This window comes from Artemia sp. Qi Xiang Cuo, chromosome 6 (genome assembly GCF_049724085.1).
Source record: "Artemia sp. Qi Xiang Cuo chromosome 6, ASM4972408v1, whole genome shotgun sequence".
Lineage (NCBI taxonomy): Eukaryota > Metazoa > Arthropoda > Branchiopoda > Anostraca > Artemiidae > Artemia > Artemia sp. Qi Xiang Cuo.
The window spans coordinates 53,660,502-53,804,680 of record NC_142799.1 but is presented as its reverse complement, the minus strand read 5'-3'; the positions used below and the strand labels follow the sequence as shown (position 1 = coordinate 53,804,680).

Sequence of the window (144,179 nt, the reverse complement as noted above, 5' to 3'; positions counted from 1 at the left end):
TTTTTTTTAATTACTTTAAATAATTCTTTTGAAACTATTTGGCGAGTGAATCTCTTTTGTATTGTGAATATTACAGTGAGGTTAATAAATAAATAAAAGATAATAAACTATTGAAATTAAGAGGTATTCTGAAGAATAGAAGGAAACAATTTAGCACCAAAAAGAGTTAAACAAATACTTTATAAGAAAACTTTTAAAAAACCACGTTTTACAAATGGACTAAAGAGGGGAAAATAAATTTTTCGTTTCTAAAGAATAATTTTGATGTATATACTTCAAATTTTCTGAATATTCTGAATGTTATGAACTCATCTCAAACTTGTAAAAAATTTCTAAAAATTTAAACGTGCTGCCCATTTTCCTTAAACAAAGAACTGTCATCCACAGCATCCATAAAATTATGGTTGCATGATAAATAGTTAGATATCAATAGGTAATTGATCGAAAATGCGCGCCATGTTTAAATTTTTATAAAATTTTTACAAGTTTGAGTAAAAGAGTTCACAATATTCAAAATATTCAGAAAGTTATGAGGTATGTATGGTAGTCGAGCAATGGAACACCAATGAGGCGGGCCTACCACTAATTAAAATGAATTTTTTTAGTCGTTTGCGGGTGTTAAGTTGAAACGAAACAGTTTTTAAAATTTGGGCTATATATCTGCACGTTAGGGGGGGAGTAATCTAAAGTGAAGAGCTTTTAGGAATCATATAAGTAGGCCTACGTATCTTAGGATTTTCAGGATTACTTATGTCATTACTAAAAACGCCTCACTTTATTTTGCCCCTACCCCCCCCCCCCAAATATGCAAACATATAGCCTAAATTATATACTTCCGATGCATTTTGCCATACTGAGTTATACTGACCCGTAACCCGTAAATCATAATACAAAACGACTCTAACGAGCAACGAACAAAATACTAACCCGTAAATAGTGGTGTAGATATAACGGGAAAAATCTCAAATATGTTTAATCTACATTTTCCAAAATATTTATACAATATTTAAATTCGACTTTAATCTTTGAGACGCCATTCTTAATGACAAATTGTTTCAAAAGGGCTGCCAATTTATTTTGTTCAGTAGCAGCGATTTGACATTCTAATTGATAAGAAAGTTCCAGGCGTTCATGAAACAAAAGATAAACTTAAAGTTTACACTCATAATACAGGGATAGGGCCGGTGTCCATTGGCGTGCTGATTAATTGCAAAGGCATCAATTCGTGGAAATTAGAGGGTTGGGGGGGCAAACATAAATTTCTTGACATCTTGGGGGCAGTTTTTTTTGGCGTAAAAATAAGAAAAGTAATGTCAATAAAAATACCAAAAAGCGGACATTATGGTTCAATTCCAACCATAGGTTCAGTCAAAATTTTAAGGGGGGGAGGGGACAAGAAAAAATACATAAATTTTGAATATGTAATAACCAGTTGCTGAGTTTGTGAGATGACAGGCATAAAAAGAAGAACAAACTGTAGCGTGTACTGTTTTGCGAGGATCAGAAAAAACGTTTTGCCCCCTTCCCCCAGACCAAAATTTGAAGTCTATAGCCCCTTAAAAACACTTCCTGAAAGTTTAAATTTGACCCCCCAATTATGAGACAAAACAGGGTAGACATAAAAAAATTAAATCCTTATAGTCAAAATTAGTCCATTTTGGTTAAACCTAGGCCAACTGACGGTACTGTATAATGAGAAATGCCCTCTTGGTTTCAGATACATTTTGTACGACAACACATGGTTGTTTTCGGAGCTGAAGATTAGTGATTGGCAGGAAGTGCAACATATACAATTTTCAAAGAGTTCGTGGTTACGATATGTAAGTAAGGAGCGACTCGGCCCAGTAGCGGTTTAGATCTCATAATTTGGGGTGGCAAGGTATACCAAGGTTTATAAAATAAAAGGAATTTAATGTCAGAAAAACAAGGGGAGGGGGCAGCTACCCTTCCCTTGCCCCGGCCTAGAGCTGCGATTAACTCGGCCCAATAGTAACTGAAACTCTAAATCCAGTTCTTTTGATAAGGGGAGAGTAGAGTAGTACCTTATACTTCTGGACCTTGTATACGCCGTTTCAAAGAGATTCCTTTCTGTGCTATTCTGGACCTTGTATACGCCGTTTCAAAGAGATTCCTTTCTGTGCTATTCTGGACCTTGTATACGCCTTTTCAAAGAGATTGAGTATCCCCTCACATAGCCTTATGCTTCTACAATGCTCGCGTACAAACAGGTCTATAGGTCTTTACACTCTAGGAACGACGCAATTTCAAAGTTCAGTGCCTTTTTTTTTAGTTCAAAAAACCGGTGACTCTTCTTTTTTACTCGCCTATTATTTTTTGTATATATTCAGCTTCCATATTTGATTCTCCATCAGTTTCGAATAGTTTATATTCTAGATTAAAATCAATTTTTTTAAAAGACATTTATATGGAAAAAATGGATAATTCTAAACATTTTATTGTGAGTAAAAAATATTAGCATTATTAAAAAGAAATTTTCATTAATTTAATGAATAAATTCTTTCCTTACACTAGAACTAATTATACTTATGTACTTAGAAGCTTGTTGTTTTTATGAGATGAAAAAACCTCTAATTCTCTTATAGGTTTAAATTTACGGTGTGATTTTTTATCAATATCATTGGTCTTTTTAGGTAATGTTTTTTTTTGAAAAAAAAAAGTGCTTAGCTTTTCGATCAGTAATTTGGGGATTAGAATAAAATTTTTATTTTTTAATGTATTAATTTTTACAAAATATTAAATTTTTATAAATATAAGTGGCTTTTTTTTTATCAAGATCTGTGTTTTTTGTTTAGGGATGTTTTTGAAAATAATTACAGGCCAGTCTGCATTTATGGTGTTATTTTTTATAAAGATCAGCTGACTTTTTAATGATTTTTTTTAAAAAAAGTTATTATCTTTCGATCGGTAAATTGGGATTAGAATAAAATGTTGATTCTTTTAATGTATTAATTGTTACAAAAGCTTCCTTTTTTATTACAGTGCGATTTTTTTTTTTTATCACGATCAGTGGTTTTTTAGGGATGTTTTTTTGAAAATATTTCCTGACCAGTCTGCGTTGAAGAATCTCTTCCTGAAATTTAATGCGTTCAAAACCCTCACCCCCCCCCATTTCCTCAAAAATAAAATTTGTTACCTTATAAACCTATTTAATAAATAACATTTTTAGATATCCTTTTTATTTAACGGACCTAATTATCTCATAAGAGGGATTGACTGAGCCATGCTAATTAACTTTTCCACTTCTTAAATTTCAATTTATTTCTACATTTGATTGAAATATTATAGTTTTACTTGACTGTCATATGCAATTATTCTCCATATTGTTTAATAAGGAAAGAAAATACTGCTTTTTAAGTTTTAATTTACAAATACAGTCACGGAAACATGAACATCGGAGGAGAGGGGGGGGGAGCAGTTTATAAAAGGTCCACCAACCCACTATCAAAACCTCTGATTTTGAAATCAAGATGTCTAACATAAACTGAATTATTTTCCAAAAAAACCAAAAATGAATTTTTGCTAAATGCTAATTTTTTTTTTTTTTTTTTTTTAAGGAAGAAGAGACTTGCAATAATCCTCCTTCCGAGAAGAAAGCTAGATATGGCGAACCTTAATTAATACAGCCCACAAGAGCGTCTGTTATCAAATTCGCTAGAAAAGTTACACGTGATTTGGACCATGCATCGAACACTCAACTTATAGTGACAGAACCCTCTGACTCCCGCGTTGGCTCCATGGCAAACCCTCCTCAATTAGTACACATGAGTTCAGATATAGAAGGACAGTCATAATTTTTAATTACATAAATAATTTTTTTCTATCCCTATTTTCAAAAAATAAGACAAAAATTTAACAGGTGCCTATCTTTTTAAAAACTAATATATTTTTACAACGAATATTTTTTTAATAAAAATTTAAAACAATAATTTTTTTATGTATGTTTCTAAATGATTGAAAAAATATAAAAAAAAAAAAAAAAAAATGTGTATTTGTGAATTAAAAAAAGTTCATTGCTATTTGTTGCAAAATTTTTCTTTTTTACTTTAAATAAAAAAATCGTTTTTTTTAAAATAATTTAAAAATACTTAACATTTAAATAAAAATAATATCGTTAATGTTTTTGGTGTGGGAGGTGGGGGGGTGGGAGGAGTGAAATCCCCACCATTAATATTCTGAATAAATAATAGATTAAATAAATAAACAAAACTGTATTTTTTTTTCATGTATAGTATTTTTAAAAATGTGTTTTATGGCATTCCATAAAGGTAAAGGCTATTTGGTTCTAAATTTTTCTTATATACTGTACATAAATATCTCGTTTTTAAGACTATAATTGAACAACACGTCTCCTTTAAATACAAACAATATCATTAATTTATTTGGGGTGGTGGTTAGGGTGCACTCCCCCCCCCCCATTATTTTTGGTTATAAATTTAAATCTTAGCTATTGTGTGTAATTTTATTTTTTATTTTAATTTTTTTTTTTCATGTATCGTATTTAAAAAATGTGTTTTATAGCATTCAATAAAGTTATAGGCTGTTTAAGTGGGTATAATCTGGTTGGGTTTGCTATTGCGAGAGGACTCAAGCGATTTCTTTCTTTGTCAAGAGATTTACGTAATTAATTAAACCTGTATTATAAAACCAACGTGTCTTGTTTCGAGCTTTAACGGGCAAGGTTTTTGATAACTTGAACTGTTTGATCAATGACAGTAACGTTTGATAGATTTTTTTTTTTACGTGAAATACTATAGTTTCTTTTTTTATTTTTGAAAAAATTTTGGAAGAAAATAAATTTAATTTGGGAGGGGGGGGGGGTAACTTTTAAGTAAAAAAAAAAAAAAAATAAATTGTATTATAATTGTGATAAAAATTTCTGAAAAATAAAAAAAAAAATTAATACATTAATTTTATAGTTTAAGGGGGAAGCGGTGAAAACTTCTGCCTTCCCTGGTCCAGGACTTCAAAGTATTATGGGTAATTGCCCTCTCTCGCCAGATGTTAGTGAAGGTATGTTATTTGATATCCCCCTGGATTTTCAATTTACAGCTGAAGAAATGGACAGTCTTATTCAAATTGTTGGCCCTAATTCTTCCGGGGACATTTTTAATGAGAACTTTATAATTAGTGAATTGAGTCCTGAACAAACAGGGTCAGGACATGAAAACAGTGCTACGTCCTCGGAATTGCCTGATTTTTATCTGTTAGAATCTGCTCTAGGTCATTTTCAAACATACAGGGTAGATTTTAGCCTTCCCGAGGAAAACGTTGGCAATATTTTAACTGACCCCGTGAAAAATCTCCATAGCTATATCGACAAAATTCGAGCACTTATTGATATTCAGATCCAGAAATGGGGAGGTCAAGGGGGAATTAAAGCATCAGTGAACCAAAAAGTTTATTTACAAAAGGGGACATCTGGGGACATTTTTTATTTTCATTTTTCGACGGGGACCCAGACTTTTTACCCGGGTCTAAACGATTTTGAAGACAACTTTTTCAACTGGGTAAATAAACTAATTTCAACTTTGGATACATTTAGCGAGAGAGGGAGTGGGTCCACCATTTTATACATTGAACGAATGGATCATTTGTTGTTGTTGTTGTTTTTTTTCTCAAAAAAAAAAAAAATCTGTTGATACATTTAAGCAATAAATATCTTTAAGCTTAACCCCTTCATGTTCTTTAGAATAGTTCTATTGTAAGCAAGTAACAAACTCTTTCCTGAAGTCACCTCTTGGATACACAATACAGAAATTCATACTATACGTTAAATGCATTCAAACACACACACACACACACACACACACACACACACACACACACACATGTCTGACATAGTTATTAGATATTTCGACTATGCTGAACAAAATGGCTTTCTAAAAATTGACACACACACACACACACAGAGACAACAACCACACAGAGATGACACACACACACACACACAAACACACACACACACACACACACACACACACACACACACACACACACACACACACACACACACACACAGACGACACACACAAAGTGACGACTTACACATAGAGACGACACACACACAGAGACGACAAACACACAGAGACGACACAGAACAGAGACAACACACACACAGATACGAAACACACAAAGCGACGACACACGCACAGAGAGGACAAACACACAGAAACGAGACACACACACAGAGACGACACACACACATAGAGACAACACAGACATAGAGATGACAGACACACAGATACAAAACACCCACAGAGACGACACACACACACACACACACACTCACACACACACACACACACACACACACACACAGAGGACAAACACACAGAGACGACAGACACAAAGAGACGAATCACACACAGAGAGGACAAAACATAGAGACAACACACACACACACACACACACACACACACAGAGACAACATCCACACAGAGACGACACACACACACAGATACAACACACTCAAAGTGACGACTGACACAGAGAGACTACACACACACACACAGAGACGACAAACACACAGAGACGACACAGATAGAGAGACGACACACACACACACACACACACACGACTTACACATAGAGACGACACACACACAGAGACGACAAACACACAGAGACGACACAGACAGAGAGACGACACACACACACACACACAGAGACGACACACTCATAGTGACGACTTACACATAGAGACGACACACAGAGAGATGACAAACACACAGAGACGAGACACATAGAGAGACGACACTCAAACAGAGACAACACACACACACAGATACGACACACACACAGCGACGACACACGCACAGAGACGACACACACACAGAGACGACAAACACACAGAGACGACGCAGATAGAGAGACGACACACACACAGAGATGACGCACTCAAAGTGACGACTTACACATAGAGACTACACAGACACACAGAGACGACAAACACACAGAGACGACACACATAGAGAGACGACACGCAAAGACCCAGAGACAACACACACACAGATAAGAAACACACAAAGTGACGACACACGCACAAAGAGCACAAACACACAGAAACGATACACACACACAGAGACGACACACACACACACATAGAGACAACACAGACAAAGAGATGACAGACACACAGATACAAAACACACACAGAGACGACACACACACACAGAGACGACAGAGTCCACTAAAAAAAAGAGACGACACGCACACATAACAGACACACACACACACACACACACACACACACATACACAGAGACGACACACACACCTAGAGACAACAAACACACATACACTACACACAAACACACAGAGACGACAACACAAAGAGAGACGACACGCACACAGAGACAACACACACACAGAGACCACTCAAACATAGAGACGACAAGCACACAGAAACGACACACACACACACACACACACACACACACACACACACACACACACACACATACACAGAGACTGCACACACACAGAGAGACAACACACACACAGAGACTACAACACAGATAGAGACGGCACTCACACAGAGACAACACACACACAGATACGAAACACCCACAGAGAGGACACATGCACAGAGACGACACACACACACACACAGAGTCCACTCAAACAGAGAGAGGACAAACACACAGAGACGACAGACACAAAGAGACGAATCACTTGCCTTTCCTTGGCACCTTTCCAAACGAGCGGGGATCCCCCACTGATTCCTACACATTGTAAAAAAGTGACCAGCATGAAAACTCCACGTTTTCAACCAGACTGGTTTTTGACACGACACACAAACAGAGTCATAGTGAGAGAGATATCCAAAAAGTTGGGTTTAATCTCGGTACACTTAGAGTGGCGCGCCACTCTAAGTGAACCTAGATTAACCCCAACTTTTTGGATATCTCTCTCACTATGACTCTGTTTGTGTGTCGTGTCAAAAACCAGTCTGGTTGAAAACGTGGAGTTTTCATGCTGGTCACTTTTTTGCAATTTGTAGGAATCAGTGGGGAATCCCCGCTCGTTTGGAAAGGTGTCAAGGAAAGGCAAGTGATTCGTCTCTTTGTGTCTGTCGTCTCGGTGTGTTTGTCCTCTCTCTGTTTGAGTGTACTCTGTGTGTGTGTGTGTGTGTCGTCTCTGTGCATGTGTCCTCTCTGTGGGTGTTTCGTATCTGTGTGTGTGTTGTCTCTGTGTGCGTGTCGTCTCTCTATGTGTTGTCGTCTCTGTGTCTGTGTTGTCTCTTTGTGTGTGTGTCGTCTGTGTGTATGTGTGTGTGTGTGTGTGTGTGTGTGTGTGTGTGTGTGTGTGTGTCGTTTCTGTGTGCTTGTCGTCTCTATGTTTGAGTGGTCTATGTGTGTGTGTTGTCTCTGTGTGGGTGTCGTCTCTCTATGTGTTGTCGTCTCTGTGTGTGTGTGTCGTGTATGTGTCTGTGTTGTCTCTATTTGTGTGTGTCGTCTGTGTGTATGTGTGTGTGTGTGTGTGTGTGTGTGTGTGTGTCTTGTATGTGTGGGTGTCTTCTCTATTTTTTAGTGGACTCTGTCGTCTCTGTGTGTGTGTGTCGTCTCTGTGGGTGTTTTGTATCTGTGTGTCTGTCATCTCTATGTCTGTGTTGTCTCTATGTGTGTGTGTGTCGTCTCTGTGTGTGTGTGTCGTTTCTGTGTGTTTGTCCTCTTTGTGCGTGTTTAGTATCTGTGTGTGTGTTGTCTCTGTGTGTTGGTCGTCTCTTTGTGGGTGTCGTCTCTCTCTGTGTGTCGTCTCTGTGTGTTTGTCGTCTCTGTGTGTTTGTGACGTCTCTTTGTGTAAGTCGTCACTTTGTGTGCTTCATATCTGTGTGTGTGTCGTCTCTCTATCTGCGTCGTCTCTGTGTGTGTGTCGTCTCTGTGTGTGTGTCCTCTCTGTGAGTGTGTCGTCTCTTTGTGTGTTTCGTATCTGTGTGTGTGTGTTGTCTCTGTGTGCGTGTAGTCTCTCTCTGTGTCTCGTCTCTGTGTGTTTGTCGTATCTCTGTGTGTCGTCTCTATGTGTTAGTCGTCACTTTGAGTGTGTCGTCTCTCTGTGTGTGTGTGTGTGCCGTCTCTCTATGTGTGTCGTATCTGTGTGTTTGTCGTCTATGTGTGTGTGTGTGTCGTCTCTATGTGTAAGTCGTGTGTGTGTGTCGTCTCTCTATGTGTGTCGTCTCTGTGTGTGTGTGGTGTCTGTGTGTGTGTGTGTCGTCTCTTTGTGTAAGTCGTCACGTTGTGTGTGTCTTCTCTGTGTGTGTGTGTGTGTGTCTTCTCTGTTTGTATGTGGTTTCTGTGTGTGTGTGTGTGTGTGTGTGTGTTGTCTCTATGTTTGTCGTCTCTGGGTGTGTTTCGTCTCTGTGTGTGTGTCGTCTGTGTGTGTGTGGGATGTGTGTGTGTGTGTGTGTGTGTGTGTGTGTGTGAGTGGACTCTGTGTGTGTGTGTGTCGTATCTGTGTATGTTTTGTCTCTGTGTGTGTGTGATCTCTATGTCTGTGTTGTCTCTATGTGTGTGTGTGTGTCGTCTCTGTGTGTGTGTATCGTTTCTGTGTGTTTGTCCTCTCTGTGCGTGTGTCGTCACTTTGTGTGTGTTTCGTATCTGTGTGTGTGTTGTCTCTGTGTGTTTGTCGTCTCTGTTCTGTGTCGTCTCTGTGTGTTTGTCGTCTCTGTGTGTGTGTTGTCTCTATGTGTAAGTCGTCACTTTGAATGTGTCGTCTGTGTGTGTGTGTGTGTGTGTGTGTATGTGTGTGTGTGTGTGTGTGTGTGTGTGTGTGTGTGTGTGTGTGTGTGTGTGTGTGTGTGTCATCTCTGTGTGGATGTTGTCTCTGTGTGTGTGTGTGTGTGTCAATTTTTAGAAAGCCATTTTGTTCAGCATAGTCGAAATATCTAATAACTATGTCAGACATGCGTGTGTGTGTGTATGTGTGTGTGTGTGTGTGTGCGTGTGTGTTTGAATGCATTTAAGGTATAGTATGAATTTCTGTATTGTGTATCCAAGAGGTGACTTCAGGAAAGAGTTTGTTACTTGCTTACAATAGAACTATTCTAAAGAACATGAAGGGGTTAAGCTTAAAGATACTTATTGCTTAAATGTATTAACAGATTTTTTTTTTTTTTTGAGAAAAAAAAAACAACAACAACAAATGATCCATTCGTTCAATGTATAAAATGGTGGACCCACTCCCTCTCTCTCTAAATGTATCCAAAGTTGAAATTAGTTTATTTACCCAGTTGAAAAAGTTGTCTTCAAAATCGTTTAGACCTGGGTAAAAAGTCTGGTTCCCCGTCGAAAAATGAAAATAAAAAATGTCTCCAGATGTCCCCTTTTGTAAATAAACTTTTTGGTTCACTGATGCTTTAATTCCCCCTTGACTTCCCCATTTCTGGATCTGAATCTCAATAAGTGCTCGAATTTTGTCAATATAGCTATGGAGATTTTTCACGGGGTCAGTTAAAATAATGGCGGCGTTGTCCTCGGGAAGGCTAAAATCTACCCTGTACGTTTGCAAATGACCTAGAGCAGACTGTAACAGATAAAAATCAAGCCAGCCCGAGGATGTAGCAATGTTTTCATGTCCTGTCATTGTTTGTTCATGAATCACGACACTCAGGATAAAGCTATAATTAAAAATTTCAACTGAAGAATTATGGTCAACAATTTAAATAAGACTGTCCATTTCTTCAGCTGTAAATTGAAAATCCAGGGGAATATAACATAACGTACCTTCACTAACATCTGGCGAGAAGGGGCAAGTACCCATAATACTTTGAAGTCCGGGACCCGGGTAGGCATAATTTTTAACCGCTTCCCCCTTAAAATAGAAAATTAATTGTTTAAGTTTTTTTTTTCTTTTGACGAATTTCTTTAAAAAAATTTAAAAACCTTTTTTTATTTTTTTTTTTTTAAATCAATTTTACCCCCCCCCCCTCCCAACTGAAATTTAGTTTCTTCCAAAATGTTTTCAAAACTAATAAAATAAAATATAGTATTTCACGTAAAAAAAAAAATCTATCAAAAGTTACTGTCATTGATCAAACAGTTCAAGTTATCAAAAACCTTGCCCGTTAAAGCTCGAAACAAGACACGTTGGTTTTATAATACAGGTTTAATTAATTACGTAAATCTCTTGACAAAGAAAGAAATCGCTTGAGTTCTCTCGCAATATCAAGCCACACCAGATTATACCCACTTAAAAAGCCTATACATTTATTTAATGCTATAAGCCAAATTTTTTAAATACTATAAATGAAAAAAAAAAAATTTCAAAAAAAAATAAACTTAAAAATTTTAGCTACTTTTTAAATTTATTAAGAATCTCACTGGGGGGGGGATTGCACTCTTCCCACAACCCCAAAGCCCACACCAAATACATTAACACTATTCTTTTTGTTTATAGGAGTTGTGTTGTTCTATTATAGTCTTAATACCGAGATATGTCTGTAAATTACATAAGAAAAATTTAGAACCAAATAGCCTATACATCTATGTAATGCCATAAAACAAATTTTTAAATACGATACATGAAAAAAAAAATACAGTTTTGTTTAGTTTTTTAATATATTATTTATTCAGAATTTTTATTGTGGGGATTGCACTCCTCCCACCCCCCCCCAGCCCACTCCAAATATAATAACTATATTCTTTGTATTTAAATGATACTTATTTTTCAATTATATTATTAAAAAAGATATATTTATTTAAATTACATAACAAAAATTTATAAACAAATATCCTATACCTTTATGTAATGCAATAACAAAAATTTTTTTTTTTTTTTTTTTTATATTTAGAAATGCATGATAAGCACACCAAAAATAACATTAATTTGGTTAATGAAAGAAAATTAAATATCTTATAAAAAAATTTTTAGTTTTTAAAAAGCTATGCGCCTGAGAAAATTTTGTCTTATTTTTGAAAATAGAGATAGAAAAAAATTATGTATATACTTACAAATTCTGATTGGACTTCTATATCTGAACTCCTTTGTAATACTTGAGGAGGGTTTGCCATGGAGCCAACGCGGGAGTCAGAGGGTTCTGTCACTATAAGTTGAGTGCTCGATGCATGGTCCAAATCACGTGTAACTTTTCTAGCGAATTTGATAACAGATGCTCTTGTAGTCTTTATTAATGATGGTTCGCCATATTTTGCTTTTTTCTCGGAAGGGGGATTTTTGCACGTATCTTCTTCCTTAAAAAAAAAAAAAAAAAAAATTTAGCATGTAGCAAAAATGCATTTTTGGGTTTTTTGGAAAATAATTCAGTTTTTTTTAGACATCTTGATTTCAAAATCAGAGGTTTTGATAGTGGGATGGAGGACCTTTTATAAACTGCCCCCCCCCCCTCTCCTCCTATGTTCATGTTTCCGTGACTGTATTTGTAAATTCAAACTTAAAAATCAGTATTTGCGTTACTTATTAAAAAATATGGATAAGAATTGCATATGACATTCAAGTAAAACTATAAGATTTCAATCAAATGTAGACATAAATTGAAATTTAATAAGTGGAAAAGTTAATTAGCATGGCTCAGTCAATCCCTCTTATGAGATAATTAGGTCCGTTAAATAAAAAGGATAGCTAACAATGTTATTTATTAAATAGGGTTATAAGGTAACAAATTTTATTTTTGAGGAAATGGGGGTGAGGGTTTTGAAATAATTAAATTTAATTAATAGATTCTTCAACGCATAATTGTCATTAAATATTTTCAAAAAAAACATCCCTAAAAAAATCAATGATCGTGATAAAAAAAAAATCGCACTGTAATAAAAAAGTAAGCTTTTGTAAAAATTAATACATTAAAAGAATCAACATTTTATTATAATCCCAATTTACCGATATAAAGATAAGAACTTTTTTTCAAAAAAACATAATTAAACATTCCACTTTAATTTATAAAAAAAAAACAACTAACGGCATACGGTAAGTTAATTTTTTAAAAAAAACTAAAAAAAAAAAAAAAAAATTATATTTATAAAAAAAGCCAATTTTATTTATAAAAAAGGAAGCTGTTTTAAAAATAAATAAATTAAAAAATAAAAATTTTTTTGTAATCCAAATTTACCGATATAAATTATAAGAAATTTTTTCAAAAAAAAAACATTCCATAAAAATGCCAATGATATTTATAAAAAATCACACCGTAAATTTCAACCTATAAGAGAATTAGAAGTTTTTTCAACTCCTAAAAACAACAAGCTTCTAAGTACATAAGTACCCTTAGTTCTAGTGTAAGGAAAGAATTTCTTCCTTAACTTAATGACAATTTCTTTTTAATAATGCAAATATTTTTTACTCACCAGAAAAAGGTTAGAATTATCCATTTTTTACATGTAAATGTCTTTTAAAAAAAATGCTTTTAATCTCTAATATAAACGATTCGAAACTGATGGAGAATCAAATATGGAAGCTGAATATATACAAAAAATAATAGGCGAGTAAAAAAGAAGAGACACCGTTTTTTTGAACTAAAAAAAAAGACATTGAACTTTGAAATTGCGTCATTCCTAGAGTGTAAAGACCTATAGACCTGTTTGTACGTGAGCATTGTAGAAGTATAAGGCTATGTGAGAGGATACTCACTCTCTTTGAAAGGGCGTATACAAGGTCCAGAATAGCACAGAAAGGAATCTCTTTGAAACGGCGTATACAAGGTCCAGAATAGCACAGAAAGGAATCTCTTTGAAAAGGTGTATACAAGGTCCAGAAGTATAAGGTACTACTCTACTGGGGAGGGGGCAGCTACCCTTCCCTTGCCCCGGCCTAGAGCTGCGATTAACTCGGCCCAATAGTAACTGAAACTCTAAAACAGGGTATTTTGATAACAATTGATACATCAAAAGAACTGACTTTTTATGCTGATTCCTAATATATAAAATTCATTAGGCTTAATGTTATCCATCAAAAGCAACGAGACGATTTTAGAGAAAGGGGGAACACTTCCAAAATACCAAGGAGTCTTAATGAAAACAGCACCATCAGATTAAGCATATCAGAGAGCCTTGCTGTAGAGGTTTCAAGCTCCCATCTGCAAAACTATAGAATTTTGGATTTTTTTTCTTTGCCAGAAGAAAGATCACACATGCGTCATAAATTTTTGATAACCTTTTATTTGAAGTCTCCAACTGCCTTCAAATGGCTCAAAGAAACTCATAGACTATTTGAGTTACTCTAGTTTCATCACTATCTACTTCAGTTCTGCCCTAGGATGGATGGATGGTTGATAAACTATGAATCAACAGGGTGAAATTACATTATTTTCATGCAATTCTGAAAAGGGCGTATGCCAGCTTTGCCTCTCACTTAGACTATTTTCTTCGATTAGTAATGGCTCTTAGCTTAATCACAGTCCAACAGCTTGATTTTAATTCAACATCAATTTATGCCAGGGTGATCGTATCGAACTTTTGGTTCTATAAGATCGGGAGAGGGTTCATTCGAAAGGAAATAAACAGTTCTAGTGCACTTGTTAAGTGACCAAAATAATTGGAGGGCAACTAGTCCCCCTCCCACACCACTTTTTCCCCGGAGTCATACGAAGAAAATTTTGAGATAGCCATGTTCAGCATAGTTAAAAGGTCAAATAATCATGCCTCAGGGGGATGACCTGTTTCCCCACAATCCCTGGGAAAAGGGCTGTAAGTTATGAAATTTCCCTATTGTTTATATGTAGTATTTGTTATTGCGAAGTAAACAGAGATTTTTCAGGGAAGGGGAATTTCCTGAGGAGGAAGTTTTTCCACGGGTATAGTTTTGCGTGGGGAGGGAAATTTCCAGGGAGGAACTTTTTAGGGGAAATTTCACACGAGGGACTTTGCCAGAATTCCTATGCGAAATTGTTTTCGTTTGTCTTGCTTTCTCTTTGCCGGCTCAATTTTACATGCGGAGATGTCCCAGAGAAATTGTCCGGGGGAAATTTTCAAAGGGGTCGGAATTGTCTGGGGGTATTTTTCTATGGGGGGGGGGGTGGTCTGCGGAATTCTTTTGGTTTGTCGTGCTTTCTCTTTGCCGGCTCAATTTTACATGCGGAGATGTCCCGGAGAAATTGTCGGGGGGAAATTTTCAAAGGGGTCGGAATTGTCTGGGGGTATTTTTCTATGGGGGGGGGGGGTCTGCGGAATACATTTTCCATAACCCATGAGAGAATTTTGCACGGGAAAATTCTCTATGACAGAATTTTCTGCTGGATATATTCTTCATGGGGAAATTTTCTGCAGGATAAACTCCCCTGGGGAGAGGAATTTCCAGGAATAATTTTCCACAGGAGGGATTTCCGGCATGCTTTGAAAAAAAAAACGATTAGAAATCCGATGAAAAACAAGTCTTTTTTTCAAATGACAAGAGGCCAAGGGGAATTTACAGGGGTGTCAATAAATAAATGAAACCCAAAACAAACGGAAATTCAAATAAATAACAGAGTCAAACTCAAAACGAGCAAAAATTGATATGAGTAGGATTCTAAACCCCATGCTTTCTGAAAGCCAGAATATGATTCGTACTCTACTGAAAAAAATTCCAAGAGACTAACTGGAAAAAAATGTGCCTGGTCCGTTGAATATATACGTGCTGATATTTATTCCTTAAAATACTAATTAATTTTTGATTTCTTAAAGTTATGAAAGTGAAAACATTTAAAAGAATTTTTTCAGTAAAGTACATATTATATTCTGGCTTTTAGAAAGCATGGGGTTTAGAACCCTAATCATATTAATTTCTGCTCGTTTTGAGTTTGACTCTGTTATTTATTTTAATTTCTGTTTGTGTTGGGTTTCATTTATTTTTTAATATTGATTTAAGATAGTTGTATGCTTGGTAGATAATTTGATCCTATTTTTGTTCATTTTTGGTTTAATGGAGTTCTTTACTTTTTTTTGAAAACTTAACTTATGGAAAAAGTTTTTTTTTAACTAATTCCTGTTCGTTTTATATTGACATAGTCTTTTTCAGGGAGAAAGACTAAGCCTCTTCTAAAGTTAAACAACCATCCCATCCATAAAAACCATAAATACCCCCCTGGGCGTAACTTACAATCCTTGCCCTTAGTCTCTGGGGTTTGTTTCAACCCCAAAAGCCTCATTATAGGATATTTAGACTATTTTGAACCGAATGGCTATCTCAAAATTTTTATTACATGCATTTCGAGACAATACGACATGTGTGTGTGTGTGGGGGGGGGAGGTTTAACTGCCCTTCGATCACTCTGACTCTTAAAAAGACCACTAGAGCGTCTGATTACCAATCCAGTTAGCCCCCTCCGTAGTTTATATGACCGCGCTTACCTTATATGTCCCCAGGGCATAACTTACAACCCTTGCCCTGAGGGCTGGAAGGATTTTTTATCCTCAAAGACATAATTTTTGAACTTTCTGGTACGCTGAACAAAATGGTTATCTCAAAATTTTGATTGTAAGTGTTTGGGGAAATGATGGGCATGGAGGGCGGGAGCATTTGCCCTCTATCACTTTCGACTAATAAAAAAGTCACTGGTTCTCTCAATTTCCAGTCGACGAAGCTCTTTTTGAAGCTTCTACGACAAAACTCTATGAAAAACCTTATATACCCAAGGGCATAACTTATGACCCTTGTCCTGAGGGCTATGGGGGGAGGGTTGTTTTCTACAAAGAGATAATTTCAAGACCTTTCAACTACGTTTAAAAAAATGGGCATATCAAAATGTTGATCGGAAATGTTTGGGGAAATGATGGGCATGGGGCGGGGGTGATTCTGCGTCCGATTAGTTTCGACTATTAAAAAGGACAATAGCCCACTCAATTTCCAATGCATTGACCCATTTTTGAAGTTTTTACAACAACCCTTTCTAAAAAAACATTATATGCCTCCAGGGCATAACTTACAATCTTAGCCCTGAGGGCTGGGAGGGGGGTTGTCATACTAAAAAACGTAATTTCCAGACCCTTCAACTACGTTCAACAAGATGGCTATATCAAATAGTTGTTCGGAAGTGTTTGAGGAAATGATGGGCGTGGGAGGGGGGTGGGCATTCGCCCTCCGATTGCTTTGGAGCATTAATAACGACACTAGCCATCTCAATTCCCAATTGATGAACCCATTTTAAAGTTTCTACGACAACCCATTCAATAAACCTTATATGTCCCCAGGGCATAACTTGTCATCATCAAAGACCTAATTTCCAGAACTTGAAGCTACGTTAAACAAAATGGTCATCTCAAAATTTTGATTGAACGTGTTTGGGGAAATGTTGGATGTGAGAGGGGGGTTAGTTGCTTCTCAATCATTGTCGACTATTAAAAATGGTACTAGCCCTTTCAATTTCCAATCGAATGAGCCTTTTTTGAAGTTTCTACAACAACACTTTCTATAAAAACCTTATATGCCCTGAGGGCATAACTTACCCTGAACTTACCATAAAAACACTTACCCTGAGGACTGTGGGGGGGTGTCATCCTCAAAACTTAATTTTCAAAACTTTCAATTAGGTTGGAAAAAATTGCAATATCAAATTTTTGATTAGATGTCTTTGGGGAAATAGAGGGTGTAAGAGGGGATGGGGGAAGTTAGTTGCCCTCCAATCACTTAACTATTAAAAAGGGCACTAGCTATTTCAATTTCCAATCGAGTGAGCCCTCTTTGAAGTTTCTACGACAAAGCTTTCTATAAAAACCTTATATGCCACCAGGGCAGAACTTACAACCCTTGCCCTGAGGGCTATGAAGGGGGGGGGTTGTCATTCTGACAAACCTAATTTTCAGAATTTTCAACTACGTTAAACGTAATTGTTATCTCAACATTTTGATGGGATGTGTTGGGAGAAACTGGGGGCGTTACAGGGGGGTTAGTTGCCGTCCGATCACTTCCGACTATTAAAAGGGGCACTACCCCTTTGAATTTCCAGCCGAATGAGCCCTTTTTCAAGTTTCTAAGACAAAGCTATTTTAATAAAAACCTTATATGCCCCCAGGGCATAACTTACAACCTTAGCCCTGAAGGCTCTGGGGGGAGTGTCATCCTCAAAGACCTAATTTCCAGAACTTTCAACTACGTTGAACAAAATGGCTATCTGAAAATTTTAACTGTATGTGTCTGGGGAAATAATGGGCGTGAGAGGGGGGTTAGTTACCCTCCAATCACTTTCGATTATTAAAAAGGGCACCAGCCCTCTCAATTTCCAATTAAACGAGCCGCTTTTGAAGTTTGTACGACAACACTATCTATAAAAACCTTATATGCCCCCAGGGCATAACTTACAACCTTTGCCTTGGGGGCTCTGGGGTGTTTGTCATCCTCAAATACATAATTTCCAGAACTTTCAACTACGTTGAAAAAAAAGGCCATCTCAAAACTTTGATTGTATGTGTTTAGGGAAATGGTGGGCGTGAGACGGGGGTTAATTGCTCTTCCTTCACTTTCGACTATTAAAAAGGACACTAGTCCTTTCAGTTTCCAATCAAATGAGCCCTTTTTGAAGTTTCTACGACCGAACTTTCTATACAAACCTTGTATACCCCCAGGACATAACTTACAATCCTTGCCCAGAGGGTTGTGGGGGGGATGGTTTTTATCCACAAAGATCTAATTTCCAGTACTTTCAACTACATTGAAAAAAATGAATATCTCAAAATTATGATTGGATGTGATTGGGGAAATGGTGGGCGTGAGAGGGGGTTAATTGCCCTTCAATCAACTTCGACCATTAAAAAGGGCACTAGCCCTTTCAAATTGTAATTGAATGAGCCCATTTTGAAGTTTCTACGACAAATCTTTCTTTAAAAACCTTATAAGCCCCCAGGGCATAACTTACAACCCTTGCCCCAAGGGCTGTGGGGGGGGGGTGTTGTCATCCTCAGATAACTAGTTTCCACAACTGTCAACTACGTTGAACAAAATGGTTATCTCAAACTTTTGACTGGATGTGTTTGGGAAAAAGGTGGGCGTGAGAGGGGGGTTAGTGGCCCTCGAATTACTCATGACCATTAAAAAGGGCACTATCCATTTCAATTTCCAATCGAAAGAGCCCTTTTTGAAGTTTCTACGACGTTTTCTATAAAAACCTTATATGTCCCCAGGGCATAACTTACAACCCCTGCCCTGAGGGCTTGGGCGAGGGAGTTATCATCCTTAAAGACCTAATTTCTAAAACTTTCATCTACCTTGAACAAAATGGCTATCTAAAATTTTGATTGTATGTGTTTGGGGAAAAGGTTGGCATGAGAGGGGGGTTAGTTGCCCTCCAATCGTTTTCAACTATTAAAAAGGTCACCTGTCCTTTGAATTTCCATTCGAATGAGCCCTTTTTAAGTTCCTACGACAAAGCTTTCAATAAAAACCTTATATTCCCCCGAGGTATAACTTACAACCCATGCCCTGAGGGCTCTGAGGGGGGTTATCATCCTCAAAGACCTAATATCCAGAATTATGAACTAGCTTAAACACAATGGGTATCTTAAAACTTTGATTGGATGATTTTGGGGAAAAAGTGGGCCTGAGAGGGGGGCTAGTTGCCCTCCAATCACTTTTGACTATTAAAACGGGCACTAGCCCTTTGAATTTCCAATCGAACGAACCCTTAGATGATTTGATGTAGATGTGTTTAGATCTGATTAGATGTGTTTAGATAAATGGTGTGCGTGAGAGGGGGGTAGTAGCCCTCCAATCACTTCCGACTATTAAAAAGGGCACTAACCATTTCAATTTCCAATCAAATGAGCCCTTTTTGAAGTTTCGACGACAACGCTTTCTATGAAAACGTTATAAGCCCCCAGGGCATAACTTACAACCCTTGTCCTGACTCTGGGGGGGTGTGTCATCCTCAAAGACCTAATTTCACGAATTTTCAACTACGTTGAACAAAATGGCTATCTCAAAATTTTGATTGGATGATTTTGGGGAAAAAGTGGGCCTGAGAGGGGGGCTAGTTGCCCTCCAATCACTTTTGACTATTAAAAAGGGCACTAGCCCTTTGAATTTCCAATCGAACGAACCCTTTCTGAAGTTTCTACGACAAAGCTTTCTATAAAAATCTTATATGCCTCCCGGGCATAACTTACAACCCTTGCCCTGAGGGCTGTGGTGGAGTGTCCTCCTCAAAAACATAATTTCTGTCTGGACGTTGAACAAAATGGCTATCTCAAAATTTTGATTGGATGTGTTTGGGGTAATGGTGGGCGTGGAAGGGGTGTTAGTTGCCTTCCAATCACTTTCGACTATTAAAAAGGACACTAGCCATTCCAATTTCCAATCGAATGAGCCCTTTTCGAAGTTTCTACGACAACTCCTTCGATACCAAGTGCCCTGGCCTAGAATAAAAAAACAATACATTGTGCCAACATCGTTCTTTACTTAGGCAGCGCTATTGCACCGCCTATGATTTCTGATTGTTTTTCAAATAATGCTGGGAAATACAGCACCTCCTTCATGGAAATTCTCTTCTATCATGAAGAATTCCTTCATGGAAAGATCTTCCCACGTAACCTCCTCCCCCAACCCTCCCCACAAAAAAATCCCTCCTGAAAACGTCTGTATACTTCCCAATAACCAATAGTACATGTAAACAATGGGCAAAGTTCATATGTTGCAGCCCTTCCCCCCAGAGACTATAGGCGATTAAGGCGTCCTCAAAGACGTAGTTATTAGATTTTTCGACCATGCTGAACAAGATGGCTATCTCAAAATTTTGATCCGGCGACTTTGGGAAAAAGATGAGCGTGGGAAGGGACCTAGTTGCCCTCAATCCGAGGACCACTGGGTCAATACAATCACCCATTAAAAAAAAAAAAAAAACGCATCCGTGAAATTCCTTCTGGCAAAAATACAAAATTCCACATTTTTTTAGATATAAGTTTGAAACCTCTACAGTAGGCTTCTCTGATACGCTGAATCTGATGGTTTGATTTTCATTAAGATGATATGACTTTTAGGGGGTGCTTCCCCCTTTTTTCGAAAATAAGGCAAATTTTATAAGGCTCATAACTTTCGGTGGGTAGAACTAAACTTGATGAAACTTATATATTTAAAATCAGCACGAAAATCTTATTCTTTTGATATGTCTATTGGTATAAAAATTCCGTTTTTTAGAGTTTCGGGTACTATTGAGCCGGGTCGCTATTTACTTACAGTATGCCACGAACTGTTTGATATCAGGTTAACTGTTTTTTATGTATGTCAGAGGGTCTGACTAAGAACAAAATAGAAATGGGATGTCTGAAAATATCGACAGTTTACAGTGCTTAGACGATATAATAGATTATAAGTACTTATTCATTAAGAATATGGTCGTTCTTTTCATTGCTTGATATTTGTTGTCCAGTCTGAAAGTACGAACTGAAAAAAATCCTGTGCAAAAATCCTTCTATTCTTTAAGGAAACCCCTAAATGGTAATCATTTTGTGTAGCCTAGTAAGGAAGTTCGTTTCTTTAACGTCCAAATGAGCTGTAAAACAATAAGAAAAATTTTTGTAAAAAAAACAAGGTTCCAACGGCGTATTCCAAAAAGGACAAAAAGATTTCTCTATATTTGATCGAAAAAAAAGGCCAACTTCTTAATGGAAGCAATTATAACCTAATTCAGACCAACTAAAACAGGATTCCAACCTTTTTGGATTTGCTGGGTCTTATTGGACGAAAGACCTGTCTTGAGTTTCACTTGACCCTTACCTAGCTTATGATCATAAATTCACCAAACTGGCATATCATTTCAAACATTGGAAATATTAATACTTCTTACTTTCACATAGCTTTTTGTACTGTACTCATAGCCTTTACAGGTCACACACTGACTGCATATCTGCGTCTTCTAAAACAGCCATATTTCTAAATATTTTTTTTCTTTTACGTTTAACCCAATTTTTTCCATTTTTTTTTCTTTTACGTTTAGATGGATACAAAAACGAGATAGTGTCTGAGATGCACATAATAACACCAGCAATTATTCGACACATTTTGTAAGCAGGCCAAGATTTACCAATAGGCCCACTAAGCTCGGGCCTAGGGGCGCAATAAATTATCACTGAGTGATTTTTCTAAGGAAAAATTGGACTGATGCGATCTATCATCAAAGTGCCAGGCGCATTGCGCCGCCACGCTGCCTATTCACAGAGAAGTGATTCTGGAACAACGCAGGATTTCTTTGGCCACCTTTAAACTGTCAGGTTTCTACCAAGAATGGCAGCTGAGAGTTTGGTGTCATGTCTCTCTTTCATTACTTTTGGCTCATCAGATGCGTTCTGTTTAATGCTTCCACTATCCCTGAATTTTCAGAGATTTCCCAGAAAATCCCGCAAAATGGAGCGGCAAAAACGATTGGGCCTAAAAGCATCAAAGCTTGAAATCCAGCCCTGTTTCTACGTCTTAACTATGCACCATTTATGCCTTCAAGTTTTTTTCAGGGGAAATACCTAGGCTTTTAGGACAAGAATTATGAGGATTATCATGATCATATCTAAGCAATAGAGGAGGAAGGACGAGCAAAATGTTACTCCAAGAAGCGTCAGAGGGACCCGCTGTAGAAAACTTTGGAACTTAAAATGCCATTATTTCTGATCTCCTTAAAGTTCGACTACAATGGCACAACTACTGCTGTTTCATAGTCATATATAACAAAAAATCACCCCTTTCTTACTCATACTTCCACAGTAGCAGAATTGTTGTCAGGGTCTGAGATTCCAAATCCACCGTTTATGGGGAGTTTTTCACTTACTGAGTTTCTTTGTTACATAATTATTAAGCCTGTAACCTCCTCCAAATTCCGAACTGTCAACGCAGATGCAGACACAACAAAAGAATACAAGCTACTTAGATTCCTATTAGAATTTGGTGGCGAACATCTATGTCAAGGAAAAGCAGTGAAGCACAAACCAAGTGACCGCATATGATATGTGAAACAGCAAATCTTAATGAAGAGATTTTGGCAGAAGTTCTTTCTGAGGAAACGTTGGTGACATTTGCAAGCACCCGATAAATCTCCACTCTTTTGTCATATCATTTATGCCGGCTCTTTCAATAAATTTGACTTATCATAGTTCTATTTTTTTACAAGAATTATATGATAATAATTAACGGATTTTTGGAGAAATACTGGAGAGATTTTCAATACACTTACTTTTATTTTTTGTATAAATTCCTGTTCAGCAACAACATTTGGGGGTAAGAAGCTATCGCTTATAGCTACAACCAAATTCTCATAACCACCGGGTCCTGTGGGGGGTATGGTCACTGCATTGCATATAGACAATAAGTGAAGTAAAAGGATAGAGGATAACTTAAACAACAACATTTTCTATGAAAAAAAAACTAAAGAGGGAAATCAATTTTTCACATTCTTATAGAACCGAAAGCTTAGTCTTATCTTTGAATCAAATGGCGATAAGGAATTCTCAAATGACGCACAACGTTTCCTGTTGATCCTTATGATTGACCGTTTCAAGTAGTAATTTTGGTAACCCATGCAAATGCAAAAAATAATAATAATAATAAAAAAAAAATTGGAACTACTGATAAAAAAAAGTATTATTAATCATTTTAGATGGTATAAAAATTTCCCAATATCTTTTAAGAGCAACGACATTCATGAACCTATCTGTCCCTCTATGACGAGTCCCTCTATGACAGCCGAAACATAACTTAGCTGCTAGAAAGTCGGTGCTCACCTCATTCGTTTGAGTCCTATCAAACTGAGTCCTATCAGGTAGGTTTTATATATATATATATATATATATATATATATATATATATATATATATATATAATTAAAGGAAATGAAATTATTTAAAGGAAATGGGAACTTCGTGGACGGGTGTAAAAAGGGAGGCTTTGAATAGATTAGGGTGGAGGAGGAGCGTGCGTAGCTGTGTTTGCCTCAGGCGGCTTGGTGCTGCGATGAGTTGTTAGTAGTAGTAGTAGTAGTATATATATATATATATATATATATATATATATATATATATATATATATATATATATATATATATATATATATATATATATATATATATACATATACATATATATATATATATATATATATATATATATATACTCCTGCCATTTACCCGTGCCCCAGCCATTTAAACATTTGCCTCTCAATTACTTGGACTATCTGTCTTGGCTACCCAGCCCAGTCTTGATGCAACCTATTGCGCAAAATACTTGATAACTTCAATTCACATATATATATATATATATATATATATATATATATATATATAACCTACCTTGATAGGACTCAAACGATAGGACTAAACAAACGTGTCACCCAAAATATGCTACTTCTGCTACATTCTGCTACTTCGAGCAGCAGCTTCTTTGCAAAATCGCTGAAGCTCCGCAACAAGGAAGGCACACGCACACGACAATTTTCTTAGAATTTTGCCGGAAGTTTTTAAACAGTAGTCTTTTTAAGCTATCTCGAACAGTGTAACTTAAAGCAAATCTTGAAAATGTCTTTAAAAAGACACATACTAAAAAGTGCATCTCAGATTTGCAGTTAATTCTGAGAAATATTTAAGAACCTTTCTTCGCAATTAATAACAATAATTTACTATTTTGCATTCAGGTATTTATGACAGTTTTCTCCTTTTTTAAAACATCTGGTCCATATTCAAAAAAATACATAATTGCAAAAGTTTTTTTTTTCTCGCAAAATCCATACACTTTTCAACATTCGAGGTGTTCACCTGACGACAACACAAAAACCTACATTTATGTATGGCTATATAATTTTGAAAAGAAACTTGGAACCCCTTGCTTTTCTGAAATTTGTATCCAGGCCAAAATCGCGGGGAAAGGTCGGGCTTGCACTGCTTGCCTTCGACAATGAAGTGCAGGTCAATTTTAGAATGTTGCTGACTTGAATTATACAGAATTTGGGTTACTTTTTTCGATTTTCAAACTAATAGTATCATTTTTGCATGGGTTTACTTTTTTTTAATGAGAATATTCAGAATTTGGCTGCTTTACCACTGTTTTTAACGTATCTATATAAATTGTCTTGCAGCTAACAGAAGAGGCTACCAGATCTTAAAAACAATTGGTGAAGTTAAGAGCAAGTGGGACCTTAAGAAAGTAAGAACCAGTGTCCTGGCTGCGCCTTTCTCAATTCCAGTGTCTTGAGCAGCCAGGGTTTTAAATGCATCTTCCGAGGGTTTGGAGTCCGATCTGTTAGCTTATAGAGCAATTACTGCAAGAAGTATGTGTCTTACGAGCTTCCAGGTCTTTTTTCTTCTTTTTGTTAAGGTGCGTCTTCACATTTGTAAACCAACCGTTTTAAAGAAGGTTTGTAACGATAGAATATGGTCCAGGGAACCCACTGCGTGATCAAAGCAGAAACTTTGTTGATACAGAGATCCGTAAACAGCAGTATTATGTGTAGGGTTACCCATTTTATCACAATTTTGTGCATAAAAATCTAATTTCTAGAATTGTCAAAGTTTTCAGCAAACATGAAACAGAATAAACAATGTTTCTCAGCAAGACCCAGTTGTAGGTGCTACTCTGCAACTATGCTACGGTCATGCTTCTAACAACACTTCACTAGGCTTGGCACCTGAAGTCCAGCTCACATTTAAGTTCAAAAGGAAGCAGCATAATGTAGCAGGGGGGGGGGGCGAAATAGGTTGATCCGATAAACTTCCGTTAGGAGTAAGTTTAATTAACGCAAACTTGAGTTAATTAAGTAAACTACACTACTATAGACTACGCTAGGGGGGCACCCCTCGCCCTCCTCTGGATCCGCCACTGTAATGTAGATCTAGATTTCAAAATTTAGCAATTTTCCAACCTCAATTTTTTGAAACGAAGAAAATTAAATATGCATTTTAATGGTGTGGTACATTTTCGTAATACTATTGCTGTTTAGTGATAAGAAACAAAGCAAATTGTTTCCTATGAAGAAACCGTAATTATATTGGTTTAGTGAGCTAAATTAGCTGAAAAACATGATAACAGTCATATTCTACACTGACTAATATTGTTGCATTTTGTATGTTGAAAGATTAATTATCCTGGTCGTTTCTCAGCCAATAAGAGATATCTGGGCCAATCCTCAAGATCGCGTTAATACTTGTGCCTATTGCTTTATTTCTCGATGATTCATCGATCTACAGTGGTGGATAATTAATGATTAGCAGGATAAGGTAAACATGCCAGTTTGAGGAGGGACCTGGCCCGGGCGAATAGAAATGACAACACGAACTCCAGTAACAGCGGCATCATTCCACAACACCTTTGGTTTTGTTGAGAGGGGGGGGGCAAACCATTGAATTAAAATCATATATGTGGATAGAGATCCCCCCCCCCATATTGGCACGAATACCCCCCCCCCCCCCAAAAAAAAAAACATAAACAGTAGCGACATAAAAATTTACTTTTTCTAATTTTTTGACCTTATCCTCTGGAATATCAAACTGATCCCAAGTAGGGGTCAGAAAAGCGTGCATCTATGATTAAAATCGTACTATATTTTATAAGAAACTGAAATTACTTAAGGCTTTGTCGCCGTGTCGGAACAATCAAAACAGGAGTGTGGCCCCGCTGGTACTCTAAAATATGGTTTTACCAAAAGAATTTTTTAAGGCTACTTATCATCATAACTGAGTGATTACTTCACAATAAAAGAGATCCGAATGATAAGATGCTTATTTCCCCTCTTTCCCCCAAGGCAATTGTAGATAATTTGCAATTTTGGCAAGCCAAAATTGCACACAATGTGCATTATAGCCAGCCAGGTGGGGCCAAACAACAAGCAGATTCTGCCCAAACAGGAAGAGAAGAGATCATAAACAGAGATCCAAATAAATCAGGACTTCATAGAAGGGGATAAAGAGTGAAGTTTTGAAGAGATTAGGATAGAGGAGCCACGTGCACATCGGTTGCAGCAATGAGTTGTTAGTGGTAGTAGTAGTATTCAGTGTCGTTGCGCAAGTGTGACTGCTGCTTGCAGATCAGTACCGATCATGGAGAAGTACAGGGTAAGACTGTCCCTCCATCTAAACCGGGGTCTTCCACGGGGGCGCTTCCAACCACGTTGAGAAGGATCAAAATTGAAAAGTATGCTGGCGATTGCTTCTTCTGGCATGCGAATTAAGTGGCCAAACCACCGTAGAGTTCTTATGACGAGCTGACGAGAGTTGGGGGTCTGAGCTGTCATTGTTAGCATTCGGTTGTTTGAGACAACGTCACAACACTTGACCCCTTCAATTTCTCTTAATAAGTTTGTTTCGCTCGCACATGTGGCATCTCGAGCAGAAGGCACAGCCTGCCAACCTTTAATACCCTAGAGAAGGATTTGCATTACGGGCGTGTTGTGGATCTGCATTTTTGTTTTTCGGCTAATATTGGGCTTTGACCACAAGGAACGGCATAATCGAGCCATAATAGACGCAGCTTTCGCGATGCGCGACTGGACTTCGCATACAATATGTAAAATTACTGCACGAGTCGGTAAAACCACTGCATTTACCAAGCAAGATTCAGATTTCGGTACATATCATGTCACTATTTTAATACTGTTTATTTAACCACACGGAAAATTGTGGCACCATCTGTAAAATCACGGCAGGAGTTGGTAAAACTGCTCCGTTTATCGGCCAAGTTCGAAATTTCTGTAGGTGACATGTCAGTATTTTCGTGGTCTTTATTGAACCGAACAAAGACTTTTTTTACCGAGTGACCAAAAACATTGGGGGGGGGGGGCTGTCCCCCTCCCCCTATACGTGACGGCCCTAGTATTAGTAGTATATTTTGACATATTTGAATCAAACAATTCTAGTTTATGCGTAGCTACTGTCATAACATTGCCTAAACGGAGCTAAAAAAAAAATGACGGGGTCCATTTAGTTCGATTACGAGTTACCGCTTGTTTTTGGTTCAACTATGAGATAACTATCAAGTCAAGTAGAGGATGGATTTTGTGTCTATATACCAGCCCCTCGTCCTCCTGCCTTGAGAATTCATAACTTCCATAATTTTTGAACAAGTAACAAAATAATTTATATTCGACCCATAATTCCCCTCCCCACTTTTTCCTACGTACGTGCCTGTCTCTGCTGGAAAAAATATATTCAGTAGAACACTATATGTTTTTTTTTCTGAAATGATATGTCAACCATTTTTTTTATTAAGGGCACCTTGCCTTACACCAAGGCGAAGAGGTGTGACTATCTCCGTAATCAATCCATCTGGCAGATTAACCACGATAGTTAAATGATTATACATATCATACAAAATACAAATAAATCAAGCAGTGACACCGTGCTTGTACATTTCAGTCAGGATATGCGCGTGAATTATCGCGCGTGATTTAGCATGATTGATATCATGGCTCCCTAGAACAAGTAACTCTCCCAATTTATAAGCATCAATCAAAATTGATGACAGTGCCATCATGTCAATCTAGCTGCTCCTCTGTCAGATATGTGCAGACGTCCAGGCGGTCAATTGAAAAATTGGTGGGCAACTGTCAAAAACGACCTTGAACCAATTGGTGGATGTTGGAAGTTTGACAGAAAGTGGGAGAGCTGCTGGCTCCAGTTTGCTGAAGAGCTGGCAAAAGATTGCAACAAAAGGAGTCTTCTAGATGCCGGCTGAGGCATTTACGTCTGGTCCTGCCGCAATTAAAAGTACAAGTTAGTATTTTTAAAACAGTTTCTTATTCTAATTAATTAAAAAAACTTTTTCCACGAAATAAGTTTTTCAAAGAAAAGTAAAGAACTCCATTAAACAAAAAATGAGCAAAAATAAAATCAAATAATCTACCAAGCGTGAAACTACCACAAATCAGCATCGATAAATAAATGAAACCCAAAATGAACAGAAATTTTTATAAATAACCGAGTCAAACTCAAAACGAGCAGAAATTAACATAAGTTGGGCTCAAAACCCCTATGCCTTCCCAAGGCCAGAACATAATTTGCACTAATTTACACATAATATGCACAAATTTGCAGGATACCGCTGGTATGTCCTATTGATATTAAGAGTAAACGCTGGCCATTTCGATTTTATCTTAATGAAACATTTAGTTTTTAAACGTAGTGAGAAAAAGGAAAGATGAGCGTTGGAGGGGGATGAAAGGACCCCCAATCACGTTCAACTATAAGAAAGGGTATCAGACCTTTCTGGTTTCAATCGAATGAGCCCTTTTCGAAGTTCTTAAGACAACTCCTTCGATACGAAGTGCCCTGGTCTAAACAACAACAACAACAACAAAATAATACAATATACGCGCATCGATATTTACTATAAAAATGTCAAGCCTTCCAATCATTTACGACTATTAAAAAGGGCCCTAAGCATTTCGATTTTCAATCGAATGAGCCCTTTTTGAGTTTCTACGACAACGCTTTCTATAAACACCTTATATGCCCCCAGGACATAAATTAAAACCCTTGCCCTAAGGACTGTGAGGGTGGTTGTTATCCTCTAAGACCTAATTTCCAGAACTTTAAACTACATTAAACAAAATAGCTATCTCAAAATTTTAAGTGGATGTCTTTGGGAAAATGGTGGGCGTGAGAGGAGCGTTAGTCACTCTCCAATCATTTTTAACTATCAAAAAAGGCACTAACCCTTTCAATTTTCAAATCAAAAGAGCCCTTTTCAAGTTTCTACGACAACGCTTTCAATAAAAACCTTATATGCCCCCTGGGCATAACTTCGAACCCTTGCCCTGAGGGCTGAGGGGGGTTGTCATCCTCAAAGACCTAATTTCCAGAACTTTCTACTACGGTGAACAAAATCGCTATCTGAAAATTTTGATTGAACATTTTTGGGGGAGTGGTGCGTTAGTTACCCTCTAATCACTGTCAACTATTAAAAAGGGCACTAGCCCTCTCAATTTCCAATTAAATGAGCCCCTTTTGAAGTTTCTACGACAAAACTATCTATAAAAACCTTATATGACCCAAGGGCATATCTTACAACCTTTGCCCTGGGGGCTCTGTAATCCTTAAATACATAATTTCCAGAACTTTCAACTACGTTGAACAAAATGCCTATCTATAAACTTTGATTGGATGTTCTAGGGGAACTGGTGGGCGTGAGAGGGTGGTTAATTACTCTCCACTCACTTTCGACTATTAAAAAGGGCAATTTCAATTTATAGTTAGATGGGCATTTTTTGAAATCCTTATGAGAATACAGTTTATGACATAAAAGTAATGACTGAAATCCTTGCACTAAGGATCATAAGGGGGGTTATCATCTTAAAAAGACCTAATTTCAAGAAATATCACCTACGTTGAACAAAATGGATAATTCAAAATTTTGATTGGATGTGTTTGGAAAAATGGTGTGTGTGAGAGGGGGGCTAGTTGCCCTTCAATCACTTTCGAGTACAAAAAGGGCACTAGGCCTTTCAATTTCCAATTGAATGAGCCCTTTCTGAAGTTTCTACAACACCTCTTACTATACAAACCTTACATGCCCCCATGGCATAAGTTACGACCCTTGCCCTGAAGGCTGTGGGGGGGGGGAGGGGTCGTCATCCTTAAAGACCTAATTTCAAAAACTTTCAACTACATTGAATAAAATGGCTTTCTAAAAATTTTGATTGGATGTGTTTGGGGAAAAGGTGGGTGTGAGAGGGGGGTTAGTTGCCCTCTAATCACTTTCGAGTATTAAAAAGGGCACTGGCCCTTTGAATTTCCAATCGAAAGAGCCGTTTTTCAAGTTTCTACAACAAAGATTTCAATAAAAACCTTATGCCCCCAGGGCATAACTTATAACCCTTGCCCTGAATACTGTGGGGAGAGTGTCCTGGTCAAAGGTATAATTTCCTGAACTTGTAACTGTGTGGAACAAAATGGTTATCTTAAAATTTTGATTGGATGTATTTGGGGAAATGGTGGGCATGGAAGGGATGTTAGTTGCCTTCCAATCACTTTCGACTATTAAAATGGGCACTAGCTAGACCCCGGCGTCGCGCCGACGGATCGACCGAACGCCGCCGACAAGAGGCCCAGTCGAGCGACGCCGAAGTGTCGTACCGCCACCGGCGTGCCGCAGGCGCGCCGCCGCCGGCAGAGGTGGCGGCGTTCGGTCGACTTCAAATTTATTTTGCGGCAATTCTTTATTGCGTCAACCGCAAAGTCGGAGCTTTTTCTTCTCGTGTTGTTTAATATTTCGATTTGCCTGATAAGAAATCAAGCAGGGCTTGCACTATCCCCGAATTTTCGGGTATTTTCCCAAAAATCTATGCGCCACCCCGAAGAATTGAAGAATTCCCCAAATCCACGAAAATCACGCAATCACGGTGCCATCCCTAGCGATTTATCACCAGTGACTTTCCCTGCCAAATATTACTTTGCATACCATAATTCTTCACTACTCTCTTGTTCATTAATTTTCGTCTCTTTTGTTACTTTGCATAAAAACCAGACAGATGCAATATGCAATTGCAAATATTGTAATATACACAGTTCTTCATATGTTGACAAAAAAAGTATAGTCCTTATGATATAGACTGAAGCCCTTTCAAATGCAGTTCCCCAATTGCAATTTCTTACATCATTCATAGTCAAAAAATTAATTTTTAAGTTGAATAGAATTATATAACACATTCAGTATTACACAGCTTCGGCCTTTACTTAAATTTTGAAATTGACAGCCGACAGATTGTTTCTACAGCTGAATTGTAAATTTGCAGATTTTTTTTTTTTTTGCTGTTTTTAGATAAGATTTTCTTAATGTTTAATCCTCAATTGTTGAACCCTGATAGAAAATACGATCTTCCTTCTGAAACATTTTTAACCCCCCCCCCAAAAATAAAACAACCTTCTATTGAGACAAAATTTAGCTATAGACTAAGCTATGTACAAGGTTGGAGAAGTAAAGATTGAACCGGAATTTACCGCAAAAATATGCTTCATAAATAAATTGTAAAGTATTGCCTATAGGGGGGGGATAGGGGGCTATCATTTTCAAATGATAATACCTCATTCTTTTTATTGAAAGCAGGGATGCCAAAAAGATAATTATTTTTTTCATTTAAAGTGGAGACAGAAGAAAATGATATCAAATTCTCTGGAAAACCATTGAAATATTTTTAAAGACCCAGGGCCCCCCATTGGGCCTTGTTCATCTTATTGGGTATTTGGCAATTTTTCATAGGCTACTGTCGTAATTGGACTTTTGTGTATGCTCCCTTTTAATTAGATTCTTTGGATCTTATTGAATGCCACGGCGAATCTATGACTCGGTATTTCAGTAATTTGAGGTATATCTGAATAATTTCTGAATAATTATCTGAATAATATATCTGAATAGTTTTGTTGTTGTCTTTGTACCCCTTTACTCATACCCTCAATTTTTTTTTTTCCAAGGAACACTAAGCCGTTTCTAGTTATTTTGCGTGTTTGTTTGAACCATACAGTGGCCTGGTTAATTATTAAGTAAACTATTTTTCTAGTGAAAGCTGAGACGGTATCCTATCAAGGTGGTATCCAGAGGGGGGGGGGGTAGGGAGGTATTACATTTACATGATAATATCTTGGTTTTATTTATTGAAAGCAGGGATCCCAAAGTTATTTTTTTTAATTTAAAGCAGAAACGGCATCCTATCAAGGTGGTATCCCGGGGGGGGGGGATAGTGAGCTATCACATTTAAATGATAATACCTCGATTTTTTGGGAAAGCAGGGGTGCCAATAAGTTAATTATTTAATTATTAAAGAAGAGACGGTATCCTATCAAGATGGTATCCAGAGGGGGAGGGGCATAGGGAGTTATTATATTTAAGTGACAGTACCTTGATTTTTTTTTTCATTGAAAGTAGGGATGCCGAAAAGTTGACAAAAATTAACAAGATTTTCGTGAGTTATACTTGATACAGCACTTGCATGGTTTTGTCGTCCAAAGGGAAAGGGACATATGCGTCCAACCCGTTTTTTTTCTTATTGATGAAACGGGTTTACCTATCTCAAAATTTTTATACAACAGCTTTGGGGAAAGGAGCCAGGAGAAGGAGGACAACTGCCCTCTGACCTTTTTGGTGACTTAAAAAGGGGACTAGAATTTTTAATTTGGAAGTAACTGAACATTCAGGAATGATCAAATAATGGCTTACAAGTTTATGTGACAAACAATTTTGTGGTAAACAAGACAGAGAGTTGAGAAAAACAGGAGAAAAAAAAACCAGCTACATACATGATAACTACAGCAACTCAAAGGGTGCTTGTGAAAAGGCATTCCTAAAGAGGAAAGGGGCAAAAGTAGGCTGATGAAAAAATCCACTTTGGTGCAAAAACATATTTCCTTGAAAGTTATATTCTCCTAACTAAACTAATCTACTAACAAAGATAGCAAAAACCTCTAATCCGGACTTCTACCTAATTTTCATTGAAGTCCCAAGGCTAAGCTTGATAGGATAATATTATCATGCTTTAAAAGGGTTCAAACACCTTACCCATGGTCAAATAATTTATTTCTATAAAACCTACAGTTCTCTTAATAGTAGGCTACTTTTTTTCAATTTAGTAAACTATGATATTTGGAAAAAGAACTATTAGGTTTTTTTTCAAATATCATAGTTGCATTTCTAGCAATGCACTTGACCCCCTCTGAGGTCCTGGGATATACACAAAGCAAAAAGAAAATACTAAAACAAAGTTTTTATGAAGTTCAATGAAGTAAATATCTTAATGAAGATGTTATACAGCAAGTTTCTATTAATCAGATTACCTTGTTTCCTTCAATTTACTATCCATATTTTAAGTTATTTTTAAATATTATTCTGTTTTAAAAATCCATTGAAGCTGCTTCAGCAAAACTGAATTTCATCAAACCAAGACTATAGCTACCCATTATTTGACACATTACAAGATGAAAACCAACAAAAAAATATAGGCCTATTGTTTATTCCTAAGTAGCACTGAAGTTCCATCTCAAAATGATTTGGAATCACAAATCCAGTCAAAGGCCAAGACTTTGTGAGAAGTCTGTAATAAAAACAATACTGAATAGCCAATGTTTTTCTCTAGTAACAAATAAAGTGTTTCTTTTTATTAGTGTGTTTAATTTGTTCCTTTTAATTATTTCTTGCTCTACAATAATCTTTTGCAGATGGTGGGTAAATACATCATTGTTATTATTGAGGCTATTTATGGTACTGTCATAGTGGGGAGAGGAGTATACCATCAGAAGTGTGACTATGATTTTTGGAAAGAGCACAGAATAAGGAATATATTGGTAGCCTACTACCTTCATTTTATTAACATATTTTCTTCAGAAGAGCCTTAACTCATAAGCCTTAGCTATATTTGAAAAGACCATATAAAGATGCATCAAGCCATGTAGTCACCTTAAAAAGTACTCCACAAAACTTTAAACTTACTACTAAAGGTGATACAACTTGCTCTTGGGATTTATTTTAGATCCTTTCAAAAACATGAATTTAACCATAAAAAAAGAGCATAAGAAACAGTAGTCTAAAAATGGCTCTCTTTTTGTTCTAGCATATCTGCTTCTAAAGTGCCTATATTCAGCAAATTCACCTTAATCAGGGGCAAGGTCAGGGTAGACTAGCTTCCTCCCTTCTCCTGATATTTTGAAAGATAGTGTATCTTTTTTCTGGTATTTCCATAGAAAAATTGTCTTTATTATATTTTCATTGAAAAAACTAAAAAAAGTAGAAATTAACCCCCTCAATTTTGCAAAAGACACTTTTCCTCCTCTACATTTTATTGATTGATGGCACCAGGGACACAGAATAAATATTTTGGGGCACCAATAAAAATTTGGCTCCCTCATTGGGATCTTATGCCTCTCTATCCCTTTGTAAGTAAATGCAACTTTTTACCTTCTAGAGGGGTACATGTCCCTAAACCACCCCATGGATGCAGTTGTCTTGCCAAGGCCTATTGATTAATCTAGCCTGGTCTAGTCATCAAACAACAGTTAAAAGTTAATTAGAAAGAGCAGGGATCTGATGGGATGATATTTCTTCTATTGTCATAGTAACTAATGTGTCACAGCCTAGGTCTACATTTCAATGTTGCTTTCATATTATTTTCAACCTATTATTGGAAACAGGTGAAAATACAAATTTTTACCTTTAAATATCAAAAAAACATTCTAACAGTCCATATGATTGCCCATAAGTCACCAGAGTCACCATCATCATCATTGGCCAGCATCTACAGGATTTGTCCTTATCACTGGCAAGTGTGATTTAAGGTCTATAAGATCCTTCACCTTTGGAAATTTTCCTCTGTGAAAGATAGGTCTATTGAAGGGCTCAACAAAGTTAATAAAGCTTTCCACAAAGTTAATAAATTATTTTCCTTGATTAACTTAGCTGAATTTATTGCTGTTGGAAAAAAAGTTGAACTTTATTCATCTTTTTCAAGAAAGTCCACAAAGTTCAGCCAATAGCAGAAGACTTGTGAAAAATTCAAAAAAAAACCACACAATTAGTGTCTCTATATATAATAGTGTATACTTATTTAAATATTTTGTTTGGTAAAAGAAGGGTAATTTTTTGCAGTTCCTGTTATTGACTTATGAATAAAGTAAACATACCACTTGATGCCTTTTTTTATGTTCTTTCCAAATATAAAAATCATTTTGGGTAAATTTTTGTTGTTCATATTATTGACTTACAAATAAAGTAAACATACCACTTGATGCCTTTTTTATGCTCTTTCCAAATATGACAATCATTTTTCTTGGAAATAAATTTTACCCCCATCCCTATATATACCAATTCAGGGTATATATTTACATATTAGAGGGGGTGGGGGAAAGTTTATACTTACTTCTCATTTACATCAGAAATAAAATTTACCAACCCCCCCCCCCCAATGTGCAAATATATACTTTGAATTGGTTTATATAGGGGTGGGGTACAATTCATTTCCAACAAAAATTATTATTCTATTTAGAAAGAGCATAAAAAAGGCATCAAGTGGTATGTTTACTTTAATCATAAATCAATAATATGAACAAAAAAACATTTACCCATTTTTGTTGCAAATGAATTTTACAAAGATACAACCAGCTGGCTATGTTGACAGTGTATATATATACAAATCTTTAAATTAGCCAACCGGCCAACTAGTATTTTAAGCCTAAGATTCCTGCTGGACATAAGGAAATATATTAAGAAACAATTCTTACTCTATAATATGCAGAATAATCCTATTTAATACATTTTGCAGGGGGAGAGCCTTTATCTTCACTTCTTTCCTTGTTTTCCTAGTTTTTCTAAGAAATTCATGAATTTCTTAAAACCTATAGCCTATATTCACAGAATATATACCCCCACCCCCTAATGTGCTAATATATGCCTAGAATTGTATCCTCAATCTAAATATGACATCCATCTGCATCACAAATGAACTTTACTCCCATATTAGCCATGTGCTGGATGTCCAATTTTATCCCCACCCCTATAGGCTAATAACTGATTCAGGGTATATATTTTCACATTAGGAGGATGGGGATAAAGTTTATTTCTGATGAAAATGAGAGGTATTATAGTTTAATCCCCCCCTCCTGTGAAAATATATATCCTGAATTGGTGTATATATAGGGGGGGGGGGGTAAAATTCCTTTGCAACAAAAATGATTATTGTATTTGTAAAGAGCACAAAAAAGGCATCAAGTGGCATGTTTACTTTATTTGTAAGTTAATATCATAAACTGTGAAAAATTTACCAAAAGAATAAGGGTAACACAAAAAATATATTTTCATTCATCATTAAAAAGATGGTTTTCACAGCCCCATGTTTAATTATTAAATTTACTTTCTGTGAAAATTTGCAGTAAATTCAAAAAAGTAAAATACTTGTGTGAGTGGAACAAACTTTATGGTTCGCACTTTATGAATAACTTTATTAACTTTATTGACGCCATGGGATCCCGGCATATGATTTTCCATGTGCTAACAATTTCAAAGTTCAAAGTTTTTGCCGAAGCCACGCGTTTAATCCTTATGAGGCCTTCCCGTTGATCAACAGTCGGATTAGAAGGGTTTTAATTATCAACATTGTGGGTAAAACGACGCGCCATTGATAGTGTTGTTTTTCAAACTCATTGGTCAAATTCATACAAAAAATTTCAAGGATGACTATCATGGGTAAAAATTGTTTTCTTTTGGAATTACATAAAAATTACATTCTTGTGAAGATTATTGTTGATAAGCAAATCTGTTCTTGCGCTTGTTAAATAATGGCCATGGGCACCGGCAAGGCGGGGGGGGGAGGCAAGGGGGCCATACCCCCTGGATATCTGGGACTATAAGTTAATTGTAAGGAAACCAAAAGAAAAAAGCAGAATGTGCAAAAACCATAGAAAAAATGTGTGTTGCCCATTGTTAAGAATCAGTTTTTTGTGGTGATCCTAATTATGTACAGGTTTATTACTAATTAGTGCTGTTATTGGTACCCAAAAAAGTTCGTATAATTAAAGAAAACACAAGGAAAACAACTTCATAAGGGGCAATTCGGAAAAAAAAATGCCGTCAATTTTCGCTTGCATTGCCAGAGTACCACTGAGCTGATATATGAATCCACTATAATTAGAAATGTTTCTCCTGAACGGAATGCTGGGAATTTTTATATCTTTCCACTGAACGGATACGTTTTTTGTGTTGTATTGTCATTTATTTATTTTTCAAGGAGTGATTGTGTTTATCTAGTTGTCTCTTTGAAAAAGATTTAATTTTTTACAGTTATGAAGTGTAAAGGTGTCAAATATATTGGTTTTTTATGTTGAAAATTAAATTAAAATATTGAATAAAACAAATCTATTTGATTTTTTAATCTTAGTTTAAATATTTTAATTTGAACAAACTACTTTGATAATACGTTAATTTTTATAAAAAAAAAAACTGATTCTAAAGGCAATTAATATTTTCGTGTTTGATAAACAAGTTCAAAACTGTCGATATTGTTAAAAAGTATCCGTCCAACGCCTCGGCATAGCTCAGCAGAACTGAATAATGGGAGCTTGTATCTTAGTTTTTGTAAGTAGCCTATATTTTCGTGCAATTTTTTTAATACTTACTTTTTCCATTTTTAAATGCTTTTACTTTAACTGACATACTTTTTTCATTACCTTTAGAAAAACGTTTATCTTTAATCTTCATTAAATAAAAAAGAAATTTTTCAACTGAAAGCAAGGAGCAAAATTTAAATTTTAAAACGAACAAAAATTATTACGTATATGAGGGGGGTTGCCCCCCTCCTCAATACCTCGCTCTTCACGCTACAGTTTTCGGCACTTCAAAAAAAGTTCCTTATTGTTGTAATTAAACGATCCTTGTGTTTCAGTAGCCGTTTTAAATGATTGGGGTAAAATTTGAACTTTAGCGTAAAGAGTGAGGTGTTGAGGAGGCTGCAACCCCCCTCATATACCTAATAATTTCTGTTCGTTTTATGTTTTAATGTCGCTTTTTACTTTCAATTGAAAAACTTGTTTTCTTAATTAAAATCTGATCATTTTCTTAATAACACGAGGATACCAGTAGAGGTGACCCTATTGACCCGGGACGAACACATGTGCTGCCATCTACAATTTAGTTTAATGCTGACGGGACATAATTTATTCAAGGATTATCGATCGAGTCTAATGTGTGTGTGTCAAGGTCAATCGATCTGTTATTGTTTGGCCACGTGCGAATGACATGAGGGATGATTTACATAATCGATGGGGGAATTATTGATTCTCGAGCGTTTGGATGACGGGACATAATTTATTCAAGGATTATCGATCGAGTCTAATGTGGGTGTGTCAAGGTCAATCGATCTGTTGTTGTTTGACCACGTGTGAATGACATGAGGGGTTATTTACATAATCGATGGGGGAATTATTGATTCACGAGCGTGGGGAATTATGAAACAATATGGTCGTAGAGTCTCTAGGGAGAAAGATTACGTATTCGCTCAATGACCTCTTTTTCCAAGATCGATTTATTAGATGTTTTTATGTGTAATAGCTCCGAGACGAAGGTTGCACATGCGCATTGAATTCTAACGGGAACAATGTTATTGATCTAGGACTCGAGGGGGAAGTGAATTTCCGTGGATTTACATAATCGCTAGGGGAAATTATTGATTCACGAAGGGGTGAATTATGAAACAAACATGGCTTCATTGTTGTTTGGCTAGCCTAACCTGAGAACTTGATTTACATAATCGCTAGGGGAAATTATCGATTCACGAAGGGGAGAATTAAGAAACATTAAGGCTTCTTTAATCTTAGGTCTGAGGGATAAACATTCTTTAGGTCAGAGAGAAAAATTAATATTCTATTTTCAAATAGGGCTTCATTGATCTTTAGTGTCAGGAATCATAATTAACATCACTTGTTATCTTGGAATTATGCGGGAGTCTAAAGAGATAGAAATTCTATTTTTAAATACGGCTTCACGGAGTTTTAAGTCGGAGAGATAAATTGATATTCTAACGAAACCATAATAGTTTAGCTAGGAAAATTTATGAGATGAAGATATTAACGTAGGAAAGGGTTTCCTAGAAATTTGAAATGCGTTAGCGCAGAGATGCCAAACAAAAGGAACACGCTGAAATTACGTTTAGGGATTATTTGGGCGAAACCGTTTTAGACAGGCTATGGAACTATTTTGGCGAAACAGTTAGAGACATTTTGAAAGAAGATTTTAGGAAAGGTTTTAGAAGAGAATTTGAGGGTGAAACTCTGTGGTCGTTATAATACACAAGTTCCATTTGAACAGTGTTGTGAGGTCCTCTAACCCAACCCCAAAGGGTTCCAATCCCTCTACCCCAACCCCGAAGGAAGCCCCCGGTCCTCAAAGGCCCCCCAAGCTCCCAAAGGCCCTCCACCGGTCCCCAAATGTCCCCCAGGACCCCAACTGCCCCCCCCGGACACTCAAAGGCCCATCAAGTTTCCAAAGGACCACCGGCGCCCCAAAGGCCCACCCAGACCCCCAAACGCCCCTCCGGACCCCCAAAGGCCCTCCCTGTGCCCCAAAAGCCCCCCCCTGTGCCCCAAAGGTCCTCCTCCGGTCCCCAAAGGGCCATCGAGCTCCCAAAGGACCACCGGGTTCCCCAAGGCCCTCCCCCGGTCCCCAACTGCCTCTCCAGACCCCCACAGGCCCACCCCCGGCCCCCAAATGTCCCCCAGGCACCCAAAGGTCCTCCCCGGCGCCCCAAAGGCCCACACAGACCCCCAAATGCCATCCCCGGGCCCCCCAAAGGCCCATCGAGCTCCCAAAGGACCAACGGGGTCCCAGAGGCCATCCACCGGTCCCCAAATGTCCCCCAGGCACCCAAAGGCCCTCCCTGTGCCCCAAAGGCCCTCCCTGTGCCCCAAAGGCCCTCCCCGGCCCCCTCCTCCTCCTCCCTCCTCCCCCTCCCACCTCCTCCTCCTCCCACCTCCTCCTCCCCTCCCCCCCCCACCCCATTCCCTCCCCATTTTTTATACTTTTTTTGTGCATTGAGACACAGAACGACCCCCTCCCCCCGGCCCCTCCCCCTCCAAAGGTCTGATTTTTTCAAAGTTCATTTTGAATTTCTTTCATTGAAATGCAAGAGTTGGAATATTTCACTAGTGTTTGGTTGTGGTTTACCATGTCACAGTTACATTCGCTTAATTTTTCAAAGTTCATTTTGAATTTCTTTCGTTGAAATGCAAGAGTTGGAATATTTCAGTAGTGTTTGGTTGAGGTTTACCTTGTCACAGTTACATTTTCTTGATTTTTCAAAGTTTATTTTGAATTTCTTTCGTTGAAATGCAAGAGTTGGAATATTTCAGTAGTGTTTGGTTGTGGTTTACCTTGTCACAGTTAAATTTTCTTGATTTTTCAAAGTTAATTTGAATTTATTTATATGAAAAGAAAGAGTTGTAATATTTCAGTAGTGTTTGATTATGGTTTACCCTGTCACATTTAAATTTTCTTGATTTTTCAAAGTTCATTTGAATTTCTTTCGTTGAAATGCAAGAGATGGAATATTTCAGTAGTGTTTGGTTATGGTTTACCTTGTCACAGTTACATTTTCTTGATTTTTCAAAGTTCATTTCGAATTTCTTTCGTTGAAATGCAAGAGTTGGAATATTTCAGTAGTGTTTGGTTGCGGTTTACCTTGTCACAGTTACATTTTCTTGATTTTTCAAAGTTCATTTTGAATTTCTTTCATTGAAATGCAAGAGTTGGAATATTTCAGTATTGTTTGGTCGTGGTTTACATTGTCACAGTTACATTTTCTTGATTTTTCAAAGTTCATTTTGAATTTCTTTCGTTGAAATGCAAGAGTTGGAATATTTCAGTAGTGTGTTATTATAGTTTACCCTGTCACAGTTACATTCCCTTAATTTTTCAAAGTTCATTTTGAATTTCTTTCGTTGAAATGCAAGAGTTGGAATATCTCACTAGTGTTTAGTTGTGGTTTACCTTGTCACAGTTACATTACCTTCATTATTAAAAGTTAATATTGAATTTCTTTCTTTGAAATGCAAGAGTTGGAATATTTCCGTAGTGTATGGTTGTGGTTTACCTTGTCACAGTTACATTTTCCTGATTTTTCAAAGTTTATTTTGAATTTCTTTCTTTGAAATGCAAGAGTTGGAATATTTCAGTAGTGTTTGGTTGTGGTTTACCTTGTCACAGTTACATTTTCTTGATTTTTCAAAGTTCATTTTGAATTTCTTTCATTGAAATGCAAGAGTTGGACTATTTCAGTAGTGTTTTGTTGTGGTTTACCTTGTCACAGTTACATTTTCTTGATTTTTCAAAGTTCATTTTGAATTTCTTTCGTTTTAATTCTTGATTTGGAATATTTAAGTAGTGTTTGGTTGTGGTTTACCTTGTCACATTTAAATTTTCTTGATTCTTCAAAGTTTTTTTTGAATTTCATTCGTTGAAATGCAAGAGTTTGAATATTTCAGTAGTGTTTGGGTGTGGTTTACCTTGTCATAGCTACATTCTCATGATTTTTCAAAGTTAATTTTGAATTTATTTCTTTGAAATGAAAGAGTTGTAATATTTAAGTAGTGTTTTGTTGTGGTTTAACTTGTCACAGTTTCATTTTCTTGATTTTTCAAAGCTCATTTAGAATTTCTTTCATTTAAAAGCAAGAGTTGTAATATTTCAGTAGTGTTTGCTTATGGTTTACCTTGTCACAGTTACATTTTCTTGATTTCTTAATATTCATTTGAATTTCTTTCGTTGAAATGCAAGAGTTGGAATATTTCACTAGTGTTTGGTTGTGGTTTACCTTGTCACAGTTGCATTTTCTTGATTTTTCAAAGTTCATTTTGAATTTATTTAGTTGAAATGCAAGAGTTGGAATATTTCAGTAGTGTTTGATTGTGGTTTACCTTGTCACAGTTACATTTTCTTGATTTTTCAAAGTTCATTTTGAATTTCTTTCTTTGAAATGCAAGAGATGGAATATTTCAGTAGTTTTTGGTTGTGGTTTACCTTGTCACAGTTACATTTTCTTGATTTTCTCAAAGTTCATTTTGAATTTCTTTCTTTGAAATGCAAGAGTTGGAATATTTCAGTAGTGTATGGTTATGGTATACCTTGTCACAGTTACATTTTCTTGATTCTTCAATGTTCATTTTGAATTTCTCTCGTTGAAGTGCAAGAGTTGGAATATTTCAGCAGTGTTTGGTTGTGGTTTACCTTGTCACAGTTACATTTTCATGATTTTTCAAAGTTTATTTTGAATTTCTTACTTTGAAATGCAAGAGTTGGATTATTTCAGTAGTGTTTGGTTGTGGTTTACCTTGTAACAGTTACATTTTCTTGATTTTTAAAGGTAATTTTGAATTTCGTTCGTTGAATTGCAAGAGTTGGAATATTTCAGTAATGTTTGGTTGTGGTTTAACTAGTCAAAGTTACAGTTTCATGAATTTACAAATTTCATTTTGAATTTCTTTATTTGTAATGCAATAGTTGGAATATTTCAGTAGTGTATGGTTATGTTATAACTTGTCAAAGTTACATTTTCATGATTTTACAAAGTTCATTTTGAATTTCTTTCGTTGAAATGCAAGAGTTGGAATATTTCAGAAGTGTTTGGTCATGGTTTACCTTGTCACAGTTACATTTTCTTGATTTTTCAAAGTTCATTTTGAATTTATTTCGTTGAAATGCAAGAGTTTGAATATTTCAGTAGCGTTTGGGTGTGGTTTAACTTGTCACAGTTACATTTTCTTGATATTTCAAAGTTTATTTTGAATTTCTTTCGTTGAAATGGAAGAGTTGGAATATATCAGTAGTGTCTGGTTGTGGTTTAACTTGTCAAAGTTACATTTTCTTGATTTTTAAAAGTTCATTTTGAATTTCTTTCGTTGAAATGCAAGAGTTGGAATATTTCAGTAGTGTTTGGTTGTGGTTTACCTTGTCACAGTTACATTTTCTTGATTTTTCAAAGTTCATTTTGAATTTCATTCATTGAAAAGCAAGAGTTGGAATATTTCAGTAGTGTTTACTTGTGGGTTAACTTGTAACAGTTATGTTTTCTTGATTTTTTAAAAGTTAATTTGAATTTATTTCGTTGAAATGCAAGATTTGGAATATTTAATTAGTGTATGGTTGTGGTTTACCTTGTCACAGTTACATTTTCTTGAGTTCTTCAAAGTTCATTTTGAATTTCTTTCGTTGAAATGCAAGAGTTGGATTATTTCAGTAGTGTGTGGTTTTGGTTTACCTTGTCACAGTTACATTCTCTTGATTTTTCAAAGTTCATTTTGAATTTCTTTCGTTGAAATGCAAGAGTTGGAATATTTCAGAAGTGTTTGGTCGTGTTTTACCTTGTCACATTTACATTTTTTTTATTTTTCAAAGTTCATTTTGAATTTCTTTCGTTGAAATGCAAGAGTTGAACTATTTCAGTAGTGTTTGGTCGTGGCTTACCTTGTCAGAGTTACATTTTCTTTATTTTTCAAAGCTCATTTTGAATTTCTTTCGTTGAAAAGCAAGATTTGGAATATTTCAGTCGTGTTTGCGTATGGTTTACCTTGTCACAGTTACATTTTCTTGATTTTTCACAGATCATTTGAATTTCTTTAGTTAAAAAGCAGGAGATGGAATATTTCATTAGTGTTTTGTTATGGTTTACCTTGTCACAGTTATATTTTCATGATTTTTCAAAGTTAATTTTGAATTTCTTTCTTTGAAATGCAAGAGTTGGAATATTTCAGTAGTGTTTGGTTATGGTTTACCTTGTCACAGTTACATTTTCTTGATTTTTCAAATTCATTTTGAATTTATATAGTTGAAATGCAAGAGTTGGAATATTTCAGTAGTGTTTGGTTGTCGTTTACCATGTCACAGTTCCAATTTCTTGATTTTTCAAACTTCATTTTGAATTCCTTTCGTTGAATTGCAAGAGTTGGAATATTTCAGTAGTGTTTGGTTGTGGTTTACCTTGTCACAGTTACATTTTCTTGATTTTTCAAAGTTCATTTTGAATTTCTTTCGTTGAAATGCAAGAGTTGGAATCTTTCACTAGTGTATGGTTATGGTTTACCTTGTCACATGTACACACATGTATACACATGTACACACATGTGCTTATCATGAGTGCTCATGATAAGTTAACCTAACCTTTTCCGGTGAGTATGGTTAGGTTAGACTAGATTAAGTTAGGTTAGATTAGACTAGGTTAGGTTAGCCTACGTACGCTTCACTTAGGTTAGCTTAGGTTAGGTGAGAGACATGCGAAAAGTGAGGGGTATGATTAGGTGAGGTGAGATTAGTTTAGGTTAAGTTATCGTTGAAATTTTAGAGTTGGAATATTTCAGTAGTCTTTGGTTGTGGTTTACCTTGTCAAAGTTACATTTTATTGATTTTTAAAATTTCATTTTTAATTTATTTAATTTAAATTAAATATTTGGAATATATCATTAGTGTTTGTTTGTGTTTTAACTTGTAAAAGTTACATTTTCTTGATTTTTCAAAGTTCATTTTGAATTTCTTTCGTTGAAATGCAAGAGTTGTAATATTTCAGTAGTGTTTACTTGTGGTTTACCTTGTCACAGTTACATTTTTTTGATTTTTTCAAAGTTCATTTTAATTTCTTTAGTTGAAATGCAAGAGTTGGAATATTTCAGTAGTGTCTTGTTTTGGTTTACCTTGTCACAGTTACATTTTCTTGATTTTTTCAAAGTTCATTTTGAATTTCTTTCGTTGAAATGCAAGAGTTGGATTATTTCAGTAGTTTCTGGTTTTGTTTTACATTGTCACAGTTACATTATATTGATTTTTTCAAAGTTCATTTTGAATTTCTTTCGTTGAAATGCAAGAGTTGGATTATTTCAGAAGTGTTTGGTCGTGATTTACCTTGTCACAGTTACATTTTCTTGATTTTTCAAAGTTCATTTTGAATTTCTTTCGTTGAAATGCAAGAGTTGAACTATTTCAGTAGTGTTTGGTCGTGGTTTACCTTGTCAGAGTTACATTTTCTTGATTTTTCAAAGCTCATTTTGAATTTCTTTCGTTTAAAAGAAAGATTTGGAATATTTCAGTAGTGTTTGCTTATGGTTTACCTTGTCACAGTTACATTTTCTTGATTTTACAAAGCTCATTTGAATTTCTTTCGTTAAAAAGCAAGAGAAGGAATATTTCAGTAGTGTTTGGTTCTGGTTTACCTTGTCACAGATACATTTTCTTGATTTTTCAAAGTTCATTTTGAATTTCTTTCCTTGAAATGTAAGAGTTAGAATATTTCAGTAGTGTTTGGTTATGGTTTACCTCGTCACAGTTACATTTTGTTGATTTTTCAAATTCATTTTGAATTTCTATAGTTTAAATGCAAGAGTTGGAATATTTCAGTAGTGTTTGGTTATCGTTTACCATGTCGCAGTTACAGTTTATTTATTTTTAAAACTTCATATTGAATTTACTTCGTTGAAATGAAAGAGTTGGAATATTTAAGTAGTGTTTGGTTGTGGTTTACATTGTCTCAGTTACATTTTCTTTATTTTTTAAAGTTCATTTGAATTTCTTTCGTTGAAATGTTAGAATTGGAATATTTCACTAGTGTTTGGTTGTGGTTTAACTTGTCACATGTACACACATGTATACACATGTACACACATGTGCTTATCATGAGTGCTCATGATAAGTTAACCTAACCTTTTCCGGTGAGTATGGTTAGGTTAGACTAGATTAAGTTAGGTTAGATTAGACTAGGTTAGGTTAGCCTACGTACGCTTCACTTAGGTTAGCTTAGGTTAGGTGAGAGACATGCGAAAAGTTAGGTGTATGATTAGGTTAGGTTAAGTTAGGTTAGGCTAGGTTAGCCTACGTCCGCGCGCGTACGTAGGCTAACCTAGCCTAACCTAACTTAACCTAACCTAATCATACACCTAACTTTTCTCCTGTCTCTCACCTAACCTAAGCTAACCTCAGTTACGCGTCCGTAGGCTAACCTAACCTAGTCTAATCTAACCTAACTTAATCTAGTCTAACCTAACCATACTCACCGGAAAAGGTTAGGTTAACTTATCATGAGCACTCATGATAAGCACATGTGTGTACATGTGTATACATGTGTGTACATGTGACAAGGTAAACCACTGCCATAAACTAGTGAAATATTCAAATTCTTAAATTTCAAAGAAAGAAATTCAAATGTAATTTGAAAAATAAATAATCTTTAACTGTTAAAATTTAAACAAAAACCCTAGCCGACTTAAATATTACAAATCTTGCATTTCAAGGAAGGAAATTCAAATTGAATTTTGAAAAATCAATAAACTGTAAATGTGACACGGTAAACGAAACCCAAACACTATTGAAATATTCCAACTCTTGCATTTCAACGATAGAAATTCACAATTAATTTGAAAAATCAAGAAAATGTAACTGTGACAAGGTAAACCATAACCAAACACTACTGAAATATTCCAACTCTTGCAATTCAACGATAAAAATTCAAAATGAACTTTGAAAAATCATGAAAATGTAACTGTGACAAGGTAACCCATAACTAAACACTACTGAAATATTCCATCTCTTGATTTTTAACGAAATAAATTCAAATTAGATTTGAAAAATCAAGAAAATTTAACTGTGACAAGGTAAACCATAAGCAAACACTACTGAAATATTCCAAATCTTGCTTTTCAACGAAATAAATTCAAAATGAGCTTTGAAAAATCAAGAAAATGTAACTGTGACAAGGTAAGCCACGACCAAACACTACTGAAATAGTTCAACTATTGAATTTCAACGAAAGAAATTCAAAATGAACTTTGAAAAATCAAGAAAATGTAAATGTGACAAGGTAAATCACGACCAAACACTTCTGAAATATTACAACTCTTTCATTTTAACGAAATAAATAAAATATTATATTTGAAAAATCATTAGAATTTAACTTTGAATATTTAAAACATCCAATTATAATACATTAATTCACCAATTCTTCCATTTCAATGTAATTAATACATAATGTACTATGAAAAAATCAAGAACAATAACAGGAGAAAATGAACTAAATGAAAAGAAAAACATGACCTAATAAAAAAAGATATTATCAACGCACTAAATAAAAAAGAAATTTGAAAAAAATCAATAAAATGTAACTGTGACAAGGTAAACCACAAGTAAACACTACTGAAATATTCCAACTCTTGCTTTTCAATGAAAGAAATTCAAAATGAACTTTGAAAAATCAAGAAAATGTAACTGTGACAAGGTAAACCACAACAAAACACTACTTAAATATTCCAACTCTTTCATTTCAACGAAAGAAATTCAAAATGAAATTTGAAAAATCAAGAAAATGTAAGTTTGACAAGTTAAAACACAACCAAACACTACTGAAATATTCCAACTCTAAAATTTCAACGATAAATTAACCTAACCTACTCTCACCTAACCTAATCATACCCCTAACTTTTCGCCTGTCTCTCACATAACCTAACCTAACCTAAGTAAAGCGTACGTAGGCTAACCTAGCCTAGTCTAATCTAACCTAACTTAATCTAGTCTAACCTAACCATACTCACCGGAAAAGGTTAGGTTAACTTATCATGAGCACTCATGATATGCACATGTGTGTACATGTTTATACATGTGTGTACATGTGACAAGGTATACAGCAGCCAGATACTAGTGAAATATTCCAACTCTTGCATTTCAATTAAATAAGTTCAAAATGAACCTTAAAAAATCAATAAACTTTAACTGTTGCAATGTAAATGATAACCATCCGCTACTTAAATAGTTAATATTTGGTTATCGATCTATTGGAAATCAAAAGTAAGTTTGAAAAATCAAGGATATCTACTGCCGCCAGGGAAAAAGTAACCCAGTCACTACTGAAAAATAACAACTCTTGATTTTAAAAGAAAGAAATTCAAAATTATATTGAAAAATCAAGAAAAATGTAACTGTGACAAGGTCAACCATAACCAAACACTACTGAAATATTCCAACTCTTGCATTTCAAAGATAGAAATTAAAAATGAACTTTGAAAAATCATGAAAATGTAACTGTGACAAGGTAACCCATAACCAAACACTACTGAAATATTCCATCTCTTGATTTTTAACGAAATAAATTCAAATGATCTTTGAAAAATAAAGAAAATGTAACTTTGACAAGGTAAACCATAAGCAAACACTACTGAAATATTCCAAATCTTGCTTTTAAACGAAATAAATTCAAAATGAGCTTTGAAAAATCAAGAAAATGTAACTGTGACAAGGTAAGCCACGACCAAACACTACTGAAATAGTTCAACTCTTGCATTTCAACGAAAGAAATTCAAAATGAACTTTTAAAAATTAAGAAAATGTAACTGTGACAAGGTAAATCACGACCAAACACTTCTGAAATATTCCAACTCTTGCATTTCAACGAAAGAAATTCAAAATGAACTTTGAAAAATCAAGATAATGTAACTGTGACAAGGTAAACCATAATAATACACTTATGAAATAATCCAACTCTTGCATTTCAACGAAAGAAATTAAAAATGAAATTTTAAAAAATAAAGAAAATGTAAATGTAACAAGGTAAACCAGAACCAGACACTACTGAAATATTCCAACTCTTGCATTTCAACTAAAGAAATTAAAATGAAAATTTAAAAAATCAAGAAAATGTAACTTTGCCAAGGTAAACCAAAAGTAAACACTACTGAAATATTCCAACTCTTGCTTTTCAATGAATGAAATTCAAAATGAACTTTGAAAAATCAAGAAAATGTAACTGTGACAAGGTAAACCACAACCAAACACTACTGAAATATTCCAACTATTGCATTTCAACTAAAGAAATTCAAAATTAACTTTGAAAAATCAATAAAATGTAACTTTGACAATTTAAACCACAACCAAACACTACTGAAATATTCCAACTATTTAATTTCAACGAAAGAAATTCAAAATGAACTTTGTAATATCTAGAAAATGTAACTGTGACAAGTTAAACCACAACCAAACGCTACTGAAATATTCCAACTCTTGCATTTCAACGAAAGAAATTCAAAATGAACTTTGAAAAATCAAGAATATGTAACTGTGACAAGGTAAACCACCACCAAACACTACTGAAATATACCAACTCTTGCATCTCAATGAAAGAAATTCAAATGAACTTTGGAAAATCATTAAAATGTAACTTTGACAAGTTGTACCATAACCATACACTACTGAAATATTCCAACTCTTGCATTTCAACGAAAGAAATTCTAAATTAACTTTTAAAAATCAAGAAAATGTAACTGTGACAAGGTAAACCACAACCAAACACTACTGAAATATTCCAACTCTTGCATTTCAACGAAAGAAATTCAAAATGAACTTTGAAAAATCAAGAAAATGTAACTGTTACAAGGTAAACCACAACCAAACACTACTGAAATATTCAAACTCTTGCATTTCAATGTACGAAATTCAAAATAAACTTTGAAAAATCACGAAAATGTAACTGTGACAAGGTAAACCACAAACAAATACTACTGAAATATTCCAACTCTTGCATTTCAACGAAAGAAATTCAAAATGAAAATTGAAGAATCAAGAAAATGTAACTGTGACAAGGTATACCATAACCATACACTACTGAAATATTCCAACTCTTGCATTTCAACGAAAGAAATTAAAAATGAAATTTGTGAAAATCAAGAAAATGTAACTGTGACAAGGTAAACCACAACCAAACACTACTGAAATATTCCATCTCTTGCTTTTCAATGAAAGAAATTCAATATGAACTTTGAAAAATCAAGAAAATGTAACTGTGACAAGGTAAACCACAACCAAACACTACTGAAATATTCCAACTCTTGCATTTCAACGAAAGAAATTAAAAATTAACTTTGAAAAATCAAGAAAATAAAACTGTGACAAGGTAAACCAAAACCAAACACTAGTGAAATATTCAAACTCTTGCATTTCAACGAAAGAAATTCTAATGAACTTTAAAAAATAAAGAAAATGTAACTGTGACAAGGTAAACCATAAGCAAACACTCCTTAAATATTACAACTCTTTCTTTTCAATGAATGAAATTCTAAATGATCTTTGAAAAATCAAGAAAATGTAACTGTGACAAGGTAAACCACAACCAAACACTACTGAAATAGTCTAACTCTTTCATTTCAACTATATAAAATCAAAATTAAATTTTAAAAATAAAGAAAATGTAACTGTGACAAGGTAAACCACACCCAAACACTACTGAAATATTCCAAGTCTTGCATTTCAACGAATGAAATTCAAAAAGAACTTTGAAAAATCAAGAAAATGTAACTGTGACAAGGTAAACCACAACCCAACACTACTGAAATATTCCAACTCTTGCATTTCAACGAAAGAAATTCAAAATGAACTTGAAAATCAAGAAAATTACGGAAGACATTGCAACTCTTGCATTTCAACAAAGAATTCAAATGAACTTTGAAAATCAAGAAGTAACTGTGACAAGGTAAACCACAACAAAACACTACTGAAATATTCCAACTCTTGCATTTCAATGAAAGAAATTCAAAATGAACTTTTTAAAAAATCAAGAAAATGTAACTGTGACAAGGTAAACCACAACCATACACTACTGAAATATTCCAACTCTTGCATTTCAATGAAAGAAATTCAAAATAAACTTTGAAAAATCAGGAAAATTTAACTGTGACAAGTTAAACCATAACAAAACACTAGTGAAATATTCCAACTCTTGCATTTAAAAGAAAGAAATTCAAAATTAACTTTGAAAAATTAAGTGAATGTAACTGTGACAAGGTAAACCACAACCAAACACTAGTGAAATATTCCAACTCTTGCATTTCAATGAAAGAAATTAAAATGAACTTTGAAAAATAAAGTGAATGTAAATGTGACATGGTAAACTACAATAATACACTAGTGAAATATTCCAGCTCTTGCATTTCAACGAAAGAAATTCAAAATGAACTTTGAAAATTCAAGAAAATGTAACTGTGACAAGGTAAACCACGACCAAACACTACTGAAATATTCCCACTCTTGCATTTCAATGAAAGAAATTCAAAATGAACTTTGAAAAATCAAGAAGATGTAACTGTGACAAAGTAAACCGCAACCAAACACTATTGAAATATTCCAACTCTTGCATTTTAACGAAAGAAATTCGAAATGAACTTTGAAAAATCAAGAAAATGTAACTGTGTCAAGGTAAACCACAACCAAACACTAGTGAAATATTCCAACTCTTGCATTTCAACGAAAGAAATTCGAAATGAACTTTGAAAAATTAAGAAAATGTAACTGTGACAGGGTAAACTACAAGAACACACTACTGAAATATTCCAACTCTTGCATTTCAACTAAAGAAATTCAAAATGAACTTTGAAAAATCAAGAAAATGTAACTGTGACAAGGTAAACCACGACCAAACACTACTGAAATATTCCAACTCTTGCATTTCAAAGAAAGAAATTCAAAATGAACTTTGAAAAATCAAGAAAATGTAACTGTGACAAGGTAAACAGCAACCAAACACTACTGAAATATTCCAACTCTTGCATTTCAACGAAAGAAATTCAAAATGAAATTTGAAAAATTAAGGGAATTTAACTGTGACATGGTAAACCACAACCAAACACTAGTGAAATATTCCAACTCTTGCATTTCAATGAAAGAAATTCAAAATGAACTTTAAAAAAATCAGACCTTTGGAGGGGGGAGGGGCCGGGGGAGGGGGTCGTTCTGTGTCTCAATGCACAAAAAAAGTATAAAAAATGGGGAGGGAATGGGAGGGGGAGGGGAGGAGGAGGAGGAGGTGGGAGGAGGAGGAGGAGGAGGAGGAGGAGGAGGAGGAGGAGGAGGAGGAGGAGGAGGAGGGAGGAGGAGGAGGGAGGGAGGAGGAGGAGGAGGAGGAGGAGGAGGAGGAGGAGGGGGCCGGGGGAGGGCCTTTGGGGCACAGGGAGGGCCTTTGGGGCACAGGGAGGGCCTTTGGGTGCCTGGGGGACATTTGGGGACCGGTGGATGGCCTCTGGGACCCCGTTGGTCCTTTGGGAGCTCGATGGGCCTTTGGGGGGCCCGGGGATGGCATTTGGGGGTCTGGGTGGGCCTTTGGGGCGCCGGTGGTCCTTTGGGAGCTTGGTGGGCCTTTGAGTGTCCGGGGGGCAGTTGGGGTCCTGGGGGACATTTGGGGACCGGTGGAGGGCCTTTGGGAGCTTGGGGGGCCTTTGAGGACCGGGGGCTTCCTTCGGGGTTGGGGTAGAGGGATTGGAACCCTTTGGGGTTGGGTTAGAGGACCTCACAACACTGTTCAAATGAAACTTGTGTATTATAACGACCACAGAGTTTCACCCTCAAATTCTCTTCTAAAATCTCTTCCTAAAATCTTCTTTCAAAATGTCTCTATCTGTTTCGCCGAAATAGTTCCATAACCTGTCTAAAACCGTTTCGCCCAAATAATCCCTAAACGTAATTTCAGCGTGTTCCTTTTGTTATTGGCATCTCTGCGCTAACGCATTTCAAATTTCTAGGAAACCCTTCTCGCACGCTAAATCTCTTCATCGCATAAGATGTTTCCTAGCCTAAACTACTTAGGGTTTCGTTGAGAAGTATCAATTTACCTCTCCGACTTAAAGCTCCGTGAAGCCGTATTTAAAAATATGAATTTCTATCTCTTTAGACTCCCGCATAATTCCAGGATAACAAGTGATGTTACATTATGATTCCTGACACTAAAGATCAATGAAGCTCTGTCTAAAAATAGAATATTAATTTTCTCTCTGTCCTAAAGAACGTTTATCCCTCAGACCTAAGATTAAAGAAGCCTTAATGTTTCTTAATTCTCCCCTTCGTGAATCGATAATTTCCCCTAGCGATTATGTAAATCAAGTTCACTGGTTAAGCTAGCCAAACAACAATGGAGCCATGTTTGTTTCATAATTCTCCCCTTCGTGGATCAATAATTTCCCCTAGCGATTATGTAAATCCACGGAAATTCACTTCCCCCTCGAGTCCTAGATCAATAAAATTGGTCTCGTTAGAATTGAATGTTCCGGGATATCCGTTGCCCCCCGATCTATTACCCATGTAGACAACAAATAACTCGACCGTGCACAAAGAGGTCATTTAGTAATGAAGTAATCTTTCCCCCTAGGGACCCCACGACCATATTGTTTCTTACTTCCAGATGCCCATGAATCAATAATTCTACCATCGATTATGTAAATCACTCCTCATATCATTCGCACGTGGCCAAACAACAACAGATCGATTGACCTTGACACACCCACATTAGACTCGATCGATAATCCTTGAATAAATTATGTCCCGACATCCCCAAGCAAGTGAATAATTAAGTCCCCCATTGTTTATGTAAATCACCCCACGTGTCATTCGCACGTGGCCAAACAACAACAGATCGATTGACCTTGACACACCCACATTAGACTCGATCGATAATCCTTGAATAAATTATGTCCCTTCAGCATTAAACTAAATTGTAGATGGCAGCACATGTGTTCGTCCCGGGTCAATAGGGTCACCTCTACTGATACCTGGCTCCACCTCCAAGGAAAAATCCCCCTGCCCAAGTAATTATCATCTGAAATATTCAGTCCTGGTGAATATTTAACCCAGACAATAACCATTAACATCTCCACGTTTAAAATTGAATCGGTAAAGACATAACCCCCTGAAAACTTCCCTCTCCGTCTAAAATTTTTCCAGTGTAAAATCCTCCCAGCAGAAAATTCTTGCTCCTTTCCCCACCCAAAAAATGTATGTATATTCCCAATAACAAATAAAACAGTATATTAATTTTATAACTTAAAAACCTTTCCCCAGGGGTTGTAGGGGATCATATTATCTCTAAGGACATAGTTATTGGGCCTTTAAAGTATGCTGATTGTGATAGTTTAGTATAAGTTTTAAAGTATGAGTTTATTTTGTGATAGACAAAATCTATCACAAAATTTTGATCGGACGATTTTGAGAAAAAGGTGGTGTGGGAGGGGGCCTAGTTGACCTCCAATTATTTTGGTCACTTAAAAAGGGCACTAGAACTTTTTATTTTATTAGAATGAACCCTCTATCGACGATCTAGGCCCACTGGATTGATACAATCACCCCTAGGGAATAAAAGAAAAAAAAAACAAATAAACCCGCATCCGTTATCTTTTTTCTGGCAAAAATTACAAAGTTCCACATTTTTGCACATATGAGCTTGAAACCTCTACAGTAGGGTTCTTTGATAAACTGAATCTAATGGTGTGATATTCATTATAATTCTATGACTTCAAGGGGGCTTTCCCCCTTTTTAAAAAAATCAGTCAAATTTTCTCAGGCTCGTAGCTTTTGATGGGTAAAACTAAACTTAATGAATCTTGTATATTTGGAATCAGCATAAAATTCAATTCTGTTGATATATCTATTGGCATGACAATTTATCTTTTTAGAGTTTTGGTTACTATTGAGCCGGTTCACTCCGTACCTATAGATCATTACCACAAACTGTTTGATTGCCCACCAAAATCCTAACAGAGATAATCAAAATATAAAAAAATGCTTTTCTTTCGCTATTGTATTTTTTTAATGTCTGAATATATAAGGGATTTAAGTTCAAAGGGGAGAATTGTCCTGTTGTGAAACAGTTTACATGACTGTTATAAAATCAAAACGTGGTATTTGTGTAGGCAGGAGGATTTTTTTGAGAATATCTACTCCTTCTAAAAACTATTCTAAGATGTAGGAAATTGCATAAAGACAAGTCTACATTTGTTATAAACTACGGAAGCAATCTTTCTGTAATTTTAGCTTGAGTTGGGTTTTCTTTTAAGATTAAATTCATAATCATAAATTCATAATCAAATATATATATATATATATATATATATATATATATATATATATATATATATATATATATATATATATATATATATATATATATATATATATATATATATATATATATATATATATATATATATATATATATATATATATATATATATATATATATATATATATATAATATATATATATAATCATCTTAAGCTTTCTGTCATTATAGCTCTTTAAAGTGAGATAGATTTATAATTTTTCGAGTACTTGCTATTGGTCATTTAAAGGAGTTGCTCCAAATATCTTTAGGTTATTACTTTGGAGAATGTCCCAGATATTTTTTCCAGCCTCTTCAAGTATATTAATAGTAAAAGTTTGTTTAAAAAAAATGGGGGGATTTGAAAAAGAGCTTGGAATTTCTCAAAAATGACAGCGGATCAAATTGAAAAACATACATTAAAATATCATTCTCAAAAATTCTAAGCTGGAGAATTACACGTCCCTCTTCGAAGAACAAGGCAAATCTCTTTTTAATGTGAGTAGCACTCATGTGTCTCCTTTTCCTCCCGGAGTAATCTTAAAAATTTTGACTACGGGAAAAGAAGGTCCATTGGTTTTCTGGTTGACATTGAAATTATAAATTTAACTGGCAAGTTCAAAATGGAACGTGAATTGATGACATTAGTTCAGAAATATGACGGTTTTTCTTGTTCAAAAATGTTATTCGACGTTAAAATAACCTATTTGACTGAATAACAGCTAACAGTTAGTTAATTTAGTATTAAAATATTATTTTTGTAATAACCGCCAAGAGAATATGCTATTTCAGGTCGACATCAAAGGCAAAAGTCAAACTCTAAAGATCAGATCTGATCTGAGAGATTTGAGTCTCCTCTTGACAGCAATGTCAGTTGAGACTTCTTTCAATATGACTAATTTTCTTCCTTCTCAGCACAACACCATTAGCTGCAAATACTTTCAATACAACACTTATTTATACATGTCAGCTTCAATCTAAAAAGAAAAGACAATCTTCCTTTACAGTGGGATTTTTTTCTTTTGTACTTTTTTTTTTTTTTATTTCCTTTTTTTTTTGTAACACGGAAATATATCATTGCTAAAACTACCAATCAAACCTATTATGCATACAAGATCTATCCCTTTTCAACACTGACAATACAGCAATTACATTACTATCAGCATCAGATAAAATCATTTTCTCTACCACTTTCCTGTATAAACTTAATAAACAGGTCTATCATCCTATACTTCAAAGAATCATCATCAATCAAAATTCCTAATGCAAGTGCTACTGAAAATTCTCCTAAATTTTCCTCTTTGCAAAAATTCATCATTTCTTTTCTCAAATATTCATACTCCTTACATTCAACAACATAATTGAAAATACTTTCTATCTCACTACAATTATCACACAGAGGACTATCAGTTTTGCCTATGATAAACAACCTATGCTTAATACCTACATGGGTCGACCGAAAACGGAACATTAAGCAACCATATTTTCTTTTTAATCTACTACAATTATTCATATCAAAGCCATGCTTCTTTTTCTGGGTAAGAGCTATATTACTACTATTATCCCTCATTTCCTCAAAATGTTTTTGGTAAATTTTTCTAACCATCTCTCTAATCTGTTTGTATGTTTCTGTAGGGGGTGTAAGGGCCATATTTTGTGCTGTCAGTTTGGCATATTTGTCTGCTTTTTCATTCCCTGCCACCCCCACATGGGCTGGACACCACAAAAATTGTATCACTATTCCTTTCCCAACAATCTTCAGAATTGAACTATAGCACTTATGGACTTCATCATTTTGTTAATTCGGAAAATTCTTTAGGGACTGGAGGGCAGATTTTGAGTCCCTGCATATGAGGAACTTAGATTGGTTTTCATCACTTTCACTAGTTTTCCTCAATACCCATTCTAGTGCACTTTCAATTGCTTTTATTTCTGCCTCAAAAACAGTTGATTCTTTACTTAGTGACTTTGTTATCATTGTATTTAATTCTGGAACCACTGCTGAACAACCCACTCCTAAACCATATATTTTTAAAACATCTCTATATATTTTATTATAGTCTTGGTACTGGCTATTCAAAACTGAGTGGACTTCATATCTCAGTATTTTGGGGGTATTTTCCACTTTTTCCAAGTAATAAATCTGACACTCAATCTGAACCCAATCCCAGGGGGAATTTTTGGTGGTTTTTCATAATGTAGCATTTGGGTAATAGGTACTTCTATACCTTCCTGAGTTAGTAGTTCTTCAAATTTTTCAAAAAGATTTAGACGTTTCCTTTTTCTATGGTGATTTCTAGTGTGGGTTAGACCAGGTTTAATTATCAATTTCTTAACTGGGTGATTAAAATCTGCTTTCCATAGCTGGTTCATGTACACTATAAGCATTTTTTCTCGTCTTGTGTTGAGTTTCTCCACTCCAGACTCACCCAGGAGAAAAGGAATTGGGGTGCTCTGGTGGGCTCCAAATGCCAATCTTAGGGCTGTATTCTGTATTGTATCAAGTTTTCTGAGTGTAGATTCTGGGGCAATGCTGTATATCAAACTCCCCTAATCGATTTTAGGTCTTATGTATTTGATATAAAATTGTCTTGCTGTAACTATGTTGACACCATGCTTCCCACATGAAAGCATCTTCATCAAATTCAGTCACTTTGCAGAGGATTCTTTTAGATATTTGACATGTTGACTAAATTGAAGTTTATCATCAATGTGTATTCCAAGGACTTTATGACAATTGGTTACAAGCAGTTCCTCTCCAAATAGAGTAATTAGCAGAGGTCTAATATTCCTCTTAGATGTGAGCACCATAACTTTAGCTTTAGATGGTTCAAAATCAAGATCTATTCCTAGGGACCATAACTCTATTTGGTCTAATGTTTCTTGGACAAGTTTTTCTGCTTCTTCCACTGTGTTTTGGATTGTCCATGTATTATTATCATCTGCAAAGATTCCTCCTTTGCAGTTATTGTCTTCTAGAGGGATCTCTAATTCTCCAACATTATAAGAGTCTGGTCCAAGAACACTTCCTTGTGGAACACCTCTTTCCACCTCAATTTCCTTTGATCTTTTTTGTCCTACAGTCACAGCAATTTTTCTATCTGACAGGTGGCTCAGTGTGAATTTCATCAAATTTCCATTAATTTTTGCCCTAGATAAACCTTGTAGTATCTGTCTGTTAACCAAATTATCAACAGCTCCTTTAACATCCAAGAACACTGCAATCATTACTTTGCCATTATCAAGTGCATCAATGATGTCTCTCTGCATCCTGACCAGGTTATCTACTGTATTTCTCTCTCTGCGAAAACCTGTCTGAATATCCTGCAGCAGGTTAGCTTCATCTATTGCAAATCGCAGTCTTTCCTTTAATCGCTTTTCATACATATGACCTTCAACTGAGAGCAGAGTTATAAAACGACGATGTTCTACTGTATGTGGTTTATTCGTTCTTGGGATCATCTTAGATGTGCCATTTTTCCAAACTGTTGGGAACTCACCCTCTTTCCACACTCTGTTGATGAGCTGTAGCAGACTATCCTTCAATTTGTCAGTCAACCTTTTAAAGAAAACAGGGTATATGTTGTCACTGCCAGACGAAGTCTCTGGTAGAAGGGTTTGTTGTAACTTGATACTGATTGTTGCATAGAAAGTTTTCTTGCTTTAGTGAAAGTTGTTGAATGTGGGCTGGTTCCTTCAAATGGATCTTTCTTACCTAGTGTCTGGTGGAGATGACTTGCTCCTGCCTCAGCTTTTGTTTTGTTATCAGCAATCACTTGTCCTTGGTAGGTTGTTGGCTCCTGCAGGTGGTGGTACAATTCTCTCCTATTCATCTTTCTTATGAAGGTATACACTTTTCCAAATGGATCCCTGAAGTTGAGATTTGAAACAAAATGCTTCCAAGATTCTTCTTTAGCTTGATTTATTGTTTTTCTAAATTCAGCCTGTGCCAATATTTTTTTTCTATAATTTTCAATTGTCAGAATCTTGTTGTAATTGTTTGAAGCTTGGTTTAGTTTCTTCTTATTTAAGCTACACTGTTCATTCCACCATATTGGTTCATTCCTTGTCTTGTTGCCCAATGTCTTGATGGGGATAGTCTTCTTAGCCACTTCCATCAGTAGATCTTGTAATCTTTCAATTTTCTTCTCTGTAGTCATAACTGTTGCCAGTTCTTCTTCAAGACTTAACCTTGTAAGTTCTTCCTGGAAGTAATCCCAGTTAACTTTCTTAAATTTAAAGGTAGGGCGTATTGGTGGGATTTGACTTCTTAGTGTAGATTCTTTATACTCAATTATCACTGGCTCATGATCACTGGTTAAGGTTGGTTCAGGAGTTAAACTTATATTTAGTTGATTGATTATTGCTACTGCAGAGAATGTCAGATCAATGGTAGAATATGCTCCTGTAATTGGGTTTCTTCTAGTTTGAAGTCCAAGTGGGGTCACTAGGCCAATGTCATCATTCTTATCCAGAGCACTTAGGATACCTATACCACAACAATTATGAGATCCACACAAACACCAAGCATCTGAATGGGCGTTAAAGTCACCAGCAATAATAAAAGGCTCTTTGGCTTTAATCACTTTTTTCACTTTATTGAAAAAGTCCTTTGTTTGAGGCTCATTTCCATTGGGGTTATATATATTAACAATAACTCTTGTATCCCTCTTACCCCGGAATACTCGGCAAGCTACCATCTCAATTTTAGAACTTGTGATGTCTTCAATATCTAGTTTTTGAAACATTAATGACTTTTTAATGCAAACTAATATTCCTCCTCTTGACTGTTCTGCTCTATCTTTTCTTATTACTTCATAATTTCTAAGTCTCCAGGAATTCTGGGGTTTTAGCCATCTTTCTTGAAAGCATCCAACATCAATTTTTTCTTTTTCTAAATGGCACTCTAATAAAGCCTTTTTGCCTTTCATAATAGATTGGATGTTAAAAGATAGCAAGTTCATTCTAGTTTATTTGCTAGATTCCAAACTTCTTCTACATTGATTTCAACTTTGAATAGTGAGTGCATAAGTTGACATAACTTCACTATCCTATCTTTCATTTCTAATTGCTTGATGTCTATCACTTCTGGCACTTTTGATACAAATAACACTAGCTGTTGAAGGGTGTTTGCTCTTTCACCGCCTTCTTATTCAGTACATCTGCATAACTCCGGTATGCATTAGCTGCTCTTTTCATTGGTATGTTTTGGGCAACTGCAATTTTTATGATTTCACAGTTTTGTTGGCGGGCTGGGCAGCTACCAGATGGTGTTGAATGGTTTTTCCCACAGTTAGCACAGACATACTTTTGGTATTTTCCTGACTCTTTGGTTTCTAGTTTTAAGGGACACTCATTAGAAGAGTGTTTGTTTGCACATCTCAGGCATACAGCATGTGGCGACCTACACTTTTCTTGAGTGTGGCCATACTTTTGGCATTTAAAGCACTGAATAATGGGTCGGTTGTATCTCTCAATACTTCTTTTTCTTCCATATAGCCAAATAGACTGGGGAAGAGAGTTACTCTCAAATGCTACACAAATACTCAGGCTATCTTCTAATTTTTTGGTCTCTCGGTTGTATCTTTTCAATCTCTTTAATTCCTTAATCTCAATATTAGTTTCTACCCTGAGGTCTGTCAGCAGTTCTTCCTTTGAATAATCTAGTGCTATTTGCTTGATTACACCATAGGCTAGCTGACCTGTCTTTTCTCTTCAGGTGCTATATCAACAACATCTAGCTTCTGAATTTTCATTAAAGTCTCAAATGCAGTTTGTGATTGAACATATACTGATAGTCTATTTCTATCATAGTTTGAGTAAAAGTCAATTTTGTCTATTTGGAGAATTTTCTTAAGTTCTAGAGTGATTGCTCTGTCTGATGGAAGTTTTACCTGTGATGTGAAAACCACTGTTAGATTAGTCCCTGATTCACTACTTATAAACTAACTAGCTGCCTCTATTCTGTTATTTCTAGCTCTGAATTTCTCTGGAAATCTTTCAACTATAGGAGGTTTAACAGTTTTAGAAGTTTCTTGCTCAAGAGGTGAGCCACTTCTCTTACCATTTCTTTTCAGTAAATCGCTGATCCCTTCAGCCTCCATAGGATTTACAACATGTGTGATGTCCTCATTTTCTTCCTGGGGGAGGGGAGGATAATCAACTGACAACCCTGAAAATCTATTATGGGCACTTATTGAGGGTACAAATTGTAAATATTGGGGTTGGGGTGCATGACACAAATGACCTTGAAGACTTGAATATGGCAGAGGTGCATAGTAAACTGTAGGGGGACCTTGAGTATCTTGATATGTTGAGTGAGGAAATTGTATAGGCTAGGTGTTTGATGGGGCTGTCCAGAGCATACTGGAAATGGATGGGTGTGAGATGGTGAGTATGCTATGTGTGGTGGTGAGAATGATATTTGTGGAGGAGACAGTCCTACTAGTGCTGATCCTGTTTGTATATGGTTTGTCTGTTGTGGATGGCTAGTTCCCACTTTGACACTTCCCCCAGGGGGAACCCCCATTAGAGGGTGGGAATTCATTAATCAATTTTAATCCAAATATTGTAAATGCTCTTACCCGAAATCAAAACTTCAGAATGCGAAATAGTCTAGAAAATAAGCCTGGGCAACAATTTTTTAATTTTACCGCGTTGTCCGTTTTCCTCGATCTCTCTAAAGATCAGATGTCAATTATCTGTCGAATTTTGAATTTCCAGCTAAAACACATCTTCGGCGTTGCCACCAAGGTACAATTGTACCGTTTTAGGTACAATTTAGAGGTTCTGGTACAATGCGGTACATTTGTAAAATTTTTGGTACAATCCAAATTTTAACGTCGTTCCCAACTCGTGAACGACGTTTATGGTGAAGTTGGTTTCGACGATCTGTGCGAAATCACCAAGAACCAGAAATTCTCGATAATAGTTGAAAAAAGCACGACTTGAGTAACAAAAAGAGCCTGGTTATAGTTGTTCGCAATCTTGATCTGAATAGTGCTGATCGAGAAGCAGTTTTCCTGTAAGAGGCCCTTCTTGTGACTTATAGATATTTACCGGGCTGTAACTAACTCCTTTTTCAAGAAATTGGAGCTCCAAAGACAAACCTAATAGGATTTGCCGCAGAAAATGCATCGGTTACGATAAGGGAGCAAGGTGATCCTTAGGCAAAGCCGCCAAAAGACTGCACAATTTTTTTTGTACTTGGTTGTTATATTTATTCTATCCGACGACATGTTAGAGCGGCCGGCTGTTAAGGTCCAAAAGAAATTGAAGATTTTTGTAAGAAAGTAAGTAGAAGTATTTTTGTCGCACTCAAAAATAGGTTTATGAGACATTGTGATTGCAAAACCAAATTGAGCTGAAAGAACATCAATTTTTTAGGAATTAGCAAATTGATAGCTCTCTGGATAAGCCGTTGTAGTGTAGCGTGATCGAAAATCTAAAATTGCAAACTACTTTTCCTTTCAATTTAAAAATACGTATGTAAAACAGAACCTGCTTAAACTATTGGCCCAAACTCATGAAACCCACAGAAGTCAATTAAATAATGCCCACTCATGCAAATTAAAGATAGTGAACAATGTATCTCATTTGAATGAACTTTCTAGAATCTTTTTGGCCACAACAAATGTTCGGTTGCAATCAATAAATTAATCTTGAAGCAAAAACACACAATGTCAAAAACGTATGAGATGTATATCAGTTTGACTAAATTTCTCGTGACAGGCGGTCAAAAATACAGTTTATTTTACGAATCTTACTAACTGAAACAGATGTTCAATCGCAATAAATGATAATCTATTTTGAAACAAAAAACGACCTGTAAAGAAAAGGTAGATTTTTATTAGACAAAAATAACCACTAGTTAAACAATGTAGTCAATTTAAAGAACAATATATTGTTTTTCAATTGTCTGAAACAAAGTTTCATCGCAATAAATAATAAGCTATCTTGAAGCTAGGAGATAGGTCGTTAGGAAAGAATGTAAAAATGATACTTTGTTTGACAGGAAAAATTCCGAGATGTCAATTTCATAGTGATAAATTATGCGGAATAAGTTGTCAATTTATGTGTATTCTAGTCCAATAGGCATGCAGGAGGTGCATCCCAAGTGACGCCTCAACGTAACCTTAGGGGAATTCGAAAGGTGTAGTCAGTGAGAATTAGCAAAAAAGAATAGTCAATTTCCAGTCTTGATAGAGTAAACAATCAGTTTATTCTCAGTATATTGAGTGTCTATTATGGGACTAATTCCAGTCTTGTTGCGGTAACAAGTGAATTGTGATGAGTTAAGTTTAACATTATGGTCTTACTTTACATTAGACTCCGTCTATGAACCTTTGGAAGTTTTGATGTACTTTAGCTATGCTCTATAAATTATAGTGTTCATGTCAGTGTATTGAAGTGCCCTTATAGTTGACGTTCCTGTATACAGTCCTGTACTACTCATGTGAGTAAAAATAAAACAATTACTTTCTTATTTGCAACTCTTCATGTTAGTATTTCTTAGAAAATTAGTCTTCTTGTGTCCCCAATCGCTCCCTAAGGATTCTGATTCTTATGACCTAATGTACAGGTATAAAAAAAGAAACTTAGTAGTACGACGACCCTATTTTTTATGGCTCTGCCTTGTGGTAAGTTTCTTTAACAGTAAAATCGAGGGTCAGTCGAAAAGAAATTATGTGGTAAACAATAGTTAAGTTCCCCCCACCACTACAACCACTCAATCCCATAAAATCCCGCCATTCAATCCATAAAATCCTCCCATTTCAATTGACGCGGTCCTTTTAAACACGGAGGAAAACACAAAGACTTATTTTCTGGGAAATACTAACATGAAGAGATGCAAATAAGAAAGTAATATTTTTATTTTTACTCACATGAGTAGTACAGGACTGTATACAGGAACGTCAACTATAAGGGCACTTCAATACACTGACATGAACACTATAATTTATAGAGCATAGCTAAAGTACATCAAAACTTCCAAAGGTTCATAGACGGAGTCTAATGTAAAGTAAGAGTATAATGTTAAACTTAACTCATCACAATTCACTTGTTACTACAACAAGACTGGAGTTAGTCTCATAAAAGACACTCAATATACTGAGAATAAACTGATTGTTTACTCTAGCAAGACTTGAAAATGACTACTCTTTTTCGCTAATTCTCTGTGACTACACCTTTCGAATTCCCCTAAGGTTACATTGAGACGTCATTTGGGATGGACCGTCTGCATGCCTATTAGACTAGAATATACATAAATCGGCAACTTCATATTCCGCATAATTTATCACTATGAAATTGACATCTCGGAATTTTCCCTGTCAAACAAAGTATTACTTTTATATTCTGTCCTAACAACTTGTCTCCTAGCTTCAAGATAATTTATAATTTATTGCGATGAAATTTTGTTTCAGACAATTGAAGAATAATACAATGTTCTTTAAATTGACTACATTGTTTATCTGGTGGTTATTTTTGTCTAATAAATTCTATCTTTTCTTGACAGCTCGTTCTTTTGTTTCAAAATAGATTATCATTTATTGCGATTGAACATCTGTTTCAGTGAGTAAGATTCCTGAAATAAACTGTATTGTTGACAGCCTGTCACGCGAAATTAAATCAAACTGATATTCATCTCTTACGTTTTTGACAGTTTGTCTTTTTGCTTCAAGATTGATTTATTGATTGCAACCGAACATTTGTTGTGGGCAAGAAGATCCTATAAATTTTATTCAAATGGGATACATTGTTCGCTATCATTAATTTGCATGAGCGGGCATTATTTAATTGACTTCTTTGGGTTTCATAATTTTAGGCTAATAGTTAAAGCAGGTTGTGTTTGCATACGTATTTTTAAATCGAAAGGAAAACTAGTTATAGATTTTCGATCCCGTTACAGTAGCTTGATATTTGGAACAATAGGATTGCTTGACTTTGTTCTTCCGCGCGGAAAACCTTAAAGAAGCCAACAGGCCGGGGAAGGCCAGTGCCCTACTTAGAAAAAAACCTGCTATTAGCGGTTTTCAAGGCTTACTTTGTCTTCCTGGTGTATATTTTGAAGTATATCGAAGACCTAAACAATCAATTTCAGGCAGAAGACACCCAGATCCATGTTGTCTATAGTCGTTTCTCTTAAGTTTGCAAGACAATAGCATTCCACTTTTTATTGCCTAGTTATAAAAAAGAAAGTGATTTCTGCCTTATAATCCCACAGGAAACCAACTACTACGTCGATGTCAAGGCTGTGGAATGTGGGGGCCGAGTGGAAGTGGTTTTTGCCAAAGAAAAGGTATCTCTATATGCTGAAAATCAGTTTAAAAAAGAGTTTAGGAAATTTTTGATCGTGCTCTGTGATGAGATGAGAAAGCGTTTTTTAAACTCCAGGTATTCATCAGTAAGAAACTTCGATAGGCATCATCCACGCTGTACCATGGGAGTAGAGTAAAATCAGCCAAACCTGGCACCACTTCTGACTGAGTTTCTAAATATACTGATTGATAATGATCTGGACTATATCTTCCAAGAGTGGAAGAGATTACCCTTTTGCTCTGAGCTTGGTACTTTGATTGACTCAGATCCTTCCGGCAAAAATTTGTTAATGGGTCAATGCGGTTTCCTCTGTTCGGGCATTTCACTTTAAGCCTACTTGTTCTGCCACACTTCCGCTGCTGCTGAGCGAACTTTCTCAGCTGTCAATCTGAACAAAACCAGCATTAGAAATCGTCTCGGTTTCACCACCTTGAACGGGCTTCTCAGTGCAAAACGGATCATCTCAATGGACTGAAAACCACCCTTGAAAACGGTTCTGTATCCAAAGTGGAAAAACTGCGGAAGGGAATATGAAAAGTTGGACTACAAGAAGAAACACCAGAAAAAATGACCAACTAGCACAAATTTTTTTTGGCATGTTACAATTTTATTACCTTTGTACGGTTCAACCTGATTTCTTTCGCAATATAGTCGAAATACTTCTTTTAAATTATTTTAGTTCTGATTAGTAGAATCGACCAAGAACTTATGTAGGATGACCAGTGCATTATATGGTCAACGCTTAACTCGCCGATGGGTAGCCTAGTCCGTGGACCCATGGAAATCTATGGTGTTAGTCACTTTCATGGCGTGATTGCTGATATGTTTTGTTTGTAGCTTCTGGTGCTCGTTACTCATCCTATAGGTGGATTATAAGTTGTTGACATTACGTTATTGGACTTTTTACTTTATCCATTTATTACATTATTCGCCTTAACGCCGAAAATTTCGAAAGATAGGATTAACCCGACATTCAGATTCGAGAACGCTTTCAGATAATTTTGCTAAAACCTTCTTCTAAAATGCTTTTAGTGGTTTGGGTCTGCTATTTTGTTAATCTGAGAAAGTTTATGGAAGTATTCTTCATATTTCAAGCTATGAGGTTGCTAATGCCTTGGGTTTAGTTTTCCTGCTCTTACCCTAAAACCTTTTCTCAGTTTTTGCGAAATCAATTAAACATAATTACCTGCGAGCGTCGCAAAGCGACACAAGTGGCGAATTTTTAACCTATTGTTCAGATGGTACAAATTCATGTTTGTGGTACAGCTTTGATCGGAGAACCGGTAAAATTTATCTCAAAGCGCTGGCAACGCTGCACGGCTCTTGCTGCATGAAATATCAATAATAAAGCAAGGTGAATTAAATAAGGGCGCCCTATATTACAATTTTTAGTTTGATTGAAGGTGGGCCCAAGTTTTTCCTATCTTAAACCGTAGCACAGCTAGTTGAGACAGGCCTAGGCTGCATAACTGAAATTTACTGGAATTTATTCAGTGCCCAAAGTAGGCTAGGTGGTAAACATTTAGGCTAGAATAAGGTAGATATCAGATAGGCTATAATAAAATGAAAATAATCTTTGATTTTCCATTCAGTCTAATTAAGCTATACAGAATGTCATCTACAGAAATTTCTAACTTGGTTGGTAAATGCAGCAGTTTTACCAACTCCTGCTGTGATTTTACAGATGGTGCCACAATTTTCCAATTTTTTAAATAAACAGCATTGAAATAGTGACATGATATATACTGAAGTCTAAGTCTTGGTTAGTAAATGCAGTACTTTTACCAACTAAAGTAATGCCCCTGCACACAAGTACCAAAATATATAGGCTAATTAGTGTTATATAGCCTATCTTCACATTAGGGGGGATTAGGCCTATAGCCTATTAGGGCTGGATGCAAAATGTGTTAGTTACAATTATTCTGCATATTATAAAGTAAGAATGATTTTCTTAACATGATTCCTTTTCTATAGGTAGATAATTAGGCATATAGCATCAATGCCATTTCTATGCTATTTCCAAATATAATAATTGTTTCCAGGGGAATTTCAATTTTCAGCCCTTAAAGAGGCCACAAAAGGTAATTTATTACCTTGTCTAGGCTTAGTCTACTGTTTTAGACAGGCCTATGATGTAAGGTAAAATATATAGATTAACAGAGTATTCAGATAGTTGAGGAACAAACTTACCTCTAGAATCAGAATTTCATTATCACTTTTGGATATGCAGCAGCTTTCTATTAATTACATTGTTGTGTTTTCTTCCATTGTTCTCAATATTTTGAAATAATATTGTTATCCTATGATTCTATTGCAATCATTTGGTTGTTTTCACAGGTCAAGGATACAACAAACCAGTAAAAAACAATATATAATGAAGAAATATAACTATTTAGGACTATATCTGGCACCATCAGGGGGGGGGGGTATATTACCCAAACAATGTAATTATGATGTTTGAAAAGTGCATTAAACAAATAATCTAATTGCTCTACCTCATTTTATTTAGATGTTTCACTCTGTACAGCTGCTGATCTTGGATATTACCAAAACAAGCACAAAAAATAATGCAAGCAAACAAAATTGGTAAAGTATGTATATAGCCTGGGCTATTTGTTTATTTGATTGAAAACCCATCTACAAAAAATTGAAAAGGACAGAGCATAAATGAAAAAAAAGAAAAGAAGACAAAAAAACCCTTTATACTAGCAGAACAATGAAAATAGTGACAAATAATAGCCTAATACAAGACAATTGTCAACAAAATCAAATAAGAATGCCAAATTATAAATAAATTTAGGACAAAATCAAAGACAACTAAGACTGCAGGGTCTGCTACTTTGAATTTAACAACAATTAGTGAGCTGCTGTACCATGGAGGCAGATGGAGTAGTTATTTATCAATTCTGAAAAATAGGATCTGATTTTGTGCTTTTCAGTTTTTGTTAGCAGTTCCCAAAAGGGAGTAGTATACAATAGCCTATGTGAGGAAGTGCTGTGGCATTATAAAGACTAGCTAGAAGCATCTGTAGAAGAATAAGCTGCTGAAATTCAATGTATGATCTCATCAAGTAGAAGAATGAGCTGCTGAAATTCTGCGTATGAGCTGATGTACAGTAGCCTATGTGAGGAAGTGCTGTGGCATTATAAAGACTAGCTAGAAGCATCTGTAGAAGAATAAGCTGCTGAAATTCAATGTATTAGCTATAGAAGGAAAAGAGCATGGTGGATTGAGGATCCTATAGGGAGCTTAAGATAAATGAGGTGGTCATGTCTTGTGCTCAAGAACATTGACAACACTTGTGTCAATCATGTTTTTGGTTGAAACAACTGACGAAAACAATATTATCTGGTACATTACTGTTTTTTTTTTCTCTAGAAAATATCCCTAAAAGTACAAACTGCAGCTTTGGCTTCTTTAGGCCCCTCTTCCTGTTTTTTTTGCCATTAAAAGGAGCATCCTCACCAATGGTAAGGGATTCTACAATTTCTTTGTCAGTTAACTTGCTGGTTACTGCTACCCCCTGTCATCAAGTGTAAATTCTTCAAATATTGGTATCTTGTCTGATGATGGCTGCATTAATACCTCATTCCACTTAGCCTTGATTTTACTGTTTGGTAGTTCCACTTCTAGTTGTTCTTTCACTTGTTCTACTTATTGCCCATTTTGTGTTTCAGCTTAATTTTCTGGCAGTTTGAATCCACAAGACTTAAAGTAGTTGGCTGTTGTTTTGCTTTTTATGTTATCCCAACATTTCTTGACAAATTGCTTGGCCTCTAAGAGGTTGATAGTGTACACCTTTCTGTCTTCAGTGTTAGAAATTCACTGAAAGGGGTCAGTTTTCTTTAGTATATCTTTGTCTTTATGGCACTATATGGCTCATTTTTGATTTTTCACCATCATTTTCTCTTGATATAAAAAAATTGGCTCCAACTTTGCCCCCCTACCCCCTTTCTGACCACTTCAGTTCTGTAGAGTACCCTGAAGTTTTTTATTATTCCTGCATCTAATGGCTGTAATTTAGATATTGTTTTGCCTTGCAAAAATTTTACATTAACCAGTTTTAGAGATGGAATGGCAGTGTGTTTGTTCACAAAGAATTGAATTTTGTGGTTTTTTTTGCCCAGAGTTTTATCTAATTTGGTCAAACATGAGGAAAATACCTCACTATTCTTCCATGCGCTTTTGTTTGATGTGTATTCAGTGTTGTTACTAGCCAAAATGTTTGGGGGGGGGGGGAGCAAGAGATATTACCAACTGGCTGGCCATTTTTACTAGCTGTTTTTTTTTGTCCAAATAATTAGCATATTGTCTATTTCAAATACAATATGTAAAATCACTGCACAAGCTGGTAAAACCACTGCATTTACCAACCAAGATTTAGATTTCAGTACATATCATGTCTCTATTTTAATGCTGATTATTTAACCAAATAGAAAGTTGTGGTGCCATCTGTGACATGTTTCACCTTTAAATTGATAGTTTTTGTTAGGGAGGGACTTGAAGTGCAAAGCTGTTTCATCAGAATTAAAGATATTATTCTGGCAATAGTCCTTCAAAATCAATTCTTGAGCCTACTACCTGGGATGTTATATATAACAGCTATGTATTTCTTGTTTTGCATCCCTTCATGCACCATCTTAGTTATCTCCAACTTTTCACCTACCATCAATATTTTTACTTGTCTCTTACTACTAATTTTCACTGAATACTGTATGCACAATCACCACACTAACAATGTAAACAAGATGCACTCTGCAATAAAGTATAATACTTAATACTAAGAGAATGTTTACAGCCACTTTTGCAGTTATGATTCACTGACTTGTTAGAACCTGTGCCCTGGGGTTTTGTTTTCCAGAGCTATGGTGAAAATACTTCAGGATACAGAGGTAAACTTAGACTTATGCAGGTAAAGTGAAAATTAAATTTGACTTACCTACTGAATTCTGAGTTATAGAGGTAATTTTTGTATCACTTTGACTTACAGGGGTAAAATACAACTGCAAAATTATTTCGAGTTATGCATGGTTTTCTCTTTGATTTAGACAGGTTTTCCCAAGGGGATTGAAAATAATTCGAAATATTGAAGATTTTGAGTTATCAAGAGTCAACTGTATTCAAAATGTTGTCAGCATACCAAAGACAGGCTGATAGAGGACAAAATCAAATAGGATGGATCAAATAGGAAGAGATCTTGAGCTTTGATAACTCAGTTAGTGAAAAGGCTTGACAAAGTGACTACTCCTTGACAGACCCTCTTCTTAACTGGAACAAATCTACTACAAGGAGCAGATGGCATGCCCTTATTGCTGCATGGACAAGGGAATTGAAGGCACATTTAATGTTGTGCCTGGAAAGGACATGGATTGCTCTGGAAGAATCATTATTAGCAATTATAGCTTGGTCATCAGCATATCCTGACCCTCATTCTAAAGCCAAACTGATGTGGAGGGATATATCATATTTCTTCAAGTTTTGTTAAAAACAGCACCCTGCAGAGGGATGTTGCAATGGTAATTGGACAAAATGATGAGCAGTAGAGCTTGGATTTTCCCTTTTTTTTTAATGGGAGTGGGATCTCCAATGCAGAAAGAGACTATCATCTGATAGTCTCTTCTTGGGACCTCTGGGTTGATATCATCTGCATAAGAAGAGAGAGATGCATCATGAGAAGTCTACCACCATGTTTCAAATGGATTGCACTAACTCCATCAACACTATTTGCTATTGAATCTCGCCCTCCACCCTTTTAATGCCTAGATTCAGCCCTGGGCTAAATGCTATGGTGGACCCCCCCCCCCCCCAATGTAATGCTTGGATACAGCCTTAGGCTAAACACTAAGTTTGTTTATTTTGATGGTTAATATTCTTCTTGCACTTGTTTCTTATCAACAGCTGGTTCATAATGACAATCAGAAAAAAAGAGTCCATAAATTTAGTGTGCATGCTAAGTATTCAGGCCTTAAAATGGGAAGGGAAGGGCAGGAGCGTCCCGAGGGGGAAGAGGCACGCCGCCCCCGAATTTTTTTTGGCATTTGGTAAAATTTTCGCTGAAGGCAAAAATTTCGGCCGAAATTTTGCAAAATCGGTCAAAATTATAGCAAAATTCTTGATTTCTGCAGAAAATTTGGCATAAATCAGGTAGCGATTCGGTAAAATTTACGAAGGTCGCCCCCCCCCCCCCCCCGAATAAAACGAGCCTCGGGATGCTTCTGGGGAAGGAATTCAAATTTTGCAATTGCAATTTTTATAATTGAGCAATAAGACCACTAAATAGTAAATCAAATAGTATATTTATTCATTCAACTAGCAAATTATTATTATTATCTAAAAATTTTATGAGATTTTGATTGCTTAAGTTAAAACAGTTAGGCTGTAGACCTGTCCAGAGGATATTCTTTAATAGATATACTTTGAATTGTACCTTATGGAAATTCAAGCAAATAAATTTAATTTCCGTCCTGTAAAAATAGGAAGCTTTCAGTGGTAGTTTTAAGAATGCAAATAAATCGAATTTATCCTGGATCTTCTGTGGGCAGCCCTCAATATAATTTTAATTTTGTCTGCAAGAGCATGTACTGGATCTTCACATAGCCCTGCCTCTTATTATCAAAATCATCATTTGGTAATGTGAACCTGGATATTTATTCTAGGAAGACTATTGTTATTTTTGGCTTTGTTAAGCAAAAAAAAAAAAAATAAAGACAATAATTCAACTCTTGTTTGAATTGTGAATGAACTTAACATTTCTAAAAAGAAGTTTCACCAAATGGTAGGCTTTGAAGACCCAATATGTCACTTGGAGTTCTTAAAACACTGCTTTTAAAAAATATTGAAGTTACTGACCTTGCCTAAGCTAGGAACCAACTTAACAAGATATTTAGTTGTAGTTTTTTTTTTTTTTTCTAATTCATAGTTTCAGTCAAGTAAGCCATGTTGATTGGTACTCATGGGGATGCTGATCCAAACACATCTTGGTTGGCAAGTAGAGGCATGTGGTTTTCATATGTGGCAGGCGTCTTAGGTCTCCATTTAGTTCTTCTCTCTATACCACTGTGGTCAACCTCAACAGCTTGGACACTCACAAATATTATCCATAATTTGGTAAGAGTTTTATTTATTTTGACTCCGGTTTAAGACCCAATTTTTTGAAAGGATACTAATCAGCATCATTTCCTTGCTAGTTGGTAATACACTTATCTTAATTTCCCTTAATCATTGTTTGGCTGGATAAAGCTACCCTGTTCAACTAAACTTTCTTTTCACTCAGAAAACAGCATGAGTGAAAGTTGAATCCATAATGTTAGTTTTTTTGTTGTGCAAATCATTTTCGGACCATTTGGGGGGGGGGGGTAAAGGCCCCTGAACCCGTCTTTCAAATGACGTCCCTAATAACAAAGAAGAAAATGAACGGTTGTACAAAAATCATACAAGGTGTTTCTCTTTGATAAAACGAATTATTTCAGAATTATTTAAGAAGCCTCTGAACAGAAAGTTATTATTATTTTATCTAGTGTCAAGTTATACCTAGGAAGTTTACCATGAAAGATAGAAGTTTCAGAAGTAAAAAAAAAAATCAAAAGAAAGTTTCAAAGTTTTCAATGACAAATTTTCAATGTCTTTTATATATTATGAATTCAGCAATAAGTAAAATAGTCGGATCTTGGGTGATGAAAACCTTGAAGACAAAATTAGGAAACTGGTATATAGCCTAGGGCTATTATCTGGCCCCATTAGGTGCAGGTTGGCTTATATATAATTCTAATATTAGCAATTATTAGCCTATATTCAGAATAAGGATTACATTGAGAATCTAATAGTATAGTCTTTTTCTGTATGGATTCTGTTCTATTTTATATCTTTACTAATTAAACTAGGTCTATTCACTGACCTCGTTGATTCTTGTGCTAAATCGAAATTCTGGTTTCATATTTGGAAGGAGTGTGGTGTGCCATGCCATATCAAAGGAAACATTAAGATCTTTTGTTTGACAATATTAAAAAACTTTATTTTTTTGAAAAGTCGAGTGAATACTAATTATAATAATTGCTCTAACTGTAGCAGTTGAATGATAATTATGAATGAAGTCCAACGATTTGTCAAAAGTCACTAAGAATTTGGATTGATGCTTGCTAAAGCAGCCATGGTGGATTTTTAAAAGACATTTTATTCAATGTGTAATCTTAATTTCGTTAAAAAATCAGCCTGACAAGATTCTTTAATGTTCACCATCTTGTCATTAATTTTGTGTGTCTCCAAGTAAAGGTTGTGTTTCTCACCGTATGTTGAGGATCAGAAGTACTTTATTTACAGTAATTTTCAAGCAGTTGATTGATAAGCATAGCACTTAATTGGGTAATCGTAAGCCAGGCCGTATCCACTAGGGGTGGGGGGAGGGGGGGGTTACAGTTTGAACCTCCCCTCCCCCGAAATTTTGTTCGATTTCGTAAAAACGTAGCAACAATGTATATGAAAAATTTTGGTCCGTTAAAAAAAAAATTGTAGCCCCTCTCCCCGCCCCCGAAAAACCTCACCCCCACCTCGCTGAACGAAAATCCTGGATACACCCTTGGTCGTAAGTATGATATCCCTCAGAGGGAAGGGGCGCATCTGCTGTGTCATTTCAATTTTATGTCGGGAAGGGTTCAATAATTAACTCAAGGAGAAAAAATGAAAAATATTCTATTCTTCTTCATTTAATGTACCTTTCTAACACCTTTGGATAACTTTTGAACCTTTAGGGGGATGCCATCCCCTCCTCCAGTGATATCCTTGGGAGTTCTTAAGGGACTTTTGGAGAGATTTCACATAGCCTTAGACAAAATCCATACTAAAATATCCTTTAGACACCTAAAAAGCAATACACAACAACTTTAACCGAATTTTGGCGTGTTCCAGAACTCAATTATGATTAATGATTATTAAATATAATTGATTATTAAATTATTTCTGATTAATTTCAGTCAGAATGGCATAAGCCTATTGTCAGCCTAAAAAAGGGGCTAACATTGTAGCACGTTCTGCACTTACAGTAATACAAATTGCTTATAATTTCTTGTTATCCTCTGTTTTGGAACGAAAAATTGTAGCAAATAATTGATTATAATTAACGATAACTAAACTCCGCAATAAACCTCATACCAGAAGAGATTTGATTTCAAAAATTAAAAAAATGTACTGGAACATTTCATAACAAATAAATAGAAATTGCACTTGTAAATAACAAATGATACAGTGTCTATCATTACATTATGTATGATCTGTCAATTAAGCACCAGATGAGGGTTCCAAGGATATTTAACCTTCATCTATTATGTCTAATGAGCTCACAGCCTCTTCAGTGTCCACTACTTCCAACCTACGAAGCATTCTTGAGTTTTAGGCCTATGGAGGGAGACAAGGATTTCCAAAATTTTTCAGGGGGTGGGGGGCTCGTTATTTTGGAGGGGGTTTTACAAAACAAAACTTTGAAAAAACGTATCAAAAATTTGTTTATATGCATTTTTGTTCCGTTTTTGCTGAATCGAACTAATTTTCAGGAGACGCGTTTCAACCCCCCCCCCCCCCCTTCTGGATACGGCCTCTGAGGGAGATCCAGCAAGTATTTAGAGATCATGAAGAAGTATAGAAGAATTTTCCTATTATCAGGTTTAGTAAAAATCTTCCAAAAGGGAACATAGGGAATTTGGGGAACGGCAAAGTAGTTGTAAAGATTGCAATAATTTTAGTGACTAAATTAGTGCTATTGAAGCCTAAGCTTTTATTTGAGATTGAACGAGAGCCAGAAGTGGATTTATTTTAATGAGGCCTAAGCCATTGAGGTTAAAACGTATATGTCCAATTGTCTTTTATGATGAAAACCTTGTTTTTCCAATAATAATACCAAAATAGTATTTTCAAAATCTAGGGTGGGTGGGGGGCAATTGCCCCTCCCCTCGATATCTTCACGTATATTTTTAACCATAGAGCAATAGTAGAAGACCATAGAGTTGCAAGAAGGTTGAAGGTAAAAGGTGAAGAGAAAAGGTAAATAGACCTTGAAAGAAAAAGTATTCCTTTTTTTTCTTGTTGCTGTCATTTGGAGAAATTAAACGCTATAGGGCACTTCATGAACCCAACTAGGCATGATTTTACCTGTACATCTTTAAATAATACTTTTTCTGGTAGGTGTTATTTTTCACTATACAGAAATGATAGCAGCTGTGTAATTTTAAGGGAGAGACAGGTAAGAGGGCTTCCACTCATTGGCACCCATAAGCTGAATTTTAGGGGGGGGGGCTTAGCTGGTCTAATCGGCACTTCCAGTGCTGTATAATAGAAATCTAAAAAAACTATAAAATATAAGGCAGCATCATTCAGGCAGGGGGGAGGCTGGAGCCCCCCTCTGCCCCCCATATGGGCGTCCATGCTTCCGCTGCTTAAATCTACGAAACATATTGTCATATGCAGGCTTAATTTAATCTGCTTTTATCTCATATTTTGAATTCTTACATCGGGTTTTATTCATGAGTGCTTTTTTCTCTCTTTTCACTTATTTGCTTATCATCTACTGTTACTACTGACAATTCATTGTAGTTCGCTTTTGGATTTAATAAAATATCACTGTGTTAAGGTATGAGTAGGAATATTTGTCAAGAGATTAGCACATTAAACATGCACAGCAAGTTGTTCTATAACCTTGGAAACCTTCTACCTGGATGACGGTTGTTATAAGATCCTCAGATTACCCATTTCCTCAGCGGAGCCACAGACAACTCATCCTTTTGTTCTTATTTCACATGAGTTGACATAATTTGATTCCTATGAGGAATCAAGTACAGATTTATTCCCACCTACACATTCTCAGGTGGAAACTAAGTGTTGGAATCTCAGATGGGAACTAAGTCCCACCTACACATTCTCAGAACTATTCAAATACCCTTTTAAGTACTGTAGGGAAAGTCATATAGATAGAAAGAAAATATAATTGCTCCTTGAAAGAAAATATATATTGAGCAAATGCAAGTGAATGATTGAGTGCAAAATTTATGTAAATTTTTGTTGTTATTACGGCAGTGAATTGAGCAATATTAATTATTTAAAGCTAAATTGTTTTTTATAACGCAAAAAAAGGTTGATACTCCGCTTAAAAGTCTGGCTGCTTATAATCTACTACTCAACAAGTTTCAACCAAACAAGGGTATATATATATATTTTTTTTTATCCGCTGGTTCCCGTTAAAGGTTATTTTATTTGGTTGAAGCAACAGTTTTAATGTTATTTGTTTCTTCTTTTTCATGTAATCTATATGTAGTAATAAAATTGTAATTGACCTTCCATCTCCTAGTCTCGGTTTTGTTAATTAACTTTCAGTAAACTTTGTTAATATTCTTTTTTTTTAATTTAAATAAAAGAATTTAGTAAAAATAAATAAGTAACTTACAAACAAATATATAATTCAATGAAAATGAAGGAATTTTGTCAAAGAAATATATAAATGTCATAGTATTATTTTTGTTGTAGAGTTTTTATTGCAAAAAAAAAAAATTATTATAAAAACGTAAATTGTAAATTAATAAGTAATATAAAATAAAAATATTTTAAATAAAATCAAATTTAAAGTTTGACAATTTTGGTGACAAACTTTTTTCTCATTTTTGAAAGCTGTGTTTATAACAAATAATGATTTTTATTGCTCCAAAACTCTTAGGTCCATGACAATACCAAATGAAAAATTCAGTTCTGATTTATTTTTACTCTATATTGACTGACTGACTTTTCTATTTACACTTACAACAACCGCCAAGAGAAGGCAAAAAAGCGCCTGATAAAAGACTGCTACAATCCTTTGATTGTAGCATTTTTTTTTTAATTTAAATAAAAGAATTTAGTAAAATAAATAAGTAACTTACAAACAAATATATAATTCAATGAAAATAACGGTTTGACTTTCAACCGTTTTTTTTTTTTAACAATTATTAAAAAAACAAAAATGAATATATTCAGGGGCATAGCTCCAGTATTTTTATTGGGGGGGGCATGAGGGGTCCATGTCCAAGTAGTTAAAGGGCATGGGTTATATAATAATGTTTTCTCTCCGAAGTATTAGGGGGCAACTGCCCCCCCCCCCTGAATATACTCTCTCGCCATACTTTTTTCATAAAAAAATCTTAACAATAAACAATAATTCTTCGTTCAAACAATACTTCTTTAATCTGTTTTTAAATAAACCGATGTGCTGAGTCCGCCGAATACCAGTCGGAACGTTATTTCAATTTTCCGGAGCTAACTAACGGATAGTGAAGCCGGCACGTGTGGTGTCTCGATACTCATCTACGAAATCATCGGCATTCATGGTATTATACGATTCAAGGGCACTTTTAACACGAAGGAACTGGCTAAAGGCTGAAGGACACACATTATACGAACATTGAATGCTAAAATTACATCTTGGTAATGAATTTGTCCTAGATTAAGCGCTCTTAAACAGTTGAAACATGATACTGTGTCATTAACGGCTTCAACATAATTTTCCAACAATTGAGCGGCTTTATTCTGTAAAATTTGCACTCTTCTAAAATTCGGATAATAATTACTCGACCACAAAACAATAAGAAATGTAGGGGCTCATTAATGCTTGGTTCAACGTTAGAAGAGCCGATAGAGGTAAAATATGCTTCAATATCCATATAACCCCCAGACCTCTTGCAACTTCTGCTACAACTAGATCGCCGTGAAGCTTCCAACATATAACATAATCCAGGAAGAAACCTAGGTAACGCACCTCATTCACCTGTGACAAAGCAAAACTCTAATCGACATTTGCCGGACTTCCAGCTCTGCTATCAAACAGGTGAATTAAAATCAAGCGTTTTGCAATCATCAGGGAGTGGCTAACTGTGGAAAAAGCCAAACCAGACTGTCCGGGTAATTGAGATCCAAATCAGGGATAAACTCTTTTTAGGATTGTATTAAAAATGTAATTTCATTTGTTGATAGATAAGTCTATCTATCATCCATCCGTTGGTCATTCCTAGGGCAAAACTAAGGTAGATAGTCATAAAATTAAGGGATGAAAGATTGGATTTATTTGGGGTTGTCGCGTGACAGAGAATGTTCTCTGGACTTGTAAGTTAGTAAGTAAGGAGTGACCCGACTCAATAGTAACCGAAACTGTAAAAAACGGAATTTTGATACCAATGGATACATCAAAAGAATCGGATTTTTATGCTGATTTGAAATGTATAAATTTCATCAAGTTTAGTCTTACCCATCATAGGTTACGAGCCTGAAGAAATTTGCCTTATTTTCGAAAAAATGGAGAAACACCTTCTAAAAAGGATAGAATATTAATGAAAATCACACCGTCAGAATCAGCGTATCAGAAAACCGTAATGTAGAGGTTTCATGCTCCTCTTTACAAAAAATGTGGAATTTCGTATTTTTTGGCAGAAGAAAGATCACGGATGCGTGTTTATTTGTTTGTTTTTCCCAGGGGTGATTATATCAATCCTGTGGTCCTAGAATATCGCAATAGGGCTTATTTGAACGGAAATTAAAAGTTCTAGTGCCCTTTTTAAGTGATCAAGAAATTGGAGGGCAACTAGGCCCCCTCCCACGCTCATTTTTTCCCAAAGTCACCCGATAAATTTTGAGATAGCTATTTTGTTCAGCATAGTCGAAAATCTTATAACTATTTCTTTGAGGATGACTTAATCCCCCAAAGTCTCCGGGGGAAGGGCTGCAAGTTATGAACTTTGCCCATTGTTTACATATAGTATTGGTTGTTGGGAAGTATACAGACGTTTTCATGAGGGATTTTTTTCTGTTGGAGGGGGAGGGGTGTCGGGGGAGGGGATTATGTGGGAGGATGTTTTCATGGGGAAGGGACATTTCTATGAACAAATTTCCCAGCACTATTTAAAAAAACGATCAAAAATTAAATACAAAACAAGTTTTTTCAACTGAAAGTAAGGAGCAACATTAAAACCTAAAGCGAACAGAAATGATCACGTATATGAGGGGAATCTCCCCCTAGTCAATACCTCGCTCTTTACGCTAAGTTTTCTTAGTAATTTCAAAAGAGCTATCTATTCTAATAAAACGACCTTTATGATTCAGGGGTCATTCTTAAAGAAGTTGAATAAAGTTCGAACTCTAGTGTAAAGAGAGAGGTATTGACGAGGGGGCAAACCCCCTCATATACGTAATAATTTCTGTTCGTTTTAAGTTTTAATGTTGCTCCTTACTTTCAGTTGAAAATTTATTTTTATTTAATATACAATAAAATCCGTTTTTCTTCGCATTAACTGACAGAAAGCTTAAAACTTGTAAACTTATGCTTAACCAACAAAAAATTTACACACATCTATTTCTGTGTCCCATTGCTAGCCTGAGAAATCGTTCTGATCTTTCAACAGTTACAAAACACTCATCATTCACTATACTCACCAACCATCTTTCATCAAACAAGTATTCTCCGTACACTTGCTTTTACAAGTCACTCAATTCTTTGCTCTTATATATCGTATGCCCCACACTCTGGTCAGATGCACAATGAATCACAAAAGGCCTCTTTTGATGTAAACATTCCTCTAAATTACCATTGGGGGTAGGGGAGACAATAAGAGGCATTGAGTGTATAGTTTATTCAATTAAAACTTAGAGGGAGGGGGTATAATAATTTTAAAAATACGGTTTTAATGCCCAAATATCGTCGTGCCCAAAACCAAAGGGCGTATCTGACACTTTTTACGAAAACGAGTTTATGTGATCCAAAGAGTCATCTAGTGGGGTACTATCCAGCGGGTGCATTTGCAGGGACGTATATTAACACACTTTTGATTTACAGCATAGGCACCTGGGCGTACCTGAAAACACTGACCAGAACCAAAGGACGTAACTGAACATACGCCCTTTGGTTGTGGTCACTTTTCGAAGAAAAGATTTAAGTTACAGATACACCGCGAAAAACAAGGAAAACTCAAAACACTAATTAGTGAAATTTTCATCAATTTTCGGAGCTTCAAGTTGTTCCACCACCACAGTCGTAAGCTAGGCCTACCATTCTTATGATTCCAGTACTTTGTACATTATAATGTTGGGGGAGAGGCCGGTTTTACCTTACTTATTATATTGCCTAGTGTTAAAACAGACTGATTATGTTGATTATTGTTGACCATGGATACACAACCTTCATTTTATGAAAGATCCCAAATTGGGCTGCATGAGCCTGGAGCCTGACTTATTTTTACTTTTATTAATCTTTCGCTAAGGGCAATTCCATGAAAACGTCAACCTCGGGGTAAATTTAAAATTGTCGGAGGAAATATTTGTTTGTGTCTATCTTATTACAAATTGTCTGAGCTTTATGAATATGCAAGAATCATTTTAATGTGAAAACCGCAATTAAGTTTTTTTTTAGGTCAAAGTCGCATGTTTTATTGACATCGGAATTGGAAATTTTACGGTTATTTTACGGTTATATGGAAATTTTGAGCCTGACTTATTTTTACTTTTATTAATCTTTCGCTAAGGGCAATTCCATGAAAACGTCAACCTCGGGGTCAAATTTAAAATTGTCGGAGGAAATATTTGTTTGTGTCTATCTTATTGCAAATTGTCTGAGCTTTATGAATATGCAAGAATCATTTTAATGTGAAAACCGCAATTAAGTTTTTTTTTAGGTCAAAGTCACATGTTTTATTGACTTCGGAATTGGAAATTTTACGGTTATTTTAATCCGATCACCACGGGATTAAAATAACAGCAATTTTGAGTAACGTGGGCTCATATTTAAGCCGTGACATTATTTAATCGATGTCAGTTCATGATTAGCAGTTCTTAGTGGTTTTCCATATCATTCAAACCTGCCTTTCAGAAAAATGCGACAGAAGAAAATTCTCAAGACAGAAGAAGCATTGCAGTATCTGGATGAATCTGACGAGCCAGAAGATATGTCCAACAGTGAAGGTGATGGTGACCCTTAGTTTCTGCCGTCTAGTGACTCTGAAAGTCCCAGTGAGTTGACACCAGCGCTGGTTGTGAATGTAGTACTGAGCCCCATGCGACAGTTTCAGCTAATTCTGAAGAGAATGATCCTGCAGAGGTAAATCTTATAGGTATCATTTCCTCCAATGAAAGTCTCTTGGCCACGGGTTCGACATCCAAAAGAGCCCACAGAAAGGCTCAACAGGTTTCAGGTAAAGAATACGTATCTCCTGCTACTGGAAAGTTTGTGAAGGCGAAAGTGAGGTCTGAAAATCCCTGTAATCACGAAAAATGTAAGAAAGGCTTTACAGACGAGATGTTGAACGGTATGTTAGCATCGTTTTGGAATCTCGGAAAAGAGGCAGGCAACCACGATCAGCAAAGACAGTTCATCGCTGGGTTGTGTAAACAAGCTCCTAAAAAGCGACATACTGTGTCAGATTCTTCAAGAAGATCTAACAGTCTTGTTTACAGTCTACCGTCCGAAACAAACTACTTTCCAGTTTGCAAGAAATTTTTTCTTGGGACTTACGGAATATCAGAAAAATTTCTACGACGTTGCGTGAAATCAGAGTTTCAAGAACCAAGTACATCAATTGTGAAACCTGATCAACGAAGAAAAAATAAAAATTCCAAACGGGTCACAGCAGAACAACTTGGATTTATCCATGATCACATCAAGTCTTTTCCCGCGGTCGAGAGTCATTATTGTCGCAAGAGCACAAAAAACTCTATTTGGATGCGAATCTTTCATTGCGGAAAATATATCATCTGTATAAGGAAAATGTAAGGAAGAGAAGAAAGTAGCCCTTGCATTAGAAAATTACCGTCTTCAGTTCAAGAAATTCAACCTTGGGTTTCACAGGCCTAAAAAAGACCAGTGTGGACTTTGTCTTAGGTATAACCAGCTCGCAGACAAATCAGAAAAAGATGTGAAGCAGTATGAAGAACACCAGGAAAGAAAGGCCAAAGCGCGAACTTTGAAAAACGAAATCGTTCGGAAGATTAAAGAAGAAGAGGAGGGCTTTGAAAAGGCTACGTTCATTAATTTTGATCTTCAACGCGTTCTCGAAACCCCGAAAGGGCCAGGTGGTCCTATACTCTACAAACGAAAGCTTGCTTGCTATAACTTAACCCTATACAATATGAATAGCCACGCCGGATTTTGTAATATCTGGTGTGAAACAGATGGACAAAGAGGAGCAAACGAGGTTGCATCGATAGTGTTTGATACTGTTTCGAATGACAAAGATCATTCTGACTTCTACTTTGTGTCTGACTCTTGCGGAGGACAGAATCGAAATCAATTTTTTTCTGGAATGTGCTTATGGGCAGTCCGCACCTTACATCATGTCCGATCGATTACTCACGTCTATCTGGAAAAGGGGCACACAGAACAAGAGGGGGATAGTATGCACAGTGCCATTGAACGAGCTTCCAGGCATACCTCTATAAATGCTCCAGTTGAATGGAAAAACATTTGCATTTTAGCGAGGCGGAACAATCCGTATACTGTGAGAACACTCGATTATTCCTTGTTCAAGGACTTCAAGAAGCTGACTGGCCAGGTCGTAAAGAACGTTAAGGTGAACACTTGGGGAGAAAAAGTTAAGTGGCTTGATATCAAAGTTCTCCGTTACACAGTGGACGATGCGGCTAAAATATTCTATAGCTACGATTACAGCGGGGAATACAAGGCAATTGATGTTGACAAGGTAAAACGATCAGTTGGACAGAGTGGGACAATGTTAAGCCTGATGCCAGCTTACGAGAAAAAGTTGCCAATAAATGATGCAAAATTTAAAGACTTGCTTTCACTGTGCGAACAACGGCTAATCCATGCAGACTTCCATGCATTCTACCGAAACCTTCCCCGTGGCCAAGCCATGAAGGATGTCCTACAAGACAGTGATATTGACGACGAAAGTGACAACGGAGAGTAATGTGAATTTGTGCCTTCCTTTGATAATTTTATTGAAGCTTTATTGTACTCTTTTTTAATATTTGAAGCAAAATTACACAAACTTATTCAAAAATCACTTGGTCGTAACTAAAGGAAATGTTTTAGAATGACCAGAACCAAAGGGCGTATCTGGTTTTTCTAGTGTTCTAAGAACTTTTGACAGATTTACTGTTCACCAATCGATTTCTCGTAGTGAAGAACCTATAAATACATTGCGACTACGTCATTAAAAACAAAAATCTCTTCTTAAAAACAGCTTCACAAACCTTGTTTTTGCTCTCCTGTAAAATTTGTAAAATGTTAGATACGCCCTTTGGTTTTGGGCACGACGATATAAGGATTGTCTAATATTAATACATAGTACATATACCATTCACTATACTCACCAACCATCTTTCATAAAACAAGCATTCTCCGTACAGTTGTTTTTACAAGTCACTCAATTCTTTGCTCTTATATATCGTATGCCCCACACTCTGGTCAGATGCACATTGAATCACAAAAGACCTCTTTTGATGTAAACATTCCTCTAAATTACCATTGGGGGTAAGGGAGGCAATAAGAGGCATTGTGTATATGGTTATTCAATCAAAACTTAGAGGGAGGGGTATAATAATTTAAAAAATACGGTATTAATGCCCAAATATAAGGATTGTCAAATATTAGTACATAGTAAACTCACCATTCACTATACTCATCAATCATCTTTCATCAAACATGTGTTCTCCGTACACTTGCTTTTACAAGTCACTCAATTCTTTGCTCTCATATCATATGACCCACACTCTGGTTAGATGCACATTGAATCACAAAAGACCTCTTTTGATGTAAACATTCCTCTAAATTACCATTGGGGGTAAGGGAGGCAATAAGAGTAAATTAATATTACCTTTGACTGTACAATTTGCCCGGGGTAAAAAAAAAGAAGAGAAAAACAGGAAAAAACAACTTTATCAAAAAGAACAAAATAAGCATATATGTATTCATTTTAAACAACCCTGTTTGAACTATTAGAAAAGTAAAAATATAAGTATACTGTCCAAATATTTTACATCGAATTCAAATAAACCCAGACCTTTAAAATTGCAATCCAGATTTTATCAAATTAAAATTAACCTTGTTTTAAATATTTCTAGTCCTGGTGGGTATGGCCGTATTGTCAACAGAGCAAACAGTTTTTGTTTCAAATAAGTCTATGTTACAGCGACAAAGCATCCTCTTAAGGCTTTCATACTTCTGATAAGCTGTAAGTAAGAACAAAAAAGAGGGGACACCACCCACTTTTCGAGGGACGAGGGTTTGAAATTGGATGTGGTACAGTTTGCCACGAAAAGAACTTCTCACGGCAGATTTTTAGAGCGAGTACTGGCACGAGAGGTCACTGTAAACGAGTTAAACGTTACGTGTTTTGCTTTGGGCAACGTTCAGTTAAACTAAGCTTACTTTCAACATTTCTGACTTTGTACGGTAGCGTTGTACAGTCATGTCTCAAGTACTTTTTAGTTCCCATTAAACTCATGTCAAAAGCACTAAGCTCTCCTCGCTTACCAGTTTTCCATCCTCTTTGGTTTTGGATAAGATGTAGGGAAGAAAAAAAGATATTTGTTAATTAAACGAAACACACACAAGAAGTGAAGTTATGTTAATCCTAATTAAATATAACCTTAAGTTTATATAATAATTTGGGCTATATGTTTGCACATTAGGGGTGGGTGGTGGTGGTAATGTATTTCGACAGTGTCCCTAACCTAACCTATACTAACCCCCACTCCCCTAATGTGCAAATATATAGCCCAAATTATTCAAGTCCAATACATTCTATCACCCGTCACTTGTCTTTGTTGCTGTGAAATCGGTTTTCTGAAATATATGTTTCGTTTAATTAACAAGAACCGAAAAAAAGAGGAAATAACAACGATTTTTTGTTGTTGTGGGGAGGGGGGCTATGGGTTCGAAAGGGATTGTGGTACAGCTCGTCTTGGTGACAACTTTCACGATAGATGTTTTGAGAGAGCGTAGGTGAGAGAGTTGATTATAAACGACTAACACTTTATGGACATTGTTATATGAATGATTTGATGATCTTAGTGACGACAACATCTGTGTCGAAAACAATGCCAGTGGTCAACCACAAATGTCTGTGAAAGCCAAATATTCTTCCTGTCCCGTTTTTAAAAATCTAAATACTCATAAACTTGTTGATAAAACTTTGATGCGTCAAAATTTCTCATACAATGACTATTTAAATCTGTTTTACAAGTTTCATCTTTAAAAGTAAGAGTGAACTAATTTTTTTATTTTATTGTGCAACGTAATCCTTACAACCAATAAAAATAAATGAAGTGTGAAAACGATGGGTTCAATCCCGTTCGAATCCCTATTTTTATGGTCTGACTTTGACTTGAACAATTTAGTCCTATCACTGATTCAAACTGATTAAGTTCCAGTTCGATATATTTTTATGCTTGAATTTGACTATGAAATATCAAATAATATGAAATTGAGTCTAACTCTTCGCAGTGTAGAATTGTAATAAATGTTCTAATCTGTAGTTACTTACTTACTTAAGTCCCATCCGTCCTTGAAGGTCGTCTTGGGGCCTCTTTCTTCGTAACGGCGTGGATGTGCCTTCTGTATGCTTCACGGTCTTTTGCTAGGCGAAGAAGGTCCGAGAGGCGGTGAGGTGCAAAGTTTTCCTTCCACCTTTTTGGGTGACGACCACGAGGACGAGAACCGTGAATTTGGCCTTCGAAGGTGATTTTTGGGAGACGGGACCGACTCATCCGTTGTACGTGACCGAGCCATCGAAGTTGCTGGAGCTGGATCTTCATGAGAAGTGTTTGTTGTACTTTAAGGCGCTCGAAAAGTTCGAAATTTGAGATTCTATCAAGGTAAGTGATCCCGCCGATGCGGCGGAGGCACTTAGTTTCAAATGCTGCAAGTCGACGGTTGTCATTTACCTTCAGTGTCCATGTTTCACATGAGTAGATTGCGATGGGGGTGATCAGGGTATCAAAAAGTCGTGTCTTAAGCCGCAGAGACAAATCCTTGCTTCGCCATATGGGCATAAGGGCCTTGAAACTGGAACTCGCGAGGGCGAGACGTCTTTTGATGTCTTTTGATGGACTGTTGTCGCTGGTGATCAGACTGCCGAGGTAAGGGAACTCGTCAACCAACTGGATACTCTCTCCATTAATTTTCAGGTCTGGCTTAACTGTATCCTGTGGCTTTCGTGAGCAGCACATAGCCTTTGTTTTTGATACATTTATGATCATTCCAAAAGAACTAGTGGCTTCGAAGACGTCGTTAAGAACGGCTTGTAGATCCTCGGGTGTTTCAGCCATTTCGTCGATATCGTCGGCTTAGGCTAGCTTATCTATCTGAACACCCCCCTATATGTGCGCCACAAGTTGTCTCCACCAGGGATAAGACTGCTGTGAGGAAAAGGTTGAACAGCTCTGGAGACAAAAGGCATCCTTGAAGGACACCTGCGGAAGTCTGGAAACTGTCAGTGAGACCTTCACTAGTCATCACACGACTCCCAAATTTTGAGTACATATCCTTGATAAGATCTACTAGGTTTCTTGGGATTCCGTAATGGAGAAGGATATGCCATAGGCCATTTCTCCAAATAAGGTCAAATGCTTGCCTAAAGTCGATGAAGAGCTGATACAGGCCGCGACCGAATTCCAGATATTTCTCTAAAATTTCGCGAACAGTGAAAATTTGATCAACGGTCTATCTCCCAGGGCGAAAACCGGCTTGGTATTCTTGGATGACTAAGGATGACACGGCTCTGATCCGTTGGAGTATAATTCGGGTGAAGATCTTGGCAGTTTGACTTGTTAGGCTAATAGGACGGTAATTATCACATATCGCCTTTGACCCCTTCTTGTGTAGTGGAACAATTGTGGCTTCGCACCAAGAAGTTGGGAAATGACTCTTTTGCCAGGCACCGGATACAATCTTGTGGAAAAGATCTATAAGTGGTTCACACCGGACTTTCAGCAGTTCTGCCTGTATCCCGTCCGGGCCAGGGGCCTTGTTAGTCTTCAGCGCTTGGATGGCATCTTCGACCTCAGAACGGAGAGGAGGTGGGCTGGGATCTGAGACAGTAACGGGCAAGAGGTCAAGGACAGCAGAGTTTGGAAAGATATCAGGATTAAGCTTTTCTTTGAAATGCTCCATCCATCTCGATCGGATACCTTCTGTGCTTTGTATCTGAGAGCCATTTTTATCTAGCAGTGTACAAGAACTGAGGCTTTTCTTGCTTGTTAGCTCACGAACTCTCTTATACATAAAGTATGAATCGCCTCTCTCAAAATCAGCCTCACACTGTTCACATTTGTCTTTAATGTAGGTGCGATGGGCTCTACGGGTGGCTTTTTCTACAGCATGCTTCAACTGCTTATATCTGTCCCTGCTCTCTCTGTCTGACCTGTTATTGTGTTTTCGTTTCTCAGTACATAATAAAATGATTTCATTTGTTATCCAAGGCTTTTTATCACCCGTTTTGGTTCCTAGGGCGGACATCGCTACTTTGCTGATGATCTTAGAGGAGTCTGTGACCAGTTTATCGATATCCTCTTTAGATAGAGTTACAGGAATATTAGAAAGAAGGTCCGATATTTGAGTAGACAGTTCATCGATGTAGGTTTGGCGAATTTGAAGGGCTTGGAGAAGATGTGTGTTGAAACGAGCGGGTCTATTATTTAGCTTTGAGGAAGATTTCAGGCGTATCTTTAGTGCAGACATGACCAGGGAATGGTCGCTGTCGAAATCGCCACCTGCGAGGGTGACAGTATCTAGCACAGATGATTTCCACCGCCTAGAGACGAGCACGTAATCAATAAGATTACGGGTTTTTCCATCCGGCGAAGTCCATGTCTCATTACGACGTTCTCTATGTTTGAAGAGAGTATTGGTAATGGCTAGATCACTGTCTCTGCAAAATTCAATGAGGCGTTCGCCCCTCTTGTTAAGTCGTCCAAGGCCAAATTTACCCATAACATCTTCATTTCGAGCAGAATCGTTACCAACAATAGCATTGAAGTCGCCAATGACAACAATAAGGTCTTTTTTAGGAACTGCGTCAATTAAGCTTTGCAGTTGAAGGTAGAAATTGTCAGACTCTTCATCTGGTTTGCTGCAGTCAGGAGAGTAGACTTGTATGATCGTGATGTTGATCGGTGATCCCTTCATTCGTATCATAATCAACCGTTCTGACACAGGCGTTACGGAAATCAAGGATCTTCGTGCCTTAGTCGACATCAAAAAGCCAACACCTTGGTGATGGACGCCATCGGTTCTCCCAGACACTATCAGACTAGTGTTGCCGATCCTTTCTTCGCCGGTGCTAGGGAGATGTGTTTCTGAAAGTCCCACAATATCCCATTTATATCGGTTTAGTTCATTTAGGACAAGATCTATTTTGCCTTGTTTAGCAAGCGTCCTAACGTTCAGGGTTCCAACAGATAAAATAAATTTAGGAGAAAGCATAGCCTCCGGGTTTGGAGTTGTCAACACTGTTAAAGGGAGATTCTGGGTCGTCAGTTCGTCGGTTGTCCCGGACGCGGTAACTTCGTCGGTTGCCTCGGACGCGGTAACTTCGTCGGTTGCCCCGGACGCGGTAACTTCGTCGGTTGCCCCGGACGCGGTAGTATTGGTTCTCGTTCTTGATCGTTTGTACTTCATATTTTATAGGAGAAGAGGTTTCTTGGCTAATTTCAGGACGGTGGTAAGCCACTCCTCTCCATCCCTAGAAGGGGCTGGCGATACCTACTACTGATAATTCACCCTTCTGGCGTCCTGCATCACTTGTAATTTTCCCATTGCTGGGAGTAGTTATGTGACGGGCGGGAAGTATCCATACGCCGATGGGCCCTGCCCAGTGCACATCAGAGGGTCCTTTCACCTCCTCCGCCTGAACTTATGGCCCCCAGACGTGGGTGCTCCAGCTATATTTCAAGACCCCCAGAGACCGGGTCCTCCCTTGGTCCGCACCTCCCTACCGGGAGGTGCCCTGCATATCGACAGGACGTTCCCCTATCCGCCACCTGGGGACGCGCTGAGTGGCCTGGGAGAGGCCCCACTGATAACTCTGAATTTCTCAGTAGTTCTCAGTAGTTAGATCTACTTCTAACTAATCTGTAGTTAGAAGCAATTATATTACTAATTTTTAATATTTTGGGCTTTATGTTTGGCTAAACTAATTATTGGATCAAAAGTCTAAACATTCCAGAATGGTTACTGTTGAACCAATAATTACTTTATCTGTTACTATTTCCTATATTTGATTTAACCAATTTTTATTCTGTTTTTGTGTGATTATTCTAACCAATTTAATTAAAAATTTCTTAAACAATCGCAACATCCCCCCTCTCCCGATTTAACGTGACCCTGTTTGTGTCAAGGTCCATGATGTTTAAAGAACAATTTTCTGATGGAATTGTAATTTACGAGCATTTGCATGCACCTTAGAAAACTAGAGTGTAAACCCACTAGTTTTCGAACTTTTTATTCATATCTACATTATGAAGGTGTAAGCTTTTTTCTGAGTGTAATAACTTTATGCGATATTATTAATATTAGAAAAAAATTAACTTTTTTCTTTTTTTTGTATACGGCATGACGCGTGGTCCCATAAATTACCTAATATACGCCTCTAATAAGGAGGATTAACTCAGAAAACAATAAATTTCGGATAAGTTTAACACAGAGGTTGCGTTTATTTATTTATCTGGGCTTTGTAATATAGCACAGGTTATTCAAAATCTGTCGATATAAATTAAGGCATACGGGAAGGGGTGAGGCATAGGTCCGAAATTTTCACCATTTTTCTCATATGATTTACTTATTTTATTATTTTTTAAATCTTTTAAAAATATTTTATTACTTAAAATTTCAATATATATATATATATATATATATATATATATATATATATATATATATATATATATATATATATATATATATATACCAAAAAATAACAAAAAAACATCGAATAATACAATCACAAATCCGCTTAAAGGTTCCATGGCCTGTAGAGGAACGGGTTACATAATCGAAGATTGATTAGGCGTACGTGTTAAATGTATTATTATATGATTAATTATATATTATATAATCAAAGGTGAAATCTGCTTGTTTAGTTTCGTCTTTTTTTTTGCTGGATCGATAATATTGAATATGTTCTATTTCAGTGTGTATTAGTATTCATGCACTGGTTAAAAGGAGCCCAGTTTACTCAGTAATATTGAGTATGTTCTATATTGAGTATGTGTACTAGTATTCATGCATTGGTTAAAAGGAGCCCCTTTTACTCAATAATATTGAATATGTTCTATTTCAGTGTGTATTAGTATTCATGCACTGGTTAAAAGGAGCCCCGTTTACTCAGTAATATTGAGTATGTTCTATATTGAGTATGTGTACTAGTATTCATGCATTGGTTAAAAGGAGCCCCTTTTACTCAATAATATTGAATATGTTCTATATTGAGTATGTGTACTAGTATTCATGCATTGGTTAAAAGGAGCCCCTTTTACTCAATAATATTGAATATGTTCTATTTCAGTGTGTATTAGTATTCATGCACTGGTTAAAAGGAGCCCCGTTTACTCAGTAATATTGAGTATGTTCTATATTGAGTATGTGTACTAGTATTCATGCATTGGTTAAAAGGAGCCCCTTTTACTCAATAATATTGAATATGTTCTATTTCAGTGTGTATTAGTATTCATGCACTGGTTAAAAGGAGCCCAGTTTACTCAGTAATATTGAGTATGTTCTATATTGAGTATGTGTACTAGTATTCATGCATTGGTTAAAAGGAGCCCCTTTTACTCAATAATATTGAATATGTTCTATTTCAGTGTGTATTAGTATTCATGCACTGGTTAAAAGGAGCCCCGTTTACTCAGTAATATTGAGTATGTTCTATATTGAGTATGTGTACTAGTATTCATGCATTGGTTAAAAGGAGCCCCTTTTACTCAATAATATTGAATATGTTCTATTTCAGTGTGTATTAGTATTCATGCACTGGTTAAAAGGAGCCCCGTTTACTCAGTTAGATGAAGGAAATTCAGAGAACAGAACTCATTGGGAACAAATAGATGTAGGCGTTCAATGGTCTATAACCAAAAAGTTTCTTACCGTAATACCCATTGCCTTGTGAGTAAATTAATTGTCTTTTTATCTGGCTTGTCGCTTCTGAAACTTACTCTGTATTGATCTTCAATTGCATTAGCAAAAGTAAAAGAAGAAAAAAAAAATCCGATTTTGCCAGCTCCTTAGCAATCAATTAAATGGTGAAGTTAGTGTGGTGGTCGTGACTGGAAAACCACATGGGTTTAAAAAATGCCTCATGCTCTCAAAACTTCTGCTAAAAACGAAATAGCCTACTAGGCCGTCCAAAATTAAAGCATATTGTTTGCAAAAAGTAAGTTTTGATGGGTATCTATACAAAGTTACTAAAGTCTTTAGAAAAGGGTGTTACATATCGCGTTCTGAATACGTGTGAATAAAAAAAAAGATACATAGGCTTTCTCAAGCTCCGCCAACAGTTACAGTAGGCCCGACAGTAATACAAGATGTTTTAAAACTAGGCTTGCACTCTGACCGTTCATGACTCGTCACTTACAATTCCACTCTAAGTTTAATTAGTTCTTATAATTATAGACGTATATAAAGAAAATGTGAAAGCGTCAGAGGAAGCACAGAAACAACAAGGACATATATAGACTGCTTAGAAGACGTTTTGCTTAGCAATTCAACCATGCAACATCCCGTTGCTGCCACACCAAGAGTTTTCCCTCTTTTGTTCATACACTTCACATAAAGAGTAACTATTTGTAACTTAAGGTAATTTATCCGTAACTCCAGCCCTCCTGTGCTGAGGTATGAGCATAGAGGGGGTCACGTGTCTCGTTTCCGTGTCGAGATATTTTTCCAAAACATGAATTTAGAAATTTGTGAAAATAAATTTAGAACCCGAAACTTACTTAAACACTGTAATCAGACACCAGCAAAGCCTTAAGAACGACAAAAATAAATATAATGAGGAAATGTCAAGGTTCATTTTCTTTTCTTCTTTTGATGGATAGAAATTCTCGCTAATATTATGAATAATAAATACAAATTCTTCCACCACTAGTACTATAATAGCCTTGGTATTCTAAAAACCCTTCTTGGCGAGTCCTGGGGATGGGGCTTTCCCTATCTCCTTGAGTTCAGTTTTTTTTTAAGATAAGTTTGACGTGTTTTTGAATGGATAACGAAAAGGGAATAAAAAGTTGCAAACCATCTCTGGAAATGTCACTAGCATATTGCTTTGTATTTTTTCCCAAACGGAGTTCCCGTATTATTCTACTCTTTTTTAACAAGGCGTTCAGCTTTTAATGGGGGAGGGGGAATTGGAGGAAATATCGTTTAATCAAGGTTAAGTTTCTTTTTTAGAGGTTAAAAGATTGTTTGAGGTCTTTGGTTTTTATCCCTAATGGAAAATTTTTGGCCCGTATTTGTTATCTTCAAGATTAAGGTATGACTCAGTTAGTAATTCACAATCAGATTAAGAAAATATTTATGTTGAGTCTTTAAATATTAACAAATTAGGCTTTCTTAAACATTCTTCCGATATCTTCTTATCAGGAACATAAACGCATTTTAATGGATTTTGTTCCATACTAAAATATTTTTAAAGTTTTTTTGGGGAAAAATTGTTTATGCGTCAGTGCTTCTTATCGAAAATTTGATCATGGTAAAGTGGTTTTACAAGTAAATGCTCTTGATTTAAAAGCTATTATTTAAAAACTATTGTTAGGAGATAGTGTTTTTGTGCCCTATGCTATCTGACAGGATTTGAGAAGGAATTTCGACTGGAGTACATTCATGAACAGAACTCCAACCAGTGATTAAATTGTTTGACCCCCCCCCCCTCCAACTTGTGAATTGGTATTAAAAATCTACCGCAAAGTCTGCAGAAAGGTATAATTTTGCCCCCCCCCCCCAAAAAAAAAATCCTGGGTAAGGCTCTGGTCTTGAATCCTCGGATATAGTAGCGCTTGCTTGTAGTTCTTCCTCGGTAGCCCCATCCCCCTTTCCTACAAAAATAATGTGTCGATTTGCTTCTAATGAAATAATAATAGACATGGATCCTTTACTGTTAATTAGTTGTTATTTAAATTGGGATGGTTTTATAACCGAACTTTGGATTGTTTATGAATTATAACAATTAAACAGGTATATACGCAGAAGCAGAAAAACCCAAGAGGCAATCATAGAAAGGTAAAGAAACGTAATAAAAAAAAAATCTTTCTCTTGACAGTTTTTTTATTTAAAAATCTTACGTATGCCCTTTGTGCAACTACAGGTCAAAAGCACATCAAAAGCAAACTACAGATATAAATTATATATATATATATATATATACATATATATATATATATATATATATATATATATATATATATATATATATATATATATATATATATATATATATATATATATATATATATATATATATATATCTTTTGTCCTAATTTTATCACAAAAATTAAAAAAATAAGAAAACAAAATAATAAAGCTGCTTTCAAACCCCAAATAACTATAAGATCTTCAATAAGTTAATGCAAAGATGAGATTCCAAAAAACATACGACGTGGTGTATATAGAATACCTTGTTTTTATGGAAAATGTTATGTTGAGAAAACCGAATTGAATTTAGAAAACAGACTCCAACAGCACATAATAGCCATTAGATTCTTCCTTAAAGTATAATGATAAAACAGAAACTTTTGATTCAGCAGTTGTGGAACATCAATTTGACCTTTCACACCTAATATAATGTTTGATGAAACAAAAAATAGTCGAATAAATAGTTTTGTTGGGCTATTACGAAGATTTAGCGAAATTGTGCAAATAAAAAAAAATTATAAGGGGTCAGTATAAATAGGGTTAAAGGGGAGTGTCGATTTAAACCCAATTTTGGTGCTACTACTACTACTAACAACAACTTAGTGTAGCACCAAGCCGCCTGAGGCCAACAGCTGCGGACGCTCCACCTCCATCCTAATTTGTCCAAAGTATCCCTCTTTACACCCTCCCAAGAAGCCCCAATTTATTTTAAATCCTTTCTTACGACCTCTTCCCACTCCACTCGGGGATGACCTGCATTTTGCTCGGCCGTAGAGGGTTGACCGAAAAGAGTGATCTTTAGCAATCTGTCATCTTTTGTTTGCAGAACGCGTGTAGCTATTTCGACTTTTCTCTCATTATAGCCCTAGAAAACGGGGTTGGACTATATTTTTTACTATTAGCTTAGTGTCGGAAATACGATCAGTGAAACAGGTTCCCAAAAGAACATGTAGACAATTCCCCTTGGAAACATCTAACAAACCCTCCTTCGTATTTCGAAGCACCCACTTGTCAGAACGATACTTGACCACTGTCATCACTGTAACTTCCAATATTCTAATCCTCTAATCTTGGTTTGCAGACTTGTCTTCCTATTATCACCTATTCACCTTCACTTATTTCCGGTCTAAGCGGCTTAGTCTTCTTAACATTAATTTTAAATCTAATCTTGCACCCTGGACTCTCAAAACTTCCAAAAAATTTAATCGTTGCTAATATTTTCATCTAGGACGCTCAAATCATTCATAATCCATGCCTAGGAAAGTTCTACTTTCCCATTTGATTCCATGCTCTCCTATAGCCTTTGCCATGTTCCTAAAGGACGAAGTGAATCAAAATGATCCATATAAATGGAGATAGAACGTAACCTGCTATTGAATACAAGACCAGCTACTGAACTCATTTCCTACCTTAACAACAGCAATGTTATTCTCGTACGTAGCACTAATCACTTTAATGTATATTCTGGTATACCATACAAGGATAAGACCGTCACTAAAGCTCTTCTATCAACAGACTCGAACACTTGCTCATAATCTATAAAACTGAGGAGTAAAAGTATCCGATGTTTCAGACACTTCTCAATTATTGTTTTAAGAGTAATAAGTTCGTCGGCACATCTTCTTCCCTTCCTAATCACACTTTTCTTCCTCCAAAACTTTATCTACAGCATCTCTAAGTCTAAAAAGTATCATTATACTAAGTAGTTTGCTCCCTACAGGAACCAGGCTAATGCCTATGTGATTACCACACTCACTCTTATCAGCTTTCTTATATATTGGTTTAATTAAAGTTTTCTTAAAATTGCTAGGTACTTCCCCCTTTTTCAAAAATCGTATTCATGATCTTCAGTAATTTATCTCTAACTTTACAATCAACATATTAAAAAAAATCATTTACCATACTATCAGTACCTGGGTCCTTATTATTCTTTGATCATTGTAGTACCGTCACTAATTCTTCTTCGGAAAATAAGTCTCCCTTCACTTAAAAAGTGTCACACTCTCTTCTATATCATTTCCTCTAACTTTATCACGGTTTAGTACATTCTCAAAATGTTTTGTTCATCTCTCTTTAACGCTTTCCTCATCACTAATTGAGGTCCTTGATACTTCAATGTTTCGTTATTCTGCTTGCCTAGACGTTTATGGTGTCAACAGAGTAATAAATAACTCTGGCAATGAGTGCTCAAGTAATTAAGTAATGTACTCAAATAATGCCCAACTAAACTATGAGTACCAATTTAATTGTATGTTTAGTGGTTTAGAGCAGTTGCTTCAAAAGGAGCACATGTCCGTGGCATTTGCAATTTCTTCACTAAATTCTAGCCAAGTGGAAAAGATACGTGTCTGCCATCTGTTTACTCCTCTGCTCCAGTGACATGTTATAATAATAAGACGTTATATTTGAAGCTCTTGGGACCATATACTTCGGAAATGTCTAATCTTGTTTTTATAAAAGCAGTAAAAAGTTGAAAAAGTTAACAAAAACAAAATGAAAATGCTAAGATAATGCTGTGTTGATATATATATGCTGCATCGTATGAAATGCAAAATTGGTATTTTGTGGTTTGATAGTATAATACTGTCTTGGGACTCGTTTGGAAAGCTAAGCTACTTTTATTTCAATATGGTAAACTGAGTATGAGCAAATTGTAAAATTCCCCTTAAGACCAATTTTTTTTACAACAATCTTATTGATAAGGAAAAAGGCAAATAAGAAAAATCAAAATATTTTTCAAAATAACGTACGTTTTGGATAAAAAAAGCTATTTGCTGTAATTTAATAGGTATATGTTGCGTAGGCTGAGAAGCGACGATCGGTATTTTTTTTTTTTTTTTTTTTAGGTTTCAATTCGCTATTTTCTTCAGTGAGAAAGCTTTTTTTTATTTGCTAACAAGATTATAATCTGTATTCGAATTTTACTTCTGTTTTTATTTAATGGTACACTATTGATAATTTTCATAGCTTCGAAGTGAATAACACCTGAAAAATGAACTCTCTTTCTTTTGTAAAAATAACCAATGGCATGAAAAGACAGTGCGATGTTGATTCTTTAGTGATGGAATGCTCTAAATTAGAATGAGATATGCTATTGAGACAGATGTATCTTGTTCTTCAGGGATGCTAATACACTTCATAGTTTACAGTAGGCTTCGCCATACGCTTTTGGTTTTGTTTATTGGAAAAAAAGACTGTGTTTATGAATTTAAAATAGACCCCCGAAAGGGTCACTTGGACTTTTTTCTACTGGGAAGAAAGGTTTAATATTGTCTTATGTAAATAATAAAGAATTCAAAATGAAAATCAATTAATGTCGGTAGACAAAGTAACCCTTATTCAAGGCTGATTGGCATTTGTCCTGCGTGGTTGACCTTCCTTGAAAACTTGACTTCAAGTTTGTATTCTAGATTAAATCATCGCTTTAACCTAGATTTTTTTTTCTAGGTTGTTATTGGCTAGTTCTTACACAAAATATGACAAGCTCCACTTCGTCATCAGTTTTATTTTCTTTAGTTACCTTCACCTTATCCTAGATTTTCTTTTTCTATGCTTTCTTGACAAGTTTTTACACAAAATATGACAAGCTCCACTTCGTCATCAGTTTTATTTTCGTTAGCGAGCTTTACCTTATCCTAGATTTTCTTTTCTAGGTTTTTCTTGGCAATTTTTTACACAAAATATGACAAGCTCCACTTCGTCATTAGTTTTATTTTCTTTAGCGAGCTTTACCTTATCCTAGATTTTCTTTTTCTATGCTTTCTTGACAAGTTTTTACACAAAATACGACAGGCTCCACTTCGTCATCAGTTTTATTTTCTTTAGTTACCTTCACCTTATCCTAAATTTTCTTTTTCTATGCTTTCTTGACAAGTTTTTACACAAAATATGACAAACTCCACTTCGTCATCAGTTTTATTTTCTTTAGCGAGCCTTACCTTATCCTAGATTTTCTTTTTCTAGGTTTTTCTTAGCAAGTTTTTACACAAAATATGACAAGCTTCATTTCGTCATCAATTTTATCTCGTTATTGACGGTTCTCGTCCCAAAGATCCTTCCGTCTTCTGTAAATGGTCACTCTAAAGTGTCTAAAAAACCAATGTGAAACCCAGAAGTCTCCCTCACTGCCAAAGATATTCTTGTCCACAATAGAAGAATTCAACGCTTTAAAAGTGTGATGTCGATATCAATGGACTTCTACATGATCAATAATGTTTGCCAGGGTACTAGATGACACAATATTAGTGTTAATAATTTTGTTAAAATTTGGCTGCTGCGGAGTCAACATGGTCAATGACTTTAAAACCTTTTTATTGAGTAATTTGTGCTAAGTGATGGTTTCCTCTGTTCTTCGTTTGCTATACATCTGTAAGCTACTTTTGCTAGATATGGGGCTCTCAACCTTTTACTATCGAGGAAACCCCATAAGAAGACTGGCCAATAAAATATTAATTTTCTTCTCTCATTTTGTTTTAAAAAACTGAGTGATACAGTAGGAATCAATAAAGCAAACAAAAATGCATTGCATAGTGAATTCCATAGACACAAAGGCACTATCTGGTTAACAAATTAGAATATATCGAGGAAATTTAGAATATAGTCAATAGAAATGGAACTTGATAGATCAAGTTTTAGGAACTGCCAATTGTTTATTTGTTTACCCTTGACAAGCTCTCAATGTATCTATGGGGCTATTTGTACCATGCTGGGAACCCAGTGACTGAATCACCTGTTTAATGAATAACTAACCCCTTTCATTTGAGAAATATTGCAATACATTTCATTTTGAAAGTTATCTGGTGCATAATTTGGTTCGAATTAAATTACTGCCAACAATATTGGTCATGTAGGCCGTTTTGGCCGAATTGGTTGTATCCTCACACTATTTTCGTGCCAAGCCGGTGAATAAATTTTATACTGAGATTCTCGCGAAATTTTTCATATCTTTATAATTTGCTAATGGTATTTTGAAAGATCCCGTTATGCTGTTCCTCTAAATTCTTTATTAATAAGGGGATGTTATGTCACAAAAAATGTAATATGCAATTGTAAGTATAAGTGGTTATTCAAAGACAGATCAGCTTTTATCTTTTTTCTATACTTCCCATATTTCAGGAAAGTTTCCTACTCAACTAACTGGTAAAAAAAAAAATTTATGATGAACATGTTGTAATGAATGGTCCCTTAAAATTTCTGGCTGGAATTATTATTTATAAATGAATTCTTTTTAAAATCGAAAAATTGAATAAGCTTTTATCTGACAATTTTTACTTTCTATTTTTTATGTTAAGGAGATATGTGAATTTTTGAACCGCTAAAAGAAAGGAAAATATCTATAGGCTACAACAAACTTTTCGTGCGAGACAGGTTCTTGTGCCAAAAGTTCTCAGCTTCAGCTGATTTGTTACTTTTCATAACTTTCTTTATTACTAATCGGACAGTGTAACTATGAGCAATAGTTTGTTTTTTTATTTGAAAAATTAAACTTTAAAAAACTCTTCAAAAGGCGATTTCAGCTTAGTTTAATTTTTGTAATTTTATTATTTTTCCAGTAACTTATTCATTCTTGATTATTCTTAAATAGTGATGTTTGCAAAAATTTCAGTTGCGAAGATGACAGACACGATTGCATAAATATATTTTGAGGATTGAAGGAGGGGGGGGGGGGGGTAAACGCATCAAAAGAGGGGTGCAAAATTAATACCACAGGAATTATGAAAACAAAACTTGTGAAATATAGGATTTCGGGGCTCTAACCAGAATCCCCCTCCCTCTGTGCTTGTCTGCCAGCTAGGCATCAAGCGGACTGGAATTGGTCCACTTGAATCTTTATTTCAAAGTTAGTATTAGCAGTGTTTATTTTTCTTTTTTTAAAGGGAAATTATTGTATTCTATGGAAGTATGTGTTGATTATTTTGTGTTTATTTTGTTACCAGTGCTATCGGTTGTTGTTACTATCTGAAAAAATAAATATGATAAATATTCTATTTATTTGATATAATTTTAACTACGATACCTGGCTTTGTCTATGGTAATTCAAAAGGCGTCATGTAACAGGTTTTGTGGATCTCAGATTTATGTATCATCGCTTTGAAATAAAAATGCTTTATTGATTAATCCAACCGGTCTTCCAATATACCTTCTGGCTCTCAAGAGGCTTAAAAATTTTTATTAAAAAAAAAGTTTTCTGTCTCTATCGCAGAAGTAATTGGTGTAGGCGCGTCAGATAATTAGACTTGTTTTTGTCGTAACTTAAAATTTTTTTTCGCATGCTGATCAACGGACTGCGTTGCGGCGGTACCGATCTTTTGATTCAACGCCTTCAACCAGAAATGCAATGCGTGGTTGGGGGCAAATCGTCCGATGCTTCCTGTGCTTTCCCCCAGATTTCTCCGGGTACCCATTTAGAGCCGGCTCGACTCTGGCTGAGCTTACAGAGTCACACCATTTACCTCCGTTCCAAACCAAACAACCAACGACTCTAGGACTCGAACCCCTGATCTCAGGATTTCAAGGCTGGAGCGCTAACCACTCGGCTAGGACGGTTCATTTAAACTCGACTTTTGTCGTAAGCCGAATAATATTTGTAAAACCCTGGAGTTTTTCTATTCAAGCTAGCGTAACATTTTTGTCGTAACACCACAAAAAATGTTGAATCACCAGTGCCAAAAAATGTTTCCTTTAGCAAGAGCAAATATGAAAGCCTACAATGTTTTCAGCTTAGGTCGTTTTATGGTCGTTTAGCTGGCTAGCAAAATCGTCTTAGCTTTCCATCCCATATTCGTGGCTAGAGAAAAGTTGCCAAGCCTTAATCTGTGGGAGGCTAAGCTTGTAGAGCTAATCCTGGCCGCTAGTGGAAAGTGTTTCGGACTATTCGTTTTTAGCGCCAAATTAAATATATTACCCTTGTGACTTTAAAATAACCTACTTGTATGTATTTCTTTATATTGTAAATGAACAACTTCCTGAAAAGAGTAGTATCGTTGGAAATCTTACAAAATCCTGACTGAAACCCAATTACAATTGCCAATTTATACAGATAAATTTATTAGTACTTTATAACCATTGTCAATTTCTAAATTTTTCTAGCTGTTTAACAAAAAAAATAATGTTATTATAAGGGCTTTATCAACCAGTTATGTCGGTATGCCTCTGAGCACACGGTCCTTTCTATGCAAGTTTGCCTAAGCGTATTTAGATTTTTCATCAGCACGTTTTTCGTTTTTGAATAGATGGCATAAGTTGATTTCTGCCCGCAAAGATAATACACATCAAAATCATTTAACATAACGGTATTTGGTATTTATAGATTTCTAAGGTTTATTCTAACCTTATTCTAAGGTTTTGGTGCCTACAGACTAAAGCGGAATCGATTTAGAAATAATTACAAAATCCGTTCTGAAATGGATCAACTGTAACATGAACATCGTAAAATTAGTTCGACATGTCTTGTCTTGTGTGATGCATGTATTGATCTGCTTGTCAGTATTGTTACTGATATTATATTGTGGTAAGACTGAAAGATTGGGTTGTATAGATAGTAGTGTCGTGGTTAGCACTTAAACGGGTCTAACTTAGGGAAAGGACTTGGTCAATCATTTCGAAAATGTATGTCTTCCTGGTGTTCTCGTTGCAGGTTTAGGCTTAACGTAGGGCTTTTTAGGCGTAATTTACGGGCAAGGATTTTTTATTTTCTTTGACTAAGGTTCAAAAGAGCTATTTTTTCAAAATCTAGGGGATTAATCGCCCCTCCAATTGGCACCCCTATCAAGTTAAGTCCGTGAAAAATTACTGCAACCTGTTCATGTTGACTTGAATATTAGTAAAGAAACGGAGAATGTATCTTATTCTTTACGTGAATTCTTTGTACAAACAACTAGTCGTTAATAAATTTAAATAATAGTAAGAAATTAATAAAATAGATGATAATTATTATACATATAATATTTATATAATAATACAATAGATAATATAAAACATAAAAATTACAATTTATAATAATATATAATAAAAATAATTATAATATATAATATATATTTATAATAATTAATGTAATACAATAAATTAATATGAAACTAATACACTTATTTGTTAATATAATTAATATATATAATAGGATAATACTAATATAATTAATAATGTAATTTACTCTTAATAATAAGAAATTTTTCACTTGTTATGCTCTTCTGCAAGATCATGTTAGGTAACGTAAAGCCTTTTCAATTAGCCTAAGCTGATTCACGAATGATAAGTCTATTCAAGCAAGCTTCTTTGGCATCGAAACCTGAAATTCGGCTCCCACAGTCCTCTTTATTATTTCCCACATGCTGCCCATTTTGTGGACAACCCAAAGCGAGTAAACTAGAACTTAGCGAAGTAAAGAAAAAATTCACAATCGAATGCATTTGAAATTACACTTAAATGCGTTTTCCGCAGGTGTCGAAGCATTTTAACACGTGTACGTTCCCTCGTAGTCTTTTTGCAAGAAAATCATGTTTCTTTTTGTTTTATTTACAAACCGCAGTATGTTGAAATGTAGTGTTACGGCATTGTTTTAAGCCAGGTTGGTCAATTCAATCCATCAAGTCCGGTTGCTTTAAACTGCACTATTCTGTTGCAATCATCTTTACAAAAACAAGGAGAAATATAATACAAATTCTCCATTAGAAGAAATGCTGAAAACTAATTTTCTCAAGGTTTGTGCTTTAATCATATATTTTAGTATTATTTGTAGTATTTGTTTTCTCTGAAATGCTTCTAATTTTCTGGTGTCCACAAGATTTAGTAGTTCAGAGGTCAAATGATTGAGGTCCCTACCTAGGATTTTGGTGCAGGTGTTGTCAATCAGCTCTATGAAGTATAGAACTGTGATGGTTTGTATGGTATGGTATGGATGGTTTAAATGGGAAGTACTGACTTTCGTCTAATATTTATTGCTTACATAAAATAGATTATCTAGGTTCTTGACTTTTTCGAGTACTAATAATTTACCAATTACATTTTATTCTAGATTTTTTTCAAACAAGAATTTTGACTAATTGAGAGATCCTCAGAACTGAAGTTGACGGATAAGGACATTCAAACAAGTATGGATATTCTTAGTAGCCGTAAAGGCCCCTTCACTGAGATTTTACTTAGTTCTGAGATTTAGCTACTGCTTATGTGAGCCAATAAGAATTTATTATTTTTTAGAAAATGATAAAAAATGGGATTGACTCAAATTGGTACTAGCAAAGTCTTGTAGTAAAATTTTATTGTGAATGTGCCTTAAGTGATTCCCAAGTGCACTAGTCTTCTATGCCATGCTGGTATCTCATGGGAAAAACGCCTTACGCATTAAAATAGCATTTTTAGATAAACCAATTTATTCGTCCGGCATACTATTTCCGTCATTTTTACTAAAAGTTGAAACCCGATGATACAATATAATAGTACTCATAACGCACGACCAAATTAATCAAATACATTTAAGATTTCTTTATGAATTCTACAATCGTTGCCAATCAGTGATTCCATTTCTACTATATTTTAGAGTAGACTACTTTATTTTGAATGTTTCTCCTCTAATATTTTTAGACCTACTTTAATACTTTATTTCTACTCTAAATTTGGATTTTCCACTTTTTTCCATGCCGAGCCTATGAATTTTTGTTACGGAAATAGGAATTTTTGGATACAACGGCGGGATTTCGACAAAAGCGGTTGAAAAATGTTTTTGGTGGACTTGGATAGACCCGCAAAATTTGAAACAAAATAACCAACGTGGAAAGACCGACGTGATAGACAAATAAAAAAACAGAAGCACCTATGCACATTTACAGTCAAATAGACTGAACAATAGACAGTAAGAAATAATCGGTTTTTATTAGGGCTTTCTTTTCTGAATCTTTACCAAACTAATATAGCTGTTTATGTCAGGTATCATGTCTTCAGTGAACACACGGCCTACAAGTTTGGCTCTAGTGTTTCTGCATTTTGAGTTGATTTGAATTCTTGAATAATTTTGTGTAGATTGTCTCATTCCTTCTTAGATTACTTATAGCAGAAGCATGAATTCAAAATAAAACTTTGAATTAATGATTAATTGGTGTTTTTTCTTATTTAAAAGATATTGTTATATCAAGAAACAGCCAAGTTGTTTGAGTTTAGCCTTAAGATATCTTATTTCTTTCAGGTTATACTTTTTGGGGGGGGGGGGGAAGTTGAGAGGGCCTCTGAAGATCCTAAGTGGGCAACCCCCTTTGCTCCATGGCAAATGACGTCCCCGACCTCTATCTTAGTATTTCGTTTATTCTCTTTTGAGTAAAAAGTTAAGTATGAAAGAACAAGTCACCATAAATAGAACAAATGCTTATGTTTTTAAAGCATATTATAGTTTGCTAATTTATCAAACAGTTCGTGGTAACGAACTGTAAGTAAGGAGCGACCCGGCTCAATGGTAACCGAAACTCTAAAAACCGGAATTTTGGTACCAATAGATACATCAAAAGAATCAGATTTTAATTTTGATTTCAAATATATAAGCTTCATCAAGTTTAATCTTACCCATCAAAAGTTACTTGCCTGAGAAAATTTGGCTGATTTTTGAAAAAAGGGGGAAAGATCCCCTAAAAGTTATAGAACCTTAATGAAAATCACACCATCATAATCAGCTTATCAGAGAACCCTACTGCAGAGGTTTTAAGCTCCTATCTATTAAAACGTGGAATTTTGCATTTTTTTGCCAGAAGAAAGATCACGGGTGCGTGTTTATTTGTTTGTTTGTTTTTTTTTTTGTTTTTTTTACCATGGGTAATCGTATCGACCAAGTGATGCTAGAAAATTTCAGTCGGGTTCATTGAAATGTCAAATTCAATTCCTTTTGCCAATTCTGATTAACCAAAAAAAATCGAGTGCTATTGGGCCCTCGCCCACACTAATTTTGTTTGCAAAATCCCCCACTCCAAATTTTGAGATGACCATTTTTTTCAGTATAGATAACAATATAATAATTGTGTCTTTTACAATGACTTAATCCCCCACAGTTCCCAGGGGAAGGACTGCAAGTTATGAACTTTGCCCAATGCTTGCATATTGTATTGGTTATTGGGAAGTATACAGACATTTTCAGGAAGAATTTTTTTTGGTGGGGGGGGGAGGGGGCTTGAGGAGGGGGTTACTTGGGATAATCTTTCAGTGGAGGATGTTTCTTTGGGGTAAGGGACATTTCTATGAAGGGGGCGCCGTATTTCCAAGCATTATTTAAAAAAACGATCAGAAATTAAATTAAAAAAAACAAGTTTTTTCAACTGAAAGTAAGAAGAAACATTATAAATTAAAATGAAAATAAATTATTACGTATATGAGGGGGTTCTCCCCCAAGTCAATACCTCGCTCTTTACGCTACAGTTTTTTTTAGTGCTTTCAAAAAAGCTATCTATTCTAATTAAACGGCCTTTCTGATTCAGGGGTGTGTTAATTAAATATTTTTATAACTTTTAACTTAAAGAGCGCGTTATTGAATAAGGGTATAACCCCATGATATACGTAATAAAATATACTTAATAAAAAAAAACAATAAAAAAAAAAACAAGCGATACGGCTCAATAGTAATCGAAACTTTTAAAAACGGAACTTTGATGTCAATAAATGTATCAAAAGAATGGGCTTATAATGCTGATTCTAAATATACAAATTTTATTAAGTTTAGTATTACTCATCAAAGGCTACGAGCCTGAGAAAACTTACCTGATTTTTTAAAGAGGGGGGAAACATCCCCTAAAAGTGAAAAAATTTTAATGAAAATCACTGTCAGATTCAGCGTATCAGAAAACCCTATAATATAGGTTTCAAGCTCATATCTGCAAAAATTTGCAACTTAGAATTTTTTTCCAGAAGAAAAATATACGACTATAGAAGTTCGTTACGTAAGTTAATTTGTAAATTACGCCAGAACCAAATTTAGAGACAGCCATTTAGCAAAAGAAAAGTAAAATTTTTATGAAATTTTTGTTTACTTATTCAATGACGGTGAGCCAAAATAAAAGCTGCATTAACTAAAAAACGATCAGAAATTAAATAAAAAAAACAAGTTTTTTAAACTGAAAGTAAGGAGCGACATTAAAACTTAAAACGAACAGAAATTATTCCGTATATTAAAGGGGCTGTCCCCTCCTCAACACCTCGCTCTTCACGCTAAAGTTTGACTCTGTCTCACGACTTTATTTTTTAAAACAATAAAAAACTTTAGCGTAAAGAGCGAGGCGTTGAGGAGGGGACATCCCCTTTCATATACGGAATAATTTCTGTTCGTTTTAAGTTTTAATGTCGCTCCTTACTTTCAGTTTAAAAAACTTGTTTTTTTTTATTTAATGTCCATCAAGAGTGGGATAAACATATTGCAATACACTTTCAAAAATATTGGTAACCATGCAAAGGATGAAAGAAATTTTTTCTGATAGAAACATAAATAGTTTGTCTCTGTATGGTGACTTGTGGCCCACCCTGTTGAACTAAGCTAAAGTTTGGCCATTTGCTTGGTAGGCAGGCTAAAGAGGAAAAGCTGCCACATGACAACAAACGAATAAAGCAAAGCAGAGAAAAATAGATTTGCCAACATTTGACTGAGAGCAGAGGAGATTTCTTTTATTTTATTTTAAATTCAATTTAAATTTTAGCTGTTTCCGGCTTTCCTAAGGCTATTCTGAAGTTTTATCAGAATATGTTCTGCTCTCATATGAATTCAGGCTTTCCCCTGCTATAGATGATTTACCAAGTTGCCAAAAAGTTGGGAGGCAGTGCACCCCCCACCACCCAGGATTGCCAACTTTCTGGTCCACGAATGGGTCCCTGAGCATCCAAAAATCTGTCTTTTTTGGCAGAAATGTGTCATTCTTGAAATCTCAAAAACTGGAGGTTAATTTTTTTGCCACTTGCATTGCTGAACAAAAGACGCATTAAAACCTCTTTCAAAGCGGTCAGTTAATATCAAATATTATGGAACAAAAAAAATTTACCAGCCTCTCCTTTTCAGGTGAAGAAAAATAGTTCTGTCAGAATGAAGGATGAGTTTTACAAAGTCAGTGACAGTGATACTGATGATGAAAAAGAAAGAAAGTCTAAGCTGGTGACGAAACCTGGAAGTTTTTGTAAGACTGTTTAAAAGAAGTATGAAGAGAAGTACAAAGTAACGTGGGAAAAGGAGGCTCAGTTTTTGGAATGGATTGGTAGATGGACCGATTGGTCTAGTGCACCATCAGACTCTATTAGCAGAATGCAATTATTGTACAACTACAAAAAATATTGGTAGCCAAGGAAAAGGTGCTTTGATTCAGCACACGAAGGGCAAGAAACACAAAGAAATGGAGGGAGAATTTTTGAAATCAAGAAAATTGAAGCCTATTGGAACATTTTTTGATAAGTCCCTAGAGGACAAGGTTTTGGAAACAGGGGGGAAAATAGGAGAGTTCCTTGTTGCCAACACTTTGCCTTTCTCGCTTTCAGACAAACTTATCCGTCTCCTCAAGTCCTTACCTGGGAAGGATGTCCTAAACCGTGTGACGGCAGAAAAGCAGAAAGTCACAAATATCGTTTGACAGGGATTGTACCCCCACTATCAGTAAGAGCTGGTAAATGACCTCAAAGCCTCCATGTTCTCGGTTATTATCGACAAAACAATGGACAATACTGTTTGCAAACAGCTAGCTATTTGCGTGAGTTTTGTAGATGAGAAACTAGAGACAAATGTAGATGTCCTAGACTTTGTCACCTGTCCCGATGGGACTGCTGAAGGCGTGTTCCAGAGTGTTGACAGTTGTCTGCAATCGCTAAAGGATGTTGGTGTTGATCTTAGGAACTGGGTAGGCTTTTGTGCCAATACAACAAATACAATAATGGGCATCAACAACAGTGTGGCAACAAAAATCAAACCAAAGTATAATTGGGTCATCATTATCAAATGGTCATGCAATTTGTGTAATCTTTGAGCTCAGTATGCTTCAAAGATGCTACCAAAAACTTTGGAAAACCTTTGCCGCACCGTGACAAGTCATTTCCAAACAAGCCCATAAAGAATGGACAAGTTGCAAGAGCTCATAAGGGCCGCTGAAGAGCAAGAGATGAAGTTTTCAGCCCTAGCTCCCACTAGATGACTTTCCATGCAACAAACTATGAGAAGCATATTGAAAGCATGGGATACCCTAGAAGTTTATTGGCAAGAACTGGCTGAACAAAACCCGACTCATGGCAACGACCAGACACTTTTGACATGAAAGAATCCATACCAAAGGATTCTTTTCGAATTTGTTGACTATGCTTTGGGCGTATTCAATGACTTTAATACTCTGTGCCAGGCAGATGCGCCACGATTTTACTTGCTTAAGAAAAAGTGCTAGAAGTTGCGAAGAGCATTTGCCACAATTTCATGGTAAAAGACTATGTGAAACAAATTGAGTCTGTTCAGTCTGTGAACCTTAAAAAAGAAGAATTCTTCCTACCCGTCTCTAAGGTTTACCTGGGACCAGAAGCGACCGCCCGTCTGTTTTCCTTACAAGGAAAAGATACAAAGTTCACGGAGAAATGCAAGAGCATCAAGGAGATTGCCCAGAAATTGTATATTGAAGCTGTGTCCCAGCTATTTAATCCGTTTCCATTTGATCACAAAATTTACAATTTCGTTGAGATTGTAGACCCAACAGTCACGACGGATGGTGCTATTTCAACGTTGCAGCTTTTTTGCTAAAAGTTCAGGAAGTTCCCTTGGGATTTGGGGCTGGTTGAAAAAGAGTGGTTAGTATTGATACTGCTTAGTTTAAAGGACAGCCTTCTCAGTGGCGGGAACTCCACTGATATTCGGAACTCGGTGGCGTCCATCAAGACCTCAAGCGCAGTGCTAAAGTTCACTAGCGTTCTTCATGTCATTCAGTTTATTTTTGGACTTCCCTGCTCAAATGTTGTTGTGGAAAGACTTTTCAGCATTACAAAAACAGTAAAAAATGAAAAGAGGAATGGGCTCAAAAACGTAACTTTGGCTGCGACGATTTTTGTCAAGTATGGGATGAAGCGTAAAGGCATCGTATGTCCACCGAGAGTTTAAAGAAAAAAATTAAGTCCGTGAAATCCGATGCGACTGCGTCCGAATGCTTCGCTTTTTTAGGCATTGGAAAAGACGATGGGGATCGCGACGAGAATGATGACTTGGGGTATTGATTTTAGTATTCAGCATTTTCTCTTAAATCTTATCATTTGGTAATTCTCATTAAATTTTTCTGAATACAGTTTAAAGTGCATCTCCATGCGGCATTTCCTGGAAAACTAGAAGACCGGTAGTTGTCTACATTAGTTACAATCGAATAAGTCCCAAGATCAAAATGCAGGTACTATCATTAAATGAAGATTTATGTGATAATTTTTGACAATATGCTCTTATTCAAATTAACAACAAAATATAAAAAAAAGTCCAAACAAAACCTATATTTTAAAAAGTGAACTATTAGATTTTATCCATGTCTATCCTTTGCACCAATGCAAATAAGAACGAAAACGATGCAAAAGTAGCAAAAGAGAAGGAAAAAATAACGGCAAAGAAAAACAAATAAATGAAATATATTCATATGGTCCAGAATCTGACACCTGGACCAGGAATCTATAATACAAAATCGAACTTAACTAGTTGATAAATACAAAGCATTGTTTTAAACTTCAAAAGAAGATATTTTGGTGCACGTAAAAGGTCTTAAGTTGCAAACGAGTCGTCTTGAACAAATACTATTAAAAGTCAGCCTAACAAGGATTTACTTGTAACATGGAAAGAAGTCAGAAAATGGGGAAACTCTCAGGGATTTTGATATTGAAAATAGGGATTTCGAGAGACTTCCCATCAGCCTTTTAGGGATTGAACAAATTTGAACTGGAAACACTAGAAGTATAGCGTAAGAATCAATCTTGTTAACAGTCCTGTTCAAACAGTAAGCACAATAACTTACTTACTTCCGGATTTTGTCCTACTTTATTCTACTCTTTTTTTGCACTTACATACTTTATTTCCACATCAGTGAAATGAAAGCACTGTTGCCAATAGACAATAAATAACTAAAAGGTCCGATTGTGTAGATGAAAGAGAGACGGTTGTGTAACAATTGTGTAGATTGTTATCTTTCCGCAAAGCTCTATTCCAACAACAAACAGTATGTTTTCTTTTGATCAAAACAAACCTAAAAGTAATCAACTTATTTTTTTTATAAACTTGTCAAAATGTGTCATTCGTCAAGGTAAGCGTCCAAAAAAGGTAGGTTTGGCAAAATTTATCGAGCTTTTGCTACTTAAAATTTGTCTACTACTTTACTGGCTTTTTGTCGAGCCGAAAAAAAGCCAGCATATATATATATATATATATATATATATATATATATATATATATATATATATATATATATATATATATATATATATATATATATATATATATATATATATATATATATATATATATATATATATATACATATATTTGTATATTACCCCTGGGGGAGGTAAGGCAAGTGGGGAGGTTCCACTCCAACCACTAGTTCTACAACGGGGAAATAGGTCCTAATAAGCTAGAGTACACCAAGTCAAAGTTGGGACCTCTTAGCTCGGATTCAAACTCCCGTCCCTAGTGGGGCTAGAGGAGAACCCAAAATTGTACCTCATCGGGTTAGGGTTGGGAAAGATTATAGTGGTTGTCTAGTCCGACCGGCAGAATGGCTAACGCAACAGGGCGCCAGAAGTTTGGGGAGCTGCTGGTCAAGAAAATTCCCATGAAACACCGATAGATACAGAAGATTCAGACATACCGATCAATACTACCGCATCCACCGGGGCCGACGTCGATCAGGTACAGATGATATCTTATTGGAGAAGTGGGCTAACATCTTCAATAAGAAACTGAGAATTGATTCTTCAAATGTAAGAAGTTGCAAGTCTGTCCCACCTGAGATACTCCATGCAAATGAAATGTAAAAGTATGGTCTCAATATATGTTGCCTTTCTGAGACTAGATTGAACGACATACTGACGAAATCAGTTGACCTCACGGATTCAAAAACATTTAAATTCTACAACTCTGTACCGACTGATGGGAGCGGTCTCCATGGAGTCGGATTCCTTCTGGCCCCAATTGCTGCTTCATCTGTCATCTCTTTGCAACCAGTGTCAGCAAGAATCTCTACCCTGAGACTGGTAACAGATTAGTAACGTGACTATCTTGTCCGTCTACGTGCCTATCAGAGATAGCCCTGATGATGCCAAAGATGCATTCTACTTTGAGCTGCAGAAAATACTTGACTCTGTCCCAGGACCCGACATACTATTTGTCGCTGGTGACTTTAACGCAAGGGTCGGTAAACCAGATGCAAACACCGAAGAAGTGATCGGACGTCATACCATCGGATATGGATGCTCAGACGGCGAGAGGTTGCTACAGCTTGCAAAATACAATAACTTATGTCTGGTTAACACCCAGTCCGAGCACAAAAGGCACAATTTTGTGACCTGGAAATCCAACAACAGGGTTACCAAACCAAGGTTGACCACTTCCTAGTCGGAAGACGCTGGAGGAACTCATGTCTGTATGCAAGAGTCTACAGAGGCTCAGCAAACGGCCCCGATCACTTTCTTCTCATGTTTAAATTCAGTTAAAGACTAAGCATCCACAAAAAGAAACTGAAAACCAATTAGCATGATGTATCAAAAGTACTGAATCCACAGACCAAGGCCGGTTTTGAGCTACAGCTTAACAACCGATTTGAGGCCCTTACTGACTGTACAGACATCGAAGACTGATGGTCCAAGCTGAAAGTCCTGAGACAACAGGCTTGTGAAGAGGTTCAAGGTCACACAAAGAGGAAAGAAAGGCTCCGGATGTTGGACTAAACGACTGACCTAGTGAAAAATAAACGACCCCTTTCTCAATGGCTGTAAAGAACCCTTAAAAATATGCTCCAAGCTGTTAAAGCAGTCTGCTTGTTGCGACAGGGAGAAATACTGGTCACAAATGGCTTCTGATATGCAACAAGCAGCAGAATCGCATAATCTATGGAAAACATTCAAGCTACTGAGGAAATGACAGGCAAGTCGCCCATCTCCACGGACTCCCTGATAGACAAAATGGGTAACCATATTCAGACAGAAAAAGATTACCTTGAGAGGTAAAAAGAGTATTTCTCATAGCTACTTAATCCCACAAAACCTTTATACGATCTACCGAATTTTCAGAGTGTATTGAAGAAGCCCTACCAGATAGATTAATGGCTACTGTCTTTTTTTGATATTCTGCAGGCATTGAAAAACATGAAAAATTACAAAGCCCCCGGAGAGGATGGCATCTCAGCAGAGATGTATAAGTTATCCCCTACACTATTATGTCAGCTGAAAGACTTGCTAGTTGACGTATGGACGACAAAGAAATTCCCAAAAGATTGGAAACTCTCAGTACTTATACCGGTATATAGAAAGGGAGACAAGGCAGTCTGCTCAAACTACCGAGGTATATCACTAATAGACTACGCCATTAAGGTCTTTTGTATAATCATCCTCAACCGTTTCAAGGATGCCTAACACCTGTTAACAAGACCAGAACAAGCATGTTTCAGACCTGGCAAGGGCTGCCAAGAACATATTCTTACCCTCCGCCTCATCCTAGAGCAGAGCGAGAGATTTCAACTGTCTGCTTTCATTGCCTTCACTGACTTTGTTGCCGCTTTCGACTCCCTTATCAGGACAGAGCTTTAGAAGATCATGGTGGAAGACGGTATCCCAGCAGAACTGATCGAGATACTCAAAGGAGCCTATGAGTCTACACTCACAAGAGTCCGAACTGCCGACAGCGAAACAACGGAATTTGACGTTGTGTCAGGGGTCAAACAGGGGTGCCCTTATTCGCCAGTTCTATTCAATTACATAATAGACTGGATAATGACGAATTCGCTTTGCACCCACAAAGGCTTTGTCGTCGGTCAGAAAGAAGACAACCCGATCATCCTGAAAGACCTTGACTTCGCAGACGATGTGTGTCTCATGAGTAGCTCGTCGGCTGAGCTCCAAAAGATAGTCAACGATATCTCCTGTACATCAAGGAAAACTAGCCTCATGATCAGCAAGTCTAAGACAAAAATCATGAAAGCAAACGCCCCAACCCACCAAGATATCCAACTAGAGGGCGGAACCATAGAGACTGCTGAAGAGTTCTGTTACCTTGGTTCTATTCTAACACAAATTGGAGGTGCAGAACCTGACGTTCGATCTTGAATAGAAAATACAAGAGGTCTCTTCACAAGCATGGAAAGGTCTCTTTGGAATAGACGTGAAATTAATATCAAAACGACGATGAGCGTCTTCAAGGCAACTGTTCAATTGATCTTGCTGTACGCCTGTGAAACTTGGCCTTTAAAGGCCGAAGAAACACCTTCACTAGAAGTATTCGACCATCGCTGCATGAGACACATACTACGGGTCAGCCGATGGTCTCATATTTCAAAAGCTAAGGTTCGAAGGCGTTGTGGCCAGAAGGCCCCCCTCTCGGTAATCATAAGACAACGACGACTGAAATTCTTGGGACACACACTACGACGACCAGCTGGGACTATATCCCCGATTTCCTCACCTGCCACCCCCCTGTCAACTTGGAAACGGAGACCAGGCGGCCAAAGGAAGAATCTCTGGCAGACATTCAAGAATGATCTGGATCCTTGGGGTGGCTTCCAACGACACGGACGTCGTTGGAATAAAAACTGACTGAAGAGTGCAGAAGAGGCTGCTACTGACAGATCGTTTTGGACTACGTCAGTCATCCCATCATCCATTGGTGCCGGGCAGGACGGATAATCGTCTGGTTCCCGCCGAAAGTAAAGTAAGAGGTAAGGCAATGTGCCTTTATGCCCTGAACATGGACTAGTTCTGTTAATCTGTCCTTTACGATACTATAATGATAACAGAGGAACTTTAACCAAAACAAGCATTAGCAGTCTCATAAACACATTCCGACTTATTCTAGCTGTGAATTATCAATCATAGTTTCTACTTAAGCCTAAGAAGTATGTCTCCAATTACTTAAAAAAAGGAAATAAAAATGAGTAATGGGGTAATAGCTATAGACCTACTCACATTATCAATCTCGTAATATTCCACATATATTATTAATAAAGATAAAGACAAAATAGTCTTATCCAACAGTTTGAACAATCGGTATAAAATATTACGACCTTCGAGTATTTCTCCAGAAATGGGGAGTTTGGGATCCAAAATAGGGACTAGTGTACATAAATAAATTTTTGGATGGACTAGATATGCGCAAGCGAAAGCGGTTGTAGGCGAATACCCACCCCCCGGCGAATACTCCCCCCCCCGGAAAATACCACCCACGGAAAATACCCCCCTCAGAAAATACCCCCGGAAAATATGCCCCACGGAAAATATCCCCCCCCCCGAAAAATACCCCCCGGTGAAAAATAAGGCTTTCCAAATCTGAGAATTTTATTTGAGTTTTATTTTTAAATTTCCGAAGGGGGAAGAAATTTTGGCACTTGTGTATTATGCGCCACTCACTCACGTTTACGCTATGTAAAATTCGAGAACACACCGAATTTTTTGTTAGTTTCTTCGTTACTTTAGAAATGAATTTGCGCTATACATTTGCACATTAGGGGGGGGGGGGTAGGCATAGCGGGTCTACATGCAAAATGTGTTTGGTATAAGTACTTTGTAAATCACGCAGATAAATACAGAAGTTTTTTTTAATGCAAAATTTACGGCCATGAACATAGTAAATAACCTAGATGAAGGGCACACACTACGTAAACTTCGATTAGCAATGAAACAGTTCGTGATAAGGAACTATAAGTACGGAACGACCCGGTTCAATAGTAACCGGAACTCTAAACAAAGGAATTTTGATACCAGTAGATACAGCAAAAGAATCGGATTTTTATGCTGATTTCAAACATATAAGTTTCATCAAGTTTAGTTTTACCTATCAAAAGTTACGAGCCTGAAAAAATTTGCCTTATTTTCGAAAAAAGAGAGAAACACCCCCTAGAATCTTAATGAAAATAAAACCACGAGATTAAGTGCAACAGAAAACCCTACTGTAGATGTTTCAAGCTCCTATCTGCAAAAATGTGGAACTTTGTATTTTTTGCCAGAAGAAAGATCACGGTTGCGTGTTTTTTTGTTTTTTTTTTGTTGTTTTTTTTTTTTTGCTCAAACCAAATCACATAGAAAATTTTTTTTGTGGAAAATTTGTTAGGGGTCACTCAGTCACAAATTAAAGCTTATATTTTTCCTTATTATGGGTCAAAATCTATTGGCAGGCAGTCAACAATGGGGCAACAAACATTTTTTCCATGGTTTTTTCATTGTCTGCTTTTTTCATTTGATTTTCTTATAGTTACTATATATCCCCAAGATTCTAGGAGCGGGCCAGGCCCTCCCTGCCCCCCTTGCTGAAGCCCATGGCATCGTTAAGCCAAAAATAGAATAGAAATAAAGTCAAATAATTTTTCAAGCGGAGAACTACCATAAATAAATGAACTGAACCCAAAACGAACAGATATCAAAATAGATAACCTATTCAAACTCAAAATAGCGACAATTAGTATGAGTAGGAATGACACCTCCCACATCTGCTGAAGACCAGAAAGTAATTTGCACTTTACTGAAAACAAAATATATTTTAAATGTTTTCACTTTTTTGACTTCAACAAATAAAGAAGTGTTAAGAATTATAAAGGAATAGATATCAGATTATGTATATGAAACTGACAACACACGGTTACTTTTTTTTTTAAGTAAAGTGCAAATAATTTTCTGGTCTGAAGAAGACATGGGTGTTGTCAGCCATAGGCTACTCCTTTTACTTTTTGCTCGTTTTGAGTTTGACTTGGCTATTTATTGTAATTTCTGTTCTTTTTATCTGTTGTAATTTCTGTTAGTTTTGGGTTTCATTTATTTGTTAATGGTTATTTGTGGTAGTTTTACTCTTGGAAGATAAGAAAAACAAACTCGTAGAATTTGACAACTCTTTTGTCCGTAAAAACTTAAACAATTTAGAATTTATTGGTTCTAAAAGCCCAACTATTCTTCTAAAGGATAGATCAACCGTCTTAAAATTTTAAATATCATATGTTTTGGCTTAATTTTGATGATTGTTCACTTATATTTTTTTTCTTCTTCATTTTTTTTTTTTTAATTTGGCACCCACTACTGGAAAAAGTTCCAGACGTTCATATGTAAGTCTTCAACACAAATGGATTTGTGTTTTTTTTTCTAAGTTTTTAAGACACTTGTGGTGTGTAAATTCCTCTTTTTCCCGTTTCTTAGTACTTTTCAACGAAACTAACAAAAAAATCAAATAAAAGTTTCAAATTTAGAAACCTTATTTTCAACAGAGGGGGGGGAGCGTATTTTCCACGAGGGTATTTTCCAAGGAGGGGATATTTTCTGCGGGGGTTACTTTCCGTGGTGGGGGGGGGTCATTTTCCGGGGGGATAAACAACCCCCCCCCATTCACTATATTCATTTATGTTATTTTACTGTGTAAAATAACATATTTGGCTTTAAAATACCCTTATTTATCTATCTTTCTAATATGAAGAATAATTGTACCAAACATACTTTGCATGCAGACCCGCTATACTTCCCCTCCCCCCTAATGTGCAAATCTATAGCGCAAATTTATTTCTAAAGTAACGAAGAAACTAACAAAAAAAACCAGTGTGTTCTCGAATTTTACACAACGTAAACTTGAGTGAGTGGCGCATATTACGTACCAAAATCCCTTCCCCCTGCGGAAATTAAAAAAATAAAACTCAAATAAATTCTCAAGTTTGGAAAGCCTTATTTTCCACGGGGGGGGGGGTATTTTCCGGGGGGGTATTTGCCAGGGGGGGTAAACGCCGCCCACCAGCGAAAGTACACCTCAAAAGCGCTCATAGGCATGCACGCAGGTGAGGAAGGGGACTAATTTGAGAAGAAAAAAAAAGAAACAGTTGAAACATATTGAAAATATAAGAAATAATAGGGCACATTGGGAAGATCACGATGTATTTTGGGGAAGGGGGTTCTCAGGGCACACAGTAATATGTGAATTTGAGAAGACGAAGAAATACAAGTATTACAGGATCCATCGAAGATTTTGGCCAAGGCTCCACTAGTAGGTAGATTGAACCTAGAAATATTTACCCGGCATTGTCTGAATGTTCGGTACTGCCAAATTGGGAGCATGTTCACATAGTTGCAAAAATATTTGTATGACATATTTTTCTAATCCATACACGACAGGACATTTTGGAATTTAATGGAAGCAATAGAATTGATAAATGAAAATGTTCAATGTAAATTTTCATACCTTGTATTTATAATCCTGTTTATATATGTTTTGGTGTTGGTTGTATTTTAATGTGGAATCATGTCGATGACTACACTCAAGGGAGTATTGTTAATCTAGACAACAAATATTCTTGGTCCATATACTTAGAGCCTTAGTTAAGCAAAAAGTCGATACAAACAGGATAATTGGTCGATTAATTTGGTAGTCCCTACTTTAGACAAAAGACAGCATCCATCCTTTCCAGCAATTTAATTTAAACCAAGCTGCTCTAAATTCCCAAATTAAAGTCTAAATAGGATAATTGACAAAGAATCTAATTAAATTCGTCCTGATAAGGAAATCACAAAATCTACACGTCTCTTTTAACTCTATATAAGATATCATCCCCACGGAGTCTGTGTAATAACCACCCGAATAAAACTGCGGAATGTTCTTTATGAGTGAACTTGACAGTGTCAGTTAGTCCTAGGATCTAGTTCCAATATGACACATACCTTGGACGTAAAAGAGGTTATTCCAAAGCGAAAAGGTGGAAGTATTAAATTTAACAAAAATTCGTATAAATGCAGTGGGTGTAATAAGTGTCCAGAAGATTGTTTAGATGCGTTGGGTATAGACAATAAGAAAGTACCATTGAGTCCATCTTCAGCAAGACCCAAGAAGCTTATTATTCCAGTGGACCATCCTGACTTGAGGTATGGGTAGAAACTATTTAGCCTCCTTTTTGAAGTCTTTAGCCTCCAAAGTCAGAGCTCGCTTTTTGGAGGTACTCCTCCTCCTGTTCCAGTGTAAGACTTTTTCTTACTGACACTTCCGCAAATGTGCACAAGAATTGACTACAGGGCTAGGGGGCAATTTTGGAAAAAAGATAACAAAAAGAGAAACATGAAAAAGAAAAATACACTAAAAATCTTCAGATTATTCCTAATCCGTTTGTAAGTGAAGTACGTGGACTTTACCCTTTCTCCTATTTTAATCCTAAGCAAACAAAACGAAAAAACTTTGTCATTACTTTATGACCATTGAAGCTTTACCTTCATTATGACTGCATGGAAATCTCTAATCGGAATTTGAGCATCTGTAACTACATTTGCATTCACTTAATACGAACTTAAAAATACAAAACATATATAAAAATCAGAATTTCATTTCAAACGTATGTTAAACTGATACTCACAAACACATCTTACGGCTCAAAAAATTCTGTTCTATATTTCTTGTTCAATAGCTTCTTAAGACTTGATTCCTTGCAATGTTTGTGTTTTTCCAAAAATTTTGTCTCCAGCATTTTTAGAATGTTTTGGATCCAGTTCGTTACTCCAGCGACCAATGCGTTAACATTTTTTCTCCCTCATGTTCCCCTTTTCCTCCCTCAATATTTGTATCCAATATTGCCAGTGTACAAAATAAGCTCTATGGACAGAGACATAACCGTAGCATTACATATTCACAATACATTTTACCACCTGAAATACATCCACTATAATTCATTCTTTTACGTTTTAGGACTGATTGAGTCAAACAATAGCCTACTAATGCTACTACTACTACTAAAACTCACTGCAGCGCCAATCTGCCTGAGGCCAACACAGCTACGCTCCCAGAAAGTTCCCATTTCCCTTAAATATTTTCTTAAGACATCCTCCCACTCCAACCGGGGACGACCTGCTTTTTGCTTAAGTCTAGACAGATGGTCAAAAAAGAAAATCTTTGGGAATCTGTCATCCTTCATTCGCAAAACTGGCTTAGCAATCTCAACCTTTCGCTCATTATAGCCTTAGAAAGCGGTATTGAACCACACTTGTTGCACAGCCTACTGTTTGATATACGGTGAGTCAGTCGGGTACCCAAAATAATCCGTAGGTAATTTCTCCTGAAAACATCTAGCAAAACTTCCTCCATTTTTCGAAGCGCCCACGCTTCAGAACTCTGCTTGACCACTGCCATCACTGTAGTTTCCAATATTATAAAAAATGTCAACTATGAAAAAACACCCTGGACCTTGTCTATTCTACTTTTAACATCTTCACTACACCCACAGTCTTTACTAATAAAACTATCTAGGTAGGTGAAGCTGTCCACTTGACTGATCCTCTCGTTACCGAATATCACCTTTTCATCTTCACTTATTCCTAGCCTTAGTGACTCGGTCTTCTTAACATTAATTTTCAAACCTATTCTTGCACTTTGTTTTCACAAAACCTCTTTATATATATATATATATATATATATATATATATATATATATATATATATATATATATATATATATATATATATATAGACCCCGGCGGTAAGATTTCGGCGGCGCGCCGCCAGCGCGATCAATGTTGACCGCAAACATTAATGTTTTCATTAGCCTTTCTCAAATCACTGCTTAAATTTACAACAGATTTGAGCCTATTCATGAATTCAAAACTTCACAAGTCGCAGGCTGGAAACTGGTCTTCTTCGTTATTCATCAAGAGAAATAGAAATCTGGTAAACAAAAAGTATCAATTAGCTATGTATTCTTAACAAAAATAATTATCAAAATTAGTAGTGTTTTTTCATCGAGCAGTTTTTTCATTGTATTGAAGTTATCAAGTATTTTGCAATAGGTTGCATAGGTTGCATCAAGACGCTGGGTAATTGTAGACAGAGAAAAGCCAAGACAGATAGTCCAAGTAACTGAAAGTAACTTCAAATACCGTATCAAAAAATTTGTCAGTTATCTGGGTAAAAACTTTGAATATAAGTTTGAACTTAGAAGCTTAATTTTTTCATAATGCCCTTTGCCTACATCTGTTTTGTCACCTTTAAAACAGTTGAAATGGGCGCCTTTGATATTGATTTTTTTTTTTTGCTCTTTTGGATTCCTAAAAAGCCTTCCTTGCATTAAAAACTGGTTTTTAATGACAATTCAAAAAAAAACATTTCAAAGTTTTTTTTTTTTGCTTCTTTATAGAATATGTCATGTAGGCTAAGGATGAACTGCTGCTTTTTTGATTACTTTTGGCTGCTATTTTGGATATTATTCATTTTTTTCTTTTGGGGATTCATTCCAAATTATAAGCCCATAAATACCTAATATCAGCTAAATTATAAACTGCATCTAAAAGTTGTAAATTTATCAAATTGAAAAATACATGATGAACACTTCACATGAGAACACTTAATTACAATGAAACAGAAAACACTTAATGGTTTCTTCGATATGAAGAAAAATGAAGTGCCAGCTATGTTCTTAGGTAAAAAAGAAAAGCTCATCCGTTTTAAATGCAATTAAAAGAAATAACATACAGACTGAAGTAGCTCCAAGAAGATGTTGAGATTTTCTTCCTAGTTCGTCATTTTTAATCCAAGCAAAATGTTAGGAGATTTAGTATCAGTTATTGAGTTTAAGGTTTAATTTCCAAATGCTCACAAAAATTACCAAATTCAAGAAAGTTGCAACAATAAGTCACATGTGGTCAAAATACTCAAAGACTCCTCTTTGATCCCCACCCAGGCTCAAAGCCTCTGCTATAGTCATATCAATGGAAATCTTCAAAGAGTTTCTTTTTAAAATAGCTTTCAAGGGTAGTTAGGGATATTTTAGCCTTTTTTGCTTTTCTTGAAAGTTTTGAAAAAAGTGTTTATAATATTCCAAATGTTACATTCGTTATATTTGTGCGTATTTTTGGTCATCATTTGTGGGGTGATCGAATCTTTTTAACCACTGTAGATACGTAAGAACGTAGCAACATCTAGTACCCTGAGGTCATAAGACTGTCAAAGACTCCTCCTTGAACCTCCTAAATTGAAAGCTTTTATTATGACCTGGTCTTTTAATGTAACTTGGACACTGGACCAAGGGCGCCATTGTCACTCGAGCGCAACGTTAGGTGGGGATGTCGATACTGCTTTCGTCACACCAATTCGGATGATTTACTATAAACTCAAAACTCATTTTTTTCTTACAGACATAATTACTATACGTATCTCCAAGAAGAGCTAGGTAAAAAAAAAATTACGTTACAAAAGGTTTGCTTCTCCCAAAGGAAGTTGCTTTTTCTTTTTACCAAATGAAGTTACTTTTTTTTTTTTTTTTAACTTCTATTTCTGGCCAGTCTTTGGAAAATTTTCAAAAAGGGGCTGGGTGTCCTTTGATTATTTTAAGACTCTATAACATAAAATTTAATTATTAAGGACCATCTCTAATAATCTTTGTACAATCTTTGAGTTGAAAGAGGTAGCAAATGCTATATGCAAAGTTGTTTGTGTATGGAGGGGGTGGGCAGATGTCAGAGGGGACATGGGGTATCTCCTAAATATTTCCTTGGTGTAGTTTTATTTTTTAAGTCAATATTTCAGCATTAGGATCAGGAAAGAGGTTTGCAAGCTTAAATTTACGCTCAACAAGTCGAATGCAGCACATACCTATTTATAAGATTCAGAGGCGGCCTCCAAACTAGAGTTTGCTTAATCTGTGTACTATTTCATACTTTTCACCCCGAAAAGAGAACCAGTACCAAAAAGAAAAATTACTAACATGACCCTTAAAAATTCAAATGAATTTTAATGGAGCTTAAATAAAAGTAATCTCTACAAATACACTAAAAAGTGCAAACAATATGTCTTCCTGTTGCTAAAAAAGAATGAGAAGAGAAATTGTGACTATGAATGAAATCATTTTGTTGTCGTGACATGCAAATTTCCTTGATCAGTTACATAAAAGATAGGTTATGAGCATAGTAGCCAGAAAAAACAACATTTTTAGTGCCAAGATACTAGTGTTGAAAATAAGCAATAAAAAACGCATTAAGACAATTGTTTCAAAGTCTTTGTAAAATCATTTAGGGGAGAAAAGTTAATATTTTCATATTCCGTGTTAACGATTCAAACATTTATCGTTTAACCGGATCTTACGCAAAGCATTGAAGTCAAATAATTTAATTTAGAATTTAGGCGTTAAATTTATAGCGGTTACATATTTTCCTAATAATATTTTAATGTTTTACTTCCAGTCTTTAAACTTCAATTTTCCCGGGTAGCCTAACAGGATTTTTTTTTTATCTTTAGGGCATTTGGAAATAGAAGTTTAAACACGAAAAAAATAAAAACAACTTAAAAAAGGCTGTTTCTAGTCTTTGTCTAATCTTATTGAATAAGAAAGCTAATCATATTCATCATAACTAGGCCTACTCCGATTTGTGCAGCCTACGAGAAGTTTAGATTTAACATGTGAAGTCATTTTTACAGTCACAATTCTGGTTTCATAGGAAGTCTTTTTACCTCATCCCACGAATATAAGTTGTTATTTTTTACTTCAAATTGATTTGACCGAAACATTTCGTTACAGAAAAAAATATTCCAGGTATTAATTTTTTCCTGTAGGCTAGTACCTTTGCTATGGGACTAATTGCATTTCTACTTTTATTTTGTTCTATTTTTGTCATAGCAACGCCAACAAAGTGCGGTATTTATCTATTCTTAAGTACAATACTGTTTTTGTATATACTGTATTCTCACCCTCCACTTTCTTAGAAGCAGTATTTTTCAATCTCTTAATATATTTTCCATATCCTATTTGCGCTCAAGATAACAGTTTTGCCCCACTTGTTTGAAGTTGGATGTCAATTAAACACTTGTTGAAGTTGCACTCTCAGTAAATCAATGTGTATTTTGGTTCATTGAACATTGATGTTTCTGTATAAAGGCCTATTTTCGTGATCAAATTGTTGATCAACAATCTGTTCTGGTAGGATTTTCTTTTAAAAATGGTAACATGAGTTTACTATCTGCCATACACTTTAGTTGAGATCAAAGCACAACGTATACTGTCTTTATTGTGATTCTACTTGATCGGGATCTTGCATAAGAACATTTATCGAATATATGTGACTTAAAATAAGATACTTTTCAACTTTTTGTTTCAGAAAAACACCCATAAGCAATATTGTAACCAATTTTAATTTCTCATTAGAAAAAAAAGCAAAAAGAAGAAAAAAAAAGGCGGAAACAACTAGATCATCAGTCAAACCTTGAAAACGAATTATAAGATCTCTAAACGAATAATATGATCTCCAAACAATAAAACAGAGTTTATATAATTTAATGCACAAAAATAGGGTGTCCAAAATTTACCAAATAAACTTTGCATAATGAATCGAAAAAACAACGAGGAGGACGAGATTCAGGCCAGAATACATGCCAAAAAAGGTCAAATAGAATGCATAACAGTAATACGTAGCAAGCAGTTTGAACATGGATACTTTGTATTCAAATTGTCTAATAGTGCTTCCTTAATTGGTTAAAAAGGGGACTGCAAAAAAGTGAGAAAATTCATAAGCGACTAACCAAGTTCATATAAATTGTAGATAACGGGGGGGAGGGCCAACCGTAAAGGGTCCAACAGCACAACAATCTTTCTTATTGCGTTTTTTTTTTCACAGGAGTAATAAAACCTAATGTCCAACATTTTTAGAACTTAAGAGTAGATGAAATTTAACTAAAAATTAAAGACAAAGTCTTAGGAAGAAAATCGGAAGATGCTTTAATTAGTTTATACAAAATTTCTAGTGAGAGGAACCTCCTATTTCTTCTTATTTATTAATGCTACTGCCCCATTCTCTTCAACAGCAAATTGCAGTTTATGTTTTTGTGATCATACCAAAATTAATATCCAGTATATGTTTTCCCTGTTCAAGCAGGGTCTTCTAACACTTGCCTCTAAGGAAAGCAACTGGATCATCAGCATCAGAGGGTACCAAAAATAAAATTTCAATAGACGCAATAAACCGTTCATGACAAGGTTCAGCATTTATGGAGAAATTTACAGTCTGAGGGCAGGTGCGTCATTTGGGGGGGGGATCAATCACCTCTTCCCCTCAAGATTTTAGAAATACCTGTTTTTAGGTATTTTTTTTATCGAAAAACACTTTTTTGTATTTTCATTGAAAAACTTGAAAAAAAAGAATCCCCCCCCCCCTTGATTTTAAAGGAGACCGGCGAACCTATATTTTCGTGAATCAAAGTCCCTATATGAGTGCGTCCCATTGGGAATGTCTCTTAAATTTTTGCTCTCCTTATCTCCACCATTAACTGTCTATTCCTTTGCATTTTGGAGCTTCACTTCTGTGTAGATGTAGATCAAATTAGCATTGTCAAACATTCCTTTTATGTCTAGAAGTATGCCTAAAGAATACTGCTGAGTTCCAAGAGCTTCCTTTATACGCCATGTACAGTTGGTACAAACCGGTATTTCTGTGAAGCATTTGATTTTGAACCTATTTGTTTTGTAGAAATCACTTTTCCTTTCTCTGAATTATTAATCAGGTGTCTATTTATGAATTACCCCATCACTTTCTGTTGAATGGAAGGTAGCGTGATCAGCGTGTAAGATCTGGGAATTAAGTAGCCATTTTCTCCATGTTTCAGCATAAAATACCTCCTGCTTTTAGCCATATCTCGGCGATAAGGCCAAAAGTTGGGCTCCTCTTATTAATTCCAATATAATGGGTCTGTAAGTTTTCCTTTTCTTTTCGGAGCATGATAGGATGGTGTGCATGTAACTGAACCACTGTGTAACTGAACCACAGGCAACTGAATCCCTATAGCTGAACCACCGTGCAACTGTGAACCCCTGTATAACCGAACCCCTGAATGATCAAATCTTCGTGTTATTGAACCACCAGGCAATTGAACCCCATTTAACTAAACCCTCGTGGATCGAAACCCCTATTTAACTGAACCCCCTTGTAACTGAACCCCCTTGTAACTGAACCACCGTGCAACTGCACCATCGTGCAACTGAACCACCGTGAAACTGAACCATCGTCGAACTGAACCACCGGGATAGGATGGTGTGCGTGTAACTGAACCACCGTGTAACTGAACCACAGGCAACTGAATCCCTATAGCTGAACCACCGTGTAGCTGAACCACCGTGCAACTGTGAACCCCTGTATAACCGAACCCCTGAATGATCAAATCTTCGTGTTATTGAACCACCAGGTAATTGAACCCCATTTAACTAAACCCTCGTGGATCGAAACCCCTATTTAACTGAACCCCCTTGTAACTGAACCCTCGTGCAACTGAACCACTGAACTCAGTTTTTCAGTATTCTAAAAATATTAGGTAATATAATTGGGTAAAACACAAGTTAGAATTTTTACATGTTCAACCTTGTTGGAATTGTTTGTTTCTTAAAGTCATGATATAAACTACTGTCAAGATCATTCATAAAAAAGCTTTACTTTATTGTTGCAAAAAAAGAAAGAAGATCCGATGCCACAAACCATTAAAGCTGATTTTATGTCTCTTTTTTTCAAATGAATCAGACCTTTACAAAAATAATTTCTATAAAAACCTTATTTGTTAACATTGAGTAACTTGCTTAACTTACAACCCTTGCTCCAGGAGCTACTGGTGGGGTTGTTAACCCCCGAGGCACGGTTATTTGACCTTTAGACTATTTAAAAAATTTTTTTTTTTTTGATCGGATGCACTTAGGGGGGGGGGGAGATGGCGGTTAAAAGCGAGAGACTGATTGTCCTCTGATTACCTTTGATTTTCAAGATTGAACTTAAAATTTCAATTTCCAATCGAATGATCTTTCTCCAAAGTTTGTACGACCATCCCTTCTATAAAATCCTTAAATTTTAACAATGTGTAACTTGCAATAACCTACAGCCAAAGCCCCAAGGACTATGGGGGTTTTTGTTAATCATGTTTATTCGTCACCTTCTGAAATTGAAAGTTTGAGTGCCCTTTTTAAAAGTCAAAAGTGATTGGAGGACAACCAGCCAGACAACCAGGAAAATCAAAAGATATTATGCACATAAATGGTGTGTGCCGTATCTCAGGAACAGTTATCGGTGAAGTTGAAACTTTCAGAGAATATTGAGAGGGATGTTGAACACAACCTTAAGATACTATGTGCATTCCTGTTGTCAAAAGGGTGTATCTGCCATATTTAAAGAACGGCTAACTGCATTTAGTTGAAACATTCAGGAAGTGTTTAGAGGATGTTGAAATAAATCAAAAGACACTAATTATAACAAATAAATTAGATACGGATATTTCAATTGTTTTGCCAAAGGCATGAAAAACTGTGGAAATATTTATTATAATAACCAATAAACAAACTTTGGTAATAATTCGGGGGTCACTTCTTAAAGATGTGGAACAAAATTCGAAATTTAGCGTAAAGAGCGAGGTATCGACGAGGGGGCAAACCCCCTACTATGCGTAATGATTTCTGTTCGTTTTAAGTTTTAATGTTGCTCCTTATTTTCATTTGAAAAAAACATGTTTTCTTTTATTTAATCTCTTTCCGACTGTTTCACCCGACTGTTTTCGGATTAATGAGTGGCTGAGAGTTACAAACATTTATCAGTTACATAAAGTACAATATTGCAAATAAATCTATCGGAACCCGAAAGAACTGTTAAGATTTATTAGTCAAGTATATGGGCCTCACTTGCAAAAAAAAAAAAAAAAAAAAAAAAAAAAAAAATCCAAACTCTACTATAAATATTCAAACACTTATCTTAAAATAGAAGCAATACCCTGGAGAGTTGAACCGAACCATAAAATTGTATAAAAGTTGTGAAGGGGTGAGCATATCTCAGCAACCGCCTTTTCCTTTTGTCGACTAATGGCCATTAAAGAAGACTTAAAGTAACTTAGCAATTATTACTCAAGGATACGAAGCTCTTTCTGTAGAATCCTATGCAGGTTTTAACACAACTGATTATAAAGCGGACGATTTCCGAAAGTGGACTAAGATTATCCATCCTCTTAGTCAATTTATATAATCGCTTTATCCATAATAGAAATTATTTTCTTTTGTTATATAGGGAATATTCCGACATCTATTTTAAGCATTACACTTTTGTTTGGATTTCACCTACACTAATTTGCTAAGCCAGATAAATAAATGCTGGAGAAAGTCCTAAAACTTGCGCTATAGAAAAAAAAAAGTTTGAGTAAATATGCCCCAGGCCTTTTTCAGAATCCGATTAACCCCAGCAAAAATATTCAAAACGACACTTACAAGTAGCCTATCGTAGGCTACTCAAGGGAAAATAGAAAAGTGTATCTTCTTCTTTTTTAGACGGCTGAATCCTTTATGAGTGTTGTTTGAGTGTCACCCCACAGGTTGTACGAATAGCGGAAGCTACAAAATTTCTTCATGCATAATTGTTTGTGTATAATAAAATATTATTTCAATGTATATTCAAATTCTGTTTCCAAAAAAGTAATACCTTGTTTCCTTAGCTCACGAGAAGTGAAGCTAATGTTTCTCTGGTCCCTATGTTCAACTTTTTGTGAGACCCTTATCATAGCCCTTTTATGGGTATTTTTTCCTTTTCCCAAAAATGCAAAATTTCTGCGTGATTCTAATTTGTATGGCATACTTTTTAATATTTTATTTTGACTTTAATGATGTATACCTTTTTTTCAAAGATGTTTTTCAACTTTTGCTTACTATGTCTCTTCTCAACAAAATACTCCTCAAAAAATTGATCTATAAGAGTGTCTAAACAAAATAGTATAATAAATGCTACCAAGGATGTTTTTCTGCTTTTGCACCAGATTTCTGTTCAATAAAAATCAGTAGCTGTTCAGTAGGAGCAAATCTGTCACTTTTTTTTGCAAGAAATAGTCGTTTCAAGGTGAAAAAGAAACGAGAGTCTCTTAGAATCTTCTCTGAATAATGTTAAAAGGGGCCATGAGGAAGAATGCAGAAGGACATCCACGACCTTCTAGTGAAATAAATAAAAACAAACAATTTGTTTCAATTGAAAGTAAGGAGCAACATTAAAACTTAAAATTAACAAAAATTGTTCCGTTATATGAAAGGGGTCCCCCCTTCCTCAATACCTCACTATTGAGGCTATAATTCGACTCTTTGTCAAACTCTACTTTTTAAAGAAATAAAAACTTTAGCCTAAAGTTTGGTACTGAAAAGAGAACAGCCCCTTTCATATAATGGGATAATTTCTTTTCATGCTAAGTTTTATGTTGTTCCTTACTTTAGTTGAACTTTTTTTTTAATTTAATTTCTTATCGTTTGTCAATTAATCCCGAGAAATCCAGCAGTGTCACATAGTAGTGACACTGCCATGCTACTTTTATTTATTTTTCCCGGGGAAGGCAGCCCCCCCCCCTCATATACGGAATAATTTCTGTTCGTTTTAAGTTCTAATGCTGCTCCTTACTTACAGTTGACTTGTTTTATTTAATCTGTGACGGGTTTTCAAATAATGCCAGAAAATCCCCTCCCACAAGCTCCCCCACAAACTGTCCTTCCTATCGAAAACTCTCCCGTGCATCCCCTCCCTTGACAAATACCACCTTACAAATCCTAAGAAATTCCTACCTCAAAATCGCTCAAATTTGGCTGTTAATCGTGATTTCTTGGCATGGTAGGAAAAACAGCATTGGTCAAGGACTACCACAATCAGCCTTAACAAAAACATATTCTTCACACAATAATTTAGAATGCACAAAACCATGATTGAAAAAACCTGATATGTCCGATACCGATGAGCCCGATACTGATACGCTGGATACCGACACGCACAATACCGCTTACATCCCTTCCCTCAAGGGTCTATGGAGGGTTATATCATCACCTAAAGCATATTTATTGGACCTTTGAAGTATGCGCAACAAAATGACTATCTTAAAATTTTGATCAGACGACTTTTGGGGGAGGAAGCTCTGCAGGGAGGGGGATAGCTGCCCTCCAATCTTTTGGGCACTTAAAAACGGCACTAGAACTTTTAACTTCAGTTCAAATAAGGCTTCTGTCGATGTTCTAGGACCATTGGTTTGATACGATCGCCCCGAGAAAAAACAAACAAACAAATAAACACGCATCCGTGATCTTTCTTCTGGCAAAAAATGTAAATTCAACATTTTTTTAGATAGAAGCTTGGAACCTCTACGGTATAGTTTTCTGATACGCTGAAATAGATGGTGTGATTTTCATTAAGACTTTTTTTTTACTTTTAGGGATGTTTCCGCCCTTTTTCAAAAATCAGGTAAATTTTTTCTTGGCCGTGTCTTTTTGATGGGTAACACTAAACTTAATGAATCTTAAATATTTGGAATCAGTATACTAAATCAATGGTTTTGATGTATCTATTGATATCAAAATTCCGTTTTTGGACTAATTCCGGTTATTACTAGAGTTTCGTTTTTAGAGTATAGCCGCGTCACTTCTTACATACAGTTTGTTACCACCAACTGTTAGAAAAAAAATAGGTAAAGGTATATTGTTGCAACCATAGACTTTGGGCAAAAGAACCAATCTTATCTACAATAGGCAATAAATAAGATAATTTCGTACCACATTGATCTGTCATAACAAAGAAAAATTTAAAAATGTAATAATTTTATATTTTTATAAAAAAAAATGGGGTCGCTACAATTTAATGGATTGAAAATTTTTCATTCAAACATTGGCCTAACTTCCCTTTTTTCTATTTAACTATTTTCCATTGTTGTTTTTTAATGACGAGTTAAAACAGACTGGAAAAATGGTTTGTTTATCGTAGATATTCGCGAAAGGCTCGCTTTTGAAATTACGTTTTTTTGCTTTTAAAATTTTTGGTTTTGTTAATTCTGATTTTTATCTGTTGTAAGGTTTTTTTTTGCGTTTTACAGTTTTTTAGGTTTTAAAATTCTTCCCCTTTGGGCTTTTATTTTTCCTTATTTTTAGTTGCCGCGTTGTTTCTTTATATTATTTTGTTTTCATCCTGCTTGGTTCGTTTGCATTCTCTTTCAGAAAAAGTGAACGTGTCACCTTGTAACTTTGTCTAACAGCAGTGAAAAGGGAAGCGGTTGTCCTCCCGAAATATTCGTATTGGCCAGTGTTAATGTTGTCCTTAAAAACCTCATTCTCGATCTAATTTTTTTTTAATTTTGTATTTTTTTTGTGTTAAACCCTAAATCCTCCTCAAAAATCGGTTTCTGGATCTTTTTTTTCTGAATCTCACTACTATATCGGTTTTTACACTGCTGTTTTCCTACTCTGCTTGCATTTAATTTTCAGAGTATGTTTCTCTTGTCCCGGAGGCAGTAAATCATACACATATTTGCTAAAGGTGCTCTTACAAGGAGCACATATTTTTATTATAGAAATATCAATAGCGATTAGGAACATGAGGATTATTAACAAGCGCTTTCACTTAGTATCCTAGAAACGTTAAGGTTTTAATCAAAGCTGAACATTCTCGTCGACTAAGGTAAATGTTTCCAAGAATTCATTACGTTAGAGAATATTTGTGACAAAACTATGGTTGATAATAAAAACGGGGTCGCGCTAAAATCAGTCCTTTGCTGCCAGTTAGGTAGGCCTATGGGGATGTAGCTAGTCAATGAAGGCATCCGAGAATTTTAAAATTATAAGCCTAGGGATACAGCTCACTTTTCCAGGTACCTAAATATAGACAGATAAAATAGATAAAAATATAGATGCAATGGCTGTACCTTCATGAACATAAGATTATGATGTCCAAAGGTACATGCATAGCGAATGCCTTTGGTCCTGGGCCTTTCCCAAAATTTCGTGAATATTACGATTTCTTCTATAATTTCTTATATTTTATATATCATTTGGAATTTGTTGCATTCTTCTGAAGTTTTTTTTTCTTTTAAATACAACGCATAATCGTACGTGTCCGCTAGTGGAGCAGTTACTTGTTAAAACTGGCACGCTAGGAAAACAGAAGTAAATAACATAGGCCTGTAATAACATAAGGGACTGCTGACAATTCTATTTGGAGTTGCCCTTCATATCAGACAAAACTAACTTCAGTGTTATCGGATAAGAGTGAAGTAAACAACCTAGGCATGTGACAATATAGGAGACTGCTGACAACTCTTCTTGGAGCCGTCTTTTTTACCAACAAAACTAAATCCATGACTATATCATCCGAGATTCGAAGTCTAACTTATTTTACTTACTTATCATACGCTTAATCTGTAACAAATAGAACCGAGTTAACGTTCAATGAATAAAGCCCTATGCTCTCCAATTTGAATTTCATCTTCAATCATTAAATGTCCTTTAATATTTGTCAATTAACAAAATTTGAAATCACGTAATATATAAAGCTACCAAGCTTCTAAATTGTAGAACACGTAGAACTCTGACCTAGAAAATTTTCAGAAAGGGATATTATACCTTGTTGAAATCTAGCCAGTTCAGGAATTTAAAATATGGGTAAGTAGATGGACTTAGGAGGCCCTATGCCTCAAGCTCCCTTCTCCCCAACAAATTATGTATAAATGACCAGGTAATGCCTTAATAGAATGAGGACCATTCAAAGATCTTTTGGGGAACTTTGATTTTAATTATCGATAGTAAATATCAAACAAACCTGAGAATAGTACAGGCCACAGTAAAAAAATGTAATAAATTGGCTGCAACATAACTTTAATGTTATCTCTTTTTTTCAGATATGAAATCTTCGAAAACACCCCAAAAGAGCAGGAAAAAGATCCTGAAATACGACTGAACAAGTTGAGGAAAGGTAAAATGGCAAGTTTAAGGACACTATCAGTCCCTAGCTGCCTAGGAACAGCTATAACCTCTCAAGTTTCCCAAGATACACACTCGTATGCTTCATTTGTGGAAATAAAGATTGAGGGAAATACTTGAAATGCTCAGTCAATTCAGTTGTCGGAAATGTGCTATAAGGATATTTTTCAGTTGTCGTATTATAAACTTTTGTATGATTATTTTCAATATATAAGTAGTTATAATTTTCATCATGTGAATCCAAGAGCAGAATGTAAAATAGCTGTTTGTCTTCAAAAGTGGCTTACATCTCGTTTGTCTAATACCAAGTCATAACTTTGAGTTATAAGTAACCTTATTCTGATCCGATAATAATAATAATAATACTTTTATTTTCCCTCAGGATACACTATGAGGAGTACAATCAATAAATATAAAATATAAAGACACAACTTACAATTAACAAGACCAGAACTACCTATAAATACAACCATCTACGTCTGTGAAAAATGAGCCAACTGTCTATAACTATATTTTTAAAATATACAATAATAATAATAATACTTTTATTTTCCCTCAGGATACACTATGAGGAGTACAATCAATAAATATAAAATATAAAGACACAACTACAATTAACAAGACCAGAACTACCTATAAATACAACCATCTATGCCTGTGAAAAATGAGCCAACTGTCTATAACTATATTTGTAAAATCTATAATAATAATAATAATACTTTTATTTTCTCTCAGGATACACTATGAGGAGTACATTCAATAAATATAAAATATAAAGACACAACTACAATTAACAAGACCAGAACTACCGATAAATACAACCATCTATGCCTGTGAAGAATGAGCCAACTGTCTATAACTATATTTGTAAAATCTATAATAATAATAATAATACTTTTATTTCCCCTTAGGATGCACTATGAGGAAAAAAATTAATAAATATAAAATATAAAGACCCAACATGCATTTGACAAGACCAGACATATTTATAAATAGAGACATCTACGTCAATCGGTTAACATCAATTAGATTTTTTTCAAAAAACGGGATAAATTTCTATATTCAAGATAATTTCGAGCCTTTTGAACTGAAAGCTCTTTATTACATCAAGCGGGTCCTTTATTCTATACATATATTTTAAAGAAGTATTACGAGCACTTAGCGGAAAACCTAGTAAAAATTTAAGATATCTAAAATACACAACTTTAATTTGAGATGAAGTAGAAGATGGAAAAGTTTTCAAAATCACCGCTGGAAAGCTAATCAAAGAACCAATGACTAATACAGTCTAGCTAATATATCCCGTCTCACATTACCCCGCAGATGAACGAGGGAACCGAACGTCTTTCTTATCTTAACTTCCAGATGGCTTATTATTAAAAGAGGTGATAGTCTTTTTACTAAAGAATATGGGACACCGAGGTGTATCACCAAATCCAAAGCATGAAAAATCTGATTATTACACCTATCAAGAGGAGGATAGCCATGAGGTTCAGGAATATCAAAATACTGGCATTTCGCCAGGTTAATTTCTAGTCCTTTTTTGTTCAACAAATTCGCTAAAATCTTAAAATTTTCAATCAGCACAGTCTTTGGCCGACTAAGTAAAATAATGTCATCAGCGTAAGCCAAATTACTAATTTCAATTAATTGCTAAGTAAATCAGAGAGGTTTTTAATGAAGCAAAACAATCTTTTAGACACAAATTGAAAATAGACGAGGATAATATCCTCCCCTGTCTAACCCCCCTCCTAACTACTACTTCATCAGCAGAAATTATAGATCCCGAGGCAATGCGAACTTTAAGTTCAGAATACCACGAACGAAAAGCATTAACCAGTTTATGTGGTAAACCATATTTTAGTACGCTAAGTAGAGCAGATGCATGAGAAAGATTATCGAAAGCTCGTTTAATATATATTAATAAACAATATAACGGGTCTCCTTTAAGCCATGAAGAATTTAAAATTTGAAAAAAAGTAGTATTTGCATGATCACAACCCGTATTCCTAGTGAACCCCAATTGATTCGAACCGAAATCAAGCGAAACAAGCGAAGAGATTAATACTAAGTTCAAACATCTTACTTAATTGAGAGCCCTTAGTAATAGGCCGAAAAGAATCACATGTCTGGTACTTACTTTTTCCATGCTTTGGAACCGGTGTGAATATCCCTGTTTTAAAAGAAGTTGGCACTTGCCCAGACAAACGGATCAGATTCAAAAAACGCAAAAGCTTAGCAAAAAATTAAGCCGGGGCAAGTTACAGATGATTGGGAAAATTTCCATCATGGTCCGGAGCACTTTTATTTTTAAAACTCTTCATAGCTACACTCAGATCATAACTAGTAAGAAAATCTGAGGATCTCGACGAGAAAGAAATCTTTGCACTGACACTGCAGTTGCAACTAAAAATTTCCAGAGTGAGAACTGCTGATGTTCTCAATGAGCGTTGGTTATTTTTTTGTGTTTGTTATGTATGATCAGCTTTCGATGAAAACTTGTTAAGGTGTTCACCGTCAGATGGCTGTCAGATCCAACTAGGGTACAAATAAAGTCTCAACCTAAAATACAAATAAATTCGAAAATGGGTACCTGGACCCATTCTGTGGAAGGTAAACAGGAAGGGTGTGCGTAAGCACAGCTCCCAATTCCCCATTCCATTTTCTTGCTAAAGGGCCATAAAGCGGAGATCACCGCCGCTGGTAGAGACTGTAAAGTCGAGTGGTGTATTCTTCTTTAGTTTTTTTTTTACATCCCAACGTTTTTGTACCATATGCCTCTATCAGACTTAGAACCTATTCACACACAAATAGCAAGGTGAATTAAGACAATACATGCAACCAGATTATCAAAATAGTTTATTTACAATATCTCGAGGAACAATTGGTGGATTTAGCTTAAGCTTCCAAGGAATGTTTGGGGATAAAGTGAATCCCGGTGTTTGGCATAGAAAAGGACCAGAGGGAGTGTGGGTTTTAAAATACCTAAAACGAGGCACAAGCCACAATCGCCCATTGTCTCCACAACCCGAAAGAAAATAAACCAGCTTCTAAGGCAAGGTAACTGAAACAACAAAGCAAAAATATGTTTATGGTGATACCTAGGGTCTAATTACAAACTATTACCCCCACAGTCACCAGGGTAAATACTGTAAATTATGCAAGTTATCCAGGTTTTACATGGGTGTCTGAAAAGGCTACGGGTATTCAGGCCAATCTTTCAGGAAATGTTGAGGGCAATATTGCATTGTGCATCCGGGTATTCAAAAGGGCGTATATAATTTCTTAAACCACATTGGCTTGGGAAAGAAAACGAGCAAAAATGGCGTTTTTAAAGACCAAATGAAAATACTGAAAAAACACAACAAAGCGAATATTTCGAGAGGACAAACGCCTCTCTTCTTCAGCGCGAAACGAAAAAATGTATCCAAGGAAAGTGCCGACGAAAAAAACAACAAAAAACAAACGAGGAAAGTCAATGTGAAAAGAACCAAAAAACCAAATAAAAAACCAAAAACTTAAAAGATGAATAAAATTCAATAAAAGCAAAAAATTATAAGAATAAAACCAAATACCTAACAACCATAAAAGCGAGTTATTCACCAAAATCCGCGATTTGCAAAAAATCCAAAAAATTATGAACTGCCATCGACGGATGCTAGCGAACAACTGAGAAATAAAAGAAAAGAAAACAATTCATTTACTCAAAAATAAAACAAACCAGCAATTAAATAAGTTGGAGATCTATGTCATCTGATTTCGGATTTTAAATATTGCATTTCTTGCAGACGCCCTTTGAGACCTAAGGGGTTGTTCACGTGTTTGATTATATGACTGGGAAAGTGGTTCAAGGTTTATTTCAGGGATTACTAAAGTATCGGCTTCTCTTTTGAGAAAACCGAAATATGACTCGTTTATTCTTAAAACACCGGAATCTCTTTTTAAAGTTAGACCTAGATGTTGGTATTTATAAATTTCAACAGCTTCTCTGTAGTGCTGGACAATACCTTTGTCATGCGAAATTAGGCCAGCTTAATTAAACAAAATAGTATGGTTTGGGTTTTCAAAAATGTGCTCTGCAAGAGCAGAGTTAAATTTTTTTTTCCGCTTTTTAAGTGTATTATTAATTGAACTAGTGCTGAGTTAATTTATCCGTAAGTCATTGATCAGTTCTTCCGATATACCAAAGACCACACAAACAAGGAATTCTGTAGACACTGGAGTTTTCACCTATCGGGATAGGGTCTTTACCTTGATAAATTTGGGAACTGATAGTTTTTCTGGGTCTATAATAAGTGTAAATGTTATTTTTCTTAGATTTTTTGAAATGTGGTCTGAAACCCCTTTAACGTATGGGAGACCAAGATAAACTGAATTTTCCCTTTGATTTGTGTTTTCTGTGGAACTATCTGATAATCTTTTAATGCGTTTTGCAATTACAGAATTTATTAAACTAATTGGATAACCATTCCCAAATAAAATATCTCTAAGGTGGTTGAGCTCTAAATCCAAGAAGCGTGTTGAAAAAACTTTCAATGCTCTATCAAATACAGAAGTGACAACTCCTCTTTTCACAGCAGGAGAATGATTAGAGAAATAATTTAAGTAACAGTCATTATGTGTGGGTTTTCTATAGACACTAAACTCGAAACATGTATCATTTCGGTGCACCAGAACATCTCAGAACCCAGAGACTCGTCACCATGCTCCCACAAATAAAAAATTTCATCTTTAAAACGAACCCAAAATTCAGGTTTACAAAAACTTTGTAAAACTTTGTTATCATGAAGATAACAGCCTGTATTGGAGAAAGGGAGGCACCCATGGAAAGCCCATATTTCTGTCTATAAAAAATGCCTCTATAATGGAAGTAAAAAGAAGTTCTGTTACAAAGGGCTGTAAGTAAAAGAAGTGTCTGATTCGACACAGTAGATTTTTCTGATATAGATGGGTTAGATTTAAGTTTATGCTCCAAAATCAGTTTGGCCTTTTGAGGATCACAATTGGTATACATTGAATCTGCATCAAAACTGCCAATTCTTGTATTTTGTTTAACCGAAACTTGCTTTACCTTGGAAATGAAATAAGCGAAATATTTAATATAGGGTTTTTGAGCCCGAATTAGGGGGCGACATAAAACTGATAAAAATTTTCCTATTTTTGCTATAGGAGAATTAAAAGAAAAAACGACGGGTTGAAGTGGATTACCAGGATTATGAATTTTAGGAAGACCAAAAAAGCGAAGGGACGTGCAGCCGCGTGGGTAAAACCTTTTGTACATTTGATCTGTGATTTCACCTTTTCCTTTTAGATAAGATCTTTAAGTTTTTGGTTTTTTGGTTCTTTTCACATTGACTTTCCGCGTTTGTTTTTTGTTGTTTTTTTCTTCGGCACTTTCCTTGGATACATTATTTCGCTTTGTGCTGAAGAAGAGGCGTTTGTCCTCTCGAAATATTCGCTTTGTTGTGGTTTTTCAGTATTTTCATTTGGCCTTTAAAAACCCCATTTTTGCTCGTTTTTCTGTCTTTATGAAAAGGGCGTATCTGCAATATCTCAGGAACGGCTAAGGGTATTGTTGAAACTCAGGGTATGAGGAAGATGTTAAACTAAATCAAAATCAAAAGGAGCTAAGTGCATTCAGGTTGTCAAATTTGGCGTGTCACAACATCTCAAGAACAGGAAAGGGTATTAAGTTGAAACTCTCTGGAAATGTTGAAATAAATCAAAAACCACCAAGGCCGTTTCATGAAGAAGTTGAAACTTTCAGGGAATGTTTTGAAAGATATTGAACTAAATCAAAGCACATTATGTTCATCCGGGTTGTCAAACGGGTTTACCTGCAATCATAGGCAGCGCAATCGCGCTGCCTAAGTAAAGAACGATGTTGTCACAATGTATTATTATATTTTTTGTTTCCATACCAGGGCACTTCGTATCAAAAAAGTTGCCGTAGAAACCTCGAAAAGGGCTCATTCGACTAGAAATTGGAGTAGCTAGTGCCCTTTTTAATAGTCGAAGGTTACTGGAGTACAAATAACACCTCTTCCAAGCCCACAAGTTACCGAAACACATCCAATCAAAATTTTGAGATAGCCATTTTTTTCAGTGTAGCTTATTTCCTGATAGAAATTATGTTTTTGAGGAGGACACTCTCCCACAGCCTTCAGGACAAAGGTTGTAAGTTATGCCATGGGAGCATATAAGGTTTTTATAGAAAGCGTTGTCATAGAAACATCAAAAAGGGCTCGTTTTATAGGAAATTGAAAGGGCTGGTGCCCTTTTTAATAGTCAAAAGTGATTGAAGGGAAGCTGACCCCCCCTTTCACGCCCACCATTTCCCCATACACAACCCATCAGAATTTTGAGATAGTCCTTTAATTCAACGTAGTTTTAAGTTCTGGAAATTAGGTCTTTGAGGATGGATACCCCCCCCCCCACAGCCCTCAGGGCAAGGGTTGTAAGTTATGCCCAGGGGGTATATAAGGTTTTTATAGAACGCGTTGTCGTAGAAACTTCAAAAAGGGCTCATTCGATTAGAAATTGAAATGGCTAGTGCCCTTTTTAATAGTCGAAAGCGATTGGAAGGCAACTAACACCCCTTCCGCGCCCACCATTTCCCCAAACACTTCCAATCAAAATTTTGAGATGGCCATTTTGTTCCACGCAGTTTAAAGTTCAGGAAATTATACCTTTGAGCCGGACACTCCCCCCACAGTCATCAGGGCAAGGGTTAAAAGTTATGCCCTGGGGGCATATAAGGTTTATATTGAAATCTTTGTCGTAGAAACTGGAAAAAGGGCTCATTCGATGGGATATTCAAAGGGCTAATGCCCTTTTTAACAGTTAAAAGTGATTTGAGGGCAATTAGCCCCCTCTCACGCCCACCTTTTCCCCGAACAAATCAAATCAAAATTTTTAGATAGCCATTTTATTCAACGTAGTTGAAAGTTTTGGAAATTAGGTCTTTAAGGATGAAAACTCCTCCCCCCCCCCCACACTCCTCATGGCAAGGATTGTAAGATATGCCCTGGGGGCATATAAGGTTTTTATAGAAAGCGATGTTGTAGAAACTTCAAAAAGGGCTCATTCAATTGAAAATTGAAAGGAATAGTGCCCTTTTTAATAGTCGAAAGTGATTGAACGTGAATTTCTCACGCCAACCATTTCCCTAAACATATGGAATTAAAATTTTGATAAATCCATTTTGTTCAACATAGTTAAAAGTTCTGGAAATTAGATACTTGAGGATGACAACCCTCTCAGAGCCCTCAGTGCAAGGGTCGTAAGTTATACCCTGGGGACATAGAAGGTTTATATAAAAAGTTTTTGTAGAAATTTCAATAAGGGCTCATTTGACTGGAAATTGAAATTGCCCTTTTTAATAGTCAACAGTGAGAGGAGAGTAATTAACCCCCCTCTCACGCCCATGCTTTTCCCCAAACACATTCAATCAAAGTTTAGAGATAGCCATTTTGTTCAAAGTAATTAAAATTTCTGAAAATTATGTATTTAAGGATGACAAACCCCCTAGAGCCCCCAGGGCAAAGGTTGTAAATTTTGCCCCTGGGGCATAGAAGGTTTTTAGAGTTGTCGTAAAAACTTCAAAAGGGGCTCATTCAATTGGAAATTGAGAGGGCTAGTACCCTTTTTAATAGTTGAAAGTGATTGAAGGGTAACTAACCCCCCTCTCACGCCCCACCTTCCCCCAAACAAATCCAATCAAAATTTTCAGATAGCCATTTTGTTCAACATTGCAGAAAGTTCTGGAAATTAGGTCTTTGAGGATGACAACCCCCCCTCCTGCCCTCAGAGCAAGGGTTGTAAGTTATACCCTGGGTGCATATAAGGTCTTTATTTAAAGTGTTGTCGTAGAAACTTCAAAAGGAATCATTTGATTGGAAATTGAAAGGGCTAGTGCCTTTTTCAATAGTCCAAAGTGATTGGAGGGCAGCTAATCCCCCTCCCACCCTCCGATTTGCCCATTATTTTTTAAGAGTAAATGTTGCCTTAAGATTAAATCAAAATGCACTGTTTTAGTGCTAATTCCCAATAAGGCATCTGAACAGTTTTCCATGGACGACTAAGGGTATTATGTTAAAACTTTGAGGGCTACTTCTACTATAAAAATTGAACCAAATCAAAATAGCGTAAGTGTATCCAAGCTATCAAAGTAAGTAAACGGATTTTTTTACGAATGGTATCAAGTTTTCCATCTCAGGTCAACCAGAGGAGGTATGAAACTTAATTAAACAGGACTATTTGTGTCCAGATTTTTAAAAGGGTGTATGTTGTTAAAATTTGCTGAAAATTTTTCTCCAGCATACAAATATCAGGCCAAACTATAACTTCTTAAAAAACGGAAAGATTTAAAGTATTATTTTCTTTTTCCCTGAAAAGACTATGTCAATATAAAACGAACAGAAATTAATATAAAAAACTTTTTGCAAAAACTAAAATTTTTAAAGAAAAGTGAAGAAGTCCATTACACAAAAAATGAGCAAAAATAAAGTCAAATAATATACCAAACGTGAAATAACCGCAAATCAGTATCGATAAATGAATGAAACCCAAAAACGAACAGAAATTACAATAAATAACCGAGTCAAACTCAAAACGAGCAGAAATTAACATAAGTTGGGCGCAAAACCCCCTATGCCTTCCCAAGGCCAGAATATAATTTGCACTTTGCAAATTTGAAAAAAATACAAATGAATGTGCATTGTCAGTTTAATATACATATACTGATATTTAGTAATGAAAATGTTAATTTTATTTGATTTATTAAAGTTATAAAAGTAAAAACATTTATATATTTTTCAGTAAAGTGCAAATTATGTTCTGGCAAATTATTTGATTTTATTTTTACTCATTTTTTTTAATGGAGTTCTTTACTTTTCTTTGAAAAACGTATTTTGTGGAATTTTTTTTTAATTATTATCTAAAAACAGCCACAGATAATAAATTGAAACTTTCCGGGAATGTTGAGTAAGCTTTTCAACTGGAGTAAATCAAAAGGAACTAAGTGCATCCAGGTTGTCAGAATGGCTGTCCACAATATTCCAGGAACGACTATTGGCATTAAGTGTAAACTTTCCGGGAATATTGAGAGTAATATATAAAATTAAATGAAAAGACACAATGTAAATCCAGGTTATCAAAACGGCGTATCTGGACTATCTCAGGAACAGCCAACAATATTAGGTAAACCTTGGCTTCTAAGTAAAAAAAAAACACTTTGTGGGGGTATCTGTAATATTCCCTGGACGGAAATGGGGCTTTTTAATGAGATATCCGAAGTTCTAATTATCTTTTTAGAAGTCAAAAGTGGTTGCAAGTGAGCCATCCCCCAAATGTGTGTTTTTTCCTAGCCGGCCTCAACATCCCCAAAAGAGACCCAATCAAAATTATGACATAGCCTTTTATTCAAAATAATTGAAAGTTCCCCAAAATATATGTCCAGGGATGGACAAAACCCCCACAATCCCTGGGAAAGGGGTCGTGAATTATGCAAGTTGCCCATTGTTCGCAAATAAATTTTATAATGAAAAAGGAGAGCATAGTTGATCGGTTCAGCTGGTTGATCCTTGGTGTTCGATTAACTCAAAAAGTTTGGAGATCATATTTTCATCAAGACGATTACATATTTTGTCAGGAGTATGGGAGAGGGGGGAGGTCTCAGAATTGGCTAAAAAATTTCGTTCGTAATTTTTCAATTTCAAGTGAGCTCTTACCGGTTTTCGCTAGGACGAGACGCCATAGTTTCCCTACTGTATACTCTAGAAATGGCATGTGTAGCCTACCTCAGTAAATAAAAAGACGCTGTATGCACCTAATTTTTCAAATTGTTTACAAAATCTCGAGAATACCCAAACAGATTGATTTAAAACTTCGAGGGAGTATTTGAGGGTCAAGTAGGTCTATAGTTTTTACCTGGGGGGGGGGGGAGAGGTAAATAAAACCACAATATGCGTATTCTAGTCTTCAAAGTAACATACCTGCAATATCTCGGGACCGGATTGGGGGATGAAATTGAATCTTCCAGGTTCTGTTCTAATTACTCAGGCAGATACCTCTGCAATCTGGGAATCTGATGATTTTCCTGAACTTACGTATATTTTTCGAGATATTCGCCTATTGTTTTACTATTTTATTTTCGAACATTTACCTGTTGTAAATACAGCATAAGCTTGAAACAAAGTAGAATTAAAACTTAGGTTGAATCTTTGCTTCTATATTTCAGACATACAATATAAAATCGTTCATAGCTAAATTAATTTAAAGCGTTCTCAATGAGTTTCTTCATTGAAATTAAGATGCGTACGAGAAAATAACGCTGGCAAAATTTGAGGTGTCAATCCAATTATCTTCATCCTTCTAACTCATCACAATTTAAAAAAAGATCTTCAGCTGAAAAAAAAAACAACTAAATTAGCAGAACAATTTTAGGCATGCATGGGTGTAAAAGGAAGGACTGGCTGTATGAGCATCCACAAAATGTCACAACCATTAGGATTTTGAATCATTTTAATATCAATTTTTGCTGTTTGGAAGAACTTGAAGCTCTTGAAATAAATTCCAGTTTCAGCTAACCCTTTTAGCAAGGTACTGAATAATGGAATTTAGTAAATACACGTACGTACGAAGGGAGGTCTTAATGCATAGGTCTCCCTCAAAATCTCATGAGCTTTGGGCAGTCTATATTGTCATATAGATTGCCAGGTTTGCTGTTTGGAAGAATTTGGAAGAAAACCCTTTTAGCAAGATATTGAATCATGGAATTTAGTAAATACATGGAAACAAGAAGGATGGGCTTGCTGCGCAGGCCGCCTTTAAAATCTCATGAGCTTTACTACAGTCTTAACCTTCATATAGGTTGCTAATTTTGTCGTTTTGAATAATTTAATGTCCTTGAAATAAATTCAGTTTCAGCTAGCCCTTTTAGCGCGGCACTCAACATAGAATTTAGGAAGTACAACCAGGCTAATTGAGAAATCAAAATTCTAAAAAAAAATGTTATTATGAAGCACTTAAGACCTTGTGATTAAAAATTAGATATTAACTAATAATCGAAGCATGGATTAATGATTAAAATCAACAATGGAACGCTAAGTTAGGGTCTATGCCACTGAATATCGCTTTAATCTCCAGAGGCAAAATACATGTCCCCTTTTTTCATCTCCCCCATTAAACTTAAGCTTTAGTTAAAAAGTAGAAGGTTGAGAGGTAGCAGTCCCGGCGCCTAACATTTACGTTTTTTATGTTTAAAGTTTCTCTTTAATTTCCTATGAATCACTTTTTTAATTTAATTTCTGCTGAAAATAATACTTGACCCAGAGGCTTTAGGCCATTTCTTGTTCACTGAACTACTAAGACATCCATTTCTGGACGTCAAACCACCAGTGCATTCATCTTCCATGAATGTACATTAAAAACTCAAATCAGCATTTAAGTTTTGTAACTATTTAGCTAAACTTATCTACAATTAAGAAAAATAAAATATATAATTCATTTCGGACGGAGGTTTCCACCAAAGAAAAATTCTTGATGTGAAAAAAATATAAGCTGACCATTTTTGCAATTTTTCTGATTTCCAGGACTTCCCTTCCACTGGCAATATCACTGTTTTATGAGCTTAAGGTCCACAAGCAAATTTTTACTGCAATTTATAAAGATTTGATTTGCTCAAATACAGAAAAGAAATTGAAATTCTTTCGAGTTTAGGACGAAATTCCTCGCAACATCTGCTCTAAGAAGACATGTTTTTCTGAGAAAATCTAAATGACAACGAAAAATGTATTCAATTATTGCTCGAGCAAGATTTTGGAAGAGTGATTATGGTTGCGTTTGGACTTCATGAGCAAAATTACTCGAAAATTTCGTTGAGGATCCAGACAAAATTGTTCCCGGGATGAAACGAAAAATATAAATTCGAGAATAATTAGCCACGTTCATTTTCATTATCTTCTTTTCACTGTGAGAAAACAGATTAAAAGTCCGCATAGTTGTTCCTCTCAAAACTTTATTTACGATCATAATCTGATTACTTTTCTATTACTGGTGGTTCTGGCCTGTCTTGCGCCCGGGGCAAAATCTTGATTAGCGGTCTCCCTGGCCCTCAAAAATTTTCAGGCCAAATTTTCATAAACTAAAAAAACTATTTTCAATTTATTAGTTAATTAATGATTTATGTTTTTGTATTTATTTTTGTTTTACTAATTAATTAATAATTTACGAATTACTTTCATTTAGTAACTGCGGCCTCTATTTTATTTTAATAAAAATAAAACTTCAAAATTTATTTAATGATTATAAAAGTTCGATCATTTATTTGAAGTTTTTCGCCCCTAAAAATTCTGTCCCCGGGACAAGTGTCCCCTTTCCCCCTCCCT

The 144,179-nt window shown here is 35.8% G+C and overlaps 5 protein-coding genes across 5 annotated transcripts in view; 2 read left to right on the top strand and 3 right to left on the bottom strand.

Annotated features, from left to right (window-relative positions):
- The window catches only part of LOC148951380 (calcium-activated chloride channel regulator 4-like), an 87,094-nt gene extending 63,803 nt beyond the window's left edge, over nt 1–23,291 (bottom strand). The window contains exon 1 of the mRNA XM_089090828.1: nt 23,094–23,291. Coding sequence (XP_088946954.1) covers nt 23,094–23,267 — 174 coding nt within the window. The 5' untranslated portion in view covers nt 23,268–23,291. The remainder of the gene's footprint in view (nt 1–23,093) is intronic.
- A 35,510-nt stretch (nt 23,292–58,801) lies between these two features.
- Nucleotides 58,802–61,351, bottom strand: LOC148951379 (uncharacterized). Its single transcript, XM_089091081.1, has 3 exons — nt 61,198–61,351; nt 59,284–60,171; nt 58,802–59,163 (listed from the first exon to the last, which is right to left on the bottom strand). The coding sequence occupies exons 1-3, from the start codon at nt 61,349–61,351 to the stop codon at nt 58,802–58,804; spliced, it is 1,404 nt and encodes a 467-aa protein (XP_088947207.1).
- Nucleotides 61,352–66,859: 5,508 nt separating this feature from the next.
- ORMDL (sphingolipid biosynthesis regulator orosomucoid 1-like) lies at nt 66,860–99,079 on the top strand. The gene is made up of 4 exons (XM_089090829.1): nt 66,860–66,921; nt 72,488–72,675; nt 91,530–91,681; nt 97,889–99,079. Exons 2-4 carry the CDS (start codon nt 72,505–72,507, stop codon nt 98,028–98,030), a joined length of 465 nt encoding a protein of 154 aa, XP_088946955.1. The 5' UTR covers nt 66,860–66,921; nt 72,488–72,504; the 3' UTR covers nt 98,031–99,079.
- Nucleotides 99,080–117,749: 18,670 nt separating this feature from the next.
- LOC148951377 (uncharacterized) lies at nt 117,750–132,012 on the top strand. Its single transcript, XM_089090830.1, has 2 exons — nt 117,750–117,961; nt 131,709–132,012. Exons 1-2 carry the CDS (start codon nt 117,750–117,752, stop codon nt 131,908–131,910), a joined length of 414 nt encoding a protein of 137 aa, XP_088946956.1. The 3' UTR covers nt 131,911–132,012.
- A 9,988-nt stretch (nt 132,013–142,000) lies between these two features.
- The window catches only part of Ranbp16 (Ran-binding protein 16), a 238,509-nt gene continuing 236,330 nt past the window's right edge, over nt 142,001–144,179 (bottom strand). Inside the window, exon 21 of the mRNA XM_089090269.1 lies at nt 142,001–142,197. The gene's annotated coding sequence lies outside the window, so the exon portion shown is untranslated. The remainder of the gene's footprint in view (nt 142,198–144,179) is intronic.

What these genes read in the sequence shown, in the direction of transcription:
- LOC148951379 (XM_089091081.1), bottom strand. Translation starts at nt 61,351, where the DNA reads ATGGAGGCTGAAGGGATCAGCGATTTACTGAAAAGAAATGGTAAGAGA. An exon ending in TAACAGAATAGAGGCAGCTA is followed by an intron (nt 60,172 to 61,197) that starts GTTAGTTTATAA and finishes CTATTATGAAAG; the next exon opens with GCAAAAAGGCTTTATTAGAG. An exon ending in AATATGGTGGAATGAACAGT is followed by an intron (nt 59,164 to 59,283) that starts GTAGCTTAAATA and finishes CAATAAATCAAG; the next exon opens with CTAAAGAAGAATCTTGGAAG.
- ORMDL (XM_089090829.1), top strand. Translation starts at nt 72,505, where the DNA reads ATGTTGATTGGTACTCATGGGGATGCTGATCCAAACACATCTTGGTTG. An exon ending in CAAATATTATCCATAATTTG is followed by an intron (nt 72,676 to 91,529) that starts GTAAGAGTTTTA and finishes GTTCTATTTCAG; the next exon opens with TGTGTATTAGTATTCATGCA. An exon ending in ACCGTAATACCCATTGCCTT is followed by an intron (nt 91,682 to 97,888) that starts GTGAGTAAATTA and finishes TTCTTTTTCTAG; the next exon opens with GTTTTTCTTAGCAAGTTTTT.
- LOC148951377 (XM_089090830.1), top strand. Translation starts at nt 117,750, where the DNA reads ATGACACATACCTTGGACGTAAAAGAGGTTATTCCAAAGCGAAAAGGT. An exon ending in GTGGACCATCCTGACTTGAG is followed by an intron (nt 117,962 to 131,708) that starts GTATGGGTAGAA and finishes TCTTTTTTTCAG; the next exon opens with ATATGAAATCTTCGAAAACA.